The sequence below is a fragment of a genome, unplaced genomic scaffold, assembly GCF_019419815.1.
Source record: "Pyrus x bretschneideri cultivar Hongxiangsu unplaced genomic scaffold, Pyrus_bretschneideri_v1 Contig4, whole genome shotgun sequence".
Lineage (NCBI taxonomy): Eukaryota > Viridiplantae > Streptophyta > Magnoliopsida > Rosales > Rosaceae > Pyrus > Pyrus x bretschneideri.
This window is the reverse complement of record NW_025999723.1, coordinates 2935787-3044975: the sequence shown is the minus strand read 5'-3', so window position 1 is coordinate 3044975 and position 109189 is coordinate 2935787. Positions and strand designations below refer to the sequence as shown.

At 36.5% G+C, this 109189-nt stretch overlaps 11 protein-coding genes and 3 pseudogenes across 15 annotated transcripts; 7 read left to right on the top strand and 7 right to left on the bottom strand.

Annotated features, from left to right (window-relative positions):
* Positions 1-636: 636 nt before the first annotated feature.
* On the top strand, positions 637-4174 carry LOC103960496. Its single transcript, XM_009372981.2, has 7 exons — positions 637-895; positions 1001-1032; positions 1660-1757; positions 1884-1966; positions 2432-2509; positions 2583-2681; positions 3720-4174. The coding sequence occupies exons 1-7, from the start codon at positions 797-799 to the stop codon at positions 3978-3980; spliced, it is 750 nt and encodes a 249-aa protein (XP_009371256.2). The 5' UTR covers positions 637-796; the 3' UTR covers positions 3981-4174.
* A 3307-nt stretch (positions 4175-7481) lies between these two features.
* Positions 7482-11325, bottom strand: LOC103960495. 2 transcript variants are annotated; one of them, XM_009372979.3, is made up of 4 exons: positions 10500-11325; positions 10207-10295; positions 8959-10053; positions 7482-8399 (listed from the first exon to the last, which is right to left on the bottom strand). In XM_009372979.3, the coding sequence occupies exons 1-4, from the start codon at positions 10705-10707 to the stop codon at positions 7638-7640; spliced, it is 2154 nt and encodes a 717-aa protein (XP_009371254.2). In that variant the 5' UTR covers positions 10708-11325; the 3' UTR covers positions 7482-7637. The 2 variants fall into 2 exon arrangements, with proteins under 2 accessions (XP_009371254.2, XP_009371255.2); XM_009372980.3 differs by having other exon boundaries at positions 7482-8396; positions 10500-11324.
* Positions 11326-19375: 8050 nt separating this feature from the next.
* Positions 19376-19888, top strand: LOC125469000 (uncharacterized WD repeat-containing protein C2A9.03-like). The gene is made up of 2 exons (XM_048565885.1): positions 19376-19408; positions 19547-19888. Exons 1-2 carry the CDS (start codon positions 19376-19378, stop codon positions 19886-19888), a joined length of 375 nt encoding a protein of 124 aa, XP_048421842.1.
* A 1849-nt stretch (positions 19889-21737) lies between these two features.
* LOC103960501 (MADS-box protein AGL42) lies at positions 21738-33094 on the bottom strand. 2 transcript variants are annotated; one of them, XM_048564915.1, is made up of 8 exons: positions 32763-33094; positions 32439-32633; positions 28751-28832; positions 23294-23355; positions 23102-23201; positions 22958-22999; positions 22334-22372; positions 21738-22166 (listed from the first exon to the last, which is right to left on the bottom strand). In XM_048564915.1, exons 2-8 carry the CDS (start codon positions 32618-32620, stop codon positions 21960-21962), a joined length of 714 nt encoding a protein of 237 aa, XP_048420872.1. In that variant the 5' UTR covers positions 32621-32633; positions 32763-33094; the 3' UTR covers positions 21738-21959. The 2 variants fall into 2 exon arrangements, with proteins under 2 accessions (XP_048420872.1, XP_009371259.2); XM_009372984.3 differs by having other exon boundaries at positions 22334-22375; positions 32763-33090.
* Positions 33095-34709: 1615 nt separating this feature from the next.
* Positions 34710-46040, bottom strand: LOC103960499 (annotated as a pseudogene).
* A 6345-nt stretch (positions 46041-52385) lies between these two features.
* On the bottom strand, positions 52386-54841 carry LOC103960502 (peroxidase 66). Its single transcript, XM_048565884.1, has 3 exons — positions 54836-54841; positions 53213-53401; positions 52386-53060 (listed from the first exon to the last, which is right to left on the bottom strand). The coding sequence occupies exons 1-3, from the start codon at positions 54839-54841 to the stop codon at positions 52497-52499; spliced, it is 759 nt and encodes a 252-aa protein (XP_048421841.1). The 3' UTR covers positions 52386-52496.
* A 2209-nt stretch (positions 54842-57050) lies between these two features.
* On the top strand, positions 57051-58832 carry LOC103960503 (transcription factor TCP19-like). Of its 3 annotated transcripts, none has more exons than XM_009372988.3 (2): positions 57051-57155; positions 57462-58832. In XM_009372988.3, the coding sequence occupies exon 2, from the start codon at positions 57475-57477 to the stop codon at positions 58573-58575; it is 1101 nt and encodes a 366-aa protein (XP_009371263.2). In that variant the 5' UTR covers positions 57051-57155; positions 57462-57474; the 3' UTR covers positions 58576-58832. The 3 variants fall into 3 exon arrangements, with proteins under 3 accessions (XP_009371263.2, XP_018506230.2, XP_048421770.1); XM_018650714.2 differs by having other exon boundaries at positions 57095-57155; positions 57454-58832; XM_048565813.1 differs by having other exon boundaries at positions 57108-57155; positions 57373-58832.
* A 1533-nt stretch (positions 58833-60365) lies between these two features.
* On the top strand, positions 60366-62517 carry LOC103960570 (annotated as a pseudogene).
* Positions 62518-62662: 145 nt separating this feature from the next.
* On the bottom strand, positions 62663-64905 carry LOC103960504. Its single transcript, XM_009372989.3, has one exon. The coding sequence runs from the start codon at positions 64712-64714 to the stop codon at positions 62792-62794; it is 1923 nt and encodes a 640-aa protein (XP_009371264.2). The 5' UTR covers positions 64715-64905; the 3' UTR covers positions 62663-62791.
* Positions 64906-71277: 6372 nt separating this feature from the next.
* Positions 71278-74134, bottom strand: LOC103960571 (annotated as a pseudogene).
* A 6702-nt stretch (positions 74135-80836) lies between these two features.
* Positions 80837-81163, bottom strand: LOC125468999. Its single transcript, XM_048565883.1, has one exon. It carries the CDS (start codon positions 81161-81163, stop codon positions 80837-80839), a length of 327 nt encoding a protein of 108 aa, XP_048421840.1.
* A 3914-nt stretch (positions 81164-85077) lies between these two features.
* LOC103960506 (pentatricopeptide repeat-containing protein At2g29760, chloroplastic-like) lies at positions 85078-87598 on the top strand. Its single transcript, XM_009372991.3, has one exon. It carries the CDS (start codon positions 85466-85468, stop codon positions 87290-87292), a length of 1827 nt encoding a protein of 608 aa, XP_009371266.2. The 5' UTR covers positions 85078-85465; the 3' UTR covers positions 87293-87598.
* Positions 87599-91681: 4083 nt separating this feature from the next.
* Positions 91682-93665, top strand: LOC103960507 (sorbitol dehydrogenase). Its single transcript, XM_009372992.3, has 5 exons — positions 91682-91896; positions 92023-92090; positions 92300-92536; positions 92638-93116; positions 93302-93665. The coding sequence occupies exons 1-5, from the start codon at positions 91797-91799 to the stop codon at positions 93492-93494; spliced, it is 1077 nt and encodes a 358-aa protein (XP_009371267.2). The 5' UTR covers positions 91682-91796; the 3' UTR covers positions 93495-93665.
* Positions 93666-106900: 13235 nt separating this feature from the next.
* On the top strand, positions 106901-108432 carry LOC103960508 (sorbitol dehydrogenase-like). The gene is made up of 2 exons (XM_009372993.3): positions 106901-107168; positions 107309-108432. Exons 1-2 carry the CDS (start codon positions 107039-107041, stop codon positions 108283-108285), a joined length of 1107 nt encoding a protein of 368 aa, XP_009371268.2. The 5' UTR covers positions 106901-107038; the 3' UTR covers positions 108286-108432.
* Positions 108433-109189: the final 757 nt, after the last annotated feature.

Here is a 109189-nt window from a genome sequence, read left to right as displayed (position 1 = left end):
ACTTATGTTGTGGTGCAAGGGCTACACTCTTCTTTACCGTTGTATTAGAGGGCCACTTGCAGTTTACTAGAGATTTCACTTTCTTCTTTGTCTTTTCACTTTAGTCTACGTTAGCCAAGTTGTTGGAACGTTGATGGCGCAATGAAACTACAAGAACGAAGGTGGAAATCCGAGTAAAAAGTTAGTGCAACCTACTTGACCGAAAACTTATTAAGAACAAGTAAAAAGCGTGTGTAGAAGATAAAAATTAGTTTGTGAATAACATTTTTCTATTTTTAAGTTAAATTAGATTAATAGTCCCAACAATAATAAGATAATTGAAAAATAACTTTTATGTTAAAAAATTCGAATTTAAACTCTTTTGTAGTGAAGTTCATTAAAATTCAAATGCAAAATTAACATTTTCTATTAGTGTTAGTTGTACGCAAATCAGTTGGTGGGCTTTTTTACCGCCAAGATAACGCATGTGGTGTCGGCAACAGCACGCGAGATCCAACGAGCCACAAATGACGACGCGGATCCAGATCACAAGGGCATTCTAGTCATTATAATAATCTCGCGGGAACGGTGACCCGCACGTCGAAACGGACCCGAACCCGAATAATGGCAAGCCCCCTGTATTAATTAATCAACAGTAATTAAACAAATTAAAAAAGGATAATCACGTTTGTTTGAAGAGAAAAGGAAGAGGAAAATGAGAGTTTGAATCAGAAGCCATTTGCTTTGGCTTGGGGTTGCTCTTCTGATTCAAATTCCAGTTGAAAAATTGAAAAAAAAAAAAAAAAAAGAGTTAAAAATGGCGGCGTCGAATTCGAATTCGAATCCGTCGCTGCAGCCTGAGATCGGACCCGACGGCCTTGCTCGGGAGGCTTCTGTCATTACCTACACTGAGAAGGTCTCTCTCTCTCCTTCCTCTCTCTCTCTCTCTCTCTCTCTCTCTCTCTCTAAATTTGTTGGTAATTTGTTGAATTGAATGTGTGTTGGTTGTGGTTTTTTGCAGATAATCGAGAACGAACAGCTTCAATTAAGAAAGTAAGTATCTTTGATTCCATTGTAATGTATATGGATCGTTTTAGGGAATTATTATTGCTTAAATTGTGTGTTTAAGTAGTAATGTCGTGAATTATGGTTGCTTTAATCCGTGAGATGAGTCAAATGATCATTGAATTTTGAGTTTAGTGATTGACTGATGCTTTAATTGGTTTGTTTAGAAATGCAAATTGTTTCAATAATAAAAAAAGAAATGCAAATTGTTTGATGAACTAGGCATCCGAGAAATCTGAGTAGTTTAGGTTTAATCTGGAAGTTAAGGAAAATATAGATGGCAATGTGAAAGTATTTGGTAATCGATTCGAGGGTTTTACAAGTTGTGGTCAAGAGGTGTAGGAACTAGGAAGCCAACGAACTATTTGAAAATTGGAAGCGTTCCTTGATTACCTTTGTCTTGGGGACCTGGGGTTCACCTGTTTTTGAGTCTTGAAAATGGCAATGTACAGTGGGGGAGCTTCAGGATAAAGTTAAGTCTTGGATTCTGTCTTCTTTTATCCTTTTGTCCCTTTATGTTTCTCAAATTTGTTTCAATGGAACATTGCGTTAGTGTAATTATCCATGTTCAGTAAGATTCGATGATATATGATTTCAGACTGTTGATCCCTTCAGATATATTGAAGAAAACTATTCTAAAATTCGTGATGTCGAACGAGAGCTGGCACAGTTGTCAATGGAGATGAAACTCACAGCTGGGCCAAAAAAATCAGGTTGCTGCATTATCATTGTTAGTTACTCTCATTCTTTGATTTTATTAGTTTTCCTCTTCTTTTGTATAACAGTTAATTGATTGCTTTTTTGCCTTTTACTTTGTGTGTATGTTGTATCTTTTGAAGCTCTTGAACATTTGAGGAAGAAAATAGAGATGTCAACGGAGAAAATTCACGCTGCCAAGCTGAAGGAAGAACAAGCTCGAAAGGTTCATCCCTTTTAATTATAGAAACAGCTTTTCTTTATCCTTACTTTGTAATGCTCTGTTTGACTTTCATCAGTATTCAACAAAACTTTTCTGCCTGTTTACCCAAGTGCTCACGAAAATTAGTAACATGCTCATTCTGCTTGACCAAGATGACCTTGGATATTTAAAATTGAAGTTTTTGAATAAATTTGGTCTGGTTTTGTCTAATTTTTGGAAAGCATATGATTGTATTTGGTGATGTGGTGGAGTTTCAAGTTAAAAAGTAAGCTTGTTAGATAGTTAGACCTACCAAACACATTTTATCAGAGGGATGAAGACACATGAATTAAGATTCATTGCAAAAATGGATAGAGATTGATGTGTACACAGCCGAATATGGTTGTGTAAAATTAGTTTAAAATTTAATTAATGCATGAATGCTGTTTGTTATGCAGTCTGATAGCTGTTTGTTTTGATGTATATCAGGTGTGGGAAGCAGCATTACAGGCTGTAAAGGACGAGGAAGCTATCAAGCAGCAGCTTTGTGAAGACTTAAACCAACTGGTATATATCTTCGTTACACGTGTCCTTTAGGTTACAGACTTGACAAATTGTTTTGACACTGTTGTTTCAAAAGGTGCAAGAAAGCAGCAGTTCTCAGTTTACGAGACTGGAGGAGTTAAAAAGACGACTTGAAGCTATGAACCCAAGCAGATCATCAGCTTCTGTTTCTCATGTAAGTTCTCTTTATATATATATGACGATTATATTTTATAACATCATGTACAGGTTGGATGGCATTGCAGTCTTTGTTATTAGTTGGTGTAGATTTCATTGTTTTTGAAAATCAACAATTATACCACAGTTTATTCATGGTCCTCATGTGTGTGTGTGTGTGTAATTCATAAGTATTCAAGGTAGTGTTGCATCAGACCTGTTTATAAGAAAAGGTTATGTTTCATTACGATTTGGAGGTTGCATGGTTCTTTTTTTCTCCCTCGTTAACTTTCCAAGAAGTTGTGTTGCTTCAGTTGTTCACACAAGTTGCATTTTCTGTATGCACTATGCAGTGCAGGAATATATTGATGGATACCACGTAGGAATCTAGAATATTTGTTGGAAGTTTGTACTTAGATTAGAATAGAATCATTACTTCCACTCTCATGCCTTGAAATGGTTTGTCAGTAGATGTTCCCACACCTGTTCCTTGCCTGTTCCTTCTTCCTTCTTCCGGTGGTACTATGGTTCCTCTTCCTATCCCTGCATTCTCTCTTTTTTCTGCGTATACAATCTTGGAACTTTATTTGACCTCCACTATCTCTGTGAAGTCCTAGGTAATCTTAGAAAAGAAGCTAATAAAGAAAGAAAATAGGTTATCTAACTGTCAGTTTTAGTGAATATGAGCAAGGGTGACTGGCTGCCATCCCCCAAAATCGACTCACAAAACAGGCACATAGAAAGAAGCACTGATGAATTAGATTAAGATTTTACTCCATATAGCTAGATTAATCTTGAAAAACATCCACACATCTAGCACTGGGGGTTCTGGCTCTCAAATGGTAAGAATTTAAGACTTATCTACGGAAAGGAGAAGAGGTTGGCCCCCAGGGGTGGTCATGGGAGAGGGCAAAAGTGGGGGTTATTGTCTGATCCAATAGGAGCAAAATGAAGCCGCTTCTTTTCATTAACTATTACATGGCAGTGGCTATTCATACTTATCGATTATCTTATACATGTATATATTATAATCATTTGAGCTTGGAACTGTGTTTAGGATGGCAAATCAATGGGTCCAGATGCTCCTACAGTTCCGGGATCAACAGAATCAGGTGGAGTCACTCAAAACACCTCTAATCCAGGAAATGCTGGAAATGTTTCGGTCACGAATGGGCACAATCAACAGCCACCTGTTGAGGGAGAAGGAAGAGGAAAGAAGAAAAGTCAGTTCCACGGAAGAGGGAAGGGACTTGGAGCTGTGCCCAAGGGTAGGGGACCTCCTCCGCCCGGCTGGACAGGGGCTGGGTTCGATGCTTAGGGTTGTTATTCTGATTTTTCTCTGTGCCGAAAGATCTTGGATATATTCTTTCGTCCATCTTTCTTCCCCTGTGTTTCTTAATTGTCTCTAGCATTTGATATGAGAAAATGCAAGCCGACCTTTCTGACTTCTCTTTGCTTCTTCACGCCCCTGTATTTTACCGATATCAAGCAAGAATCAAGAATTTAGACGTTTGTTTTCGTTGTTATCAAAATTATGTAACGTGAATATTAACGTTATTCATGTGGAAACTGTGGGTGATTAACTCAGTGTAGAACTAAGAAAAGATTCAAATCACTGAAGAAATAATTGCCGGAGACCACATTGAAATAGCGAAGAAACATCTGTAATTGCCCTGATTTGTGATAATCTTTTGCAAAATAACTTTGAAATATCCCAAGGTGTTTCCGTGCTAGACTAAAAAGAGGGGAGGGATTTAGACTCTGAACGCAATGGGTTAAAGAAGGTTCTATTTTCTAACCGCTTGCCCATTTTCCAGACGAAAATGCCCTTACATTTGGCCACTCATTCAACCCTTACAATATAAACGATCAGTCAATCGATTAGGGTATTTAAGTCTTTTCACTTGCCTAAAGGGTTAAATATATGCGTCTGTGAAACTTAGATCGAAAGAGTTTAATTACGAGTGTACTCGTTTAATAGAGTCATTTTAGACATTTTTCTCTAACAAATGGGGGTAAAGAACTTTGAAACTATACTTTATTCTGATTGAGATTAATCTAACTTATCAACAAAACTATAAGAAAAACTTGTGTAAAGGTGCCCAAGCCACGTTATTTGTGGGACACTTCGCACAAAAATATATGATTAATTGTACCAAACCACGCGTAATCTTACTTGGTGCGGCATAACAAGCCGACCGAATATTTGCTTCAAACTACAAGGACCATTGCTCCCAGTTGCAGAGTGGTTTGTGCAGATCTAGATTAAGACAGAATAATATATCCTGGGCTCATAGCCTGTCCTAATGCCTTGGCCGTATTACACAGTCGCGGGCCACCAGAGCCCGACTTCGTATACAGCTGCAACATAACGTCCAAAGACTTGCTGCAAGGAAGAAGATACGGTCAAGCCCCTGTGGTGTATGTCATCAAAGTTTCCATTTAATTTTTGCATTAAGAATTTCTGGAAGTTAGGCCACACCTCCTTAAATACGCCCGCAACTCAAGTCACCATCATTGGGTTCTCAATTCCCATCAGCACTCTCTTATTATTTGTGACGTCAAGAGAGTTAATGTGAGGATTCGAAAGGCAAAGTTTCAAATCGAAAAAACGAACAAACTTTGCAAGAGCTTATAAGAAGTTGAGTTAGTATGGTATAGTATTTAAATGAGCAAATGTCCTGGCCAGAGCAGGATTAGTCAAATTGTTCGCATCCGCAGGTACATAAACTGCTTGAATAGAAGTTATCGACGACCCTCTTTGGTGATGGTAGTAGCATTTAAATGAGCAAATGTCGTGGCCAAAGCATGATTAGTCAAATTGTTCGTGTCCTCAAGTACATAAACTGCTTAAATAGAAGTTATCGACGACCCTTCTTGGATGGAAGTAATTTGTGACATTCTATATTGTTAATTGGTTTTATAGAAATTTTTTAACTTTCTTCGATTAGATATGGTGCACAATTCACATGGAAATCACATTCATGCATGATGTTTTTGTCATTTCGGTAGCTGTCATGATCTAGTGGAGTAAATCGTATTTACACGAAAACGTAACGTTAGGTATGAACAAGTAGCACGTTTGTATGAGACATTTAATTTACTTTCTCTATCGCTATCTAATTTAAGGGTAAATTTTTTTCAGAGGTACGAAAGTTTTGATAAACTTTATATGATTATTTCCACACAGTAGGGTAGAAAAATACAGATCCATAAGCTTCAAGTCTTTCCCCAAACAGTTCAAACATCATTTAATTGGATGCAGTCAAACCCTCACAGATCTCCAGCCCTATTTATCTGCATCATCAGGACCAATAATTAAACCCTATATATATGCACCAACCCACATGCATGACAATATACATATTATGTCAGTGACATTGCATTTGATTTGAATTTCCCGCTCAGTTTTTTCTACATATTTGTGGAATGTTTAGCTCACTGCCATGCTATGTTATGTTATGTTATGAGATCTATAGGTATGTAAGATTATAATTGGAAACATTAAATGGCAACTATATATATAAACTCATCAATTGGATTGACCGTGTGGTTGATAAAGTTTGGTGATATTAATTTCTCTACCTTAAAGATATTACGTTCGACTTAAGTAGATGACGAGTTTGATACCAATTAGTTATAGTGAGTTCATATATGGATAAGAGTTTGGTTGCATTGTGTGCATAATTGAAACACTATCTTTGAAATATTTACAGATGCACTTTGTATAGTTGAGGAATTTAGAACATATTCTTCCCTAAAGTTCATATCATGGTACTCCTTTTATTCAGCAACTCTGGTTTATAATTTGCCAGGAGGATTCTCGTCGGATCCTCTTTTTGAGGATCCTGGAGATCATTTAATCACATCCGTTTATCGTACATCGTGCAGTCAGAAATTATTGTAATTTTTTTAATTTAAAATTGAATATAAACAGTACCTGACAAAAACTGACCGCACAATGTATGTACGATGAACGGATGTGATTCGAAGATTTCCAAGATCCTCACAAAAAATATCTGACGAGGATACTCTCTCTCTAATTTGCTCTAAAAAACCTCCTTTAGTACAGAAGTGTCATCTCTTTTGGTAAAATAGAGTTTGAGTGTCGTCGAACCAAAATAATCGTACACTATTTGATCTATGCGATCATGATTAAGTTTCAGAGTTGTGTTAGATAGACATTAGTTAAAAGTGAAGACCATAAAATTAGGGGTGTTTATTTAAAAATTGCGGTTTTGGTTTATTGGTTGACATATTAATTAACTTACAAGTTCAAACCCCCATGATTTAAGAACCAAATCCTTTGTAGATTCTCCTGGCGTATACCCTTTGCAATCCCAAATATAAACAAATTGACAAATCAATATACAAAGTACTGTACCTTACCCTATTGATAACTGTGTAAAAACTAAATTAAAAACATAAAAACTTCAGTTATTTCAATACAGAAAAGTTACATGTAGCTAAGCTTCATTATTAATCTGCAATTAATACTAATAAAACAGTGAATACACCATATATGTAGATATTAAGAATCCGTACCAGAAAAAACAAGATGTGCTTATAATTTGTAACTATATTACAAAAAATTTGAAAGTAAAAGAAAGCATATTTACAAATTATAAAGGGGTTGGAGAGAAGGGAATAGATACCTCCGAGGGTCGTCTGCCACGGTTGTCGGGCTGTCAAAAACCCTCCCCCACACCCCCCCACCACACCACACCCCCCCCCCCCCCCCACCCCAACAACCCCCCCCCCCCCCCCAACCTTTTTACAGCTCCCAATCTGCCACGACCCCCACAACCCCCCCCCCCCCCAACTAAACTATTCCCCCGGGCCGATAGCATCTTATCACGTGATCCACCCTTGTGACCCCAGTCCTCTCCTCTGACCCTGCATCTACATGCACCCACCATTATAATACTACGTCCCGGTTCTGGACGTAAAATCTTGAGCTTGTAAATTGTAAAACTCAAAACCATAGGGACATAGCCGTTTCATGTATGAGAGTGTCCAAAATGTCCTTCTCTACCTCCTTAACAATCCCTTCTGCTACTTCCTCAAATTCCATTTCGCTCTGCACCTTCGATTCCGGCAAGTCCTTGTCGATTAATGCGTTGATGTCTTCGAGAACTTGGCAGTCGGCACAAGGGAAGCTCTGAATTTTGTAGCACAAAATGTTGATCAAATGTGACCCATTGATACGCATTCCATTGCAATATTCAAATAGAATATTATTTGAGCTCGTAACCCATGGCTTTAAGTTGATATAAGGCCTCAAAAATTCCACCAAAATTTCATCCACAAGGTGAAACAGTAGTTTTCTGTTCCACCTATGACCAAGCGAACTCGAAAACTCGTTTTTACCGCTAGCGGTAGAGTAAGAACGTTCGAGGTGGTAAAAAATGGAGGGGTCGAGGGGATGGGAAGGAGAGAACCAATTTGTGAAGGAGACTAGGGTGTCTTTATCGATGCCAGTACGGGCTAATATTCTTGTGACGTACAGGTGCCGCTCTGCCTCTGCTCCACCAGCGCCGGTGGTTGATCTGGTGTTGGTGCCGGCGTTACCGTTAGGGATGTCGCCGGTAAAGTTGATGCAGTGTCGGGTGGCGAGCACGTGGGGGACCCGGGTCACTTGTTGATGTTTGTAGTACGTATGGCTCGTGGAACTAGATAACTGTGACCACCTACGTTTCGATTGTTGGGCTTCAGATTTTACTTGTTGTGCCTGCTGCTTTATTTGCGTAACGCATTGCAAACATAATATTCTAATCAGTTGAGAGAGGGAATCACAAAAAAGTACTTCTATGCTTCTAGCTACCAAGAATAATATGCAAAATCGGTACAGATATGATCTTTAGATTTTAAAACTACTAGAATAAAATCAAGTACGAATATGTAGCATGACTGTGCGACTAACCCTTGAACTCGTGCTTTAGAATAACTCGGTAAAAAGGTCAGTTTGCCAGGGTTAGTCACACTGTTAAACTAATTTTGACAAACTGATAATTTAGACTATCATCTAGTAAAGGAAAGTCGGTTTGCCAGGACAATGTGATTAACGCTTGCACAGACAATAGAATAGTTTAGACTGTTGATCTGGTAAACAAAAGGGAAATAAGTGTGATATCCACGCACCTCATTTTACTTCTCACACATCTTTTTGATTTTCGGCCATTGGATCGGATGAATCGAAGAAGATCAACGGACAAAAAATATCAAGGGTGTGTGAGAAGTAAAATGGGGTGTGTGAATAGCACACCCCTACGTAGTAATGGGTCCGACATACATACCTGTTTTGAGGGGATTTTGGTATCTGGAGGTGAAGGATCTTTCTTGACAACAAGAAGGGTAGGGACATTGCTTGACAATAATAATTGGGTTTTCTTGCAATTCTTGTCACCTGGAATAATATGATTATTACTGATGGCTCTTGTAGCCGTTGATGAACTCACGAATGCTTCTTCCTTCTGCTTATTCTTCAGCCTTGGACCGTATCCAATATCATCTGCTGATTTTGGTCTACGCTTCTGAACTGAAGCAGTCTGGCTTTTCGGCTTCTGCCGCTGCTGATCTTCTTTCAAAGGCTGCAAAGGCTTTGGCTTTAGAGGTAAAGACGATAGAGGTGATTTGGGTTTTGGAGGAAGTGCTTGATCTTTGGGACTGTTGGAGTCCAAGACTCTGAGCCTGGGAGAACAAGAAGCTGGAGTACTACTTCCTTCCTTTGCGAAAGCACTTTTTGAAGCAGCATTAGCAATGTTCTTGGATTTGAGTTGGAGAAGCAGCTCATCTCTGCCTTGCTTGTTGTTGTCTCTGTTGACTGATGATCTGGGGGTGTTTGTGATGTCCAAACCAACTCTCCTACTCACACTTTCCCTCACCTGCTTCACAATTTGCCTAGCGTAGTGACTTGGGCTTTTCACGTTCTCATGGTCTCCAAAATTAATCAGCTTTGAGTCCCTCCTTTTGTACGATGACTTGGAAAAATCCAAGTCCTCAGAAACCCCAACATTTTCTTTGTTGATTTGAAGCGAAAGCCGGTGGTGAAGATCGACGTCCGATCTTCTGGCTGATGATATTCTCGGAGTCTCAGGCAGTGAGCGAGTTCCAGCTGTAGCATTCATGTCACTCGTGTCCACGGCATGTCGTCTTGCTCTACCTTTGAGTGGTTTCCTGGACTTTGTATTTTTTTTATGACCGGTGGTACTGGATGTTGAAGTTGAACAGGGTGAGTTTGTTTGGTCAGGAAGAAGGTCAAGACCCATTAGCCTTGCTACCAAACTTGGAGTCTTTGTCATGCCTGGTGAGCTAATATCTGATGAAAAATCAACTGAAGGAATTCTTGCTTTGGTTATTTTGATCTGCATACTTTTCTGGAACTTCAAAATCTGCAAACACACAAATTTGAGGGGGACCATTCCATCATTACTATCATCATGACTTACTTTTTGAAAAACCCTAAAAGGGAAACAAATTAGATACAAAAATATATAGATATTATAATTTTTTGTGACAAGAAATATTGTAACAAAACGACTTACTGGACTGTTTAAATTTTCTTCTTCTTTTGTGATAGATGACAGTGAAGTCCCTTCTGATGAATCCAAGCTATTTCTAGGTGCTTCAACACCTGAATCAATTCCACAATTTGAACTTAATTATTCACTACTAAAGTTATCCACATTTATCCGAAACGCTTGGTTGATTAAGAGCATTCACCCCTGCGCACCTCTAAGGTTCAGGTGCAAGGCACTTAACCTCGTCGCTTTTACGAAAAAATTGTATTATAAAAAATTTAAAACAAAACATTGAGAGAGAGAGAGAAAGCGAGGACCTTTTGGTACTGTGAGATCTTCTGGGTCGAAAGAAGGTTGTTGGTGGTGGTGTAAGTTGGCAAGCTGAAGTTGGTGGAAGTCAAACAACTGAAAGACGGCACACATGCAACCAGAAGATGTGGTGATGTCTTCGTCTGGTGGTCCTCCACTGCCTCTACCTCTCTTGGAGGATTTTCCAGAGCCCCAATACCACTCCCTCATTCCCATAACAAGTAGAAAAAAGGAGAAAACTGCTTTTGGCTTTTCAACGGAAACTAGAAGGATTGATATGGTGGAAGGTCTATGGATGGATGAAAAGCAATTGCTAGAGCTTCTCCAACAATGGGAAAACAGGAATGAAAATATGAAAATGACAGAAGCTAGAAGCAGAAGCAGTAGTACTAGTGTGTGTATGTGTGTTGAGGACTTCTGAGCTGCAGAGAAAAGAGTAGGATTAGGACTGGTCACGGTTTGTGAGAGTTTGGAGTGGAAAAATAGCAGAAGAAAAGCTTGTGGGGATGCTGTGATCACTGATCATCATGAAAAAGCGAGAAAAGCGGATCCATGAAAGCATAAACGCTAGAGAGAGAGAGAGAGAGAGAGAGAGAGAGTTTTGTATTTGATTTGATGAAATTAATACGCAGAGCAGTGTGAGTTTTAGGTATCTTCTCTCTCTCTTCCACACACTGCATTTTATCTCTTTTTATCTTAGTGGTTTATGACGCTCACTCCCAAGCTTTTACCAGACCAAAACCAAGGAAACAACTGCTGGCCATCTCTCTCCCTCTCTCTCACTCTCATTGGGAAACGAAATTAATATGCAAAGAAATGAAAAAGATGACGATATGACCACGCACCTCCTCTGCTCCCTTCTTACTGCACTATATTCCGTCTCTTTTTTTTTTTTTCTTTTTTTTGGTCAAAACACTATATTCCGTCTCTGTTCAGAGATTTTTCGGCGTAAATGCAACATCGCAACGCGATGTTATTTTTATATTTAAATTATAATATGTGTACTGTGTTTTATCTATATATCTTTGAAATGGAGAAATTTTCTCATTGATCCAAGTTTTAGTTCTAATGGTGTTAATGTGTGATAAACGCTTGTCATGGGTTAAAAAATACACAATTAGTTCAACCAAGGATCGCTCTATGGTGAAAATTTGGCATCAGAGAATTAGCCATGAACCCTCCTGATCTCTTGTCCATCTATCCATCTCTACAGTGCATGTGGGTATGTGTATTCCCATGTGTCAAAACGATTTTGTTATACGAGGAGGTGTACTGGGGATCTGCGAGCATCTAAATCCAACCCTTCTGTTATAATATCAATTATATTAGTTTATGACGTTTTTTATTTCAGTTCAGTTACTATAGTTTGATTCTCTGATGCTAACTTGCTAACCATGGTTAAGATCACCACCTTTTTTCTCTACTTGGGTAGGGTTTAACCTAACCAAGGCCTGTCAAACTCAAAGGTGTCTTTGATTTCAATAATTGAGTTGGTACCAAACCAACCTCAACCTCGCAACTAACTATAACAAATTTTTAAAATTTTTTCATAACCCAAATGCTCCTTTTGTATGCAAATTTAACAATTTTTTGGGTCTCTCCTAATTAACTTAAGGTCCTGGGATCAAAATTAAACCACAACATTAAAAAAATATAATGGATTGACACGTGAGAGTGAGTGGACAACTACTGATCATTGTATTATTATTTTTTGAATTCAGGATCAATTTTACAATATTGCTTACAAATATCATGTCAAATCAGAGAGAATTGAATCTTAGATCTATCTTTTTCTTTTAAAAGAATTGATGTATTCCAATAATGCAGATGTTAGAGAAATTCTTATAGATATGTTCACACATGATGATGATGTGAAGGATGAAATTGAAGTGCACTAAGTTAATGATTTTTTTCGTTAATTTATTGAGCCATTACATCATTTGTATGATCGAATGGAATTCCTAAATGTCAACAATAAGCCATCATGAATCAGAACACTGTTTATGTCAATATGAACAGTGTCACCGATAACATTGAAAAGCACCGCACACCATACATATAGCAATTATGAACACTGAACCGATTGTCAGTTTCATCACTACAATTTTCAACATTTTATTTTTTAAAATCTATCTCATGAGGGACTGAAGAATTTGGTTTCTGTTGATCGAAGATATCCAATTCATGGTATAACAGACTAATTAGCAGGTACTCACACTGCCATAGTTTCACACAAAAACAAGGCCGTTTAATTTTCATAATGGAATTTTTGTGGCCAATATTTACCTTTTATGCATATGCTAAGTAAGTTTAGTTTGTGCACAAGAAGTACACAGACCTTACCTATGAGGAAACACCAAATTAAATTCCGTTAAATTAAAATCATGCAACTGCATTAACTCTTCATTTGTTGCACCCATCATCTAGCTAGCTACATGCATTATCTCTTTAGAAAAAATTCAAATGCATTCGTACGTTAGACGACTGAATTTGTACGACTAAAGTTTGATAGTCTCAATCTAGTTTACTAACTTTTCATTAAATGGATTTGTCCGACTAAATTTTGATAATTTGAATATCGGTGTATCTTACACACGTATAAATTATAAAAACAATATCATCTCTCTCAACATGGGAAGGCAGTCGAGGACAATTGGATAAACAAAACCATGCCATGCATGGACCACAAAAACTGTGCATAGATCCCACTTGACTGAGATTTTTCGGTGCCCTCAGTTGGACCTTCCAGGGACAGGACAGGCCACTGAGGCCAGGCCAGAGCGTCTAAGATCAGATGTATTAGGGGACCACAAAAGCATATGGCTTAAAACCTCAAATGCTTATACTCTTCCCTTGACATGACACTTGGCATTTTATACGTACTGTGATTTAAGCTGATGTTCGAATAGGAATGGAAGTGAAGAATAAGGCGAAATCATATGCCCTAGTACTAGCAAATTATTAGAAGTTGAATGAGTAGAACTCCATATAAAGATCCACAAATTTATCTTCTAGTTAAACAATACCTAAATCCTGATAATAAAAAAAAATTAATCTAACAAATGCATAGAAATAAAATACTTAATTCAAGTCGATCTTAAATTTTGAAAATACATGTAAAATATGTTAAGAGTAGTAATTTTTGCACTCCATAGTAATCAATATATATTAAAACACACCAACCTGAATATAATTGACAAATGAATTAGGACCAATTTCAGGTTTGGGAAGGACATGGTCACATGATTAACACAATGATAGTGTATGAGTGTTGAAGAGTTATTTTATCATTTTTTGAACTTTATGAATCTTACATTACCTTATCCTCTATCTACTTTTTATAAGAGTATCAAATAAAGGGTTGAGGTCATCTGATTCAGATTTTGCGCAAAACTTGGCAGATTCCTCCCTATACATCATATTCCTGACAACTTACATTTGCTCTAAATTCTAAATTGAATCTGTCACAGAGAGAGAGAGAGAGAGAGAGAGAGAGAGAGAGAGAGCCATTTCAAATTCAAAGTGGTCCTGTTCCCGGGAACTCGAATTATAATAAAACAACTGAGTAGCTGTCATGTTTAACCCAGCAAAAAAGAAAATAACCAAATCCAGTGCCTCCTAGATTATGATTACCAATCTTATTGGTATATATTTTGATTTCTAACTTTCTTTTAATGACAATAAATTGAATTTACAAGTGAAAAATAATACCTTTAAATTGTAATATCGGAAGTAAATACAAACTTCCGCGTATTTTTTCTACTTTCTGTGATTTTATAAATAAAATTTGACAAATAGCTAGGAAGGAGAAAGAGAGGAGCGTATGATCGGTCATGGTGGGCTTAGAGTTAGACAGAGAAAAAGAAAGAAGGCTATGATTGAACATAGGAAAACAAGGAGAATAATGTTATGATCGAGACGATATAAAGAGAGGTCCCATAACCTTTTTACATTTTTATTTTTTGTGCATGCTAAAATCATGTTGCAGGTATCCATTATTAGAGAGAAGAGAAATAGAGAAAAGCCCCTAATTTTTCCTCCACAAAATTATATCTACGTAAAAATATGTATTCTTCGACCAACAACTAGATTTTGAATTTCTTTCCTTATTGTACGGTATTTGTGTATGGGATAGCAAAGTGATCGGAAATAAATTAGGTTAACCATGTCATTTTATTTTACAAACGATAACGTTAGTTGTGATAGAAGTAGATAATGAGTCAGCACTTATTTGATGTATGTATAAATACTCTCTGGATGTATCATTCTGATTCATTCATTGAAAGATTCAGTTTATCACTTTCTATCAAGTTGGTTAAATTGTTAGTTTGGAGGAAGATCAGTGGGATGGAATACACACCAGGGTCATAGGCATAATTATTTTTTGCCACTGATAAAGTGTCATCTACCGGTCAACCATGTCTTCACAAGAGAAAAATATTTTCAAAATAGAGACAGGAAAGAGGTTAAAGCCCTAAAAGAAGTTCTTTCTAAAGGCCCCAAAAATATTTGCATCTATTATGGATTGGATCTATAAGGGCCTTCGGTACAAGTTTGGGCTCAAAACGAATAATTGTTATCTATGTTTGGCAGCAGCGGTAAGAACTGCTTTGGGAGGGCCGTGGTGGTGCATGTTTAGGCCATCTTCAACAGAAAGAGGGCCAGAGGGCTCTTTTTAACCCTATAGCCCTCCAAGAAATTATATTTTAATAAACAATGTCGGGCCATATTTCATATCATCTCCAACCGAGAGGGCCAAAGTACCATAGACCAAAAATAACCCTGTGGCAAAAATCCATCTCTAACCAAGGGGGCAAGGGGGCCAAGGGGCCACTACTACATTAGCTTTAGGTGTCGGATGATGGTGGCAGCTTAATAAGCCATTATGCCTAATAAAAGATATCCAACACATCATTCAGTTAGTGTCGGATAACAATGAAATCTTGTCAGTTATATATGCCAGTATTTTTGAATTCTTTTTTTTTTTATAAATATTTTTAACATATTCCAGCGGTTTTTAAGTTAATGGTGGCAGTTATAACCGATAGAAATTTATTGTTTTATTATTTTAGTTTCTGGGCGTTATTATTTTAGTATTCTGGCGGTTATAACCGACAGAAATTGACTATTTTATTATTTTAAAATGTTATATTGATTATAAATAAATAAATAAACACATGGTTTAAAAAAAAATTTCACTCATGGCCCTGTTGGATATAACCGACATGAACAAAGCAAAATTTTGGACGGCCGCCAAAATAATCTTTGAATGTTTTTTTTTTCACTCATGGTCCCGTTACCTAATCTCTGAATGGTTTTTTTTTTTTTTTTTTTTTTTTTTTTTGCGGTTTTTTACACATGCTATCTCGGAGTATATACAAACATATTTGACTGTTGGATCGTTGAAACTAGTTTCGTAGAATGCATATCCTATCAAATTGATAGATTTAACAAACACTTAAGAGTTAATGTTATACTTACATTAAGTATAAAATAAGATTTATCCACTAGTGTAAATATTTTAAATTGAAGATCAAATTCATTCATTGCATTCTTATAGGGTCAAGGAGTGTAGCTGTAAAAAATATCAAAATCAGAGCTAAAATAACCGTTAAATTGTGATTTTTCATTTATAACCATCGAAAACTTTTGTTTCGTTGCCTAATATCTGAATGTTTGTTTTTTGCAATCTTTTACGTATGCGATCTTGGAGTGTGTACAAACAAATTTGACGGTTGGATCATTGAAAAACGTTTCGTAGAATGTGTATCTGTTGACTACAAAAATTACAAAACCTACGTGGCGCGCAGGCCGAGTAACTAATGAGCTAACTACGTCCTTCGGTTGAATGCGGGGCGTGCCAACTCGTCGGCCGAGCTCGGCCGAGGAGTAAAATGTGATGTTGTCGCGTTGGGTGCGCTATTGACTTCTGTATCTTGCGATTGCGACCGAGAAAGGAACGCTCTCGGCCTCTGGGTTTTATAGCCTGAAGACAAGGCTACTAATTCTACGGAGTTCACAAGTCGTCGGACCCTGATTCGGTCACTGTGATTATATTCGTAAGAGTATAAGCACGCCGAATCGAGACCAAACTATATGGGCACAGGTACTCGAATGTGATGTATGTCTTGATGGTAAACGTAGTTCGGCCGTCGGAATGCCGAACCCTGAAACTCACTTGCGAGTATCCAATCATAAACTCACTTGGCGTCCAATACGCCGAGCAATGCAATTCGTAACACCCAACTATGCCGAAAAGGCTTAGTCAGATGACCTCTACCAACAAAGGTTCGAAAACCCTTCTCGGCCGAGACTTAGATAGATAATCAGTTGACCTCGACGCAGTGCTGTTTATCCAAACTGAAGGTGTTTCTCGGTCGGCTGATTCTGCGGCAGCAGTGCTGTTTATCCAAACTGAAGGTGTGTCGGCAGGAAAAGAAAAGGAAAAAAATCTCAAGGTGTTTGAGAAAATTTGCGCAGGTCAATTTTATGCTGATGTTGAAGGCCTTTCTATTGCGTAATTTCTTGTATTTATAGCACCTCGCTCCTTGAATCCCATTCTGATTTGGATTGGAAGTCCTTGTCCCGTTTTACCTTTAACTCGAACAATCCTAGTCCTACTGGGATTCTGAATTCTCCTCCTTTTGAGGCTTTATCCCTTGCCGGTCGAGAATCCTGGTCGCACCAGGATTTCCTCGACCTCTCCTCATTTATCTGGACTACTTAAGATAGGATCTGGCCGACCCTGCCAGCTGGTCCGGGTTTCATCATTTGGCCCATAGCATGTCATTACCTTGGGCCGAGCACATCTTGCTGCTCGGCCCAATCATAATATTTTGGGCCCAAACAGTATCGCATTAAAACAGTAGATTAAACAAACACTTAGAGTTAATGTTGTACTTCCCCATCAAGTAAAAAATAAGATTTTGTGGTATCCATTAGTGTAAATATTTAAAATTGAAGATCGAATTCGTTCAATGCATTCTTATAGGGTCGAGGAATGTAGCTGTAAAAAATCATCAAAATCGGAGCTAAAATAACCTTTAAATTGTGATTTTTCCTTTATAACCGTCGAAAACTTTGTTCTGTTATCTAATCTCTGAGTGTTTGTTTTTTTGTGATTTTTTATGTATGCGATCCCGGAATGTGTACAAACAAGTTTCACGGTTAGATCATTGAAAAAAGTTTCATAGAATGTGTATCGCGTCAAAATGGTTAATGTTATACTTCCATTAAGTATAAAATAAGATTTTGTGGTATCCACTAGTGTAAATATTTTAAATTGAAGATCAAATTTATTCATTACATTCTTATAGGGTCGAGGAGTGTAACTGTAAAAAATCATTAAAATTGGAGCTAAAATAATCGTTAAATGTGATTTTTCGTTTATAACCGTAAAAAACTTTTGTTCCGTTACATAATCTCTTAATGTTTGTTTTTTACGATTTTTTACGTATGCAATCTTGAAGTGTGTACAAATAAGTTTGATGGTTGGATCATTGAAAAAAGTTTCATAGAATGCATATCGCATCAAAATGGTAGATTAAACAAACACTTAGAGTTAATATTATACTTCCATTAAGTATAAAATAAGATTTTATGGTATCCACTAATGTAAATATTTTAAATTGAAGATTGAATTCATTTGTTGATGCACAAAATCGGCGAGGACTTTGGTACAACAGAATGTGTGAGGTTTGTGACCTTCGCTAGGTTGCTCTGGTCATTAGTGTGGATAAATATGTAAATGAATAGAGATAGGGAAGCAAATAACACAAGATGTATGTGGTTCACCCAGATTGGCTACGTCCACGGAGTAGAGGAGTTCTCATTAGTTGTGAAGGGTTTACACAAATACATAGGTTCAAGCTCTCTTTTAGTGAGTTCTAGTGAATAGTTTAGTACAAATGACATTAGGGATTATTGTGGGGAGAATGATCTCCTTTTATAGAAGAGAGTTTCTAGCTTTGTTCTGACATTGACACGTGTCGTGTTGTGATTGGCCTCTGATATCAACACGTGTCGCGCTGTGATTGGCTTCTGATACCGACATGTGTCGTGTTGTGATTGGCCTCCTGGTTGGAGGAAAAGTCTTGTAGGTCCTTGACGGTATGCTGTTGACCGGTGCTTAGTAGTTTCGGGATTGGTCAAGTATGGTACAAACATCATTCATTGCATTCTTATAGGGTCGAGGAGTGTAGCTGTAAAAAAATCATCAAAATCGGAGTTAAAATAACGTTAAATTGTGATTTTTCGTTTATAACCGTTGAAAACTTTTGTTCCTTTACCTAATCTCTAAATGTTTTTTTTTTTTGCGATTTTTTACGTATGCGATCTTGTAGTATCTACAAACAAGTTTGACGGTTAGATCATGGAAACTAGTTTCGTAGAATGCACATCTCCGTTAAATTTGGCTAAATTTTGAAGTGAGAAAAGTAATTTGTGCTAAATTTTCATTATGTTTTTCAAATATTGATTAGACAATATTTAGTTTGTGTGATGACGTTTTCATTGTACAATTATCTTTTTGTTTCTTTATTGCATATTTTACATGGGTTATTATCTATTAAACCAAACAATTATTTATTTAATTTTTAAAAACGTATTCTATTTAAATACATTTTATTTATTTATTTATTAAACCAAACAATTATTATTTTATTTTTTAAAATTGTAACAAAATTTTGAAGGGGGGGGGGGATTTAAAATTTTGGGGGGATTTTTGTCGTCATTTTTTTATGTCAGTTATAATCGACAGTAATGAAAATTTTCCAAAATAAAATCCCTCCATCTCTTCCTTGCGTTGGTGCCTTCTCCCTTCCCTATTCCTTCCCCATTTTCTCCTTTCCTCATTTCCTTCTCCTTCTCGCTTCAATCACCATGGATGAACAATTCAAGAAACAACATTTCGAATCCAGTACGTTTTAAATTATTTGTATTACGTTCAGCTTGTGTTTTAAATTCCTGATGAAATTGGCAACTGCTCATCTCTCCAATTGGATGGAATCGTTTACTATCTATATACAACTCTGTTTTTTTTTTTTGGTCATTCCAGACTATTGCTAAGGTCGTTGGTCATCTGGATTACTCTTTTGTGTCAGCATGGCATCCTGATGGTCGCATATTTGCCATCGGAAACCAGGACAAGACTTCCCAAGTCTGGGACATAAGAAATCTTTCATTGCCAGTTGCCGTTTTGAAGAATAACTTGGGTGCTGCTAGGTCAATTCGATTTTCATCAGATGGCCAGTTCATGGTAGTCACGGAACCTACAAATTTTGTGCATATATATAGCACAAAGGTAGACGAGATTGATTTCTTTAGGGAGATATCTGGTGTATCAATGGGTCCCGATGACAAGTCTCTGTATATAGGAATCTGGGACCGAACCATCTAGAGAGAAAAACCTGCAAGATGAGGAAGTAATCTTATCTCTTGGTTTTGCCGGTTTTAAGGTTGATTTTTGTCCATTGTACAAGAGGTTTTGTTTCCTAGCGGTTTATATATTTTTTTATTATTAATATATTTTCTGTGGGCTTTATCCGACAAAAAATGTTCTTATTTATTCATTATTAATAAATTATCTGTCGGTTATATCTTACACAAATTCTGTCGGTTTTAGAGTATTTGCTATCAGTTTTATTCGACAGAGAATACTCTTATTTATTCATTATTAATATATTCTCTGTCGGTTATATCCGACACACTTTCTGTCAGCCTTAGAGTATTTTCTGTAGGAAAATTCATTTTCTGACGCTGGTAATTCTGTTGCTTATTATATCCGTCATTGCATCCATTTTCTATCGAATTTTGCTTAATATCTAACAGTAATATACGTTTCTTGTCGGTTATCATAGCGACACTAATAAAAGGTTTCGTAGTAGTGGGCCATAGGCCAAACATAATTTATTATTTCAATTTGAAGACTACAACAACTTAAATTTAAAAACTACAACTTAAATAGTAAAATTAGAATTTATTATTATTTATTTTTTTTAAATTTTGTCTGGGAAAAAAAAAAAATTCAAATCCAAGACGCTAGTATAGCCGTTGGCATTTGAATTTTGGGCTAGCCTGGGAATGAGTAAGCAGTTGGCTTGATTTGGTATTTTTGGCCCAGTGGGGCCCACAACTAGCCCTCAATTGGAGACGGTTTTCGTGTCATTTCGGGCTATTTTTAGCCCTATGGTCCTCTGGCTGGATCGGTTTGAGATGACCTTAAAGTTGGCATCAACCGTTTCCGAGATTGAATGGTACGCCGAAGCGTCCCGTTCATCTTCTTCAGTCCAAGTGATGGGTGGTTTAAGATAAATGTGGATGTGGCGACAAGATTGCACGAGGGAGTCGGTGGTGCTTGTGCCGTGGTGAGAGATTGGAGAGGTACATTTGTTGCAGAGGTGAGCTTGGTGCTTTGTGAGCGTCTCCTCGGCTGCTCACATTGAGATTTTGGCGATGTGTGGGGTTGAAACTTGGGATGTCTCTAAATCATTCCAAGATTGAAGTAGGGAACTATGCTTCTCTTATAGTAACAGCTGTCTATAGAATGGAGATTGAATACTCTCCTCTTGGTTGTTTGATTGCAGGTGTAAATTACTGGATTCACAATTGCAAGAGGTGAAATTCTCCGTCTTTGCAATGGTGCTGCCCATCGATTTGCTTTAGCTATTAATCGTCATGTGTTTGGAAGGAGACCCTCCTCATGACGTCCTTCTCCTAGATTCTGAGTTGAAATCCGTTTTTTAATCAATGAATCCCTTTGAACCAAAAAAAAAAAAAAAAAGAAAAGAAAAAGAAAAAGAAAAACAATGAATCCTTGAAGAAAATATCATTATATATGTAAAGCTTTGAAAGAAGAACATGAAAATATCTCAATGTCTATTTTGATAAATAAGATGGTCCAAGGTCCATAAGATGCTTAAATACTCATATCGAACCGTATTAAAAAAATAAAAAAAAATAGAACAAGGAAATTATAAAAATTTCCTAAAATCTTAAATTACAGATTTGAGGAAGAAAAATGTCATTATTTGATCAGAAAAGCTATGTATTCGTTTTAAGCACGTAATAAGTCATTTCAAATATTGCTATGGCAATACGAAGTTTGATTACTTCTTGTTCTCTTCTAAATGGAGTATTATGGGCTCAAGAAAACCAGGACCCCTAAATTTAGATTTCTCAATACCCTTTTTTTTTTACTTACCCCTGTGGAGCTGCTCCTCTATATTTTCCGCTAGTTGTCCCACATCAACCACATTCACCCTCCTCAGCCATGCTCATACATTGTAAGCAAATAATATGGTGCTACAACATGAAGCTTTCAGCATATACATAAAATGATCTCTAAATTTTCACCGTACTATTATTATTGATCTGAGAGCATGGCCTACCAAAGATAGGTCTCCACTGCATTATTTTCTTGTTTATATTATTTTTATGGCATTGTCTTTAGAGATGATTGACATGCATTATTATTTATCTGATACTGACTTCAGACTGGGATGCGAACAACAGTTCATTCTTGGCGGTCCAATGAGCAATTCGGTCTCCACCTTAGAACTCATGCTTCTTTGGCTCCAATTGCTTACAAAAGCAGAAGCTCCTGCTTTTTCATAGCTTGCAGAAGCAGAAGCGCTTTCTTCTTGACCTGAAGACTCCATCCACGGCTTTGCACGATACTGATCATATCATCATTGTACAGATAAATAAACAAGGAAAGAAAGAAAGACTAGAAAAAAGAAATCATAATGGAAATCAGGATACCAAGTCGCCTCAAACGTCATGCACAGTACGGAGTTGTTAGTAATTAAATGGAATCAGTTCAAAAGGATTTAAAAACATTTACCTCTTCCCACAACTGTGCATTCTCTTGTAACAGGAACCTCTCCTGATTTTAGAGGAAAGAAAGATGGTTAGAACTCAGAACTAGTGAAGCAGTTGAACAATGTATGTATAGAGCTCTACAAATTATTTTAATGGTTAGAGAGTTGTTATATTGAGACACTAAAAAAAGTGCACTCTAAATTTTTAATTCATAACAGAAGATTGGAAAATTGGCCAAAAAAATCAATTTTCACATCTCAATTGTTGGAAAAATCCGTTTTTCAGCATGTCTTCAATATTTAAATTTTAGAGAATTGTTATTAACACTCCAAAAATCTCATTTTACACTCCAAACTTTTTATATTAGGAAAGAAAAATACACTTCTGAAGAGTGTAGAATGAGATTTTTAGAGTGCTAGTAACACTACCCAAATTTTATCAGTTTAACAATTGTTGAAATGATAAATTTTTAGTGTGTCATCGACATTAATTTTCATTAGTTCAACAATTGGGATTTGCTTTTTTATTAATCATTTTAGCCAATTTCTTTCGAGAATTTTTATATAATAAATGCAGCATAACATTTTTTAAGTGCTAATTAATAACAACACCGTAATAGTTTTGTCGCACTAAATTAAATGAGTACCTTTGCCTTAAGTTGTTCCCCCTGCTCCATATATAACTGAGCCTGGAATCACTTCAAGTTAGTAAAATTTCAAAAGGAAAATAAAAATCCATTTAACTGATAAGAGTGGGAGGAAAATGGAAGTTTAATCATTAGCTGAAATACCTTCCTCTCTCTTATGTTGCATAAGCTCCGTTCCAGCTGGCTACTGGTCTCTTGGAGTTCTTCAACAGAGCAAGAATCCAAACCATTTCCCAAAAGCTTCCTACGACATACAAATTTCAGAGTTTAGGAAAAACCGAAACATCAGTTGAGTACAAAAGTGCTGGAGAAGATGATCAAAACTAAGCCATAGACCGTTGAGAAGCTTCTAGGATCTCTATCTTCTTGGCCATAGTAGCTGATTCATGCTTCAAGTGCTGCATGCATGCAGATTAGTTAGTTTTTCTCAGCCTGAATTTGTCTCATATATGAGTTAGTGTTATCAAGAAATCACTCGCCTTTTGACCTTTTGCATTACGTTTTTTTATGCTATTGAATAAATAAAAGAAAATTCAAAAGAGAGTGCAGAAAGACAAAAGCAATGCGAAAATCACTTCATGTAACAAAATTGTCTAAAATGATCCTCATCAGTCGCAACTAAAGAGTATACACAATGTGAAATGTGATATATAATTCTTCTATAGAGTACAAACGCATGGAAACATGCTTAGGTGTGAAAGGATTTGCTAATAGTAACCTAATCAACAACTTGAAGCCTCCTCCCCAGTTTCTTTTCTTTTTTCCTTTCTCGTTAGATAAGCATGTATCAGCCTATCAGGTGTCAATATTGTAAAGTAATGATGATGCTTAAATAAGATGAGGAAGGTCAAAATCCAAAAAACTTCCCAGCAATCTTAATATACATATTAACAAATACAATTGTGTGTATGTATAGTACTGATTGGCACATAGGCAGATTATAACGCACAGTTGATGGAGAAAGTTGGGGTTTCAACATAAAACCAATTGGCAATACGAGTAGTATCCCAACTACTTATAAGCACATGCAAGGTCCCTCCTCTTATCAATGTGGAATTCATTCTCAACACGCCCCCTCACGTGTGAGAATTTTTAAGCCTAATACACTGACAACACAACTCGGGTGACACGGAGCACATGTGGCATTGGCAATATGGAGAGTCTCTCAACTACTTATAAGCACATGCAAGATTCTTGCTCTCATTAATGTACGATTCATTCTCAACTATTGACACAGAGAATCTCTTACACAATTACTTCTGGATTAGTATTGGAAAGAAAGGTGTCTAACAGAAGCAAGTAGGAAGAGAAGCGATAAAAAGTTAAGAACCATCCCAGGCAAGTGATCTAAAAAACACTTACAGGAAAGTAGAGTCTTGAGCTTGGTGCATCTGTGCCTCCAGAGAATCTCTTAATAATATTATTTATCTATTTTTATAACTACATTTTTTTTCCAAAAATAATTATTTATGTTTCAATGTTGGTCTCCACGTGTTGAGCAAAAGAAAGAAAGAGATGCGAAGAATGTCAAATGATAAAGGGGTATCGTAGGACTACTTGGAGAGCACTCCAAATTAGCAGGAGGTGGCAGTATGTGGTGATGAAAGAGTTTTCCCTTCTAAAGCAGTTGACACCTACAGCATTCAAGTGAGTAAGCTATCTGTTAGCTTGAGTTCGTCCTAATCAAGTTGGAAGCTAGAATGGGTTTGCCACGAGGTGAAATAGGTGTCACACTACTAGACACAAAGCCCTTTGGTTTTCCACGTAGCAGTTTGTTATGGTCCATCCATTATACATTCACCTACTACCTTTCCTCTTGTATAAATAGGGATGCAGCCTTCATGCAAAACTCAGAGAGAGAGAGAGAGAGAGAGAGAGAGAGAGAAAGAGAGAGCAGAACTCCTCTGTTCCCTTTTCTGTTAAGCTTCCTCTATGCCTTCGAGTAATAGGGCGTGTTCTTAGTTTCGGTTTCTTATCCTAGCACTGAATAGGAAGAGGTGAAATCAGTATCTCAACTATGAGGTTAGAATGGAAACAACCCAGAAACTGATCAGATGAGACCTTGACTCAGGTGGAGTGAATTGGTCTCCTATAAGTTGATTTACCTATCCACCCTGCAGCATGGATAACGATTCCCATCTTGCTTGCTTTAGTCATTTCATAGGTATTTTGTATCAATTGTTCTTATTAATTTCAGTTTATTTTGTAATCTTGGCATGTATTAGCCACTGTTATTAATTCAAAATTAGTTGCATAAACTGATACCAAAATATATGCGGAAAGATATTTTGTTAAAGTGTGTTTTGATTTAAAGCTGAAAAGGGATGTTTTATATGGATTGATTAGCTACTGGAAAACATGTTTTGATAAGTTGTTGGTCCCTTCTTTTTAAATCCTATATCAAATAAAGTTGTTATGTTGAGTTGGTACCCTAAACCCTATATATATATATATATATGTATGTATGTATGTATGTATGTATATGTATGTATGTATGTATGTATGCATGTACTTCAACTAAACCTAGCTGGTTTTTACATTTTTCAAACTATCTGCACATGTCCATATATATAGTATATCGAATAAACCATGTCTGAAGTTGGAAACGAATACATAATGCATGTATATGTGTGGTTTAATATGTTTAATTTCATAAAACAGGCTTTTATCTGACTATTGGCCAAGGCTATTTTTCATCACCCAGCTTATACAGAAGACAGCATGCATATTTATATTTGAATTGGGTGTTGTTAAATTAGTAATCCCAGCTCCTTTAATTGGGATTAAAGTTCATGTCATGCATTTAGTAATTGTCTAACATTTGTGAAATAGGACTTGATCAAGGTGGTGGACTCTTGTAATCGAGAGTTGGAGCAATTCTTTGGAATCCAGGAAGGGGGAGGTACAGCAGACCTTTACAGAGATTGATTATATTAAATTTCGTGAAATACTATTATTATTGTTGATCTCATTGGTTTATAATTCTTGTGGAGTGTTACTTGCAAATGTGTACATCATTGTTTCGTTGCATGACTGTTTGTAGTTGTCTATGAATTACTTTTGGTTGGGAATATACTGTGATATCTGAAATAAAAGTATTTGTGAATCATTGATAATGTGTCATGTGGCAGAAGTTATGGCGTTGAGAATGGAATTGGAAATGAGGGTAGTTGGAAAAGACATTTTCTATGGTTGAGCCAAACTCTTAGTACGTACCAAGTCTCAGACGAGCCTATAGTGCATAATTTCTTTTAGAATAATTCAAGGTTGGTGATGAAGAGTTTAGGCAAGAGGACTAACAAAAGGGGATATTGGGATGACTGTGTTACGGGTTTAATTTGTATAATAGAACATTCGAACACCACTACATAAGTAAAATGCATGGTACGAGATGTGCATGTCCTGTTGAGAATGAGTTCTACATTGATGGGAGGATGGACCTTGCATGAGCTTATGAGTTCATGTGATGCATTTAGTAATTGAATGATAGAGAATCTTAACAAAAATCTATGGCGATAATAACATGTAGGGATAAGGCAAAGAAAACATTAAAAAGAATACAAAAATATATTTGTGAATAGTGAGCGCCTTTTCCTTCACCTATCCTTCTTCTAAACTGGTGGACTTACACAAGACAATTATTGTTTCATGGACTTACACAAGACAATTACTGTTTCAAGTGAATAGTAAGGGCAATTTCATTGCCCCTGCCCTCCAATTGCCCTTGCCCTCCACCAATAGATGGAGATACTCTTAAGTAATTGAACTACCCTCTATATTGTCAATTGATTTTAGGGTGTAATTTCAACTTTCTTCACTCATTAACATACCAACGTGAAATTGTAGGTATTATCTAGTGACATGACATGTGTGATATACTAGGGTTTACCAATATGACTTGCATATTCTTATGGCATTCGTAACAATTCTCTCTAATATATCTTCAATTTTATGGAGAGAATCTCCAAACTGATAATAGAAAATAAACTCAAAGTTTGATGGAACAAATTAGAAAAGATGTAAGGTGATTATTAATTAAGATGCTTTGTTATATATATAAATATTAAATTAGTTAATCATGGTTAAGCCCCCAACATGTGCGACATTCTAAGAAGAGTAGTAACGCCACCACCTAATAAATGTGGGAAGCAAATTCGGACTCTGAAGAAATTAAGCGTAACGATAACTTTCCAATTTTGCCTACTATAGACCAATGGTTAAAATGAAGAGACTAACATTTTGACAAATATTTTTACACTCTTTTTGAACTTTTAGATTACACAACATACACAGGTCCTGAAGTTTTTAATTTAAATTAAGTGAGGAATAAAACTGAAGTAAAGAAATTGAGAGGAAAAAAAAATAAAAGAAGGAAAGGTGTTGTCGTGCAAGAGTAGGAGGCATGCAGGACGCAGGGCGCAGGACTTCCATTGATTAAGCTGCATATGTCTGACCTTGTCTCGAGTTCATTCTCATACTGGCGTTGAAAAACCTTCATCTTGACTTTATTTCCAATCCATACCAAGGGTTAATTATATGAATAACAAGAGAGGAAGGCAGAGAGTGGTGGATTTAGGGTTTAATTTCGTTTATCTAATGAAAGATAAATACAAACTACAGCTCAAGAAAGGCATGAATTTTATTCAATTTCTCAACCCTTTACTTCCCTGGTGTCAGGCGCCGAAGTCCGACCAAGCCACAGGAATTCAGAAACTAAATTACTCTCAGTTTGTTCAATATATGCCTGATTTTAACAGATTTTGACATCTTAGGATGAAAATTAATAGATAGGATTCTCTTTCCTCCAAATTCTCTCCCCTTTCCACTCCTCTGTCATTTTCCTCTTTTGTCTTTGTCTCTATAAAAAAAAGTCAACATAAGATATTGACGTGGTTTAATTGTGACCATTCAAATAAGAAGGGACTGAAGGGGAGGAGAACTTTGAGAGACAAGGATCCTACTCCGACACAGCACCTTGTTCATATATGCTTGGTTCATTGAGTAAAATGCTATATTAATTCTCTTTATTTATTTATTTTAAATTCTCTTTTTTTATTAATTCGTGCCTAGATGATAAATTAATCTTATTATTTCCATGCTTTTTTTTTTGTCGATATTATTTCCATGCTTTGACGTCACTCACAACCGTTTCTACATATATTAAGGGATACGTCAAATTACTTTTTTGTGAATCTGAAAGGCCGACTAGGACTCAAATCTTTATGTCTGTAGCTCTAAGCTTCTAGCCTGAAATAAATCGTAGATACTTGGTATCTTTTTCATGTCACTCAACTCAACCGATACAGAAAAAACTAACCCTATGTTTGTATCACGAGATTTCTCCATCGAACTTTAGATTTAATTGTTTAAAATGCACTAGAAAAATACTATTAATGAACTACACAAGCACCATAAATTACTACAAATACATTACAAGGGACTACATAAAAAAATTTCAAATGACAAGTTTTAAGGAGTTATTTGAAACTTCTCTCAAATGTATTGCATCTACTCACTTTCAAGTCTATTCTATCTAATTTTTGTAATGCATTCTGAACAAATTTGGGGTAAATGTCATTAATCTTTAAAACTATTAGTTCTTCGTCCAAACATAGGGTAAAAGTTTCTTTTTTGCCCTAATATAATAATTTCCAGACTTTATATGAATCAATATTATATATCTTCTTTGTTATTGAAGATTATGGAAGATGACAAAATTTACCACATCAAGATACTGCAAATTTTATCTGAAATTAAAGATGGATTTTCAAATTCCAAGATAGAACTTCTAACCTGCACGTATTGTTCTGCTTCAACCATGTTGGTTTCCCCTCCATTTTCATGTTTGAGGTATCGTTCTATAGTCTGGTGCATGCTGAAGCATCCAGAAATAGAGAGGTCAAAAACAGATAATGATAAAATTAGATAGAGCTGCATTCATTACAATATCTCTTAACAACAAGATATGTATATACATACATACTTGATGTTACGCAATGGTTCAGGTTTTCCTTTCGTTAAGTGTCAAGGAATAGCAGAAAACATAATCTGATTCATAAGTACTTCCTTTGTGAAAATTGACCGTTTAAAACAAAGGAACGCAACAATCTTAAAAGTTAATACACACACACACACACACACATCTATCCTGATTTGTGGCACTATATTTTTAAGGGTAATGTTAGGGAGACTAAATTTGGAGACAAAGTTTTGAAAACTAAAGGACATGGAAGTTTATGATTGGTTGATTACTTAATCGTTGATATACGTGTTTATTCCTATTGATGACAAATCATTTAGCTTGCAAATTTAGTCTCCAAATGTAGTCTCCCTAGCATTACTCTATTTTAACACAATATTTGAATACAAATTTTGAGACCATTAGATTAGTTCACTCTTTATGGTTGAGATGTAATTTGACATGAAAACTAATTTGATTATTAATCTTTAAACAATTTGAAAATAAAATTTTGAACATTTCAACTATGATTCTCTCTTTATCATTAACTATCTCCATTAAAAATATGTTTCATCTCTCCTTTTCCACTTTCCTCATTTTTATGACCTACTCGTTCTATCTTCCTCTTGTCATTTTTTTGGTCTCTTCGTCCTCTCGAGGTCTCTAGCATTCTAATTACTTTTGTAACTTTGTTGGACTGTAAAGTATTTCTGAGATGGAATAAGATATCAAAGGTACCGGATTTGAATTTAAGGATAAGAAGATCGAATTTTTCATCTCCTTTTCTCATAGTTTTATTCAACCTTACATGATTTTTTATATTCCATAAGTTGGATGCATAACATCATAAAATCTCTTGTACATTTCATTCAAATTCATGAGTTACAAGAAAAATGAACAAAGCCCTTTCATCAGCGGATAAACATATATAAAATTCCTTGTAGCCTATAGTCCAGTATAACCATTTGGAAATACTTATTCTAGGTCATTATTGACTAGTGCTCTTCCCATATCTATGAACTCAAATACCTATGAAACATCAAATTGGAGCAAAAGTTTAAGAAACCTTTTGGGGACTAAAATCTCCATGAATATGTCTATGTAACTTCTTTTATACAATAAACGAAAAATCGTACTTCGTTTAAAACAAAAATAAATAGAGAACAGAATGTAAATGGCAAAGAGGAGAAAGAAAAAAAAAACTGAAGGAAAGCGGGAGGAGTAAAAAAGAATCAAAACACAATTAATTACTGACGAGAGGTAATGATTAGAAAATATTTTTCGAACGTATATTAATTTTAAGGGATTGATTACAATATTTATACTTATTCAATACAATCACCACCTAACGATTCTATATAATTCATGTGAATATGCAAGTGATCCTTTAGCACAGTGGTAGAAAAGTGTTGAGTTATGTCATGGTGGCGTGGGTTCAAACCCCGTCAATAGCTAATCTAACATCTAATCTAACAAAATCTATCATTTGACAAAAAAATATATGAATATATATATATATATATATATATTCAATACAAACTATCAAACACACGAGATGGTAATTGTATTAAATATACACATGTAAGTAAGGAAAAATCAAATTAATTTTCATGTCAAGTAAAATCTCAACAATTAAAAGTAGGGTAATTCAATGGTTTAAAACTCATGACAAAACATGTGTATAAAATATGGTCACATATCTGCCCCATGGGTTAGGATCAGGGAACACCCATTTTTTTATACACACTTTGTAAGTCCCATTTTGTAACTTTTTCAACAACCTATATTTCAATTCATTACCCATAGATCATCCTTGCACAAAGTAGATAAATTTAAAACTATTAAACCATTCATTTGTAACTTTGTAGTGAAGAAAATGGACAAATACGTTTTACAAATAAACACTAAAATGACTATCATTCAATCCATTGGTCATATGGTTTCATATTGGGTGATTTTTGGTATAGATGATCTTTAAGGTAAGATCTAAAAGATAGACAATTGGACTGTTGAAATACATTACGAAATAGACCCTACAAAAACGTGTGACAAAATATATATATATATATAGGGTTAGGATCCGGGGACACATGTTTTTGACACACATTTTGACACCCAGTTTGTTTGGCCCTTGTGGGGCTCACTTAGTAATGTATTTCAACGATCCAACTATCTATCTTTTGTCTTATCTCAAAAATCATGTCTACCAAAAATACCAAAATCTGAAAGTCATATGACAGTTGGATTAAATTTACTGTTTCTTTGTACAAGCATATTCGTCTAACCCAAATCCAAAATCATATGACCATTGGATCAAATTTAGTGTTTTTTTGAAGAATCGTATTCGTCTATTTTCTTCACTACAAATGAATATCTTAATAGTTTTGTGTTCATCTATTTACAAGGATGATATATAAATGATGTACTAAAATATAGATGTTCGGATCGTTGAAATACATAACGAAGTGAACTTTAAGAAACATGTGTCAAATTATGTGTCAAAGACGCTTGTCCCCCGATCATAACCTCTACATATATTACTATGGCCATGCTAGCAATTTTGACTTGATCAAGTGGACAAAATAATTACGTAGGTATATAGTTAGTGATAAATTTACCAGAACTTAAGCATATAGATGCATTAAAACAAAGAGCAACATCATTTACACATGTACTTAAGGGGAAATGTTAAGTTGAAAAGCCCCCAAGAAATCTCATTCAATTCACTGGAAAAAGTTCTACATAAACTGGTAGAAACGACAAAAAAAGCTTCTTGAAATCTAATCACCATAATTAGCAATCAGATAAAACAAATGTTATTTAGACCTACACTATCTCCAATGAAATCTCCTGCAGAACTGTAAAAGGTGAAGACTACTACTCTCTCCAATGAAATTGTGTTGGTCATCCATCCAATCATCAACAAACTAGCAAGGTATAAATGCAAATTCATTATATGTGGATGAATTTTCAAATTTTATGTGGAAATACTCCAATTTTTTTCGGGTAAGTTTAATAAGTTTGGTTCCTCCAGTTTCAAACTCAAACCGGCTGCTGATGTCCCATTCACATTAACTATATGCTAACTGGAAGGAAGACAATTAGAGCTGGTGAGATCAACAAAATTGGTCAGTGGGAGTAGCATAGGATATGCACTGAACTTCATCTAGATCAATAAAGGAAAAAAGAGGCCAAATCTTTTTGGGATGTACTTTGATCAAATATATTGATTAAAAAGATATCAGACTTGATTAAAAAGATGCATATGGTACATCCATTAAACATATATAGATTCTCAAGTCTTGATTATGACCAGAATTGATAGAAAGCTCGAAAAATCTGTAGAATTTTTTTTTGTATCATCGGACACCCTAGCCTCAAGCTGGTACAACTACATGTAGACGTTTTATGATGTTTGTTTCATTTATTTTTTTATTTTTATAAAATTATTAAGCATATAAAACAAAAAGAAGATGGGGCTTCAAGAATCTAAATATAAGGAATTTAATAAAAGAAACGTACTCAGAGCTGGAGAACTCATAGATCCTGCCTTTCTGAGAGAAGGTGATGACTGCAACTTCAGCATCGCAAAGAACCGAAAGCTCATAAGCTTTCTTCAACAAGCCGTTTCGACGTTTCGAGAAGGTCACTTGCCGGCTGGTGTCATTCTCAATTCTTTTAATCTCAATCTTCCCTCTCACCATGTCCTCGCTTTGCCTAAATCATCATCCACCACCATAATTAATAGCAATCTAATAGAAATTGGTAAAAATATGCCATATATATAGCTCAAAAAGCTAGCCAAAGGATTTCTTTAGTAGAATTATTAAGAAAAAGATTTACAACCTGCACCCGGGAAAGATTTGAATTAGTGCTCCAACACCAGAAAGATTACAGATTTTGTGAAGAACGCTGACAGCGAAGAAAACCCAGCTGGAGAGGGTTTACTTTAAAACCCCCAAAGAAGTTCTAAATGAAGCAAATTATAGATGAAACCCAAAAGGATATATAGAAGAAAACCCCCAAAAACATGTTAGATTAAGTTTCCAAAAATGGAATATAGAGACCATAAGTAATATTAATGAAAAGAGACAGGAAAACACCCCAAACAAGAGCAGCAAGGACACAGTGGTATTGGATTGGAAAGAACACAAATATGGAAATAGATCAGAAACCCTAGAGATAATATTAAAAGAGAAGGGAAACGCAAGAGAAATTTTTTATTATCACTGGAACACGAGTGGTACATCACATATTTCTGTGCAAATGATGGAAAATTTTACTTTTTAAGTTATTAACTTTTTAACACATATATCACAATATTTGTATAATAATACGTGATGTATCATCTCGTGTGCTAGTGATATTAAAAATGTCTTCAAACGCAGTGAAGATATAAAGCTAACAAGCCCAATGAATAGTGTTTTTTGGTGTTACAAGCTTCACAAAAAAGAATTGGACAAAAATGCCCATCAAACAAAAAACTTCAAAAGCAACCCAAAATAATGCATCAAATATGGCAGAAGTATTTTCATGATTTTAATAGTGTTTTTTTAATAATTAATTTTTTTGTACATTTTTTTAATTAATAGCTCACAATAGGCTAGCAATAATGTGATTAAATTAGTTATCAAATTATTATTTTTTTGTTGAACAAACTATATTATCTACACTAATGGAGAGGGGGTGAGCTTAACCTCACAATAGGCTAGCAATAATGTGATTCGATCAGTTGTTTATTGAATATTATTTTTTCTATTCTTAATGTAAATTTTATAGAAACCGATTATATTATGTGGATTCAGCTGTTTTAATTGGTTTACGAAGAGTTTCTATCTAAGATTATTCATTTACTTCAAATATTTGACTTTCATTTTTTTAATTTATACATATAAATACGTTTAAAACGTGTAAATTATACGTATCATATCGTGATTCAAAAAATATTTTATGCACACGCTCATAATGATTATTAACTTCGCTGGTTTTCTTATTTGCCAAAAATTAAAAACAAAGAAGGAAAAAGATGGAGAATATATATTTATAATCAATGGTGCTTTCTGATAGTGCGTTGGGAATCAACAATTGTAATCTTCGCATAAACTTCTGACATCTTGAAGGGCGCAATGACAATTTGACAAAGATCATCGTACAATGACAGCATCGTCTGTCGTCCAGTGGAAGCTGTGATGAGCCAAATTTTCTTTATATTTTCTTAATAATTAGTGTGGAAATAAAATAAAAGTAGTTAGATCCACAAAGACACATCGGCCGGAAGCCTGGAAATATGTTTTGGATCTGCAGCTGTCAACCAAGGTCAATCACGTACGTCCACCACTTGCCTAAATAAAGAAATGAAATTTGTCGAATGGCTCGGCCCATTTAAATGGGCCACAAAGGAGAAAATAGGTGTAGAAGATTTGAATTCGAAAATAAGAGACCGTATGAGAGATGCAGGTTCTAAGAAAACAACATCCAAGTGAAGTATTTATTCATACATCTATTTTTATCTTTCGCATACAAAAAACACTTATGTAAAGCTTTACTTGCCATTAGATTTTGCTAAGTAACACTACAATCTATTCAAAACTCGCCACATAGCAAATCTTGAATATACTTTTTTATATTTACAACTCTCATAAATATTTTTTTACTAATTCGTGAAAAATTTATCACTCGTTCACTTGAGGGGTTGATTGGTCAAAAATACTCTTTAAAAGGTGGTCACATGGTCGTTCACTGTGACAATTTAATGAGGTAATTGACCGATTTTTCACGGTATGACCCAAATGATTTACAAAAGACAAACTCAGGATCACTTCTATCAATTTTCATTATCAGTAAACAAAGTTGGAAATTATGCCAATCTCATAGTCATTTTTCCTAAAAAGCCTTTTAATTGTTATGGCATTGTCTTTAGAGATTATTGACAAGCATTATTATTTATCTGATGTATGTTGACATTAGACTGCGACGCGATCAGCGCGCATTATTGGCGATCCAATGAACAATTCGGTCTCCACCCCAGAACTCATGCTACTTTGGCCCCTGTAGCTTACATAAGCAGAAGCAAGCTCCTGCTTTTTCACAGCGTGCAGGAGCAAAAGCTCTTTCTCTTTGAGCTGAAAACTCCACCAACGGCTTTGCACCACACTGATCATATCATTATTGTGCAGATAAATAAGCAAGAAATACCAGAAAGAAAGAAAAATCATAATGGAAATCAGGAAACAAAAGCACCTCAAACGTCATGCACAGTAGGTAGTTGTTAGTAATTAAATGGAAACAGTTCAAAAGGATTTAAAAACGTTTACCTCTTCACATAACTGCGCATTCTCTTGTAACAGGAACCTCTCCTGATTTTAGAGGAGAGAAAGATTGTATGAACATAGAACTAGTGAAGCAGTTGAACAATGTATGTATAGAGCTCTACAAATACTATTAATGGTTAGAGAGTTGTTATTGACTCTCCAAAACAAGTTATTAGGCACTCTGAATTTTTAATACATAACAGAAAATTGGAAAATTGGCCTAGTTGATCATTTTCAAATCTAATTGTTGAAATGATCAGTTTTCTAGTGTCGTCAATATTTAAATTTTACAGTTTAACAATTGTTGAAATGATCAGTTTTTCAGTATGTCGTCAATATTTAATTTTCATCAATTTCAACAATTGGAATGTGATTTTTTTTTTTTTTCTTTTCATTTTAGCCAATTTTCCAAAAAAATTTATACAATACATGTGGGATAACAGCTTTGAAGTGCTAATAACATCACCTTAATAGTTTTGTAGCAGTACATTAAGTAAATACCTTTCCCTTAAGTTGTTCCAGCTGCTCCATGTATAATTGAGCCTGGAATCACTTCAAGTTAGTTAAATTTCAAAAGGAAAATAAAAATCCATTTAACTGATAAGAGTTGGAGGAAAATGGAATTGTGATCATCATCAGCTGAAATACCTTCCTCTCTGTTATGCTGCATAAGCTTCGTCCCAGCTGGCTACTGATCTCTTGGAGTTCTTCAACAGAGCAAAAATCCAAACCATTTCCCGAATACTTCCTAAGACATACAAATTTCAGAGTTTAGGAAAACCTGAAACGTCAGTTGAGTAAAAAAGTGCAGGAGAAGATGATAAAAATTAAGCCATAAACCGTTGAGAAGCTTCTAGGATCTCTATCTTCTTGGCCATAGTAGCTGATTCATGCTTCAAGTGCTGCATGCACATGTAGATTAATTAGTTTTTTCTCAGCCAAAATTTGTCTCATATATGAGGTTAGGTAATCAAGAAATCACTCCTTTTTGCATTACATTTTTTTTAAGCTATTGAATTGAATAAATAAAAGAAAAATTAAAAGACAGTGTAGAAATTCAAAAGAAACGTGAAAATCATTTATGTAATAAAATTGTGTAAAATGATCAGTCACAACTAAAGAGTATACACATTGCGAAATGTGATATATAATCCTCCTATAGAGTACAAACGCATGGAAACATGCTTAGGTGCGAAAGGATTTGCTAATAGTTAACCTAATCAACAACTTGAAGACCGCTCCTCAGTTTCCTTTCTTTTTTCCTTTCTCGTTTGATAAGTATGTATCAGCTTATCAGGTTTCAATATTGTAAAATAATGATGATGCTAAGATGAGGAAGGACAAAATCCAAAAAACTTCCTAGCAATCCTATGGTACACGTAATATACATATTAACATATACAATTGTGTGCATGTATGGTACTGATTTTCACATAGGTACAATATAATTATAACGCACAATTGACACACAGAATCTCTTAAACAATTAGTTCTGGATTATACTGAAAAGAAAGGTGCCTAACATAAGCAAAGGAAGAGAAGCAATAAGAACCATCGCAGGCAAGTGATCCCAAAACCACTTCCCAGGAAAGTAGACTGTCGAGGCTTAAGTGCTTCTGTGCCCACTGAACACAATAGTCCTTTTTCCAATGCCCTATGGAAATACAAGAGATTCCAGGGCATACAAAGCACCCAGAAATGCCCCCTGTTTAAATCAAGTTATGGTATAATAAAAAGGCTATATCTTCATGGGGTTCAAGTTCAGCAAATGCAAGGGGTGGTAGCTTATTACATGCACCATGCATGTTCCTCTAGCACGGTAGTAGAAACGAATTTTTAGTCCAGGTTGATATGAAGAAATGAGTCTGAATTTGCTCACCACCCTTACTAGGGGGTGAGCGTTAATAAGGATAAAATTGTAAATAGATGAGTTTGTTATAAGGTTGTTAAAACAGCCGTTATAATTAGCTAATGATTAGTTAGTTAATGATGTACTTAGTTAGTAGCATAAGTGGGTATACCATTAGTATATATACCAAAGTTGTAATCTTATTGGTTTATGAAATGAAAGCATAACATTTCTAAACATTTCTATCATGGTATCTCTTGCCTGCGTCTAACGACCTTCGATCCTCTTCTCTCCGTTTCCTGCTTCTTGCTCTTCTTCTTCTCTCTTCGAAGCTCAAAACCCTAGCTTTTCAGCCATGGCGACCTTTGGCTCTCCTTTTTCTTAATCTGCCTCTCCTATTCATCCCGCTAAGATGAATTCTTGCCCTAATTCTTCACAATCCTCGGGAATTTTGTCGATCACGATCCAGAATATTGGATCTCTAGTTCCGATTAAGCTCACGATGACGAACTATCTTACCTGGAGTACTTTGTTCGCTCCAATCTTTCGCTAGTACAATCTCACAAGTATAATTGACAGCACGATGCATGCTCCATCGAAATTTCTTCGTAACTCATCTGGAAATTGCACTGCCACTTTGAATCCACAGTATGTTGAATGGTTTGAGAATGATCAGAACATCTTGATATAAATTAACTCTACGCTCGAGGATGCTCTCATTCCGTACACTGTTGGTGTCTATTCGGCTCGTGAGCTATGGTCAAAACTGGAATCACGACTGGCAACCGCATCGCAATCGCACATTCACGAGCTTCGTTTTCATCTTCGTACCATCATGAAGGGTGATTCTACGGCTGCAATGTATCTTCAACAAATTGAAGAAATTGCTAATGTCAGAGCTCCGATCGAAGACTCTGAGTTGATCTATGTGATTTTGCATGGTTTGCCCTCTGAGTATGAATCGTTCATTGATGTTATTCAGTTCAGGCTTGGTTCCACCACCATTGATGAACTTCATGGACTACTTTTGAGCAAGAAACTGCAATTAACTACTCGCAAGAAAGTCTCTCCGCCAGCACCGATTCAAGCCTTTAATTCTTTTGCTAGCCTTCTTCCAACACCAATTGGTGACTTTGGATCACAGACATTCTTTACTCATAGTGGATCAAATCTGAATTCCTATGGTGCTTCATATCGTGGACATTCTTCTAATCCTAGGCCTTACAATACTAGTGGTACTCAAAGAAATCATCAAGGCTTTCAAGGCAATCCAAGATTTCATCGAGGCAGTCGGGGTACTCACATAAATAATTGTGGTTCTCGTTCTAACTACAACTTTTCTACCGAAAAGATCTCTTGCCAAATTTGTCGCCAATTGGATCATGAAACTGCAGAGTGTCCACAACGCATGAATCCACACTTCAGCACCAAGAACTTTCAAACCGCATACAATGCAACCACTACTCGCACATGGTCGCTTGATTCTAGAGCTAGTTTGCACATGACCAACTCTTATACCAATTTGCAAAGTCCTAAGCCATACAATGGACCTGAACAAATTTATATCGGTAATGGCAAGGGTTTGCCTATACTTAACTCTGGATCTTCTACACTTAACACTGTCTCTCATTGTTTTGCTCTAAAAAATGTCCTGCATGTTCCTCATCTTAAGCAATATTTGATTTCTGCCAATTAATTCATACTTGATAATTGGTGCTCTATTCACTTGTATCCTTTTCACTTCATTGTGAATGACCTTTCTTCGGAGAAAATGCTCTTTAAAGGTCCTGCACCACTTCTTTCTGTTAATGGATATTGATATTACATTATATTTGTTGATGATTATACGAAATATACTTGGTTCTTTCCTCTTAAATCCAAGTCTGATGTCTTTGACACTTTTGTACATTTCAAACCTTTGGTTGAAAATTTGCTCAACTCTAAGATTGTGACTCTAAGATCTGATTCTGGCAGGGAATTTCTAAGTTCCAAATTTCTCCATTACCTTCAATTGCATGGCATTTCACACCAGTTTAGTTGCCTTCACACACCAGAACAAAATGGTTGTGCTGAGTGCAAGCACAAGCATCTAGTTGAAACTGCTAGAACTCTACTAGTAGCATCCAAGGTTCCTCATTCTTAATAGGATGATGCATTTGCCACAATCATCTATCTTATTAACAGACTGCCAACATCCACCAAATCATCTCCTTGGGAATTATTATTTGGTCAAGCTCTATATTATAAATCTCTGAAAATATTTGGTTGTAGGTGTTTTCCATGGTTGAAGCCTTAACCAACTCCAAGCTCGATCCCAAAAGCAAGGAATGCATCTTCTTGGGTTATAACTTGAATCATTAAGGCTACAAGTGTCTTAATCCTCTCATTGGTCAATTATACATCTCAAGACATGTGATCTTTGATAAAGCTACCTTTCCTTTTGCTCAAAAGGAAGTTCATTCAACAATCTTAGTCCTGTACCAATTCATCTACATCATAGAATCATAACACCATTCCCAATACCTTAACTTTTCCCTTTATCTCTCATTCTCTTAATCCTACACCTCTCCCTACATCTCCACCCTCACCTTCCCTTATTCCTACATCTTCCTCACCAACACACCCAACTCCAGTTCCCAATACCATTTTTGTCTCTAATAACATTGCTTAACCTCCATTACCTATCAACACTCATCCCATGCAAACCAGATCAAAATCTGGCATCTTCAAACCCAAAGCCCTTTTGGCAACCAAACATCCTCTCCATTCTGATATATCCCTAGTTTATACCCCCAACAACTTATCTTCAGGCCCTCAAATTACCTCATTGGTGGAAGAGGAATTCAATGCCCTCATTCAAACTGGAAATTGGTCTCTAGTTCCTACTAATTCTTCTCAAAACTTCGTTGGTGCAAAATGGGTATTTCGAATCAAACAAAAACCTGATGGTACCATTGACTGGTACAAAGCAAGGCTTGTTGCCAAAGGTTTTCATCAGCAACAAGGCTTGGACTACACTGAGACTTTTAGTCTAGTTGCTAAGCCTATCACCATAATGGCTACTAAATTCGACTAGTTTCTCAACCAACTTGTTGTAAGTAATGTATTTTTGCATGGTAACTTAACTGAGTTTGTGTTCATGATACAACCACCTGGGTTTGAAGATCCTACCAAACCTCATCATGTCTGTCACTTACACAAGTCTTTGTATGGGTTGAAGCAAGCCCCCAAGGCTTGGTATGAGAAGTTGACCACTGCTTTAAAGTCTCTTGGTTTCTTCGGTTCACAAAATGATCACTCTATATTTGTCAAGAGGTATCCAACATTAGTTTTCATATTGGAGTATGTTGATGACATCATTGTCACTGGTCCTAATGCTCAACTCCGTTAAGACATCATTTCTCAACTCAGTGGCTTATTTCCTATTAAGGATCTTGGTCCACTTCTTACTTTCTTGGTATTGAAGTTCATCAATCCTCATCTGGTATATTTCTGTCTCAGCAAAAGTACATCTTAGATCTTCTCACCAAAGCTCATATGGAAGGTTCCAAGCCTTGTGTTACAACTCTCAGCACCACGAAATTGGATCATGAGTCTCCCATGTATGCTAATCCTGCAGAATATCGATCTTTGGTTGGTGGACTCCAGTATTTAACCTGGACCAAGCCAGATTTATCGTTTGTAGTGGACCTGTTATGCCAATTCATGCAGCATCCAAGACAATCTCACTTTCAGGCAGTCAAGCGTATTCTTCGATATCTCAAGGGCACATTGTCCCTTGGTTTATGGTTTCCCAAGTGCTCCAAACCTCTCACTCTCACTGCATTCTCAGATGCTGATTGGGCAGGATGTAGCATTGATCGCCGATCTATTGGTGGTTTTTGTATCTACCTAGGTGATTGCCTTATCAACTGGAGCACAAAGAAGCAACCCACTGTGGCTCATTCATCCACAGAAGCCGAATATCGATCCCTTGCCAACATTGCAGCTGAATTGACATGGATCTGCAAGCTTCTGGTTGATGTTGGATTTGTTCTTCCTTCTACTTCCACATCTTTGGTGTGATAATATTTCTACCATTTCATTGGCTAGAAACCCAATTTTCCATGAAGAACAAAGCATGTGGCAATTGATTATCATTACATCCGAGAACAAGTGCTCACCAACCAAATCAATGTTCTATTTGTCTGCGCACAGGACCCAGTTGCAGATATATGTACTAAAACATTGTCCAAGCAAAGATTCATGCTCCTCAGAAACAACCTCTCTACAGTTACCTTCGCTCGGTTTGAGGGGGGATAATAAGGATAAAATTGTAAATAGATGAGTTTGTTATAAGGTTGTTAAAACAGCCCTTATAAGCTAATGATTAGTTAGTTAATGATGTAATTAGTTAGTAGCACAAGTGGGTATATCATTAGTATATATACCAAAGATGTAATCTTATTGGTTTATGAAATGAAAGCATAACGTTTCTAAACACTTCTACTCTACGTTTAACGGTTTAATCATGCTTCACTAATTGAATTTTCATATATATATATATAACAAAGAAAAATGTTATGAAGACCTCAGTTTTTACATATTCCTTTCTAATTTCCTCGCCTCATATTTAAAATTATTTTAGGGGATAATTTAGTTGCGGTCCCTGGTCCTAACTGTTATAGACTTAGACCTTATGCATTTTAGATTTTTTATTGAAGTCCCTCTCCTGCTACATAAATGACATAATAATAAAGGAGATGCAATAATACTAATAAAGACTCAACTGTTTTTTTTTTTTTTGCTTTCATTTACACTAACAATTTAATTATTTAAACTTGCTTATGGGTTTTGATTAAAAAAATAATAATAATTGCTTATGGGGTGCATTCTAGATTATAAAAAAAAATTATTTTATTTATTTTATTTTTATAAAATGAGTACATTTATATAATAAAATTTAGCTACATTTTATATATAAAAAATTGGTACATTTACATAAAAACGTGGGTACATTTTATATAGAAAACAATGGGTACATTTTATATTAAAAAAAAAACAATGGTACATTTTAGGTTAAAAAATAAATAGATTTTACATTAAAAAATGGGTACATTTTACATAAAAAATGTTACTTACATAAAAAAAAAATAGGGATACATTTTACATATAACAAAGTGGTACATTTGTAAAAAAATTAGGTACATTATAAATAAATTGTGGGTACAAATAAAAGGTTAAAAAAATTATGAGTACAAATAAAAGTTTAAAAAATAAGGGACAAAAAGAAATTAATATATGGGTACAAATTAAAATTTAAAAGAAAATTGGTACAATTTAAAAAATGATTGCAAATTAAAAATGGGTACAAACTAGAAATAGAAATATATGAGAAAAAGTTTAGCCATAAATATAATATATCAAATGTAACGTTTCTAACGCTAAATGAATATATTTAAAAATAAAACTTATTTATTTTGACATGTAAATATTTTGTTTTTGAATAATTAATGGCGTTTGTTAAAACCGAAGGACCTTGATCAAAATTTGAAAATGAATAAAGTTTTTACCATCAATGCTATTTTTGTTAACGTTAGAAATCATCAATGCTAAAATGCTTCATACCACCTAAAAATAAATAGAAACAAACTAGATGACTGGTGGGATTGGAAAAGGGTACTGTAACACTAATTCTTTCAGTTCACTAGGAGGGTATTGCAAGTGTAGGAGGCAGGACGCAGGACTTCCATTGATTAAGCTGCACATTTCTGATCTTCTTCTCTCTTGAGTCAATTCATTCTCATACTGGCGTAAAAAAACCTTCCTCTCTTTGACTTTATTTCAATTCCATACTAAGGTTTAGTTGTATGACTAACAAGAGAGGAAGGCGGAGAGAGTTGTTGATTTAGGGTTTAATTTCGTCTATCTAATGAAAGATTCACCACATCAAGATATTGCAAGTTTTATAACTAACTCTGAAATCTAAAGACGGATTTTCAAATTCCAAGATAGAGCTTCTAACCTGCACATATTGTTCCACTTCAGCCATGTTGATTTCCCCTCCATTTACATGTTTGTGGAATCGTTCTATAGTCTGGTGCATGCTGAAGCATCCAGAAATCGAGAGGTCAAAACCAAATAATGACAAAATTAGATAGCGCTCCATTCATTACAATATATCTTAACAACAAGATATATATACTTTATGTTACGCAATGGTTCAGGTTTTCCATTCACTAAGTGTCAAGGAATAGCAGAAAACATAATTATGATTCAGAAGTACTTCCTTGGTGAAAAATTGACTGTTTAAAACAAGGGAACACAACAAAAATTGACTGTTTAAAACAAAGGAACAAAACAATCTTTAAAGTTAATATTTGATACAAATCTTAAGACCATTAGACTAGTTCACTCTTAACGGTTGAGATGTAATCTGACATGAAGGCTAATTTAATTATAAGTTTTAAACAATATGATTATAAAATTTTGAACATTTCAATTATGATTCTCTCTATCATTTACTATCTCCATTAATTATATGTTTCATCTCTCCTTCCCACTTTCCTCATTTTTATGACCTGCTCGTTCTCTCTCTCTTCTCAATTTTTTTTTTTTTTTTGGTCTCTTCGTCCTCCAATTACTTTTGTAACTTTGTTGGACTGTAAGGTATTATGAGATGGAATATGATATCAAACGTACTGGATTTGTCTTTAAGGATAAGAACTTAAGAAGATCGAATTTTTCATCATTTTCTCAAAGTTTTGTTCAACCTTACATGGTTTTTTATATTCCCTAAGTTGGAGGCATAACATCATAAAATCTATTGTACATTTCATTCAAATTCATGAGTTATAATAAAAATGAGCAAACCCCTTTCATCAAAATACGGCAACGGATAAACATATATAAAAGTGCATACACAGCCTATAGGCCAGTATAAACATTTCCAAATACTTATTCTAGATCATTAGTGACTAGTGCTCTTCCCATATTTATGAACATTATTGTCTCAAATACCTTTTTTTTAAGAGCAACAATAGAATGATTTCATTGATAGAAACCGAATAATACAAGAGGGTGCTATATTAGGTACATACATATTCTCTAGTGACCAAATCTTTGAGCTGAAGAGAAATTTGCACAACTAATTCATCAAATAAACCTCTATATAGCTACCACCAACGATTACCACAAACATGAACAACAAACAATACAAATCTAACACAAAGACAATAGAAACGTCAGATTTGGTGCCAAATGCCCACGTAAAGCCATCAAACACGAACAGCAAACAATACAAATCGAATGCAAAGAAGATGGAAACGTCATATTTGGTAATGAGTGCCCACACAAAGCAATCACTCAAACAAGTGAGGCCACAACCACCATTGCCAAAACAGCAAGGCCACAACAGATTGCCTAAGCAACCACAAAACCCATCACAAAACAATAAAACTAGCTAATTTGAGAATGGAACCACTAATCAGTTTGTCTTCATAGCAAAAGGTACACCGCTTCTAGACAAATCTACCACCTCCATTGAAAAGACACCACAGATGTGGCCAAGAAATCTCATTCAGTCCGCACGGGGAAAAATCTACATAGATTGATAGAAAAGACACAAATGCTTCTTGAAATCTAATGCACCATATAGCAATCATTCAGAACTATAAAGGACCAGGCTACTACTATCCCCAGTGAAATTGTGTTGATCATCCATATGCAATCATTCACAAACTAGTAAGTATAAATTCAACCTCATCATATGTGGATGAATTTTCAAATTTTATGTGAAATTCCTCCTATTCGTTCCGGGCAATTGGTTCCTTCAGTTTCAAACTCAAACCGGCAGCTGATGTGCCGTTCACATTAACTATATGCAAACTGGAAGGAAGATAACTAGAGCAGCTGGTGAGATGAACAAAATTGGTCAGTGGGAGTACTATAGGATATGTCTGGTGCACTGACCTTCATCTAGGTCAGGGGCCACATCTTTTTGGGATGTACTTGATTAAATATATTGATAGAAAGCTCGAAAGATCTGTAGAATACTTTCCCCTAGCCACAAGCTGGTACAACTACATGTAGACGTTTTATGATGTTTACTTCATATATTTATTTATTTATAAAATTATTAAACATATAAAACAAAAGAAAGATGGGGATTCAAGAATTTAAATATAAGGTATTTAACAAAAGAAACGTACTCAGAGCTGGAGAACTCATCGATCCTGCCTTTCTGAGAGAAGATGATGACTGCAACTTCAGCATCGCAAAGGACCGAAAGCTCAAAAGCTTTCTTTAACAACCCGTTTCGACGTTTCGAGAAGGTCACTTGCCGGCTGGTGTCCTTCTCAATTCTTTTAATCTCAATCTTCCTTTTCACCATATCCTAGCTTTGCCTAAATCATCGTCGATCACCATAATTAATAGCAAAGAAAAAAAAAATCCTATAAAATTGGTGAAAATATGCCACATGTATAGCTCAAAAAGCTAGCCAAATGATTTCTTTAAAAGGCTAGTGAAATGATTTAAAAAGCTAGTGAAATGATTTCTTTAGTAGCATTATTAAGAAAAAGATTTGCAATCTGCACACCGGAAAGATTTGAATCAGTGATCCAACACTAGAAAGATGACAGATTTGTGAAGAACGCTGACAGCAAAGAAAACCCAGGAGAGGGCTTGTTTTAAACCCCAAATAAGTTCTAAAAAAATGCAAATCATGGATGAAATTCCCAAAAGGATATATATAGAAGAAAACCCCCAAAAACATGTACGATTAAGTTTCTCAAAATGGAAAATAGAGACCCATAAGTATTACTTACTGAAAAGACACAAGAAAACACCCCAAAAAAGAGCTGCCAGGACACGGCGGTATTGGATTGGAAAGAATACAAAGATGGAAAATAGATCAGAAACCCTAGAAATAATTTCACTTGAGACGGGAAACGCAGAGAAGGATCTTTTTTTCTGATTGTAGACTCTATTAAATTTTTTTAATAATGTTGAGATTCCACTATAAAATCAATTGACAATACGAAGAGTTCAACTTCTTGTAAACTCATGCAATGTCTCTCCTCTTATTAATGTGAGATTCATTCTAAACATGTTTTTTTTATGTAGCAAATTTTCAAACTTAACACGTGAATAATACAACAACATACGAGAAGGTCACTTGCAGGCTCGTGTCATTTTCAATTCTTTTAATCTCAATCTTCCCTCTCACCATATCCTAGCTTTGCCTAAATCATCGTTGATCACCATAATTAATAGCAAAGAAAAAAAAATCCTATAAAATTGGTGAAAATATGCCACATGTATAGCTCAAAAAGCTAGCCAAATGATTTCTTTAAAAAGCTAGTGAAATGATTTCTTTTTTTTTTTTTTTTGAACGCCGTGAAATGATTTCTTTAGTAGCATTATTAAGAAAAAGACTTGCAACCTGCACCCCGGAAAGATGTCTCTTGAGTTGTTAAGTAATTTGTTAGTTGGTTAATTAATTACATGTAATCTTTTATTGTGTTTGTCACTTTATTTGTATTATAGTATAGTGGTATTTCTCTTCATTTATAAGTAAGAGATTTTAGGTTTGATTTTCGTCAAAGGAGAATTCGAATCATATTATTGCTAGCTCATTTCCTTTTAGTTTAGATAGTATCGTTAGTTTAAAATACGTGAACTGAGACGGTTATGTGAATTAAGTCACAAGAATGCTAATGAAATGGCATCACAACCCCAATATGTTGACGAAAAAGCAAGACCATGGAGAGGATTCACAGTTGCCCACATTAGGGATAATTCAAACAAAAAATGTATGGAGGAACTAGCAGAAGTGAAGAAGAAAGAAAAAAAAATCAATATGTTGTTCACATTAGAGATAAAATTACTCTTTACCCTCATAAAATTGTCATGTGCCGTCCACTAAGTAATTATAAAAGTTCAGGAGAGTAATTGATTTAAATTAATGTTCAGAAAGAAAATTGACAACTTCTTAGAAGTACAGGAAAAAAATCGACAAATACCTCAAATATAAATGATGGCTTACCGTCTACCAACTCAACAAAATGTAAATAGTGAAAATCATTGACCACTAAACTATGTTTTAAAGTCTCAAACATGAAAAACTTAAGTATGCAAGCAAATGCTGCACATCATCAAAGTTGCAACAAAGAAAAGGAATTGAAATCGAATTGAAGCCTAAAAAGAAATCAAAGTATCTCCAACATCACGTTGCCATAGGATCCACGAGCAATACCATGCTTGGGCCTATAAAGTTTCGCACAGAGTAGGCTACTTTTTTTACAAGTCTTGAGCTTGATTTATTGGGCTCAAATTTGCTTCCTTAAGTTAGACTTTCGAAAAAGTTGCAGAAACTCCAACTTAAGGACATTAAATGATTGGGCTCTCGAATAATTGTGTTGGCTCTAGTACTTGAATGATGATCGGGCTCTCGAAAAGTTGCATTAGCTCTGGTATAATGACTTGACCAGTCCTTGTGTCGAGTTACTCGTGAGGGGACGTGTTGGAGAATAGTATCTCACATCGGTCACATGACAAAATAATATACAATTAATATATGAGAGTATCTGCCCCTAATATTGTCAAGATCTTTTGTGATAAAACTCAACACCAAGTAATAGAAGGTTAAATCGTGACAATAATAGACCGTGCTTTGGCCTATAAAGTTTCACATTGTACAAGCACGTGCTTTGTAACCATGCATGGGTGATCAACAATTGGAATCTTTACATGTAGGATATTTTTCATAGTGAGTTTTAACGAAACACTTTCGGTACTGTTTATTTTTAACAAAAAAAATCACATTTTCACTTTTTTCAATAGAATTCACTACATTTTTATTTTTCATTTTTCATTAAAGCTAAAATTTTTATGAACCTTTCGTTAGTTTTCTCTTTTCATATCTTGAAGGGAACAATGTCAAAGATCGTCGTATAATGACAGCCGCATCTGCCGTCCGCAACCTGTCGTCATGATTTCCGATTGGATACGACCCTGTCACGTGATGGGCCAAATGATCTTTATATTTTCTTTTATTTTTAGCGTGGAAATATAATAAAAATAGTTAGGGTTTCAGGCTAGCAGCTAGACGGGGACGTGTTTGAGAGATCCAGAAAAAACCATTGGCTGGAAGTCTGGAAGTATGTTTCGGATCTGCAGCTGTCTACCAAGGTCAATCACGTACGTCCATCTCTTGCCAAAATGAAGAAATGAAACTGGCCAAATGGTTCAGCCCATTTAAATGGGCCACAAACCCATAAACTAGAGCAAGCGAGAAAAAGGAAGGCCGAGTCCTCCTACTCGTATGACTGAAACATTAAAAAAACAAGCAAAAAAAAGAGTACATAAGATTTGAATTCAAAAATGGTCAGCGGAGAAGCAGATTCCAAGAAAAAACATTCAAAATGTTATTTATATTATATTTTTGTACCACATTTTCATACCATCTTAGATGACATTTGATGTAGACAATCACATCATTTGAATTAATTAGATTTTTTAATTTAGTTAATTATTTAATAAACTAATAATTAAGAAAAACTAATTAATTAAATGATGATTATGGTATACGAAGAGTCTTTTTCCTTCATTTCCTTGGGTTTTACAAATTTTTCAAATGATGTGGCTGTCCACATCAAATGTCATCTAAGGTGGTATATAAATGTGGTATAAAAATATGGTATGAATATCATTACTCTAATAAATATTCAGATAGCTCCTCTCAAGGATACCAATCTCTTTACTGTAAGAATCCCATTCCACTATCTATAAAATGTTGCTTCTTTTTTTGAAAATTCAGATTTTTGTTTTTTCTGGTTTTGAAGTAGATAACTTTTGGGTATAATATTATTATGTGTGTAAAATATGTTGGTGAAGATTATGGTTGTTAATTGAGTGAGTTTATGTTTGAGGTATTTTCAGAGTTAATTGTTAATTGTAATTGTGAAGTGCGAAGTGTGAAGTGACCCCCATGTATAGAAGACTTACCTTTGTGAACCTACAAGTTGGGTAGCCAACAATATTCCCCCACTCTAGCACCCGGGAGCAATGTGTATAGGATTTTATCAAAGGGCCTCGGCAATGTATATGTGCGGAACCATTCCTTATAAAGCACTTGATACTCTTCTCACCCACCGTTATGGGCTCCAATTTTGGCTCAATCAAAGCCTCACCAACAGTCCTGAGGATTCTTCTTCCCTGGAGCCTCTGGTTGGAGGAGAAATCCGTCTTCTATGGTTCAAGGAATAGTGTTGTGGAAGAGGTGAGTTATGTTTTCGTCATACACCATATTGCTTTTATTCTCAACTATTCACTTTCATTTTTATACTCAACTTTTTTTATGATGCAAAATCTTCTGTCTTGAAATAGTTTTGCAGTAGTGGCTTTTTTATGGAATATGCATTGACTGTCAACCCTTACTTAAAATTCTGCAGGTGCCTCCCACTGAAGGAATGGCTTTTCTGCACATTCACGGGGACAAATGCTCGCTGCATGAAGCCCAAAACGTTAAAAAGGGTATCAAGTATGTGTTTCGTTCGGATGTAGTATGTGCTTGATGTTTTGTTACATGTATATAACCTGAAACTCATAACCAAAAACACACAGTAACGGAAATGTGTATTATCGTCGTGCACTGTTTCATTTCATCTGAATTTTCTTTGTTCTTAATATATTACTTGGAGTAAACACTAGGTACATATCACAAACTAGTAGCAAAAAGTAAAAAAAAAAAAAAAAAACGTAACCAAAGGATCGGGATACCGTTTTTTTTTTTTTTTTTTTTTTTTTTAACCAAGTACGTTCTTCACTATATATAGAAGAAACGTTAAGATACGCTAGAAGCAGAGCACCACTACCTCTGGACCTGTGCGGGCAATATAGGCTTAGTTTTCTTTGCTATTCTTATTTTAGTGAGGTAAGAAAGAACTTCTCCCGCCTGGTGATATGTGTCCAATGAGTTGATGATCTCTGTGTTTTCTGAGTCGAATTGGTAAGAGTTGGAAGCACATTGTAGATTACCCGTGGAGATCTCACCACATGTTTTTATTTCTCCATATAATAGAACCCGATAGAATTGGCACCTGAGTTATGTGTGGTCCGTTGATCTCCACACGGAACAACTTCTTCTCTTTAACATCAGTGAATGAAAGTACACATGGCTCCACATTAACCTTTATAGAATCAGGCATATCAATGCTAACATTGTAGGTTGTCTTGAGTTTGCCAACATTTGCAACACTCATGAAAATTTCCCTTGATCGTACCATCTTCTATAGCTAGAGCAAAAGAGGGATAGTTGAGGTCCTATGCCCTATCGTATGACCAACATTTGTCACCCGGAATTTTATTACTGTTGTTGTGTTGTAGCTTTGCTTGCACAGAAAGTCGACATAATCTTTCTCAGATGCATAAAAAACTAGCTCGGGATCAACTGCCTTGGTTGGGTTGGGAAGACCCAATCCATAAGCAAATTCTCTTTCATTTTTGTACTTTTTTTGGGTCCACGACATATGCTGTATTGAGAAAACCTAATGGGTAAAGAAGTTTTGGAAATTACTGAGTAGATTGTTTGACATACCTTGTAGTCTTAAGTGCAAATTCGATTGCTGGAAGAGACCAGCGTGGGTGTGCAGCCTTCACGATGCATGGCTGCTGCTCTGGTTACATGTGGGCAAGAAATTGAGATTCCAGAGTCCATATGGTATTTGGCACTCCTTGTGTCCTTGGTGTAGATCGAAGATCTTGGAACCGCTAAACAGACCGCAAAGATGCGAACAAACGGCACAAGTGTAAATAGGGTACGTACGGTGTGTATAGTGATAAACCATGTCAGCAGTCCAATCCACATCAGCAATCCAGTCAGCCAAACTTGATAACAGCAACACCATTTCCCGGAGAAATTTTTCAGTGTGACCGGTATACGTGGTACACCACGTGTTACTATACAAATTATGGAATATGTGTGCTAAAAATTTAATAACTTAAAAAATAAAATTTCCCACCAGTCCTATTAAAACACGTGATGTACCATGTGTTCTCGTCACAACTAAAAATTTCTCCATTTTCCGCGTATAACATTCAAACCTGCAAGTAGAGTTTGGATAAACATCAACCTCTTCTCTATCAAGTCTGTTGCCCAGTTTTGATCATGTTAATTATCCAATATCTTGTAAATGTTTTGATATAGGACATAAATCTCCTTGTAACTGAATACCTTGTAATCTCTGTAAATGGAATGCATTGGCATCACTCATGGTTAACTGAGTTGAGCCTACAAACTGCCCTGTGTTCAAACATTCTTATTTTCCAAGTTGATATCTTTTATATAGATCCTCCCGTATTTAGCTGAATCGAATAGTTGCCTCTGGATTCCTGAGATCTCTATGGTAATGAGTAACTAAGTTATATATGTTGCCAAAACTTTTACATAGGTTAGTTGATTATTTTCTTCGAAGTTTTATAGTCCAATACTTTGAAAATTTCTTCTGGGCAGATGAATGTTGTTATTGCAAGGGGAAGAGAGAAGTCAGGATCGTCAACAGAACTGAAAAGACATTACGACACTGACTCCGTCTTTCGTGAGAATGCCGATGCCGCCGTTTGATCGGAAATTACATAGAACAAGTTTTCCCGGTACTCGTATATTCAACCAATTGACTTAACAATACAAACACTTGTGATTTATCAGCATCTCCCTCTAATATTTAAGGGCACTCGTGTGGGAAGCCTCATGTAATTTTTTTTTTTTTTCAATCCTGCTATTGGAGAGCAAGTTGCATGGATCAAGTTCACTATCACATGGCATTTCGATCCAACAACACATTGTCATGTAGAAAAATTTGCATTTGGCAATGCATTATTGAACAAAGAAGTATTTCTCGTTCTATTGGCAACCCACGACAATTCAGTCTTCATTAATTTAAGTAACCAAACGATATAACATGTGTACGTTTACATGTATATATTATACACACACAATCATTTAATCTAGTTTCATCCAGTCTTCATTAAATTTGAGAATTTCATAAATTCAAATTTGATATGAGATAGATGTTTGTATAAAATTCTCAAAAAAAAAAAAAGTGTAATTATGCCTTCTATGAAAATATATAAATCCGTCGAAGTCCATTGTGAGCCCTTATGTATCATATAAATGATTATTACACCTTTTTTTTTTTTTCTTTCACCCATCTCTCTCTTTATTTATGATCATTAGATTAAAAAATCAAACAAAAAAGAAAACCCAAATATGATTAAACACGGGTGTGCAATGAAAGAAAAAAAAGTGTATGACGTGTTAAGGTGTGTGCAGAAATTACCTATAAGGAAAATAAATTTTATTTTCAATACAAGATCAAAGTTAAACAACAGAAATATAAATCTTTGATCAATTACTCTTTCGTGATCATATAATACTGATCAATTCACCACAAGGCAATTCAGTCTCACTTCACCATCCTCAATCACCCCAACATTTCCAAGATTTACCATTGAAGCTGCAAACTCCTTGAAGAACACGCTTTGATCATTGGCAAACGACTCTACAATCCATCTAGTCCTGTAATTACTAAACAACGCTTGATCCGATCCAAACACGCCCTTACCTGCCACCAATTGCTTGTGGTAATTGTTATCAAAAGTTGAGGAAGTTGAATCCAACAACTCTCCGGCAGTGGTATCCCTGTTTGGTTTAGGGCATTTGTTTCTTAGATTCTGAGCAAATTCATTGTTCATGGTTGGGTCGACATCGTGTACTGAACTAAAATTCCGAAGCCGGGATTCGAATGAAGAACAATGTGAGAACCCTAGAGTGTGGCCACCAGATAGAGCAACCAAATCTTTAACACCTAAACCTTTCTTAGCAAAGCTTTGAATCAATTGGGATACATTGATTGTTGGAGCTGGTAAATTGATGGTCTCATTAGCTTTCGACACCCCTCCGTCTTTCCTTCCTTTTAGCACATTCCAAAACGGACCTCCGGACTGACAAAAGTGAATGTACGCACGTCAGGTTCTTCTATATATAAGCATTTGTCTCACAACATGAGAAATACTGCAACGATAACAGTACTAGCTGTACACTTTCAGATTAGCGGATAGTATATACGTAGCTAGGAAATTGCGTGCATACATACCATGATCACTACATCTTTTGCGGCAATGCCAACGATATCAGCACAAGAAACGGTGTGTGGACATGCGGCTTCTAGCTTGGTTTTGGCATCGTCGATCACATAGAATGATCGGACTGAGATGTTGGGAGGGCCATCTTTCTCTGCTTGGTTTCCTGCGGTTGAGTCTAGTAGCAACGACGCATCGCATCCCTAAACCAACATAGATTAGTTCTACACAACTTTTATACAATATATAGACCAAGCTTCTTAGCAGGGATCTCGTTCCACTGTTCTCGGAGTAGGATGCTGTAGTACAACTATAGTGCTTATATAGTTACTAAGTATTGATCACATAGCTAGTGATTATCCATGATTTAGTGTTTTTGCCTTTTTATTTTATTTTTTATAGCTCTACATTATAAAGGGATGATATGTAGGCAGTACATGGTCATTATACAGGCAACTTGAGATTATTTTTATCCTGTTCCATGAACAGTGAAAGGGAACCCTTCTAAAAAAAAGGACTTGTATATCTTAATGCGAGAGAGAGAGAGATTGTACCCTTATGAAACAATCATGGAAGAACATCCTTAAGATACGAGCTGGGACTTTAGGGTCATGCATGGAAGCATTATACACCGCTTGTAATATGATTCTCTCAGCTTGTGGACACGTTTGATCATAGTAGTGAGCACTGAGCGCTCCTTTTGATTCCCCTAGTTGAAGGCAGTAAAATGAATGCATGGAAGAGGAAGATAGTTTTTGGTGCAAACACAGCCATTATCTCAGGGACAAATTGAGATAGGAATTAGGGTTTAGATTTGAAGGTGCTGATAGAAAATTTTGATGGGATCGATATATATAACAAGTATATATACATTTTCAGGATTTGATGTATATTATTATATGCATATTGATCGTACTTTTAAGTTACTAAATAGAGAAACTATCTGCAGAATTATAATTTGTAGTACTATAACTTTGACCCTGCTTTTGGCATGTACTGTGTGCTTTGAAACCAAGTCTATCCACCTAATTAAGCTGCTGTTCTTGGTCCTTGGAGGATCACCGTTTTGTTGGATGGCTTAAACTCGAAGATTATTCCAAAAGAAACAAATTTCAGATTTGAATATTGTTATAAGTCTGATAAAGTTGTTGTTGGCTTATATCTATCATGGTTGGTTTATGCGTGCGGTTGGTGAGACAGTGGGGATAATGTACAAGCTCGTAGTAGTGCAAATTATTATACATAACCTACTAAAGGGATTTTTTTTCCATAAAAAAATAGAAACTAGGGAACATTCTTATTAATTTCTTGCGACTCATCGTAAATGCAAAGAAAATAAAACAAGAAATAGGGTGAATTTACTTCGAACTCATTTGTTCATATCAAAGGCCAAAAGGACTTATAGTTGTGCCCGTCCAGGCAGCCCGGAAAGATGCGAATACAAACCATACCCTTAGATTTTAGAGAACTTTAACAAAAAATTATCGATACTGTTCACTTTAACGAAAAATCACATTTTTACACTAAAAAGTCAATTATGGTATTATTCATTTTACCTTTTATTTTGTCATTTTCGTTAAAATTCAAAGTTTTCAAACCATTTTCATTAGTTTTCCTTATATTTTAGTCCGACTCACCTTCATTGATCACATCTCTTTGTGTTTGGTATATTAATAGGACCATCCAAGTACAAAAATATAAGCATAGCAAGACCGAGTCATTAGTTAAGTGGACTTAAACGAATATTGGCTTTTTGAGCATGACCAAACTACATGATATTCGGATTCTTAAAACTCTTTTGGAAATACATTTAAAATGATTGCAGCACTTTTATGAAAAATAATTTTAGAACTAATCAGTAGTAAAAATGCTAGTGAATCTTGCATAAAACACTTTAAGTGTTTTTGAATCCAAAAAATAATTGAATCGAAAGCATTTTAGTCATTTTAAAAAAAAATTCAAACTTGCCTTTAAACTTTTATTGGCACTCATTAGGAATAAATTCTGACATATATATAACAACTATTTTTTCTACCATACTTTTCAAGTGATTTGGTCATAATTTTTTTTTCTTTTTTCGCAAATTATTTTCTTTCTGACGAATCCTCGTGAGATTATAAATAGTAATGTTAGAAAGATTAAATTTGTAAATAAAATTTGGAAAGCTAAAGGATATAAAAATTGATGATTAGTTTATTAGTTACACATTGATAAATGTGTTTATTCTTATTAGTGATATATCATTTAATTTGTGAATTTAATTTCCTAATTTAATCCCTTTAGACCATCTCCAACAATGGGCTAAATGCCAAATTTCCCCCCAAATTTCCCCCCCAAACCATCTCCAACCCATGCTAAAACATTGGGCTAAATGCCAAATGTTAAAGTTGGGCCAAATTCCCCCCAAAATTCCCCCCCCGCGCGACTGGACTCGCTGGCCCAAAGGCCAGTCTCGGCCCGTTCACTCGCGTACGCGCCCCACGCGGTGCGCTTGCAGACGTTGCCCGACAGGGTGGGCCCCGCTGTCAGCGGGTTGTCGGCCACCCAGCTGAAGTCCAACGGCTATTTTTGCAATCCAACGGATGTGTTTCAAGGACCGTTGGTTGATCCAACGGTCCAAATTCAAATTTGATTTTTTAAAATATGTTATTTTAAAATACATTGAATCCAACGGCTGAGATCAAATATAATCAAATCTAACGGTAAAAAAAAAGATCTAACGGCCCAAATTTAAATCTAACGGTTAAAATAATTAAAAAAAAATATTTAACTCAAAATTCACCCAAAAACTCTATAAATACCTATGTATTTGTTCAAACATCCACACAAAACTCAAATTTCTCTTACAATTCTTCCAATTTATCTTTCCACCATTTCTTTCCATTTCCAAATTGTTCAACATGGCAAGAGAGCATATTAGAGGTCGTAATTGGACTTGTGAGGAAGATGTTGCTCTATGCTTGGCATGGGTTTCTGTTAGCGAAGATGGTGCAGTTGGCACTAATCAAAATAAGAAGGTTTTGTGGGATAAAATCATTGCAAAGTTTCAAGAAAACTGCAATGGTAGCAGGCGGGATGGTGGTGGTGTTTATGATCGATGGAAGACTATCAACAAAGCATGCACTTTATGGAAGGGAAGCTTGGATTGATAAAGCATCCATTTTATCATTTATCCAACGTACTAGACAAAATACTTTGCACAAAAATCCTACATATTTATGGGAAATTTAAAAATGGTTTGGTGAATTGAAAGTTAGCCTAGGGTTGAAAGATTGGTAAAAGTTGACGGCTTGCTTTGTGGGAAATTTAGTGATTTTTCAATATTTATCGGAATTTAAATTTTTTTAGATTAAAATGTTCATAAAATTAATTTACGATAGTCTACATATTTATTTTTTTTAAAAAAATTAATTTAACAAAAAAAATAGCATAAGTTCATTATTTAATAATCCCGGGCTAAAATTTTAGGCCAGAACGGTTGGAGCAGAAAAGTTGTTTCTGGGCTAAAAGCTAAATTTTCCGGGCTAAAAAATTTGGCTTTTAGCCCAACCATTGGAGATGGTCTTAGTACTACCGAGCATGAAATATTAAGCAATTTAAAACAAAACAAGGAAATAAAAAAGGTCAGAATTTGGAAAGCATGTGATATGAGTGTTCTTGATGATCACGTGGCATGTTCTGATTGCTACTATCCTTTTCATCAAAATGAACGACCCTGCAGATGATCATCTGCATGCAAGCCCTAATCTGAAGGTACTGAACCCACAAAACAAGACTCAACAACGTGGCAGCATGTGCATGGGTCATGATGTGTATACAAATTCCAGAACCGTTGATTGGATTCCCTTCCCCTATAAATAGATAGATAAAGCATTGCGGAGGGTCCCCCTCAGTGGTAGGGCTCGCAAGGAGAAAAAGGAGGAAAAGTGGGGGCTCTTCTGATTCTCTCTCTCTAGGGTTCGTTCCCTCTCTCCCTCCCTTTCATTTTACTGTTCCTTTTAAGTTTCATAATTGTTCAAGTATTTGATTTTTCTTTCCATAATTAGTTCATTAATCCAATCTAATCCTAAAGTACGAACAGAGATTTAAAATCCCAGTAAAAAAAATCGTCCCCTGTTCTTGCACTGTTTTCTGCAACTAACCCAGATTCTTCCTGCTCTTAAATTCTTTTCAGTTCCTCGTTTTACAGCTTGATTTTGTGTTTTTCCATCTGGATTTTTTCTGGGTTGTTCAATTTTTCTGAGATTCTTGGAAGTCCGGCAGATTTTTGGAGAAGATGAAGTCGAATCAAAGGCAGAGCCTTGAAGAAAGCAACGAGCTTGAACACGGCGGCGACAGTAACAACACTACCACCACCACCTCAGTGTCCGGCCCATTAGTGGCGGACCCACCGGCGACGGCGCTGACGATGAAGGAAGAGCTGTCGGACCCAGTTCAACATTTAGACCCGCAGGGATCTCTGTCCATGGGGATTGTTCCGGTACCCGTTTCTACGGCGCTGAAACCGGCTAGGAGGTCGTCGAAGGACCGCCACACGAAGGTGGAGGGCCGGGGCCGGAGGATCCGAATGCCCGCCGTGTGTGCAGCCAGGATTTTTCAACTGACCCGGGAACTCGGCCACAAGTCCGACGGCGAAACCATAAGATGGCTACTGGAGCACGCCGAGCCTGCTATCATTCAAGCCACCGGCTCAGGTACCGTCCCCGCTATCGCCATCTCTGTCGGCGGCACTCTAAAGATACCCACTACTTCCCCTGCGAGACCCAACGGTGAAATTACTGAAATACCCAATAAGAGAAAGAAGATGAGAGGTTCCACGGATGAGTTCATTGACGCGCACGACCAGAACTCTCTGCCTAGTGGGTTGGCACCCATAGCACCAATGACGTACGGTGGCGGTGGAGGTGGAGGTGGCTTTGTGCCTATGTGGCAAGTCGGAGCAACCGGCGCGGCTGGGCCTTTCTTCATGTTTCCGAACTCCGGGGCGATTCAGAACCAGCCTCAGCTCTGGGCTATTCCGACGGCGGATTGTACGACACCGATTTTCAATTTCCAACCCAGACCCATGTCCAATTTCGTCTCTGCATTCCAACCTGGGGTTCAAGTTGGTGGTGTTAGCGGCGGAGATGGGCAGTTGCAGGCTTCTTCGGGCTCGATTTCGAGCGGCACAGCCGCAGGTGGTGGTGGGAGTTGCTCTTCTAGTTTGGGACACAGTTTGGACTCGGCCTCGGGGACCAGTGCTGTAGCCGCCGCTGCTGCTCCGCCGAGCTCCGCAACTCAGATGCTGAGGGATTTTTCGTTGGAGATTTATGATAAGAAGGAGCTTCAGTTCATGGGGCAGGCTGCAAATGCACAAACGACATATTCGGAATCTTGAATCGGAGTTTTAAGTCAACTAATTTATAGGGTTTTTAGAGGGTTTAGGCCGTTATGGTAAGATGCACAAACTAATTCTGTTTTTGCTTTGTCTCTGTGGGTTTTACTAATCAAAAGTCCTCTTTCGGCTTTTGCCTCTACTTTGTGGCCGTAGGTTCAAAGTTTGCATTTCTTATCAAATAAATAGCCTCTGCAACAATCTACATGTAATGTATCAACCAAATTGATCGTTCTAGTAACAATTATGATTTGCGGTTAGTACTCAATGGTTTCATATTAGAGAAGTAATTAATAAGAAATAAGTACGTTAATTGACAAAGTTAATGATATTCATGTTATGTTTTTGTATTACATTTTCATACCATTTTAGTAACATTTGATATGGACATCCACATCTTTTGAATTAATCAGATTTTTAAATTTAATTCATTATTTAATAAACTAATAATTGAAAAAAACTATTTAATTAAATGATGATTATAGCATGCGAGGAGGAGTCTTTCTTATTCATTTATTTGGATTTTGCAAATTTTTCAAATGATATGGTTATCCACATCAGATGTCATCTAAGACGGTATAAAAATATGGTATAAATAATATTACTCAATTGACATTTAATTAATAATTTAATCATATACAACCACATCAATTAGTTTGTAAATTTGATTCAGAAAATTTAGTTCGCAAGTATTACTCTAACAAATTTAATCCTTGTAAAATTTCTTACAAATTTAATACGTATTAATTAACGTTTGAGACTATAGAAACACTTATCGATTTACGATGAATATTACAGAAGCCGCACATAAAAAGAATGCGAAAGATTTAATCACTAGAAAGCTCAAAGTAGTCGCTCTAGATTTGAGTTGTACACGTGCAAGTTTTGTGGGGGTCAACAAAAGAATACTGAGATGGGCCACGAAGTGCGGTCATGCGATCGGACCACGTGTCCATAGGAATGCGGGTCCGGCTGCTTTTGTTCTAACTGCTGACCCCTCGTGGAACGTGGTGGTCCCTGCCCATCGTTTTAGCATTCCAGGCTGTCCCTCGCAACACGTGTCCTTGATTAGGTGTTCTTCTGATTGTAGTATTGTGGGCAATCCTCACCAAGACGTGGTAAACGGGCCGGGTCAGTGTACATCTAAAAGGCCCATTAACATGTGTGTACTCAAAAGGCCTGGCAGTGATTGGATTTGGGGTTTTGCCTGTATTCAGAAGGCTTTTCTTTTTTCCTTTTAAAAGAAAAAAAAGGAGAACAACGGATGGCAAGTCACAGTTATCCATCGTTTTCGGGAGTTAGAAAGATTCACAGAAGTATTTCAGCCTCTTGTAGCCACAAGTCTGGCTTCCACACCAGTAGCGGGTTTTGAACTCAAGATCTCCAATTTTTAGTTTTAAGGAAGCCTCGTAATCCGTCATTTACCACTAGACCGCGCTCCTGCGAACATGAATGACTAGTATAACCAAAGTTTGTGAGTAGGAATATTAAGACGAGTTTACTCTTTAAAAAACAATCAAGGGATTCATTTTAACAAAAGTAACATCATATTTGATGTTTGATCAAAACAAAAGTGAGGAAATTCCTACCCTTAAAACAACAAAGACGAAAATAATGAGTTTGGAATAATAAATAACAACCAGGCGGGATTTTTCTGAGTGCAATGATCGTTTCTCCTTCGTAAGGAAGTTACGACTTTTGACAAAAAACTAATTTCGCCTAATTCTTTTTTATAAAATAAAAAAAGAATAATACATAACAACTTAAAATACCAACGGAACGGAAAAACACCTATGTGTGGCAACGTCGTCTACATGGTTCGAGTATGTTGTCGTTCAGTAGTACTCTGTCGCAAAGCAGGGTCGTCCGACTCCGATCACAAACTCCGACGTTTCAAACTCATTCGGAACTACAATAAAGTTGGATATTTCATAAAGTTTATGTCACTTCGCAAATGCCCAGTTCTCCTTCTTCCTTTTTTTTTCAGTGTTGAAGTCGCTCTCTCAAGTCCCGGCTTCCCAGCCGTGAACTTGGATACCGGTTTCACTCACAGTCACCGTCGCAGCCTCAACGTTTTATCTTTACGAGCATTTCTATGGTTAACAATGGCGATTTCTATGCTGTTTGATCACTTGGAATTTCGAGAGCTCTTTCTCAAAACGGACATTGTTTAGGTGATTGGGTTAGACTTTGAATTCTACGAAACGGGTTCTCTTAGATTTGATCAATAAATGTAGTAGCTTCCCAAGTTTCAAGCAAATCCATGCACAAATTTTAGCTTCTGGGCTGGCTTCCAGTGACTTGGTTGCGATCAGCGTCGTTGGATTTCTCGGAAAATCCGTTACTTCTGTTGATTACGCTTGTGATTTTTTGAAACAAGCTGATTGGCGCAAGAGCTCGTTTCCGTTTAATGTGTTGATATCCGGATGTGCCAGCGGAGACGCCCCGCGGGCGGCGCTGTTGGCCTATAGGAGGATCGTGAGAGATGGGTTTTCGCCGGATATATATACTGTTCCGGCGGTTGTGAAATCTTGTGTTAGGTTTTTTGGAAAGGGAGAGGGAAGGCAGGTTCATGGGGTGGTTGTGAAGATGGGCTTTCAGTGTGATGTCTATATGCAGAACTCGCTTGTACATTTCTATAGCGTTTGTGGTGATTGCGGTTCTGCGGTCAAGGTGCTTGATGAGATGCCTGATAGAGATGCAGTGTCTTGGACTGGCTTGATATCCGGGCATGTGAAGTCGGGATTGTTTGATGAGGCGCTGTCTTTGTTTTCGAGGATGAATGTGAAGCCAAATGTGGCAACTTTTGTTAGTGTGCTTGTGGCTTGCGGACGATGAGGTGTTTGAGTACAGGAAAGGGGATTCACGGATTGATCTTTAAGCGTCAGCTGGGGATGGATTTGGTGGTAGGGAATGCTGTCTTGGATATATATGTAAAGTGTGAGAGTTTGAGTGATGCAAAGAATTTTTTGGCGAGCTTCCGAGAGGGATATTGTATCTTGGACTAGCATGATAAGTGGATCAGTGCGGTGTAAACATGCAAGGGAGTCACTGGAGTTGTTCCGTGATATGCAAAGTTTAGGCATTGAGCCTAATAAAATTATTCTTGCTAGTGTGCTTTCGGCTTGTGCCAGTCTTGGGGCCTTTGATTATGGAAGATGGGTGCACCGTGCATGAGTATATTGATCGTAAGGGTATCAAATGGGATGTCCATATTGGAACCTCTCTAATTGACAGTATGCGAAGTGTGGCTGTACATCTATGGCATTGCAGACTTTCGGATTGCATTGTGGGAAGACATACATGGAACGGATTGTTAGGTGGCAAAATTTTGGAAGAAATGACTCGGTCTGGAACTAGACCGAAAGCAGTGACATTTCTAGCCATTTTGACTGCCTGCTGCCATTCTGGTTTGGTTGATGAAGGCTGTCGGTACTTTTATCAGATGATAAGCCAACCTTACAATCTTTCCCCAAGGTTAGAACACTATGGATGCATGGTTGATCTGCTCTGTAGGGCTGGACGTCTGGGTGAAGCTAGGGAGTTGATAAACACTATGCCCATGGAACCTGATGTACTGATATGGGGAGCTCTCCTAAGTGCTTGCAAGGCCAAAGGTGACATTGAGCTCTCTCAAGAAATATTAGACCATCTCCTCAAACTTAAGTCGCAACATAGCGGGGCTTATGTGCTCCTATCAAACATATATGCCATAAATAGAAGATGGGTGGATGTAACAAGGGTAAGGAAGTTGATGAAGAAGAAAGGAATACAGAAGTCCCCCGGGTCGAGTGTTATAGAGGTCGATGGTAAGGCTCATGAATTTGTAGTTGGAGATACCAGCCACCCTCAAAAGGATGATATCCATATGTTTTTGAACATCCTTGCTAAACAAATCTACCTTGAGGGGATTTTCCCCATCCATTCCTGATAAGATAGGTATATACTCTCATTTGTCTCTATTTTTATGTTATAAATTCTGATACTTTAGGAAATGGCCCAGAGCGGGTATTCGATGATTTGAGCGTAGAGTATTCTGTAATAAACTTGAATTTTTGCAAGGATAAGATTTAGGTAACAAAATATGAGATCATGTAACAAGCCAACGAATTATTTGGAAGGTTCTGAAACTCTTTCTGTGAAAGAAGGAATACATCTGTTTTTCTGCAAATGTCTACACTTGCAGACCAATTAGATAAGCAAAATGTGTAGATATTACTTACACTTCAACTGTTTTCTGATTAAGAGCTGTATATCTCCATCTCTCCTTCTCCACAAAGTCTGCATCCAGGAACTGTGCAACAAAGGCCCAAAGCCTGTATACGTCTTCAAAGTTGGTCAAGAATCCGAGTGCAGCTGTAACCACGGTAATTCCAAGATCAGATTTCGCCTTGAACTTGTTAGCACCCGTTCCCTTCACTCCGCCTTCTCTTTTCTCTAGGATTCTCCGTTTCTCGTCAGTGTACTTATCCGAGAACCAGATGTGGTGTAAGAATCCATAGCTAAGAGAAATATTGTTTCTGTCAGCTAGTTTCTGTATGAGAATAGGCTCAACCTTCTCTCCTTTCCAATCATATACATTGAATGCCAGAGCTGGTCCCCTGTCGAATTTGATCTTTGGCCCATAGATTTTAACCAGAGGAATTCCCTCGCTGTTAGGATGCTTAAGCTTTCTCAATGAGCTCACCACCCAATTGATCAGGTACCTTGCCCTGTTAGTAATCATCATTAGCCCCAGTGAATCCACTAGATCCAGCCCCCTGCATACAACCTCTAGGTCCCCATTACCGCTGCTTCTGGAATTCTCATCCTTCATTAAATTGGCATGTTTTTCTGATCTCCAAAACTCTGACGACGTTTCGATTTCTTCGCAGTTTGCAGCTTCTTCAGCTCTCTCAGAGCGTTCTTGTTTCAATCTTCTTGCCTGTGTTGTGTGATTGGATATCAGACCGGAGAAAGAACTTGCCGTGCCTAATGCATCTAGCTGCATGCCGAGTCTACATATCTGCTCCAGCTCTGTGTCGGTACCAGAAGAATCCCCTGCTATTTGAAGCAATTGCTTTGCCGGGACAAGATTTACAATTCCTGTACTTGTGGAAACTTCTAGTACTGAAACAACAGATTTCTTGACAAAGAGGCATGCAAAGCCAGAAGGGTTTTCCCCACAAATCTTGTAGAAAGAAGAAATGAGGAAATCGGGTTGAAAGAGTGAGAGGCCGAAGCTGTCCATATCTTTTGGCCCTAATGCACAAGCATCAACCAAGACATGCCACCCGTTCTCCTGCGCCATGGTCATCCATACATAAGGATATCTGGAGCCTGTTATCCTAGAATGTACAGGGAACACAAAAAGCCCCCTTTTCTTTTTCTTCTTCCTCTTGCTAACAACCATCTTCCTCAGCTTTGCCGATTGAATCCTCAGCCTGGGCCACGAAAACTCCGCCGCCATGACTTTGGCTCCTCTCTTTTCTGAGCTGTTAATCATCCCTTCCACTGCCTCACTCTCATAATCATACACCGTCAGCAGCTTCCTACTAGTCTTGAACGGGTAAGATTCCGCGACAAGTTTAAAAGCCGATGTTCTGTTGGCGGTGAAAACCATGCTGTAATCATTTGCTGATATATTCAGAAACTCCATAATCCTGTTACTCATTGCAGATTCAAGCTCTGATTCTTGGCCGCCGTGAAGCAGCTGCGTCTTCAGACTCCCTGTCTTGTACGATACACTAAAGAAGGGGAAATCGGAGCTTACTTGCGGAGAGGATTCGTGCTTGTGCAGCTGGGAAGATGAGAAGAGGCCGATGCCAATATAATCAAGGCAGGTGTGGTTTGACTGTGAGAGATGGGAGTACTCTTTGGCTCTTATTTGATCAACTTGTTCAGTTTCATGGTATTTGGAATAAACTTTTGTGAAGTCAGTGAAGGACTCCTGCAGTGACGGGAGAGACTCGTGGTTGGTGAACTCGGTGTTTGGGAAGATGGATGATGAAGTCGTGGCCGCAAAGTCACGGCGGCAAGCGGCAGAAGTGCTTCCGGAGTCGGATATGGTGCGGTGGTGCTCCTCTGACTGCTTGTGTAAGGGGTTGGGCCAGCAGGCGCTGAGGCATAATTCCGTGACCTTTTTCAAACAAGGTGACTGCATCTCTCTCTCTCTCTCTCGCTCAACAATTATGATGAAGTGCGTTTTGTTTCTGTGGTTTTTGTTCGTTGTTTTGAATAAGTCATCTGCCAATGGTTTGTATTTGTAAGAAGTGTTTTTTGGTTAGAAAAAAGTGCAGAAGTCTACTTTGTCTTACATGTAGTTTTGGTTTGAACAGGTCATTACACTTAAAAAAATCTGCTTAACCAGGTGACTTAGTTGACATTTTCTATAGTTAATTTCATGATTAACCAATTAAACCTTCTTATTAGTTTCACCACTCTCGCTCGTCACGAAGGTCAATTGATTTAGACAATTCATTTTCTTTTTGTTACATTGGACCCGGTACTCAACTTTTGGTCACCACTTAAACTAATCTTCAGGGACTGAATCTCAACCAATCATTTTCTTTGTTTCATTGAACTCAATCGAACCCTGAACCTATCTTAATTCTATTATGTTACCCAACTTTCACTCACCACTTGGACTAAGCCTAACGACTATATCCGAACCGTTCATTTAGTCAATGAGGCGTGCGTCGGTAAGACCATGATGAACAGTGGTAATCATGTATTAGTTCATTACAAAGGGCTCTCTAAACGCGCTTAACTTTAATCTCATAATTGCTAAGCACCAGCAGAGTGATGTATGTCTTTTTGTGGGAGGGCAGACGCGGCAAGAGAAAGCAATGGGCAAAAGTGGACGACAAAAGGGGCTTTTTTTCCTTTGTGGCCCGCATCATCGGTGCTGGCCAACATTGCATCTGCAGTCTCTATGAATGCTTCCAACTTACTTAAAATTTTGCATGCCAATTGTACTAAAAACCAATTAATTTATTATTTATTAAAGGTTCCAACTGTCTTAATTTGCTTTGTTTCTGTAATTGTGGCCAGAAATACATTCGTTGTGTTAATTTTTGGAATAATTAGGCTAAATTTTACATAGAAAAACTCTTTCTCTTCTTATCAATTATGTGTATCAAATGTTTGAATTATTGTAATCTAAGAAAGGGGGATTGGAATTCAGATGCAACTAAGCGAGCACATTATTCATGACAACTTACATGAAATACGTGTGAAACTAATAAATAATTTGATATATGTGACGGACATGATGTGGATGCGGATGTGGATGGAAATGAGGAAGAAAAAATTGTTTTTATAGGGAGGGGTATAATATTGATGTCAGCAATCAGCATCATTGTGTCAGCAAATAATGGTCTACAAAAGTTGCCCACTCTATATCTAATATCAGTGGTCCAATATTGAATGGCTACAATATTAATAATTTTTAAAACATCATTTTCGAGCCAAAAATGATTAGGAAAAAAAAAATGACATATATTTTTGCCTCCTTAGCCTAAATAGTCACTAAATTGATATAACTTATTTATTGGATCATTAACATTGAAAATCGATAGAAGTTATTACTGTGTTTGTCTACCATAAAACATTTTGGTAATTCCGTGAAAAATATGTCAATATCTTCGTTAAGTGGAGGGATTGGTTTGACAAAAATACCCTGAAAAAGGTGGTCATGTGATCGTTTACATGACAATATAATGAGGAAATCGATAGATTATTCACAGAGTGACTAAAATGATTTACAGTGAACAAACTTAGAATTCAGTTCTATATATTTTCATTATCAGAGATCAAAGTGAAAAATTATACTATCATTTTAGCTAAGAAATCTATATTTTTAGGTTTAATTAATTGGGGAAAAAAACGTCGAGCGCATGTATTATACCAAGTGAAGAAAAAAAAAAAAACCCTAAATCAGAAAAGAGCATGTGAACAAAGAGAAAGTCATAGGTACTACTAGCTAGGAATGTCCTTGATGTTTCGCAAAGATGAAAAAAGCAAAAGAGCAAAAGATAAAGTTAAAGATAAAGAAACAACAACCATTTGATTGATCACATCACACGGTTCACACCTTGTGTTTGTGTCTGTATTTGTGTGTGTATCTAGTTTGATTTTTTTTATATTTTTTTTTTGGAAAGATATTTAGTTCAAGTTAATCATGCAAAATCCATCATATTCTATCTGGTTTGATTTCTGCAAATGATCTTTTATTACAGTGATGAAAAAGTGTTGGTCCTTGCATGACGACGTGAGTTCGAATTCAATCTATAACGAATTTAACATCTAATCTAAAAAAAATTATCATTTGAAATTTTTTTGGTTTGATTTCCATATCCACCTTTGAATATACGTTTAGGGTTTTAGAATTCCAAGTTCCAAATGTGTAAGCAGGAAAAATCATGTGCGCTTTGAGTAGTCATATGTCTTAAAATAAACAATATTCACACTCTTTTGACTATAGACTATAGTTAGTTATTATTTAATAAGAAAAAATATTTGAATGTTGTTTGTTTCCGGTTTCAAGTTTAGGTAGTTTATTTTAAGAACATTTAGTATTCATTATTGTATCTGAGATTCTCACCTCTTTCACAATGTCGCTTGTGTATATAAAAAAATAAACAAAGTTTTCTTAGTTAGCCAATGCTTACCATTGGGCCACAAAGTATATAAGTATCACTCTAATATTCATTGCTTCTATACGTATATAAAAATAAGGGCTAACTACATTTTGCACCTTTTAGGTTTGAGGCGATTTTTGAATTAGAGCACGAAGTTTTAACATTTTCACATTATATTTTGAAGTTTTAAAACTGTATTAGTTTATGTCTTTTGTCAAACAAATTATTTGAATCTTCATTAACTGTATGATATGGTGAGCGTGTAACCCATAATTGGGTTGACATGAATGCCATATTTGTACCAAATTAACTCAAAAACTCATAAGTTCAATGGAGAATTAGGCGTTCAATAGACAAAAAGTCTATATTAATACAATTACAAAACCTTACGGTGCAATGTGAGAAGATTGAAACCTTATGGCCCATTTTAAATATCACTTCAAATTGTAAGAGTGTCAAATGTAGTTACCCTAAAAAAAAAAAATGTAGTTACCCTAAAAAATAAAGTAAGACTTGAATATTTTTAGTCAGAAAGCTTTATTCAATTTGTATATGAAATGTTATAAGGATTGTTGGGCTTCCCAACATTCTGAAAAAGAAAATCTTAAATTCAAAGTTTCAAAGTGATCAAGAATATAACCTTAATTTATTAAGATGTTTCCAGTCAAATTTTCACACTTTCTTAATTTTTATTAAAAGTGAACTATTACATTTGAAATTATATTAGCCTATATTATCACCCTGAAGTAGGGCAAACGGTTAAGATTATGTGGTTTTCTTGACTAGACCTATAACATGAGCTTTTACTCTTGATAGCTATACGCCTTGATATTCATTCAAAGAAGCTATTGCTTACAATTAACCAATAAGATTTTCCACTAATCAAACCGAAGCTCGAAAAGAAAAAGTTTTTAGTTCAAGTGGAAGCATTTACTCGTCATCTGCATTGCTTGTATCAACAAATTAAAAAATTAAGCTCAAACCAATCCAAGCCCATTTGCGAGCGATTGTTTGGATTGGAACCCACGATTTCTGGACTTAATTCGAATTTTTGAACGTCAATCTTCTCTCTCTCTTTTTCCCTTGGTCTTTTGAGGGCCTGGTTCTAACAAGACAGCCCCACAGGCCGAATATGACCAGTCGGCCTAATCATAAGTTTGAGCTAAAGGGTCTTAAGACTCTTAGCCTCTCTTTGCCCTGTGATATCTCTCGTACAGGAAAAGCGCCGGCATTCTCATGCAGTTGTAAGGGAAGCTCGAAAAGCTTTATTTTTTTTCTTTTGAGGTGAGAAGTGGAAGAAAGCAGCTGCAGAAACGTCTGTCATGTAACATTTCTTCTACCAGTTCTTAATTATATGAGGTGAATATTTATGTATCAAGATTAATACATCTTCTGCATGATCATTACAGAGAAGTAGGGTTTTGAAAAGATTACTGGCCATTAAAAATCTCAGTACGTATATGGAGGATTGTCAAATGAAAGACTGCAAAGTCTTCGAGAACGACATTCTGAGAGAGATGGAATGAAGTGGAACATAAAATCACAGCCCCATTCAACACATCCAGGAGTGGGGGGATCTGGCTATTACCAAATATTACCCCAAACTATTAATTAATTTGCTTTCTTTCCTTAAACAACCTTTACCAAAAAGAAACAAACATCATTCACTTTGAAAATGTGGCTTCATCTGTCTAGTAGTCCACTTACCTTGGTGTCAAAGTAGCTGTAGAAATCTTTCCACAAAATCGTTTCGCTTGGGAAATTGGTAACTGCTTGTTTATATGGTTTCCACCCACAACAATCACACTATTTCCCTACACATGTGCTCTTGCGTTGTGCAAAACCCACATGGTAAAAGCAACTTTGCGTGCTTAGTTAAAAAACAACCCACAAGGAAGAAACCGTACAAAAGAGGATAGGGTTAAGCTGGGCCTTGATAAAAATTTTGTCAGAAATTTCAGTAAGGATGGAAGAAAAAATAGTATTCCATGCCATAATTATATAGTATAGCGATCCTCTAGAACGAGATCAACAATTAAATTAGGATGCTCATCAAACCAAATCATCTCATGCCCCACCAACACCACAAAGCGAGCAAGATGGATGATGCACAACTCTGTTATCTTCCCGTTGCACTTGTTGGTATTTTGGGTTCGTAATAGCATCCATAAATGCTTTTGCGTCCTACATTTAGAACTAATAAACCAACTAAAATTTACATTCTTCAAGTTTGAGGTGACTTTCCAAATAAGCCGTGAGGTTTCAAATTTCTCGCGTTGTACCTTGAAATATTGAGTTTGCATCAATTTATATATTTCATATGTTGGAACGTCCAAATTTTCAATAAGCTAATATCATGTCATATGGGAAAAAGATCCTCGCCGGATCATTTTCCTAAGGATCTTAAGAATCTCGCAATCATGTCCGTTCATCGTACATCGCCGGATCCTTTTCCTGTCATATGTAGGACCTGTTTCTGAGCTGGGTGTACAGGCCACACCGCACCATTTGGACAAGTCGTTCTGGGACAACGCACTGATTTAAGCCGAAGTTATACGGTGGGCTTTTTTGTTCATGAGCCTATACATGGGTTCCATGCCTCGCCAGAATACCAATTTATATTGAAGGAGCAGACAATCAACCAACTCAAAGACATAATTCATCCGATTTCAAACTTTATTAGGCAATATGAAAAAATTGAAACCATATAAACAACCCAAAATAAATTCACTAAAGCTGTACCAAGTATGTACAAAACACTTACGTATATCGGATTGTCAACCTTGGCTATTATACCTTGTAGTATTCGTATGCACTGCATCTCTACCGCATGATCAGACTGCACAGTTCATTAAGCTAAAGCAATCGCAGGGCAACTCTCCTTTGGCAGGTCAATGAAGGTGATTGTAGTTGCACCATACACCAGTGCCTGCCAAGAGGGAGGAGCCCTATGACTGATTTGCTTATTGGACAAGAACTTCTAGCATAGCTGCTTCTGCTTTCTGCTTATGGGTTTTCAAAAATGACCCTGCCGGCATGCGTTATATAAGTTGTTTGATTTGGGATCAAATACTCTAAGTCTAAGAGATGGAATAATAGTGAGCAGAAACAGCATATCCAAAGGATTATGCTTTGGGGACATCCATCAAGGGCTGCTTTTGCAGAGGCTTTATCTGGTTGGAGTTCATTCCCTGCTGCTAGATTTTCTCCTCCTCATGTGAGATTCTTCCACTCTCTGAGTCCATGCAATGAAGTTGAAGGCAGTATAAAGTAGATGAAAGGAGATGCCTCCACCCTCCCATATTCTTATATATATATAGCATATCCTCATCTTATACCTCTACTCTCTTTTTCCTATCAAATGTTGGTGGTGTTATGTTTTTTTTGTGTAATTATATTAGAAGGTTTCGAGGTTTGGACCTAACCAACATTTTTCATGTGTATATTATTAGCATTTTGTGTCTTGGGTACAAAATTTCCTCACTTTTATAATGAAATTAGCCATCATTATTGAATCTCCAAATTTATTTAACTTTAGTAGTTTGCTAGTTAGACATATGTTCATTTCAGTCTTACCTCGTGTGTCTGTATGTTACTCTTTCTAAGCAAAACATGATTAAGAGCAATGCATTTCTTTATTTGACAGAATTTTTCAAATCTTCCTTTTACAAGTCAGTTCTCAAAATGATCACAACTAGAAACAAGCCTAGCTAGCACTCGAAAAAACAACTTGCAACGGGGTCTGTATTTATGGTCATGTACTACTCATAGTTCACTAGTTTCATGCAATGGATAAATGGTGATCCCGAGTCAACAAAGCTCTTTGTTTTGTGAGGATTGGGAGAGGGAAAACGTTTGCTATATTTGTGTATTTGTATGCAGCCTTACTCTTACATTACAAAAAGACTGTTTCCATAACTCGAGCCCGTGACCTATCGGTCACAAAGGAGCAACGGATGAAGGACAAATTTTCCCGTAGATGACACACAACATGAAGCATGAGCAGCCTTTAGATCATCAAGTTCTATCTACAATTTCTAGCATCCGCACCTAATTGTTTCCTTCCTATCTATTCTCTTAAAACAGAAACGGAAATGCTTACCTTTTGGTCTTAGTGAACTGAATAATCACAAGCGGGCTAGCTAATTGGAAATTATATATTTTGATAGGAAAATAAAATATGAGAACAACAATATAGATTATTAACTCCTAAGGTTCCAATCTATGTTCTATACAATGTTTTAATCAAATATCTGAGTGACATGTATTCCAACAATCATTAATCGACTCTCTCTTTGGGAAACAAAGGTGATCAGATCAGTTTTTCTTCTTCGATCCACGGAGTAATCCATCATGCAGAATCCTTTGTCCCATGTGTCTACACCACATAAAAAATAAAAAAACATAACAAAAATGCAACTTTTGTTATTTTTCTTGAATAACACGACTAACTATTCCACATGTATCTTGAGGGTTAGTACCCGGTGTGCGATAAAACGTCGATCCATCAACCACCCTAAGAGAATCAATGCCAGGAACCCTATATCCTTTATCAACAACCCTCCCAACTCGACAACCTCCATGATAGTGACATATGGTCATCACAGTGTCTATGCAGAATTGTTCCAAAGAGAATGTAACGTTGGCATGTTTTCGCCTTCTGTTCAACGGTAAGGCCAACAGCAGGTCAATGAGAGCTTCAACCGGCATGTATTTGTAACGGAACTTTGAGTAGGCTTCAGAGTTCACAACATCGATAATTGTCTTCATGCCCTCAATGCACTTCCTTAAGTCCTCTGGTTCTTTGAAGTAGTTAAAGATGACAAATGGATTGTCATTAGGGTTTGTGTTCCTCAGCGCTAGATGGCCTCTGGAGAGTGGACCCATGATTTTTTCAAGTATGACTCCGGCTGAGAGTTTTATTGACAATTTCGTTTACAGTATCACCTGCCCAAGCCATGATTTTGGTGAAGCTCTAAAAGGATGGTGCTCAGGCTGCAAATGCGAAACCAAATTGAAATGGCGAATTGTTTCATTTTGTTATATCTAAAACTATATAGAATCATTTGAAACATTTCATAGAAAATAGAGCTAGAGTATAAAAATGGAAGTTTTAACGAAAAGCCCACGATACTGTTCACTTTAACGAAAAATCACATTTTTACACTAAAATGTCAATCCTGGTACTATTCACTTTACCCTTATTTTGTCCTTATTATTAAAACTCAAAATTTTCAAACCCTTTTCATTAGTTTTCTTTAATAAATACATATCAAGTTGTATAAACTATGGCTTGAAGTCTATTGATCATTTGTTTGTAACCCTACCTATGGTAATTGGGCCTGATGAAACTTACCCAAAAATGTAATATCTTAGCCCAAAATGCATAAGCTGGCAAGACGAGAAATGGAAACCTTACTCAAAAAGTGCTTAAAGTGGCCTATGAGCCAAAGCCCAAAGGAATGGAAAGGGTCAATCCGCCAGCTCCTTCAATGTAGCTTCCAAACTGTTTGATGCCCCACTTGAACGAGGGAGACCTCAACTGGTTGAGGTGAAGGATTGAACAGAATATTCATTGGATTATCCGCCATCCCCTGGCCGACCATGGGGCAGTCCGCTACCACCTTGATGCTGTGGGCTCGGAGATGGAAGGCAGACCCCATGCCGCTTATCATTAACAACTAAGCACTAGTTTGGTACTAAGGTGCTTTTATAAAAAAATAGGTATAAAAAAATTAAGTTAAAAAAGGTGTTTGGTAAACACTTAAAAATAACTTATTTTCACAGTTTTGGGTGACAAAAAACTGAAAACTTGAAGTAGTAAAAATGAGCTTATTCTCACAGCATAGTAGAATCAGTTTTTTTTCAAAGCATAGCAATACCAAACCAGTCCTAAGTGCTTCTAATCACACCGACTGATAAGACGATTCTATTCTTCTTTGAGTTCCTCTTTAGGTATGCACGGTGCCTAATAATACCATATGCATCTTTATAAATCACACCATAAGCTTGTGGTCTTAGTCATCCTGCACAAAAAGTAGCACCATAAGCTAACTGCTAAATAATAAAACTATATTCTACAATTTTTATATAAAAATATGATTTTTCCAACATTATTGGTTAATAAACGCTTACCAGGAATGTGTCTAAACAACATTTTTTGCACAGTTGCATGCAAATAAACAGTGATCTTTCTAGGTCTGCATACTGAAGCAAATCTGGAGCTGTGTGTCTATATCCATCTGCATAAAAATAGTCCCACCAACTTTAGTCCCATACAAATGCTCTTAGGTAAACCCGAGGCAAGACTCCCACTTCAAGCAAACCATCTCTGAAAGTACTCTCCCACTGCAAAATCTCCGGTTCAAAAGCCACCACTTTCTCAACCCATTCATACGACTGATCGACCATTCTCTGGTTCCAACCTACTTCCTTGATGTAATGTGTGCTGGCACGCGTGTAGAACCTGGCGTTCAATGCTGAGCCGCCACCCAGCACGCGTGTGCGGATGTTAAAGACGCCATCCTCGGAGGTGAACTGCTGGGCTGGGGATGTGGGAGAGGTGTCCAAAAGAGTGGGGGCAAAATTTTCAGTGTTGATTATGTTCGGATTGCCGTAAGGCGAGCCGCCTCTTTCCAGGACTAAAACACTGGCACAGAGAGAGTGGCGGCTAATGGACATCCCGTGGTGCCTCCGCCGATGCCTATGTAGTCAAAGTGAACCACTGCTGGGGTTGATTTTGCTTCTCTAACAAATGTGTAGTCCGAAGCTGCACACAGATTTATAATAGAAAATAACGATTAATCGAACTGGTGATGCATTTATTTAATTTTGTAACAATTTATGTGTACAAGATTCATACCTTTATCAGAATAACAAATAATGGGAAGCAACAAGGGAATTCCAGCAAGAAGATAAGCTCCAAACAATCTAATACACATTGTGATCTCTAATATACCCAGAGATTATACTATTAATTTTGCAATATATCTATGACGATTTGGGGTTGTTCTTGAAACTAATTACCAAAACCACACTAGCTAATCACCTCTAAATAAGCCTAAACACTAAGGCCTAGTGGCCTAGCTAACGTTTTTTGTGCACAAAAACAGACCTATAGATGTAGATACATTTTTAATTGAACAACATAAATTTTCACCACCTCATGTAAGATTTAAAGCTCTTCACACACAATTCCCATTTTTTGATCAGTGGTTAAAACCCTAATTAGTCACTTCCTTGTACACGCAGCACAGTCGAAGTTACAAATCTCAAAGTCATGGCCCCATGCATGCAGAACAATAACTATTATTGAAATTTGAGGAATATACAAAGACATCACATATAGTTGAAATGTTTATTAATGGTATGAATTTTGGATCTTATATATATTGTCCTATCTATTCAACTGCGTGCACCGACCCAGTACTTGTTTTTGCATGCCTTGATCGAAAGTTTATAGTAGCTAGGTCTAATTAAGTGGAATTAACTTTTGTGAAGTAACTCAACTGCCCGGAGAGGTATTGGTTGAATCCAATTAATTCAAAGATATCAATGGTGGTCTTTTAGCGTAGTCAGTTACCTGCGAACCTGACTCGGTTTGCTTCCAGATGTAAGTTCTACTTTCTGGGGAAAAAGTGACCAAAGAACTGAAGAAGCAATTCTTTTTCCTTTCTCTGGGTGGAAATTTTATTGGATAGTTCCTTGAGTTATAAATCTGATTAATTGTAATGTGGGAGAATTAATCAATATTATCCCACTCAATAGTATAAAATAACATAGGCGGGTTTATTATATGACTTTAGGACGATGCACATCGAGATTATACAAAAAGGTTTATTTTATTTTATAATTTATTCTGAAATAGGCATGAGCATTGGGTGAAAAGAACTACACATGAGGGCCAACTCATCGAACTGCTACATCCTACCCTCCCCCCTGTACAAACGATTAGAGGGAATCTAGCCCCCGATTATCCTATATGGTCTTCTATTTGGAGTACATACAGCTAAAGGGTATGAACATAACTTAAAAAGGATTTGCATATAATTAATCTTGACAAATGTTCATTGATTTAGAGCTTGTTTGAATGTGATTAAAGGCATGCCACTTCTACCGTGTTGAAAGAAAAAATCACTTATGAAGAAGCTCATGGAAGTCGTTCTACTTGGAATGAATTATAAGATAATAAAATCATTAATGACTAAAACCGTTTACACAAAAACATTTCAAAATGAGCACTTAAGCCAAAGGTTTTAAGGAGAAAACAAAACTGAAAAGTCTATCATTCATGAAAAGTTAAGAACGTCCATCAAACCAACTTCCTATTATTTTCAAACAAATGTAAAAGATAAGTTAATTTTTGAACATGATAGCATGTCGTTTTATTGTAAACGAACAAAAAATTTCAATTAAAGTGGAACTCATTTGCTGGTTTCAAACCTAGTCCCTGACCTTTATTATTAGCCCAACCCCGGCCCATTGTTGTTTAGAAATGATTACTAATGTGTTCTGTTTTTGGGGCCATATATTTGTTTCCTTAGAACACGGAGAAAGAAGAGAAGTGAGATGTGTAGCCTTTCGCGTTGGTGTTCTATATACAGAGAGTGAGAAATGCGAAGAGACATGAACTCATAACAAACTTGTCTACGTACGTAAGTAACGTGTATACAATAACAGAGAAAATGGAGAGCGTAATAGTCAATGGACTTCCATTTCATATTATTCTAATTAGGTTGATTGGTGAATATAACTGTACAACATATAAAATTGATCTAAATCTTCAAATGCAGAGGATTCACGCAACAAAATTTGCCTAGTCAAACGGAAGCCTAAGCACTTTGTGAGGCCAAACTTGCTCCAGTTCAAGTTTTGGACAGATTTTGGGACCATTGTGTCTTATACATCAAGTGCAACAATACAATTGGTTGGAATTTTTTTTTTTAATTTCCAACCAATTGTAATATTATACTTGGTATATCAGCTTGTGTTCCTCATACACTGAAAAATTTCTCCAAACCTTGAACAACGTGGACCCACTTAGTATTTAGAATCCAAACCTCTAGCCCTCCCCTACTAGAACAAAAAATATAGGGATAATTTGAAATAGGTCTAATTTTATAAACTACCTTTTGAAATAAGTCCAATTTTTAGTTACTTTGGACCCATTTCAAAAAACCCCAAAAATATATAGTACTATCATTGTTTTGAGGGGCTAGATTTTGCCTCTAGCCTCTAGCCTCTAGCCCTTTCCCAACGTATTATGGGCAAGCTGGGGTTATTGTGTTTTTTTTTTTTTTTAATTGATTATGTTGTGTTGTGAGAATACACAGGTGTGAAAAAAATATATAAGTGTTTCGTAAACTGTAGTGCTAAAAGTGTTTTTAGTAAGAAAAAGATGGGGGTAGAGATTGTCAATATGGAAGTTTCATTAATTGGTATGGTAAGACCCAAAAATACCACCTTTTTGGAGTAAGGATAATATACGCACACTCCCTGGGGCAAGACCCGGAGTGAATAGAAGGCCAAGCCTACCCCCTAAGGGGGATTGATCTAACCAGGTGGTTCCCAATATGATCGAATCTAACCGACGTAACCGCCAAAGTGAGTCGGTCCACTCCAGAGTACGAACTCGGCCAGCTGTCTCCATCCAGGTACTAGATTGCACAAACTAAACTGCATAGTACCTTCCAGCCACGTGAAGTGTTAAGCTATGGAGTATGGCGTAGCCGCTCCTTCCACTCACGATGGAGAAGAGACAAACGGTCCTTCTTTGACGTGGCGTGGCCTCCTTTATTCTCGGCCACTGAGAGGAATGTCGGGTGATATGGACCGACTCTGCAAGGCCTATAGATACACCTTATGACTCCCATGCAGAGGTAAGACACTTATAACCCATAAATACATTTCACCCTTCTTTCTACCACTGCTAACTTAAGCATCTGAGCCTCTACGCCATAAACCACCCTTCTCGGTGCTTGGACTCACGGTGTTTGCATGTTTTTGCCTTGCACAGGTTTCATTCCTTGATGGTTGGATATCAGCTCCAACACATATAGTTCACCTGACTCCAATGAAAAAAAAACGTTTTGTGAGAAGCATATGTAGAGCTGCTTCTACTTTATGCTGTTTTGGATCCATAATTTTGAAAAGAAAAAAAATTCATTTACCAACACAATTAAGGCCCCAACTTTTCTAAAAAGCTACTTTAAAAAAAAAAAAATTGTTATTGGCGCTCCAAAAAACTCATTTTGCACTACAACCTTTCTATAATTAGAAAGAAAAAAAACACTTGTGAGGAGTGTAGAATGAGATTTGTGAAGTGCTAATAACAGTTTCCTAAAAATAAAAAATAAAAAAATTAGAAAACCCAACCCAGCTCTATATCTACTCTAAGAATTCAGATGCATTTTAAGAAACTATTTATGAGTTACTTCACTAACAAGAAGCACTTTTAACTTTTCTTACTAAGGAGGGCGTATTCAATTGAGAATTTGAGAGACTTTAATGGATTTATAAATCCATGGATTTTTATGGAGTTTAATTGAATTGTAGAGATTCTATATAAAATTTTATTCAATTCCCTCGAAATCTCATGGGGAGAGGTGAAATTTGTGGATACTTAAAATACACTACGAAATCTCCCCAATTCCTTCTAATTCCTCAATTTTCTCAAATTCTTTAAAATCAATTTCTAATTGAATACACCTGGGATGTTATAAACTTCTTTAAAATCCTAATTGAATACACATGGATTTCTAAGGATTTTAATAAACTATCTTAAAATTCTAATTGAATACACCTTGAATTTCAAAGAATCATTTAAAATCCTGATTGAATACCTAAATTCATTAAAAGAATTAAAATCCCTCAAAATCCCAATTGAATACACCCCTAAATAATGCTAGAAATAAGCGCCAGGGTATTTTAGGTTGAGATCATACCAAATTTATTTTCTCTTATTTTTTTTTATTTGATTTGCTTGTTTATTAGTGTATATATTTGGTTATGGTATTTTGTTTTTTAGGCTTAAGCCAAGTCAACTTTATCCATAGTGTACGTGGATGTTTCAAGTACATAGCACGTCGCCGGTTTTGTTGGGAGGGATTAGGTCATCAAACATGTAACATGAACACCTACCAAAACTAGATAAGAGGATTACTTCAAAATCACATTCCACAACCCCATCGCCAAATAAAACGAATTATAGCGTATGCAATATCCCCACGAAACAATCCACGTTTAACACGTACATACGATAACGTATGCTCAATTGCAGAGAAGGAAGCAATTAGCAAGCAACCAAAGGATAGTTTTTTTTTTTTTTTTTGAAGAAACGATACTTATAACGTTGAGAAAGCATACAATCTTGAAGGAAGACAATTTGGAGTAACTTCAGGGCTTCCTTGAACCAATAATTAGTAAAGTTGAAAGTTGAGGTCAACTTGAACATTCTATGCGCCGCTATATTAGCAGATCTACAAAACATGAGAAACTTTTGAAGCATCAAAACCCCCTAGGCTAGTTTTAATGTCTTTCAATCAGCAAATCGAAAGCGAAGAGCCACCATGCCAACTTCCAAGAGCTTGGACCACCCGCAGAGCAACCAAAGAATATATTTTGCATTATGCATGTAAATGTTATTTCTTTGATGTTATTTTTTATTATTTGCAGTTGCCTCTTTTGAATAAATATTTGTGCTTGAAAGTCTCTTATATTTTCTGTGGATATAGTTGGTAGTTTGCAAAGGTATAACTGCATTGTAGTAAAGGTGGTCAACTTTATAAATGTCGAGGTTTCCATTCATATACGACACAATTAATTTAACGCGTTCATGAATAGTTTCCGTCGTTTTAATCTCATAATTACATAATTAAAAGAATTTTTTTTAGAAAGATAATGAGAGAAACATTTTTCCAATGTGAAATAATCCTGTCAATCTGGTCGGCGGCGGACATGTCAATTCACAGTTAAGGTCGATTGGCTTCTTATTTGAGTCTGTGACATGCATGTTGAAGCATCTCTCGCAATTGACACCTAATGAAGTTAAATTGTTTTATATTGAATTGTACCAAATATGTAAAACCCAAAATCAAAAAATTGGTAAACCGTGTTGAAACCTTATGAAGTAAGTAACATTTATATTAGAGTAAATTGTAGTTATGATATCTTAACTTTAACTCAATTGGAGTAATGGTCCCTCAACTTATCAAAACGTGTAACTATGGTCTCTCAACTAAAAATACATTACAATTGGTCTCTCAACTTTAATTCAACTGGAGAAATGGTCCATTAACTCTAACCCAGTTGTAGCAATAGTTCTTCCAACATAACTCGTTTTGACAAAAATTTTGACATAGTTGACGAAAATGACCATAATTTCACACTTTGATGAGTTGAGGTACCCTTATTATATAAATGGTTATTCCAACATAACTTATTTTGACAAAATTTTGACGAAATTGATGAAAATGACCATAGCTACACATTTTGATAAGTTGAGGGACCAATGATAATGGATTTTTAGTTGAGGGACCATTGCTCCAATTTGATTAAAGTTGAGGGACAATTGCTACAATTTACTCTTTATATTAAATGGGTTTATTACTAATTGTATGGAGACCTTCTATAAGGCTTTACTCTTAATGAATTTTGCAAATGCTTAAGATAGAAACATTATTGATTTGGATTAGTGAAGGTGTGTCTTAAACTTTGTCAAACCATACCAAAATGAGAAATGTTAAGGGGACTACCTCAAAAGTAGAAACCTCTACCATATCACAGTTTAATATCAATTCACGTGCCAATATATGCAAATGGTAAAAAGTGAAGAATCTTACTTTTAAGAGACCCCTTTGCAGTTCTCTACCAAAATATAGTTATGGCTCTACGTCTAAATCCAAAAACATACTTCAAATATGTAATTACAAACACGTAAAAATGCTAAATTGCACATATTAATATTTCTTATTTTTAAAATGTGCGTTAAAACGGTTGAATTCTTTCTCGATTGAGATAAAGAGCTGATGGCGGCTAAAGCCTTTGCTCTCGTCTTTCTCACCTGCACGTCATATCCTTTTCGGCGTTACCTTACTCACCTAACAATTAATTTTTTCAATTGTTTAAATTAATTTTCTGTTATTCATAAGATTTGTTCTTCTTCCTTCACCGAATGATTACTCAAGGACCTGTCGTCCCAGGCAGAAATAGCCAAAGACAGGAAATAACAGGAAGAAAACAAAAGATCGTCAATTAATGCATATTATTAATCAAAATTAATACAATTTAAGAATTCAATTTATGACATGAGATTTCCTTATTAATGCAAAGAACAAAAGAACTAAATGTAAACAGTTTCAATTTCCTTGACATTTTTTCTTGTTCATGATACATAATATACAGGCTAGCTGGGCTCGTAGGAAATCTGTGAGAGTAAAAATCTCAGAGCCTCTAACGTACTTAGCCGCAAAAGAAACACAAGAGTATTGGGTGTTTTGCTTATTTGAAATTTAAGAAGAAAACATAAAATTTAAACTTCCCTAGGAAATGAAATTTATGATTCTCTATATATGTTACAACTTCGAAGCTGCTACCATGCTACCTGATGATCAAATTGAAAGCTTCAATTTAAATTGATGATACATCTACACCGCTGATGATCGTTCAGTAGGAGTGATCTTGATGACTAGTCCAGGGAAAACATCGTCCGGATCATGGATATGAGGGTTGCGCTCCACGATGTATGGGTCGCCGCACTTGTCACTGATGGTATGGAGCGTCTCACCTTCTCCGACGACATATATTTCATCACACGGCCGGTTGGTCATGAAGTCATTGAAGTGTTTCCCTCGAACCAAGTCGTTGTTGTCTGGCGTAGAGCTGTTCTCTCTGATGGAAGCAAACAAGATCAAGGCTAGTAGGGCAGTGGCGCAGTACCATGAGGCTGCATCTGCCAATTTTCTTGATGCCATATAAATTTTGGGGCTTAGAGAGAGAGAAAAAAGATGAGATATGAGAGGTGGTGTGTTTTTGATGAAACAGAAAGAGGTCTGAGTTTTTGTATTTATAGGTATATGAGGAAGAAATAAAGGTTTTTGGTTGTTTGCGTTGGGAAGAAGTTGGGTTCAACGTGGACCTGGATATCATTTATATATATTAAAAAAAAAATTAATCATTCATCACCTTCCTTGGCCACTATTGATTGAATTACTGAAAAGGACATGATTGGTTTCTGCTTTTTTATATACCTGGATTCTAATTTTTTTTTTTTTTCAAATTTTCAATTTGAGTAAGAACCTTCATTTGGTTAGGACAATTAGAAACGATTTCTACTATTTTGGCATGTGGGATTTGGCTATTTGTCAGAGGGGCTGCAACGTAGGGGTCGGACAAGAAATATATATTAGATATGGGATGAGTCATGAGTATGAATGTTAGATAACTATCCGATGTTGTTAGTAGAAGTTGTTAAAAATTTAGATATAGATGGATTAATGGTCCACAATTAAACATACTGATATTCTCTCTTAACTTGTATCTTATTCTATTATCAATTTTTTAATTAGAATCTTATGAAGGCTGGATAATTAAACAATTGATTTATAAGGAGTTTTTGTAACTGAAAAATTAAATTTAATAATTAAGAGAATTATAGAATGATAGTGGCGGAGAATGTGGGGTGGCAAATAGTGTGGGAAGAAAGTGGCAAATAGCGTGAGGAAATGGAGGCCTTCCCCACTCACCACCTAGAAAAAACCTGTAACCATCATGTCATGGTCAAGCAACTAATATGACTGACCCAAAAGAAAGCTTCAAACTTGTGCTTTGCCATGGCTAGGTAGACTTTTGACATTCTTGCACCAAATGTTCTTTGAGACCTTTTGGACTTTGCCTCCTTGCGTGTTCCAAATCCTTGGTGTATTGGACCAGCTGACCAAGTCACCCCTTTCCTCAAAGAAAAGGCTTGTGGAATGGTGTCTCGACTATGTCACTAATAAGACATTTTTCATAAAAACATAAGTTCTGTATATTTTGGTTTCATTCAATATTCAACTATGCAAACGGATCCCCCACTTGAAATTAGAGTTGTACTATTCATGCAGCACTATCCAATACATTCTCCTATCCTCCATATACAATTATCATACATTAGCAATACCAAGGACCAAACTATAGCATCTTTCTTTTTCTTTCGTTTTATTAGGGCGTGGACCGGTGAACCAAATAAAAACCATCATTCCCCATTTCCCAAACCCCCAACTAAAGAAAGGTTTGACATTTTGAAGGGTTAGGGTTCTAGGGTGGATCATCAATCAATGCGAGGAGTATGCTCGCATGCATGCATTTAATCAGTCGGTAGAGAGTTGATCTGTGCCCGATGCAAGTGTGCTGGTAATGTAAATATGCAGCCACGAAATTTATGAATGGTTTAATTTGTTTGGTAAAATGGTGATCCCCATTCTATTTGAATTTGGTCAAATTGGGTTGCAAATTTTCAATAGTTGGGAAATTATTAATTTGATTTTCAAGTTTTTCCTCTTGTCCCAGTTCAATAGGCAACCCCTTTATAAAGCAATTTATTTTGGATAGTGCTATTCATACACTCATTTTTACTTCTTACACACTCCTCTCAATTTTTTATTGCCGAATTGAATAAATGGAAGAAGATTAATGTCAAAAAATTATTAAGGTTATGTTGGGAGTAAAAATAAAGAGGTATTCATCAATTTCTCCCCTGAACTTGTGATCATTGGCCAATTTTCCCCCTCAACTTTAATTTTGGCCAATTTCCCCCCTCAACTCTCATAATTAGTCAATTTCCCCCCTCAACTTTAATTTGGCCAATTTCCCTCCTCAACTCTCAAAATTAGTCAATTTGCACCCTACTGTTAACTTTTTTTATTTTTAATTTTCCATCTATTCTTTTCTTAATTTTCAATCTTTCTAATAACTTCCAACAAAGTACTAAAATTAACATAAACTCACATACATAATATAGGGTAAAATGTACAAAAACATAATACAATTAGTATGTGATATGGGTTGATTATAAGAAAAATTTATGAATTGGGTTTAAAGCATGCAGAAGAAGAAATAATAACAAAAAGAAATAACAATCATAAACTCATGGATCATACCTATTTCAATAAAATGGGTTATTCTTAATAAGGAGTCGAAAATTAAGAATAGACTAGCCATTATTTCACTAAAGCTCAATTTTCTGCAATTTACTTGAACTTAGCTTTCACTTTTATAAAGAAAATTGTATTCACATACAAAAATTTACACATCAATCATTTTCGTTATCAATTTTGTATAGTCAAAAATCAAATAAAATTACTCCATACTGATTTATCATGACTAATAATACTATCTATGATAAATTGTAAAATTCTAAATTTTAATCTATTTGTAATAGGATAAAGATATAGGAACATGATTAACATACATCTTATTTAGTTTCTTACACACACTTGTTTAATTATGATCAAATTAAAAAATTAACAGTAGGGTGCAAATTGACTAGTTATAAGAGTTGAGGGGGGAAATTGGCTAATGGTCACAAGTTCAGGGGGAAAATTAATGAATACCTCAAAAATAAATGTGAGTAGCACTACCTTATAATTTTTTGTTCAAAGCAAATTCATTATAAATAAAGGAAAACTAATGAAAATGGTTTGAAAACTTTGAGTTTTAATGATAAGGACAAAATAAATGGTAAAATGAATAATACCAAGATTGACTTTTTAGTGTAAAAATGTGGTTTTTCGTTAAAGTGAACAGTACCGTAGACTTTTCGTTAAAACTCCCTATAGGATCAAGATCAATAGTGGAGGAAGCTAGTGAGCTATTGGGGTCCTTCTTCCTACCAAACTTCAGCAACATAGCCGTTCAATACAAAGTAGCTAAACGATGACAGAAACATTTCTTAAGAAAAGGGAAAGTGATTTCCACACAGTCATTTTCTTGTCATGCCTTTTGTGTGCAGAAGTAAAAAGAAGAGTGAGAAAATCATTTCATATTTTTATTAAATCAATAAGCAATTACATCAACTATACATCCTCAATTTTAAGTACAAAAATCCAAACAACGAAAAGGAAAACGAGCTAAAAAATGGGCAGTGTATATCCAGGACCGTTCCAAGCAGTTACTTGATACACATAATTAATTCATAGAGAATTGGTAAACTATATGCAGTTTGCCATTTAGAAGTGAGTTCAAGTGAGACTTCTTTATAAAATTACAGGTATCAAGAAGTTGCATTTGGATATATAACTTTGTGTGTTGATGGTGGCCATCCAACACTCTAACTTGGTCAAACTAGTAATCACTGTACTGGTGAATACGAGGACGAAACATTCCTCAATAAGCAGAAGAACAAATCAAAGTCTTGAAATTAAAGTTTTGATATAGATTTGGTGCCATTCCCTAAAATTGGTGTCAGCATCCACAGTTATTCAGTGATAATGTCTTAAACATGACATAGATATCCAATTGCAATGAATTAAAGTGATGGCAAGCAATATAAACATATTTAAGAGTCACTGATCTCAACTGATGGCCATAGTCCTACTGTCAATTATCCTCCAAACCTATTTCAACCACATTTGAGCACTAAAACAATATTGTGAAGTGACATCTTGAGACTATTCATATCCATTTTCCACGACAGTATGACACAACTTTCCAATTAGTGTCTAATTTCCACCGTTGTGGCCGCCTAAATTTCGTGTTTATAATTTTGAGGAGATTATAATGCATTAATTTCTTTAACGAATAATTTATTTTCTACAGTTAAGTTTGACATAATTCTTTTATTTCTTCCTTCACCATAAGGGCACCACCATCACACTTCTATCAATAGACATGTATTATGATACTTTTGGTTACGCGTTTTTTATTAAAACAATAAACATCGTAGAGATTATATTGATAACATGTACGTACAATTTTTAGATTACAATGGTTTAAAAAACATATTGACTTGATGGCAGCAGAGACGTCCATGGACACCATGGAATGTAAACAAGCAAGTCTAGCCCATGATTTATATTAGGGGATCTTGATGGGCCAAGTTTGGACCCCAACAAGGGCTTATGCCGTGAGTCAGGCAATGGGTTAAATGTTTTAATTAATGGTTAACCATTCAATATATTAAGCCCAAGTTTAAACAAGATGGAAACACTACTGGCGGTGGCGGCAAAGTCGATGAACAACTTCGACTTTCTGCCTCAAATCCGATTCAAATTTAACCAAAACCAACGGCGTCACTCATGAAACTCGCGAGACCCATTACGCGCCACTTCACCACCTCCACGGTGGTTCAAAAATCAGAGCGGGTGGCTGCCGGACCAATCACCTTGAGCTCAATCAAAGAGCTTCATGCACACCTTATCAGAACCCACCTCCAAAAAGACCCATCATCTTCCATCGCCGAGGTTGCCAGAGTTTACGCGCTATCTCCGCCGTATTTAAGCAAAGCCCATTTAGTCTTCGATCAAATAGAGCGACCCACATTTTTGGTTTGGAATCATATGATCCGTGGATTATCACAGAGTGAGAAACCAGGTGAAGCAATTCACATGTATAATCGTATGTACCTTCAAGGATTGGCCGGGAATCATGTGACTTTTATATTCGTTTTCAAGGCTTGTGGTCGAGCTTCTGATATTGGAAATGGGAAAAGGGTCCATGGACATGCGGTCAAACTTGGGTTCGAGTCGTATCTTTTTGTATCCAATGCATTAATTTTAATGTATGCGTATTCTGGTGGTCTGGGCTTTGCGCAGAAACTGTTTGACGGAATGTGTCAGAGAGATTTGGTCTCTTGGAATTCTCTGATATGTGGATATAGTCAGTGCAATAGGTTTAAGGAGGTTTTGGATCTGTTTAAGGCAATGAGGGCAGGGAATGTGACGGCTGATGCGGTGACGATGGTGAAAGTTATTTTGGCGTGTAATTACTTGGGTGAATGGGAGTTTGCTGATTCTGTGGTTCAGTATATTGAAGAAAATCATGTTAGGATTGATGTTTACTTGGGGAACACTATGATAGATATGTATGGACGGCGTGGTTTGGCGAATTTGGCTTGGGAAGTATTTGATCGGATGCATGAAAGAAATATAGTTTCGTGGAATGCCATGATCACGGGATATGCAAAAGTGGGAAACTTGGTTAATGCAAGAAAGCTTTTCAATGAGATGCCGAAGAGAAATGTGGTGTCTTGGACTTCCATGATCACTTGTTACTCTCAAGCTAATCAACATACTGAGGCAGTGAGTCTTTTTCAAGAAATGATGGCAGCTGATGTGAGACCGGATGAAATAACCATTGCTAGTGTGCTTTCTGCTTGTGCCCGTGTGGGTTCACTTGATGTGGGAGAGGCTGTCCACGACTACATAAAGAAGCATGGAGTGAAAACAGATAGTTATGTAGGAAATACTTTGATAGATATGTATTGCAAATGTGGGATGGTTGAGAAGGCAATGGAGGTGTTCCAATGGATGGAAAAGAAAGACGCTGTGTCATGGACTTCAGTAATTTCAGGCCTTGCTGTGAACGGTTTTGCAGATTCTGCACTCGAATTCTTCTCGCGGATGCTGAGAGAAGGTGTTCGACCAACTCATGGAACATTTGTTGGGATTTTGTTAGCTTGCGCTCATGCGGGTTTGGTAGAGAAAGGATTGGAATATTTAGAAAGCATGGAAAAGATTCATGGACTGATGCCAGAAATGAAACACTACGGATGTGTTGTGGATCTTTTGAGCCGGTCTGGAAAACTAGAGAAGGCTTATGAGTTCATACAAAATATGCCCGTTGTTCCAAATGTTGTAGTATGGAGGATATTGCTGAGTGCTTGCAAGGTTCATGGAAATGTGTCCCTAGCTGAGAGTGTCACAGCCAAGCTTGTTGAACTGGATCCTTCTAACAGTGGGAATTACATTCTCTCATCGAGTACTTATGCAGGTTCGGATAGATGGGATGATGCTATGAGAATGAGAGAATTGATGGGTGAGAGCAAAGTGCAAAAGCCATTTGGTCGTAGTGCCATCGAAATAGACGGCATATTTTCGAACTCTCAGAATTTGGGACTCACTTGATTGCATATGAGCATTAGCAATCGCTTATCTGCTCAACATCGCATTGACACAGCTACTCTTGGAAGAGATATATTGCAATTGAGGTTTATCTCTAAAAAGTTGCAGTGTTTTCGAATTTCGATCTGATTCCTGAGAGGACAAAGTAGTGAGGGTTTGGAAAGTTGGAAGTTTGATTTCAAGTGAAAAATGTGGCTTTACGATGGAGAGGCACGAAGTGCAGAGAAACCATTGTGTTCTAGTTATACCTTCATAAGATCTCGGCTACAGAACAGTAGCAGTTATGCAGAACGACAAGATTGACTGACAGCATACGACGTGTGAAGGACCCTTCACATGTGATATTCATTAGTGCGTGTTCGCTTATGTCTATACATCCATATTATAATACGTAAATTGATAACATGGTAATAGAAGAAAAATTGATAAATAAGTTAGCCTTACTGACAACCAATATATAGTATGTACACAAAAAAATTTCAACGCATACGGCTTGTCGTATACACTCATCTTTCTTCACCCTTATGCCTTGTATTCTTTTCATTTTTTACAAGTCAATGTCCATTTCATATCACAAAACTACGATGACCATGATTTATTAATTATAATTCAGAAATCTAACGTACTTCCTATCGTATTAAGAAATTAGGAATTCGGACAGACCATATATATCATGGTGACGTCTTCCTGCATGTGCACAAGTCAGACAAACACAACACAGCACAACACAAGAAGCGCCCGACTCTTGTGCCCGTAGAAACTAAATACCAAGTTGTTTTTTGAAAAAAAAAAAAAAAAAAAAAAGGGAAAAAAAGAAGAAGAAGTAAATACCAAGTTAAACAACCAATAGACCTCGAATAAATCGTTAAAAAATAAACCAACTATATATGTCACACCGACTATTTATTATACCATATAGTAGGAGTAGCATATTCCACGCATATGGTTCAGAGGCCATTCAACCCACTACAGACCCCTGTGTCCGAGGTATGTAGATCAAAAAATTCGGAGCATTCAATTTCAATTTTACGTTTCATATGAGTTCATCTTATTAACTCACTTAACAAAAATTTAAATTTAAACAATTTAAATTTTACTGTTAAATTTCTTTTTCTCTCTTGAACGATTTGAATTTTTCAATCCTAAGTGCTGGACATAGAGATCGGAGTGGATTCAAATCCCTAGGTTGCAGACTCAATTTTTATCATTAAACATATTTGACTAATGAAGCTTACATCATTAAAAAAAGGGAATAAAACGAGCATTATCTCATAAGCATGCATCCTTTGGTTCCACGCACAATAGGGCATCTCCCTTGAAATAATATGATTTAGGGTTTGGCATCACGAGAGACAGTTGGCGCCGACTCGTATCTGACTAGACACTTGCGTGTCATACATTTTCCCTTATTGTTATGGAAGAGAAATGCTAAAAAGATATTTTTAAAAATAATTTTTTTATGAATTTTTTGTCAATTCATATTTTTGGTATAATATTTCATAATATTAACATAAAAATTAACTTGAAATTGTGAAATGAGAGAGAATACATGAAGAGAAAGAGCATTCTTAGCATTTCTCTTTCTGGAATCCAAATATTGACCGTACTATGACCTTTCTGCAGATAGTTGCACATTTTAAATCTGCAAATGGTTCATGGACCATCGTGTTGGTAGGTTTGTGTGATTCAATGGTCGCAAAATATCATCCCATATATTATTCACGTGGAAGTTAGTCAGCCCGAGGCGTGCCACAAAACCTAGCCCGACAACAGAGAGCTCGTGTGGTCCTCAATAACTTGTACGAAAACGGAAACACGTGACCTTTCGGAGAGAAGATTTATAACAAAGAACGTGATTGTATTTCAATTTAATCATGCAAGAGCATTCTCATGTTAAGTTTGTCTGTTTGTAACGCTACTAAATCGGTCTCATTTCAGCTAGTGTAGGTAAGTTTTTAACAGTAGCTAGGGAACTCCTCCTATAAGCCTGGTAAGCCCATCAATTTTTTTGAGAAAATGTACGATATTAATTGAATAAGAAACAACGTACAATCTACGAGGATAGGGGCCCATAATAGGTCTCGATAAAAACTTTAATGGAAATTTCAACCCGGACGAAAGGAAAAAAAATGTCCCACAAAAAAATAAAGAAACGAACTATCCTCCAAAAATACAATCAAGTAAGAACTATATATTGCATCCAAGATTAAGTCCAATGCACCAAGTCTTCTCCATGGCACACCCTAATCCCGCAGAAGCAAGGCGATGGGCGACGTGATTAGCTTAGCGACGGACTGGACATAATTTGGACTTGGATCTTAATGAAAAGAAGAAAAACAAATTTCTTGCTTGTAATTAAAGAGTTGATATTGGATAATTTGGTGAAACTTGCACTAGTTAAAGAAAAATCAGGATTATAGGATAATTACGTCAAATTAGGTGAAATATTCAAATGTGGGGTTAAAGAAAAATCATGTATTTGATTTCCTACAATTATCTTTTGATTGATTGGTGAATCAGCATGTTTATCTCATTGGCTAAATTGTGGATAACCAAATTATTTAATCCATAAAACTATCCTTCTTTGGTAGAAAAATTAATAAGATGATTATATCCTGATTGAATGATCTCATATCTACTCACAAAGAAAATGATCCACATGTATTAAAAAACTGATCTCATATTTGAGGTAATTACTTTAAAGGCATACTTGTTGATTTACTCCCTGATTTTGTATGGAGCTGCTAATTTTTTCTTTAAATTTAATTTTAGCTGATTATCTCCATAATTAGCTAATTTTTTCTTGAACATTAATTTTATCCGATTATCCATCTGAACTTTTATATATAGTCAATTTCCCCTGACAATTAGATTTTAAAAAATTTCATCTATCTTGATCACGCATATAATCGGTTAAAATTAAAATTCAAGAGAAAATTAATAGTTTTATACAAGTTCGAGAGGTAAATCAACAATACCTCTTACTTCAAATGTTTCTCGTTTTGGTTACATCATCTAAATCATCTTTCAAAGATATTACTAATCAAAATTAAATCCATTACTAATCAAAATTAAGTTCTCTGTGGGGACAACATGCAGGATAATACGGAAGTCTGCTTACGTGAATCTGACTGTGCATTTCGTGGAATACACTCACCAGTAATGAATATCCGTTGAGGAAAATCATGCATCCTTACGGTACTTGCTAATTCAGTTACTTCCAATCAGGAATAATTTTATACCCATATTTATGTACCGTTGAAAAATTAATTACTACTTAATGGTATTTATGAGAAATTTTTCTGTATAACTGTAACACCGTGTAGTAATTGTTCCATTCGTATCGTCATGTTATAACATGTGTATTAGGGTTTAGGATAATGTTATTCACACACTTTTACCTCATGTACACTCTTATTAATTTTTAGTCATTGATTTTCTTTACTTTATTCGATCCGACGATACAAAGTTAAGTTAGGTGTGTGAGAAGTAAAAATGTGTGTGTGGATAACACTACCTTATAAATAATATCGTGACTGTAATACTCAAAATTTATTTGATTTGAGGTGTAGTTTACCTCTTATACACCCTTATTAATTTTTATTTATTGATCTTTTTCAATTCATTCGATCCGACAGTACAAAGTTAAGCCAAATGTGTGTCTAGATAGCACTTTGTTATAAATAACATCGTGACTGTAATACTCAAAATTTCTTGTATTTGAGGTGTAGGAAAATAGGCTTCCAAAATTCCATTGCCCATAAATGAGGGATATATGCAAAAGTATGATGTAACAGTCTAACACATGGTGGTATTAAATTTGGGAAAACCATAAAATCTATAAATTGTTATCTACACTCTAAAATTTATTAGCGTTTCAAAATTTTTATTTTGCACTTTAAATTTTTTTTATATTAAAAAATATACTTGCAAGGAATATAAAATTTTTGGAGTACAATAACAGTTTCCTATCCGTGAGGGATCTAACTTTTAATATATACCTAATTTCGGCAACTTTCAAAGTCACAAATATAGTGTTATATCAAGTTTATATCCTGCTATCATGTAATTTTTGACATCTCAATTACAAGTAAGTTCTTTTCATATCAAAGGCGGGAGAAATTAGGCTTCAAGATCCCAATCACCATGAAAATTCCAATCCCTAGAAAAGGATGGAAAAAAGTGTGATGGTAACGGACCATAATACAGTTAATACTTTCGTTTTGGATTATTCTCGATAGTGGATATAAATATATAAATATATGCATATTAGATTTCACCATAAATGATTTTATAATCTATATATTGCAACTTGGACCAAATCTTAATTTTATAATTCCATATGCCCACTGGCTTTCAACCCTAAGTATAAATATTACACCAAGAACCGCTCTGTTCCCATCAGAAAAGAAACCTACTCCGTGTCTGCCTTCTTTTATTTTGGGTGCAAACCTACTCACTGTATTTCAAACACACGGAAAAAAAAAAAAAAAAAGCAAGCAAAAAAATGGGTAAGGGAGGCAAAGCTGCTGAGCCAGAAAACATGGGTGCTTGGCTTCTTGGTGTTAACAATATCAAGATCCAACCTTTCAAGCTTCCCAGTGTGGGTCTGCACCAACCCTAAATCTTTTTATTTCGTTGCAGTTTCCTTTCGGTTTTTAGTTTTCAGACGAGATATTTATGATCATATTGGGTTACATCTTGCTCCATTTTCTTGTATTTCTTAACTTTAGGGCCCAATGATGTTCGCGTTCGGGTCAAGGCTGTCGGCATTTGTGGAAGTGATGTTCACTACTTCAAGGTTCATCTCCCTTCAATGCCCTTTCCCCTGTTTTTAATAATTTTATTTTTTTTTAATTTTGAATTTTTGATGATTTTAGATGACATTGTTCATTCCTGAAATAAGAATGAAATCAAAGCAGAAACATTGATAATTTTCTCTGTTATATCCGACAGCTCCGTACTAACCACTTAGGTTTTCTCTTTTTTTTGTTTGGGTTCATTTTTCAGACAATGAAATGTGCAGATTTTGAAGTTAAAGAGCCAATGGTAATTGGCCATGAGTGTGCTGGGATCGTTGAGGAAATCGGGGGCGATGTGAAGCATCTTGCTCTCGGAGATCGTGTGGCGGTAGAGCCCGGGATCAGCTGCGCACGGTGCCAGCAGTGCAAAGGTGGAAGGTACAATCTCTGCCCGGACATGAAGTTTTTTGCCACCCCACCGGTTCATGGTTCCTTGGCAAATCAGGTAAAAATATTCACAATTATAGAATTTTGTAGGCTTTGCGCCAGATGGATATTGCAGCGTCGCAGACCTTAGGCTTGTCTGATAACCATTTCGTTTAACAGATTGTACATCCTGCGGATCTGTGCTTTAAACTCCCGGAGAATGTGAGTTTGGAGGAAGGGGCAATGTGTGAGCCCTTGAGTGTAGGGGTTCATGCTTGCCGGAGAGCCAATGTCGGTCCGGAATCAACTGTTCTGATCATCGGAGCCGGCCCCATTGGTCTCGTTTCTGTTCTGGCTGCCCGTGCTTTCGGGTCACCAAGAATTGTCATTGTGGATATGGATGACCAGCGTCTAGCGATGGCGAAGTCTCTTGGTGCTAATGACACCGTCAAAGTTTCGACAAAAATGGAAGATTTGGATGATGAAATTGGCCAGATTAAGATAGCCATGAAGTCCGACGTGGATGTGACCTTCGATTGCGTCGGTTTTAACAAAACCATGTCAACCGCTCTTGGTGCCACCCGTCCCGGCGGCAAAGTTTGCCTTGTCGGAATGGGACACGGCACGATGACAGTCCCACTTACTCCAGCTGCTGCCAGGTATAAAGCGACTCCATTTCGTGTCCTTTTTCCAGCTTTTCTCGATAAGAATCGAATCGACCCCTCTCTTGTCCTACATCAATTATTTTTTTTAGGCATTGTGGATCAATAGTGTAATTGCAAATAACTTTTGTTTGAGTTTTTTTGCTTTATCTGATAATTAGGGTTTTGTCTTTTGAACACAGGGAGGTTGATGTTGTAGGAATTTTCCGGTATAAGAACACATGGCCTCTTTGCCTCGAGTTTTTGAGAAGTGGGAGGATCGACGTGAAGCCGCTCATCACGCACCGGTTCGGGTTTAACCAAAAGGAGGTGGAAGAAGCATTTGAAACCAGTGCCCGTGGGGGAAATGCCATTAAAGTCATGTTTATTTTGTGAAAGATGAGTTACAAGTTTGTGAATTTCGGATCCCTTGAGAGGACAGTTGTGATGGCTTGGAAAATTGGAAGTTCATCAATTTATGATGAAAAATGGAGATCAAAACTTGTTGATGTACAGAGACCATATACCTTCATTAAACCTTGGTTCCGATAGTAGTTTTTTTATTAATTTTTTTTCTCGTTTTTACTTTTTAAAAGAGCCCCTCAATATCTATGAACTATATATGTAAGAAGATGCCTAAAGGTTCTTGAATACGAGGCATTTTTTTTACAAGTAGTTTTTATTTAACACAAGGCTCACGGTTGTGGCCTTTTTCCCATTTGTTTGGAACCATAGATGCACCACAAACACAGTCACATACACTTGGCCATATTGTTGTTAACATATAAAGACAAATTAATGAGAAAATAGAGGAATTCAAAACAAAATATTTGGAAGAAAAGTACCATCAGGCTAAGTGACACACCTTGACCGGAATCAAGGCATGCTGGCCGTCACATGAAGGTGACGTAACCAAAAGTGCAAGTGATGTAAGAAAATTGTGAATAAATTAAAACCGAAATTAGAACGTAATTAAACTAATAAAGTGAGTGCGCAGTAGTGGGTAGAACCCATAAACTACAATGTCCAGAGCATAGATAAAAAGTAATGCAGTCGAACTAAAGAAGTACTTATTACACAACTAGAGATAAGTTCCTACGTTAAAAATGGAGATACGTCAAAATCGCTAGGTAATCAGCTATCTAGGATCTTGAGGGGTGAAAAAAGAAGGGTGAGTGGACACAAAAAAAATAAGAATTTAATAAAACCGTTTGTTTTATGAACATACTAACCCCTCGCTATAAAACAAGTATAGTTTCCCGAAAATCATACTATGTATAAGTATGAAACCAAATGCATGCCAACAATAAATTTAGAAATATGCCACAGCAGAATATCTCCACGGCAATATGAATATAATCATGTGCTCAACAAACTATACTAGCACAAAAGTCGGAGTCACCTAATATGACCTGTACGATTGCATCTATTACTCATCAATCTATGCTAACACACGAGTTAGAGTCACCTAATGTTACCTGTACAACAGGGCTAGGTGTAATAATATACGCTCTAGTGCTACGATCACGTGAAGGTTAGCGCTATGCGCGTCACCTACAAGTCGAAGTCGCCTAATGCAACTTGTACGATAGGGCTAGCACCTACTTGGATCCAAGGCGAGCGTGTGGTGCGAGGTGAACATCAAGTGAAGGACTGGCCCTAGCCCGGGGCGGGAGCACTAACACGGGGTGTAGCAATGATGAGCCACTATATGAAAATGAGCATGCCATAACTCAAACATTCCAAACAACACAATAAACTCACCTGAACTTACCTGCGCATCCTGTAGAATTACTTAGCATTTCATAATAACATAGCATTTATGAGCAGGTAAAATGCATATGAATATGCCATGATCAAATATAAACCTCAACCAGCACGACATTACTATAAAAGTAAGTAAAACGTGGCATAACATGCATAAATCAACTTAAAAGCATTTGTGGAAACTATAAAAAATATATATATATATATATATGAAAACGAAATGCCCACTCACTGGTATGTCGTAGGATCGTAGCCCCCTAACCTCGCTTGTCCTTGTATGTCCTGTATGCGAAACAACTAATACAAATTACTTAACTAACACATATATGAAAACTAGGAAAAACTCCCCATAGTTTGCTCAAACGAAAATGTACGAAAATGTTCTACTCAAAGTCACGGACCTGCACTTAAAAACCACTCGCCGGCCAGAGGCTAGACGTGCCCTCAAGTGTCGCCCAACCCACGACCATGCGCGGGGCCATGTACAGGCACGTGCATAACAGAACCCTAACGGAATCTAGGAATATTCCATCAGACTTAACGCAATATTCTGTTAAACAGTTAACGGTGTTACTTGACGTCGTTAGAATATTCCGTCAACTCTGATAGAATATTCCTTGTCTTCTCCGGTAAGCTTCTCCGTTCGTCGCCGCAGGCTGGTTTCACTGGAAATTGGAAAAACTCGCCGATTTTTTGGAAAATTTTCCAAACCTTCATAACTTCTTCATTTCTCAACCATTTTCCATGAAATTTATATAGATTTGAAGCTTATGAAGAGTAGAACAAAGTTATACTTTCCAAAAGTCAAAAGTGGACGGGAAATGGCTCGAAAATCTTAGTCAAAAGCTCAACTCCTTGAACGTGCTTGTTTCGACGTTGTTTCTACTTCCAAACTAGACTAGGGACTTTAGGGAGTTGAGTAGAAGCTTCCTCACGCTAAAACTGTGTAACTCGGCTGGGATCACGACGATACCAACTCAATTAAGTCGGAGCTTCCGCGTTGACTACTCAAAACTCAACCATTCGAGAATCAGTTGATATGGTTGTGTTTGTGAGTTCGAGAGGAACATGATGGTACTAATTGGAGGTTCGATCTATGAGTTTTGATAAATGTTCTTGGTGGTCACAAAGAAGAGAGTGTTACGGTTAGGGAGAGAGAATGAGATGAGAGAGAGAAAGTGATTGACAGCTTCTGATTGGGGGAGAGGTGTGAAGATAAGTTCTGATTGGGTAAAGGATTGGTTGTGAGTGAAATGGGGAGACACAAGTACAATTTTAAAGAAGGAAAAGGATAGGATTTGTACAAACATAATCAAATGAAATCTATCCACAACAGTGTTTCCAACACTGTAAAATTAATGCACCCTATGAATAAAACTACCCGTTTTTAACACACTTTAATGTAATGTAACTTTTGTTACAACTCCGATTCAAGCCTAACTCGCGCTCACGCGTTCATAACAACGAGCACTATTTAATTACAAAAGCGAGAAAAATAATTTAAAGCTGCACAATCATGTCCACATCACTTTGCCAACTAGGGCATAAACATCAATTTACACAATCGGGGAAAAATCACATAGAAAATTAGGGACGGGTCGTCATAATAAGAGTTTGTTGATGCCTCACATTTTAGTTGGTGATTAACCTCACTCATGAGGGAAACATTATGAGAGGAGCCAAGGTGACTAATGCACGTGTTAGGTCAACTTAAATGCAATTTAGATTAACAATCAAATACACTCGGCTATATTGATTTTAATTAATAACGATAAATAAACTTGTCCATTTAAAATTGTAGTCTTTTATCAACAAAAATATGAGATTCAAGATTTGTACCTCATCTAATATTGCGAGCAATAGTACCATTAAACTAGGAGTTAGGCCATCTTCAACCGAAGGCTGGCTAGATGACTCGTTTTAGCCATCTGGCCCTCCAAGATATTAATATTTTAATGAACAGTACATGACCATATTTGGCTCCATCTCCAACCAAGGGCCATAGGGCTCGTCTTAGCACTGTCACAAAAAACCATCTCCAACTAAGATTATGAGATGCACCAATAAGGTGACCTATGCATAAGTTAGGTTAAGAAAAATGCAATCTATAATGCAATCTATAATGCAAGAAAAAAAAGAAATTTGAAAGCAACCCGTAAATAATATCTCCCAACTATCTAGGATGTGTTGCACACATGTTCCAAACTTCCAACTTTTAACTTCCAAGCAAGGAAACTAACAAACTGTAAATATATTATAATGCGGGTCTTACCTCAATTGTAGTAGATCATAAAAATGACTCACCAACCTCCATCTTCCAAAACATGGTGTGGACATGACATCAACAATTTTGTAAGTCTTTCCCAACCTTTAGGAATGGATCCAATTTTTTTAGCAAATGTGGTCACATGTCTTTTCAAGAATTTGCAAATGCTTCTATTTTTTATCTTTCGGTTGGTAAAAATACTTTAGTCTCTTCTCTTGGTAGAGCAACGCAACACAACTTTGGGAAAATTGAAGCAATTCATCATCACAGCTTAGTTTCTTAATTCAAAAACACCCATTCTCTTGTAATTGTGTTTGAGAAGGTCACTGAAAGAGACTCCAAGCATTTATCAGTCATCCCAACTATCCCAATTATTAAGATGAGAATTGAAGAGATGTCTAGTGCAACCCCTCAACCCTTAACAATGGCTACTACGCAACACGATTGACACACACACACCATGTCAAAGTGAAAACAACATGGTACGTAGTCACTAACATCATTGACACAAGATGTGGTGGATAAAACATTTAGCCACTATCTCCTAATCAGATATAGAAAAGGCCTTCACAATGGGACAAGCTTCAAAATCTTCGGGTGTTGAAGAGAACACTAGCTCTCATGAGTTCATGATGCTTCTCTTCAATATTGTGTAAACTCAAGATTTATTTATACTACACATGCCGGTGCATTGAAAGAGCAACTAGCCTTATAAATGTTGGATTTTTAGATCGGCGGGCTCGTGGAATTCTACTCTAACAACACCGATACTATCCTCAACTTTACCACATGCCCAATCCATTAGGTGTGAGGTTTTATCACAAAAAGCCTCGATATTAGTTAAGAGTCCAGACTTGTTTTCAATAGAACTTAGAGATCGGCTCTATGTTAAGAGTCTTAGATTGCTTCCTTCATGGTGACAAGCTCATTGGCTTGCACGGGCCTGAACCTTAGCTCAGATACCATGTTGGATTTTTGGATCACTGTGGAGCCCCACATTGGTGGGTGCAAAAGAAAATAATGGGTTTAAATATGATTGCCCCACTTTAACTAATAGCGAGACATTTTGTGATAAAACTCCACACCTGACGGATTGGGCATGTGGTAAAGTTGGAAACAGTATCAATGTTGTTAGAGTGAGGCCCCACGAGCCCGCCGATCCAAAAAGCCAAGGTTCGAGTTCGTGCAAGTCAATGAGCTTGTCATCGAGAAGGAAACAAGCCATGACTCTTAACATAGAGCCGGTCTCTGAGTTCTATTGAAAACAAGTTTGGAATCTTAACATAAAGCCGACATTTGAGCTTCAATTGTCGATGTGTGGATCTTCACGTATGAACCACTAATGACACGTTTACGTAAGGGTAATCGGAATAAAAAAAGGGAATTAAATTCTGATTATGGAGTAGTCCGGTGTTTACTAAATATTAGGAAATCAAAAAAGTGGTGGAGCCCACACGAAACAAGGAATCCAACACTCATACCTCCCGAGTTTGAAACTTTCTCCTCTTTTAAATTATTGTAATAATTTCAGATCATCTCCCTTCCGTAAATAATAATAAATTAAAAACTAAATGGTGCAATTTTGGGTTTCCACCCTTACCTTTTCTTAATGGGGTGTGATATCCACACATCCTTTTTTACTTTTTCCACACCTTTTTTGTTTTCGGCCGTTAGATCGAATGAATTGAAGAAGATCAATGGATAGAAATTAACAGGGTGTGTGAGAAGTAAAAAGGGTTGTGTGGATAGCACACCCCATCTTAAACTATCATTATGTTTTTCACAATACCAAACGTCAATGAAAGAGCCATTTTAATCATCGATAAAAGTTCTTCGAAAATAAAAGGCTAAGGCCATCTCCAACCGAAAGCTAGCCAGAGGGCTCGTTTTAGCCCTCTGGCCCTCCAAGATATTGATATTAATATTTTAATTAATAGTATAGGGCCATATTTGCCTCCATCTCCAACCGAGGGCTAAATGACACACCCTGATCGAAATCAGGGCATGCTGGCCGTCACGTGAGAGTGATGTAACCATGTGCACAGTACAGAAGCTAAGAATAATAATAAAAGTACGAATAAATAAAAACTAAGCTATACACAGAGTAGTTAACATACATGTGCAAGCGTAAGTGTGAAAAACAATATTCCGAGCACAGAAGACCTAGTGCAGTCCAGAGGAACAAAAACTAACAAAACACACCCAGAGGTGGTCCTACACTGGTGATAATATGTCAGATATGTCGAGAATTCCTCGTGAGCCACCAAAAAAGCAATCTAAACTATAACCTGGAGGGGCGCAAAACAGAAAGTGTGAGTGGGCAAAAACAAATCTTTTCCAAAAAAATCATTTCATTATCGAAGTTCTAACCCCTCGCCGTAAAACCTGTATAATTTCCCAGAAAATAGAATACACACACATATAGAAACATGCTCAGAAAATATGCCATGTCAAATGACTCCACATAAAAGGTAAGTAACTCAAGTAATGCCAATCAATGCAATGTAATCTGTCAGCCGGAGTCACCTAAAGTGACTTGTACGGCTGAATCTAGAGCTCAAATCTCTAACTTATTAGCTATACCTGCATACGAGTCGGAACCACCTAAAGTGGTCTGTACGACAAGACTGGGTGTAAATAAATACGCTCAAGTGCTACGATCATGTGAAGACTGGGCGAATAATCGCGGGTCAACTACGAGTCAGAACCACCTATAGTGGTCTGTACGACAGGATTGTACAACTAACTTGGATCCAAGATGAGCGTGTGGTGTGGGAGGTGAACATTACGTGAAAGACTGTGCCTTACTCTGGGCGGGAGCACTAACACCGGGGGTGCAGGTTATGAGCTCTCTATGCATCTCACATCACTACTAATTACAACCATAAACCATAACTTACCTGGCACTTACCTGTGCGTCCGTAGCACCAAACATACATATTTGCAACTACTAATGCATAATTAAATAGGCAATCGTGATGCATGGCATTTAAAACATATAAACGTTTCAATTCATTTTCTGGGAAAATCACAAGTATATAGGTATATACGGAAAACCAAAAACCCATTCACTGGTATGTAGAATGGTCGTAACCCCCTTGCCTCGAGGGACTGTGCTCGTCCTCGGGATAGGTCTCACCTATATGCGAAACAACTATAAAAACGTTAATTTAAAGCACATAACCAAAATTAGGTAATAACTTCTCATACAATGCTCAAATGGGGTGTATGAATACACCAACGTGATCTACTCAACCTCACGAACAACCCTATATTTTTAAAATAATTTTTCGACATCTCACACCCCCCCACGCCCGGCCAAGGCACGGTTACATGCGCAGGCACGTGCTTGGCACGCTGACGGCGTCAGTTAACGCCGTCAGGAATATTCCGTTAAAACTAACAGACTCCGTTAAAGTTAACCTAACGTCGTTAGGAATATTCCATCCAAGCTGACGGAATATTCCGTCGACTTCTCCGGCCAACCTCTGGCGACGGCGATGGTGCCGGAAAACTAGAAAATTTTCTAATCTTTGTTTCTTACTCATTTTTCAACCAAATTTCATGAAATTGGTACCAAAATGAAGCTAACAACAATTAGAACAAAACCTTACCACTTTCAAGCCCTGAAACTAACGGAATCTTGCCGGAGAAACCTCACAAAATCCGGCCAAACCTGCAACTCACAATCCCGACGTCCAAAACCTTCAAACGAACCACCCCGAGCTTCCTAAGGACCTCACCAAACTTCCTATAAACCTGAAATTCCCAAAAACACACGATTTTACGTGTGCATGAACAATGACCAATTTGGGGATCTCGAGTTCGACGTGAAAACAAAGGTTTCCTTACCTGAAATGGGTATGGTTGAACTCATATGAACCTCACGAACACAAGGGTATAATTTTGTTCCTCAATCCGTAACGTTTTCGAGTGATTTGGTTCTTGTCCGTACGTAAGAAGAAGAAGGGAAAGAAAGAGAGACTCGGGACATGAAGAAGATGAGGATGAAAGTGTGTGGTCCAGATGCAGCCAACCAAAACCCCAAAAACAACCACACAACAAAACAAAATAACTAAGGGCAAAACCATCATTTTACCCCTACGGTACGAAAAATCCGGGACGGGCTGTCACACCAAAGGGCTCGTTTTAGCCCTGCCACAAAAAACTGTCTCCAACCGAGGGCTATATGGCCAAACATAATTTATTATTTAAAAACTACAACTTAAATTCAAATCCACGGCTAAGTGACGTCAACATGACGTCATCTAGTCGTTGGTAGCTGACATCAACTAGCCGTTGGATTTGAATTTTTTATGCTGTATAACTTTTATGTTGGTTAATGTTATTTAATGTTGTTTCATGTTACTTAATTCAATTTAATGTTGTATAATGGCTTAGGAAGTTATAGGAAAAAAAATATGAAACAAATTTTGTAAAATAGAAGTTATAGGAAAAATTGGAAGTTAAAAAAATTATGAAACAAATTTTGTAAAATAAAAGTTATAGGAAAAAATAGAATTTAAAAAAAATATGAAACAAATTTTGTAAAATAGAAGTTATAGAAAAAAATAGAATTTAAAAATAGAAGTTATAGGAAAAATTTTGTAAATAAAAAAAAATAAAACTATAAAAAAATTAAAAAATAACAGCTAGCTGACGTTAGCTAGCCGTTGTATTCAAAATTTTCCCAACTATTCGTGTTGGTTATAACCGACACTATTGCTCTTATTCCTGTTGGTTATATCCAACAATTTTAAGCAAAAATTATGGCCAGCCCGGGGTTGGTTGGCTGGAAGGGGTCAACCCTTTGGTCCTTTCAGATTTTGTGAGGCCCATGAGCCCTCTAGCCTATCCTTTGTTTAGAGACGATTTTTAGGTTATTTTCAACCCTCTGGACCATTCAGTTGGATATGGCTTAACAAGAGTAGCATATTCCACTTTACAGCTCTCCAGCTATTTTGTTAAACTGGCTAGCTAGCGAAAAGTTAAAATAGCTAACCAATTTAATTTATCATCTCCAACAGCAGTATCTATTTTTAAAAACACTATAACATTTTATATTTAGTATTCAACTTTTTAATATTTTGTTATTAATCATTTGACCAAAAAAAAAAGAAAAATTAATGAAAAATACTTGAAAACTTTGAGTTTTAACAATAAGAAAAAAATAAAATGTAAAGTGAATAGTACCAAGATTGATTTTTTAATGTGAAAATGTGGTTTTTCGTTAAAGTGAACAGTACCGGGAGCTTTTCGTTAAAGTTCCAAAAAAAAAAAAAAAAAAAATTCACCATATCTACAGTTTTCTACAACCGCTTTGTTTTTTCCTTCAAGTTCTCTCTCCCCTCTATTCCTTCCCTCTTTGTGTTTTTTTTTTTTTTTTTTTTTTTTTTTTTTTCTGTCAGACTCTCCCCTCCACCGTTTGTTACTTCACCAATTTAGATATTACCGGCCACATGGGGCTCCATTGTCCCAAATCTCATCGCGTCCATCGTTGTCGATGCAACTAACAATAGCAAATCCATCCTCCCAGATCTATTGTGCTTTGTAGTCGTCCTCGAATCGACTAGTCGAAACTCATTCAAATCCACAAAATTCATTGATTCGTCGTTGTCGGTGCAACTAACAATAGCAAACCATCGTCCCAGATCTAACGGACTTTGTTGCCGTCCCCAAATTTACTAGTTGCCGTATCCCCAGTCTACGACCCAGACAACGTGTGGAGCAAAAACATTGCATGGTGTGGAGGAAAAACAATGAAATAAGAATTGTTTATGTAATGCCAACCTACGAATTTCTCTCTCCTCTTCATTAAATCTGGCGAGGGACTATTCACAACGTCACAATAGCGAGCCATATAACAAGCCTTTTGAAGCTGAAGCTTTGTGATTTCTCTGTTAAGATGGTCAAACAGCCTTGTAAACGAGGCTGCTAGAGATCGATGCTCTTATACATTGCATCATTCTAGGTTATTGCTTAGACTTTTGACTTAACTCATAAGCACTTATGTCTAGACATATCACTTTGGCTACATGATTTAGAAACTTTGTCTCATACTATTTAAATACAAGGGAAAATAGGATAGGAGGCCAACGGAAAATGGTGAGCACAGGCCTTCCGCAAACCTAACCCACATAACATATGTCATTAAGTGATAAGACGGTCGAATCATGTTCACTAATGGAAGATGGGGAGGTCATTTCATTAGTTCTCAGCGAATTGAATTGTTCTATGATTGGTTACTCTTAGGTGTATTTTGCATTTTGGCATTCAAACGGTCGAACCACGTTTATCATAAAAACACTCATCTCCTTCGAGTACTTGTGTCCCTACAACTTGATACCCATTTGGCACACCTATATTCTCACAAATATAGTGGAGGCGACCGAATCTAGTGCAAGAGATCCTAAACGTTGCGGTGAACTACGCAACCTTGTCTTCAAGTTCTATAACTCTTGGCCGAAAGGTGTTACTTCCTTGGCCATAGTTGCTCAAGTGATGAAGTCAGCACCGCATTCGGCATCACCATCACATCTTTTCTACTTTCCTGATAGAGTTCGATTACAATTCATGCGTGTCATGTAGGCAATGTAATTTTCAAAGTCAACAAAAGGTTAACACATATAATTAAATTCATTGGCACATATGACATAGTCTTATTGGGTGATGGGTCTCACATATGTTTGGGAGGCAACTTTTGAGTTTCAGAGAGAAGAGAGAATCTACAAGTCAAACTAATATTGATTTCGAGTTTCAGAAAATAAAACTGTGACTTTTGAGTTATAGGAGATAAGATAGAATTAAAATCGAGTTCCCTAAGGCGTAGCTAAAAATAAACCTGATAAATAAGAGTTATTCCAAAAGGAAAAAGTGAACTAAAATTAGAGGATCTAAGCATATTCCACTTTAATTATAAAATTGCACTTGGACGGATTAAATTCTCTCACAAACACTTTCGACTAGACAAAATGATTACTTTGGCTACATCATTAGAAAATTCATCCAAAACTAGTTTAATTAATTAATATATTTCAATCCATACGAAAGGGGAAATTTTTTATTGTGATTGAAACATGAGTACTACATTAAGTGTTTTTTATATAAATGGGGAGTAATTTTATTTTTTAAGTTATTAACTTTTTAACATACATAGTTCATTATTTGTATAATAACACGTGATGTATCACTTCGTGTACCAATCACATTGAAAAATCTCTTTAATAGAAGATGGTGAGCACACTCCTAGGGCAAACCTAACCACATATGCCATATGCCATCGAATCATATGGAAATAAAAAACATGCATAAACGTGGATCGTTCGTTTCAAGCATACGGTCCAGTTAACGGAGACGTTATCATGTTGGATACATGCATGATTAGAAACAATTGTTTCCTACGCGTAGCTGACAGTATATCGGCGTGGAGTCATCATCCCTGTCCTGTTAGGCTATTACTGTTACTCTTAGCTGGGAGGGGAAAAGTATTTGGCGATGATCATTTTTCTAGAGATTCGGAGTATTTCGTGATTGTGTTCGTTCATTACATATCGTGCAATCAATTTTTATTAGGTACTATTTATATTTAATTTTAAATTTTAAATTTAAAATAATTTCGAATCGCATAATGTATAATAAACAAACACGATTATAAGATTTCCTGAATCTTCAGAAAAAAAAGATTCGACGAAAATTCTTTTCCGATTGGAGTTATCGGGAGGTATCCAATTATTGACCAGACTACTACTACTAGGCGCTTTTTTGACTTTCCACTGCTCCTGCATATGTTAAACAACAAGAGGGACCATTTGCAAATTCGACGGCTCCAAAAATATATCACACATATTTTTGACGTGGAAACTAGTCACTTGATGTATGATCTCGCCAGAAAAATATAGGCTGGCAACCACATAGAGAAAGAGACAGCCCAGCTAATTATAATAACCCTAGCAAACACTGAGTGTCCACTTTGTTTTTTTAATTAAATAATTTTTTGTCTGTAATTCATGTAATATAGTTAACATTAGATATTTAGGATGTAACCTTTTTGTCCTTAATCAGACATTTAAAAACATAAGTAAAAACAAAAAAGATAAATCAAGGCACAGTTGGTTTACTTGCAGTGCACTCATTTTCTAGTATCAACCAATACAACTCATGTATTTGAATTTTTAGTTGTTGAATCATTAGCGATTAGATTCTTGATTGCATATTCAGTCGTTCATTTTTAGCCCATAATATGAGTTGTTTGATCCAAGAACTTACACACCTTACTAATCTTCATTAGTGATCAACATCATATCCATTTAGGACAATATTTACATACACCTATTTACAAAGTTATGGATAGTAAGCGTACAAATACCATAATAAAAAACGCTTGTTTTTGGTTAATTATCATATAAAGATACATGTATCCATGCACCTAGATGCAATTAGCATATGTTCACAGTAAAAATATCGTCTATTAATTATCATCTAAATGTCATTTCTAAAAAACATTAATCAAGTTGAAGATTATCGAGATAACTATTTGATAATCAACTATTCAGTGAATAAGGATTTGCTTTGTTTGGGGTAAAAAGGTGATTTGATATTTTATCCGGTGGGATCCCATGCATCACGGCAGGTAATTACTTCAAATATGTTTCTTTTTTAGTTGCAATACCCTAATCTTAGTTTTAACCTTCAAACCCACTCGATTACTACTGAAAATTAAATAATTAAGATGCGGGACCACAACGGACGGTTGCTACGTGAATCTGACTCTGCATGTCGTGGAATCGATTCAGCAAATGCATAATGTCCGCTCATTCAACTTTAGGCCTTCACCTACTCATTTTTGCATCTTGTGATTTAGATTCGGCCGCTTCCGAGTTAGGCTTGAGAGATTTTTCAACGTGTTTGGAATACGGATTGATACGTCATATGTACTAAATAAGTGGCAAAACGTTTTTTTTTCAAGTATCTCTCAACTTGTATAAAAACATATGATTTATCTGCCGGTACTCTAAACACACTAAAAATCTCTAATTACGCTCCCAAAATCGAACTTTTTAAATATATAAATGTGCATACAACGATATTTAGTATTACGGCGTGATATTTACAATTGCACAAACAAGTTTCTCCAAAAAGGAGATATCAATTCCAATTCCAATTCCAAAGTGGAATATACCGAAAAGTGTGATTGTAGCGGACGAATAATATATTTGGCAAAATTGTGCAAGAGATAATAACATATCACCCACGGAATATCAAAATTAGATAAGAAAATGTTATTAGCATTCTAAATAAAAGTTAGTTTATTTATAAACAAGTAATTTATGGAATTACGCGACACTTCCAAATGCAATTTATCTTTCGAATTTTTTGCAAAAGAGAGGTTTAGTATGACACTGTTGCATTGTCAATAGAACATTTTGTTATGTAAATTGCTTGACTCTTCTCTTTAAATAAAACATTTTATATTTATACAAATTACAGTTAAACATATGTACATAAATTTTTTTATATATAGTTTTGATTACTTATTTCTTACGTGTCAAAAAATAATTAAAAAAGAATTAACGGCCCTCTCGAAAGGAGCTAAACAGTATCCTCTCGTTAATTGGTAACGGATTCTTCTCCTTTTCGGTAAAGAAATTGGATAATATTTGGGTTTTGGATTATCCTAATTTTACATAGCTGTACAAGTGCAACTTGACCAAATCACACTCCTCGAAACTCATATAAATACCACCCCGCATCCACTCTATTTCCATCAACAAATCAAACAAGTCCGTGTATTCTGTGTCTTCTGTGTCTTCTGTGTCATCTGTGTTCATTTTATTTGGAGGAGAAGAAGTTTGTGTCTTTCAAACACAAACAAAAACTCCAGATAAAAAAACCAGAGAATAGTAAAAAAATGGGCAAGGGAGGCCAATCCTGCAATGGCATGGTTAGACAAGCCAAACCTGTTGAGCAGGAAAACATGGCTGCTTGGCTCGTTGATGTCAACACCATCAAGATCCTACCTTTCAAGCTCCCCAGTATCGGTATGTATTTCTCTCCTTGTTCTTAATTCCGTCCTTCTTCCCTTCGGTTTTCAATTTTTTTTTTTTCAATTCTCGGTTTTCTTAGTTGTATATCTGCTAACGTATTGCTCCCCTGTTTTGTTGGGTTTTCTTAATTTTAGGACCCAATGATGTTCGAATTCGGATCAAGGCTGTCGGCATTTGTGGAAGTGATGTTCACTATCTCAAGACCATGAAATGCGCGGATTTTGAGGTTAAAGAGCCAATGGTAATCGGACATGAGTGTGCCGGGATCGTAGACAAAGTTGGGAGCGACGTGAAGCATTTGGTGCCTGGTGACCGCGTGGCGGTAGAGCCTGGCATCAGCTGCGCACGGTGCCAGCAGTGCAAAGGAGGCCGCTATAATCTTTGCCCTGATATGAAGTTTTTCGCCACGCCACCGGTTCATGGTTCCTTGGCTAATCAGATTGTGCACCCTGCGGATCTGTGCTTTAAATTGCCGGAAAACGTGAGTTTGGAGGAAGGGGCAATGTGTGAGCCTTTGAGTGTTGGGGTTCACGCTTGTCGGCGAGCCAATGTTGGTCCCGAGACAACTGTGCTGATCATCGGAGCAGGGCCTATTGGTCTCGTTTCAGTTTTAGCCGCTCGTGCTTTCGGGGCACCAAGAATTGTGATTGTGGATATGGATGACAAGCGTCTAGCAATGGCGAAGTCTCTCGGTGCTGATGAAGCCGTGAAAGTTTCCACAAAAATGGAGGATTTAGATGATGAAGTTGCCGAAATTAAAAAAGCCATGATCTCCGAAGTGGATGTGACCTTCGATTGTGTGGGTTTCAACAAAACCATGTCGACCGGCCTCAATGCCACTCGTCCCGGCGGAAAAGTCTGCCTTGTAGGAATGGGACACGGTGTGATGACTGTGCCTCTGACTCCCGCTGCTGCTAGGGAGGTTGACGTTGTTGGAGTTTTCCGATACCAGAACACATGGCCACTTTGCCTCGAGTTTTTGAGAAGTGGGAAGATTGACGTGAAGCCGCTTATCACGCACCGTTTTGGATTTACTGAGAAGGAGGTGGAAGAAGCGTTTGCAACAAGTGCTCGTGGGGGTAATGCCATCAAAGTGATGTTCAAATTGTAAAGACGAAGACAGGTTTTGGTGACCAAATTGTTAGTAGAATGTAGGGGTGGGGTGTTGGGGGGGATTATTTACATGTCATAACTCAATAAGCAAGTCCGTTCCACTGTATGGTTTTTTAAGTAATAATAGTATTACTTTTGGTGGGCTTCTCATCCTGTTTGTTTTGTCACCGCGGAGCTTAACAAAAAAGACTCCTCCACTCCTTTGCTACCTCAATGGTGGCGAACCGCCGCCTCAAATTCCCCAAGTGTGGCTATCGAACGAAAATGCAATCAAATTCCCAAGCGAGAAAAGCCACGGTTATTCCCCATGTGTGGCTATTGAAGAAAATGTCACGGTGACAGGCCGCCTCCGCAAAATTCGTGGCTATAGCCCAAATTTTAATAGCATTTTAGAACAGTAAGAAAATAAAAAATTCCCCATTCTTAAAGCATTCTTACCTACTCCTTTTGCTCCACCTAACTCTCTTTAGAGCAAACTACTGTGGATGGAATTGTGCAACGATAAACAGAGGAGGGGGATTCTCTTCCCTACTAATTTCTCTCTCATTCCCTCCCTTCCTATTTGAACGGTCACAGTTAAACTACGTCAACATCTTATGTTGATTTTTTTTATAGAGATAATAAGACAAAAACAATGTATGAGAGAAGGAGAGGGAAGGAAATGGAAATAGGAGGGAATAGAATCATACTCCATAAGCAGAAAGGCTTGCATTCATACTAAATCAAACTAAATCTTAAAGAAGGAGGATTCTATACCCTCCTATTCTCATTCCCTTCCATCCTCTCCTCTCTCACATTGTTTTTTGTCTTATTATCTCTATAAAAAAATCAATATAAGATGTTGACATGGTTTAACCGTAACCATTCAAATAGGAGGGCATGGAAGGGTAGAGAATCTACCT

Excerpts from the sequence above, each read along its gene's own strand:
- LOC103960496 (XM_009372981.2), top strand. The coding sequence starts at position 797 with ATGGCGGCGTCGAATTCGAATTCGAATCCGTCGCTGCAGCCTGAGATC. Across the intron at positions 896-1,000 it reads TCATTACCTACACTGAGAAG|ATAATCGAGAACGAACAGCT; the intron begins GTCTCTCTCTCT and ends GGTTTTTTGCAG. Across the intron at positions 2,510-2,582 it reads GTGAAGACTTAAACCAACTG|GTGCAAGAAAGCAGCAGTTC; the intron begins GTATATATCTTC and ends TTGTTTCAAAAG.
- LOC103960495 (XM_009372979.3), bottom strand. The coding sequence starts at position 10,707 with ATGGGAATGAGGGAGTGGTATTGGGGCTCTGGAAAATCCTCCAAGAGA. Across the intron at positions 10,296-10,499 it reads AGATCTCACAGTACCAAAAG|GTGTTGAAGCACCTAGAAAT; the intron begins GTCCTCGCTTTC and ends GAATTGATTCAG. Across the intron at positions 10,054-10,206 it reads AAGAAAATTTAAACAGTCCA|ATTTTGAAGTTCCAGAAAAG; the intron begins GTAAGTCGTTTT and ends GTGTGTTTGCAG.
- LOC125469000 (XM_048565885.1), top strand. The coding sequence starts at position 19,376 with ATGAACAATTCAAGAAACAACATTTCGAATCCA. Across the intron at positions 19,409-19,546 it reads GAAACAACATTTCGAATCCA|ACTATTGCTAAGGTCGTTGG; the intron begins GTACGTTTTAAA and ends TGGTCATTCCAG.
- LOC103960501 (XM_009372984.3), bottom strand. The coding sequence starts at position 32,620 with ATGGTGAGAGGGAAGATTGAGATTAAAAGAATTGAGAATGACACCAGC. Across the intron at positions 28,833-32,438 it reads TATGAGTTCTCCAGCTCTGA|CATGCACCAGACTATAGAAC; the intron begins GTACGTTTCTTT and ends TGGATGCTTCAG. Across the intron at positions 22,167-22,333 it reads ATGCACAGTTGTGGGAAGAG|TATCGTGCAAAGCCGTGGAT; the intron begins GTAAATGTTTTT and ends TGATATGATCAG.
- LOC103960502 (XM_048565884.1), bottom strand. Across the intron at positions 53,061-53,212 it reads CAAAAGATGTAGTGATCATG|TCCGGAGGTCCGTTTTGGAA; the intron begins GTATGTATGCAC and ends CACTTTTGTCAG.
- LOC103960503 (XM_009372988.3), top strand. The coding sequence starts at position 57,475 with ATGAAGTCGAATCAAAGGCAGAGCCTTGAAGAAAGCAACGAGCTTGAA.
- LOC103960504 (XM_009372989.3), bottom strand. The coding sequence starts at position 64,714 with ATGCAGTCACCTTGTTTGAAAAAGGTCACGGAATTATGCCTCAGCGCC.
- LOC125468999 (XM_048565883.1), bottom strand. The coding sequence starts at position 81,163 with ATGGCATCAAGAAAATTGGCAGATGCAGCCTCATGGTACTGCGCCACT.
- LOC103960506 (XM_009372991.3), top strand. The coding sequence starts at position 85,466 with ATGAAACTCGCGAGACCCATTACGCGCCACTTCACCACCTCCACGGTG.
- LOC103960507 (XM_009372992.3), top strand. The coding sequence starts at position 91,797 with ATGGGTAAGGGAGGCAAAGCTGCTGAGCCAGAAAACATGGGTGCTTGG. Across the intron at positions 92,537-92,637 it reads ATGGTTCCTTGGCAAATCAG|ATTGTACATCCTGCGGATCT; the intron begins GTAAAAATATTC and ends TTCGTTTAACAG. Across the intron at positions 93,117-93,301 it reads CTTACTCCAGCTGCTGCCAG|GGAGGTTGATGTTGTAGGAA; the intron begins GTATAAAGCGAC and ends TTTTGAACACAG.
- LOC103960508 (XM_009372993.3), top strand. The coding sequence starts at position 107,039 with ATGGGCAAGGGAGGCCAATCCTGCAATGGCATGGTTAGACAAGCCAAA. Across the intron at positions 107,169-107,308 it reads TTTCAAGCTCCCCAGTATCG|GACCCAATGATGTTCGAATT; the intron begins GTATGTATTTCT and ends TCTTAATTTTAG.